This window comes from Brassica napus, chromosome C2 (genome assembly GCF_020379485.1).
Source record: "Brassica napus cultivar Da-Ae chromosome C2, Da-Ae, whole genome shotgun sequence".
Lineage (NCBI taxonomy): Eukaryota > Viridiplantae > Streptophyta > Magnoliopsida > Brassicales > Brassicaceae > Brassica > Brassica napus.
This window is the reverse complement of record NC_063445.1, coordinates 46,989,061-47,133,239: the sequence shown is the minus strand read 5'-3', so window position 1 is coordinate 47,133,239 and position 144,179 is coordinate 46,989,061. Positions and strand designations below refer to the sequence as shown.

Sequence of the window (144,179 nt, the reverse complement as noted above, 5' to 3'; positions counted from 1 at the left end):
AAGAAGACAAGGCTAGTTGCAAGAGGATACACTCAAGTCTATGGAGAAGACTATTTGGATACCCTTGCTCCAGTAGCTAAACTTCACACCATAAGGATTCTTCTCTCCTTGGCAGTGAACCTGGAATGGGATCTTTGGCAGATGGATGTCAAGAATATTTTTCTTCAAGGAGAGCTCGATGATGAGGTTTACATGAGGCCACCTCCGGGTATGGAAGGTATGGTCAAGGCAGGGAATGTCCTTAGATTGAAGAAAGTAATCTATGGATTAAAACAGTCACCAAGAGCTTGGTATCACAAACTGAGTACAACTTTCAATGGAATAGGGTTTGTAAAATCAGAAGTTGTATCATACTCTCTTCACTCTCGCAAGCAAGGAATTGTGGTGATATTGATCTATGTGGATGATATTATTATCACAGGAAGTGACAAGGAAAGTATCATCTCTACTAAAGCTTTTCTTAAATCTACCTTTGATATTAAAGATTTGGGGGAGCTAAAGTACTTTCTAGGGATAGAAATATGCCACTCTAAAGAGGGGCTTTTCTTATCTCAAAGAAAGTACGCACTTGATCTTTTAAATGAGGCAGGGAAGCTTGGAGAAAAAAGTAGCTAAAACACCACTTGAAGAAGGCTACAAAGTCTTGCGTGAGGGGGAGTTTGAAGACAAACCATTTGGAGACTTCAAACTCTATAGGAGGATGGCTGGGAAGCTGATCTATCTCACCATTACAAGACCAGACATCTGTTTTGCTGTGAACCAAGTCAGCCAGCATATGCAAGCACCAAAGGTTCATCATTGGAATATGGTGGAAAGGATCATGAGATACCTAAGGGAGGCTCCGGGTCGAGGTGTTTGGATGGGTTGCAACAAGAGCACAGAGATTGTGGGATATTGTGATGCAGATTGGGCTGGTGATAGAGTGGATAGGAGGTCTACTACAGGTTATTGCACCTTCATCGGAAGCAATCTAGTTACGTGGAAAAGCAAGAAGCAAAAGGTGGTATCATGTTCAAGTGCTGAGGCAGAATATAGAGCAATAAGGAAACTGACAAGTGAGCTCATTTGGATCAGAAACTTGCTAAGAGACTTGGGCATATAGACATCAACACCAATTACCATGCACTGTGATAACCAGACGGCCATTCATATAGCTTCAAACTCAGTGTTTCATGAAAGGACAAAGCACATTGAAGTTGACTGTCACAAGGTGAGACAAGTTGTGGAGCAGAAGATCATTCTACCTTGCTACACTATAAGTGAAGACCAGCTAGCTGATATCTTCACTAAAGGAGCAAGTACTACTGTATGTGAGTTCATTCATCCGAGATTGGGACTCATAGACCTGACTAGATCATGATCCCCTTAAGCCATGAAACATCAATTCTTTTTCCTTTGTGTGTTTTTCTCCCATTGGGTTTTTCAGACAAAAAGTTTTAATGAGGGATGTCTTCATGGGTTCCAAGCTTAACCATACCTTATGGTAAAGCTTGAAGGGGAGTATTGACATGAAGAACTACTAGAGTAAGAAGTCTTTATCTAGCAAGGCTTGCCAAAGGAAGTCAAGCAAGACCTGTTAGAATGAACAGTACCCGCGGAGCTAGAGTAAAAGCAGACTGATATTATATTTTAGCTTTCCTAGTAAGCCAAGGGTGTTTGGCTACTAGAGTAAGCATATTCTATTCTGATTATATCTCTTGATAACCAATTATAATGACATTTTTCAGATCTAAGAAAATAAAAAATCCTTCCTTACTCTTTCTCTCTCTCTTGTTCTTCACTCTGTTCTTCAATTTCTTACAGCAAGTGAGTTACAAATATTTATCCTGATATATCACGGTCCTCCATTCATCTGACCAGAGATGTTTCTCTGTCTCTTTTCATTTTGCTCTTTCTCTTCTTCGTTCCAAGTTGGTTTGCAAACCATGCAGGCTATTAACACTCTCCACAAACATGGTTCTGTTGTCTTTATAGCATTCCCGCACTTGATCAATTGTAAATTGAATTTCTAGTGGATTCGGAGAAGTCACCTTTGAGTAACGTTGACCCAAACGAACCATAGTTTATTCACAACCTGTTCGGTTAATTTGTAGTATTAGTTGATTATTTAAATGGCAGGTACATCTGGTAACGACTTTTGAGCTCTTTTTTTTTCCTCTTTTGATTCCATTTACATGACTAAGGCACCTATTGGGGTTGAAACTTTGAGGACTTTAGAATGTTTAACAGTTTTCAAAGCCTTTTTTTTTACCCAATTATGCTTTGATGGCTTTACGTTTTTCTAAAGTTTCAAAAGTCACTTTCAGTTTTTTTTTTCATTTTTCTTCTTGATTTTTTTTTTTATAACAGCATACTTTATTATTAATGAAAATTTGACTTAACATAATCTTCATGCAGAAGATTTAATAATATGGTTGGTACATAATTATGGAAAACAAAATCTATCGGTTGTAGGAGTCTACTTCTTGCAAGTTTACCAGCACACTTAGTTGCTACTCGTGATGTCCATTGGAATCGAACTTCATAAAATTTCATTACCCACCACTTGATCTCCCTTATCCAGTTATAAAAACTGAAATGTAACGTTTTACCATTGAGAATATCAATTTCTTTGCTACAATCATTTTCCAGTATGATCTTACGAAATTCCAATGCCTAACAATGCTGTAGAGCCATTAAAATTCCTTGTAGCTCACTCTCTAATGGGTTCATAACCCGTTTACCAGTAGCTTGAGCCGCTCCTTTATACACACCATTCTCATCTCTGATAATCCATCCAACAGTATTGTGTTCTCCTATATTCATAAAAGATCCATCTGTGTTACACTTAAGCCAATCCTTTGGGGGTCGTGTCCAATGACTTTCTCGTCGTGATCTTTCTCTTCTACCATTTAGACCTCCTTGAGTTAACTGTGATGCTCCTGTTTGTTTCCATTCAGTAGCATCATTACGGGCATACTCCATAACAGATTTCCAATGTAATTGAATTTTTGTTTTTGGCTAAAGCCTCATTTCCATGATTTTACTATTCTCTCACACGTAAATAACCATTGCTTTTTATTTTTGAAAATGATTATTATTATTTCTCCTCCCCCAAACCATTTTAAACTTCTTTTTCTTATACTAAACTAATTTCATTAAATAAAACTTTGACTAATTAATGTATAATACTTTTTTCTTGTTCTTTTGAAATCTATTTTATAATGATTTATAATACCTTAACTCCTTTCTCCGCGACGACACGTGTCTGATTCTCAATAAAGTCGTCTGAACTATGGATTTTACCGGTTTTGATTGTTGGGCTTCAAAGTATATTACTTTGGGCTGCTAAAAAAAATTGTAGGTCTCTGCTTACATTAACCGTCTTCATCAATGGCGACCATCGACATCTAGGTTTTCATTGCCTTCTTCAAGCTCTGATCAGTTCAGCCAACAATGGAGATCCGAGAGGGTTATGTGAGACGAATCTTCATGGCAAATCTATGGATCTAGATGCCTTCGTGTCGTGTCGCCTGGGTGCTCTTGGAACCGTTACGAGATGCACTGATTCATTGCCATTAACGACGTCTTATCTTCTTTGACCCAATCCAAGCACGATTTCTCATTCAATGCATCTTTCCTTTCTTCCAGGAGAACCCAGGCGAAACGACACGAAGGCATCTAGATCCAGAGATTCGTCTCACATTATCCTCTCGGATCTCCATTGTTGGTTGAACTAATCAGAGCTTGAAGAAGGCGATGAAAACCTAGATGTCGATGGTCGACATTGATGAAGACGGTTAATGTAAGTAGAGGCTTACAATTTTGTTTTTAGCAGCCCAAAATATTATACTTTGAAACCCAACAATCAAAACCGGTAAAGTCCATAGTTCAAACGACTTTAATGAAAATCAGACACGTGTCGTCGCCTCCTTGCCTTATTTTCTGAGGTGACAGCAGGAGAAGAGAGTTCCCTTCAGCATTAAAGTATCTTTCTTTTCTTCTAGGTGGTGGTTCACCCACTATAAATAGGTGAGGCTTCATCCGGTGAACATCATCCCTACAAATCCTAATAACTCTTGAAACTTTTATACAGTAAAATGATTTTGGTTATGTTTATTGGTTTTTGTTTGTTGATGTAAGATGATTTGGGTATGGTTTATTGATTTAGAAAGCTTGAGTTTAGATGATTTTGGTTTAGTTTTTTTTTGTTTTTTAATGTTGATGTAAGATGATGTAGGTTCTGTATACTGATTTAGAAAGCTTTAGATGATTTTGATTTCGTTTATAGATTTTGTTTTTGTTTGTTAGTGTACGATTATTTTGGTTCCGTTTATTGATTAAAAAAGGTTGAATCTTGATACTCTATCGAGTTAAGGGTTGCTGATGAGGTTGACGAAGCTGTTTTTTTACTCTGTCTTTTATAGGGTGGAGGTGTTGAGAACCCAGAAGATAGTCAGTTCCCATGTTTATTAAAAAACAGTTTGTAATTTTTCTCATCTAGCTCCCGAGTCTGCTACGACGGATCTTGATCAGCTGCAGTCGACGTCTTCATCCTACGTTATCATATCGCTTGGGTTCTTGATCATTCCTTACTGCAGATTCATCACCGTCAAAGCCGCTTTTAACAATTTCGCAGCGAGACGACTTCACCAGAATGAATTTGTAGGGGGAAAATCTTAACTTCTGTTTTCTTTTTTTCCTCCCTCTGGTTTATCTGTTTTTAACAGCCGTTTTTTACTGTGAATGGGTTGGCGGAAGTTGTGTATAAGATGAGAAGTGTTGCATATCAAGCTAAGAAGAGATGCAACAATGTACAATTAGTGGAAGAGACTGTAGTTCACCGCCAAGCCCGTGATTTGCAATCAAAATACTGCTGAGATCTTTATTGATGATGAAGACTTATGAGGTAAAATTTTGCAATCCTTTTTTGTTTGGTTTTGTGCATTGTTCCTTGAGATTTTTATTGATGATGAAGACTTATGAGGTAAAATATTTTTGCAATCCTTTTTTCTTTGGTTTTGTGCATTGTTCCTTGAAGCAAGTAACGTCTCATTGGACAAGTGAATTTTTTCATGGCTGGGTTCATGCTAATATAATTCTTTCATTGTAGAATGATGGACCAGATTGAAGCTTTAGTCAGGACAGAAAGAGACAGAGGATACTCTAATTCTGAAGGGAACTGTGTTGAATATGTTAGAGACAAGGCAGTCAAGGTGCAGATCAAACATTGGTTTAATGTTTAGGAAAATGATCAAGATCAAATGTTGGTTTAACGTTTTAGGAACGTGAGCAAGATCAAATGAAAATTTTGAAGAAGAGTCAGCCATTGCAAGTCTGGAAAAGGGCACACAGCTTCAAGACGCCATCAGTAAATGTAACAAATATACAATAATTATAAGATCATTTGTATTGCTTTCCATCGGTCGCTTACAATGACGTTGTGAGTCTAAAATGCATAGGCCAGACCAACATTTGAATTAAAAGGGATATGCAGAGAGTATTAGAAAGTTGAGTGCCCTATAAATAGGATATCTTTTATCTCTTAGTTGATTCTTTATTGATGTGAGTTATAAAACATGGTTGTCCTCGATTGTTTAATCTTACTCTATAAGATTCACTTAATATTTACACAAAAATAAATCTGATAATTTGACAAAATATTTTAGAAAATCAATGTAAAACAAATTTAAAAATAAATTGTTTTTTTAAAATATAGAACTTAAAAATTAAAACAGAAAATTAATATGACTATTAAAAACTATGAGAAATTATCTTGATATCTTGGTCGACTCTAAACAATATTAAAAACATTCTAACTAAATATTTAAATATCAAAACTTCATATCTTTAAGCAAAATGAAATTATGTATCAAAAAAACAATAAATGAAAACACTTTAAAAAGAAATTATTGATATTTAGAATATTTTTATGAAAAATCAATATAAAAGTTTAACTAATATAACTAAAGAAATAATATCTTAAAATGTAAATTTACGAAAAAATGATATTTTAAATTAAGAAAACTTTTTAAAAAAAATTTCTAAGTAAATTAATTTGATATCTAGACTAACTAATTGAAAAAAAAAAATCTTATCTCTAATATAGATGGAGACAGTGGATATCAAATAACTCCAAGTTGAAGTTGGAGCTGATTGAATATTTTGAATCTTATTTTCAATTTATAAAAAGTGCATGTACATAAATCTTACATAGATTATACCGTTTTTAGCAATATGAATTTCAGTTGGAATTGTAATCCATGCCACATCTCACTTATCACACAATTCTCCGTGTTTTCAACAAATAAAAAGGCGTCTAAGCCAATGGTTAAATATAAACAAAGAGACCTATATATGGACTTTGTACAGACAGTGGAGGAGCTGCAGAAATTCTAATGGTTAGACTAATAATTATAACCTTCACATTGGCTACACCATGGTTCAAACGCAATAAGCTCAAGCTTCTTGGAGCGGAACAAATTTCTTGATCTTTTAGACATGTTACATAGACAAAATAATCAACTAATTACAACCGGTACAAGAAAATGTGCCCATAACAACGAAGATTTACGACGAAAATATTTCGTCGTAAATTTACATGGTGTTTACAACGCAGTTACGAGGAGACCAACTTTCGTCGTAAACGCCATGTAAATTTACGACGAAATATGTTCGTCTTAAAATCCATGTAAGTTTACGACGAAAGTACGTGGAATGAGAAATACGTCGTAATCGTTACATCGACATTACAACGAAACATGTTACCGTTATATTTAGGTGAAAACGTGTATTCAATGTGCTTTAACTTACCTAATTTCGTCGTAAAGTCATTGTAAATATTATGTTAAAACCATGTAAAATCCATGTAAAACATTCCTTGTAAAATCGTTGTTATATTTCAACTACCCAACTCGAAAATTTCTCTATATATATGTCATTTCCCACAACTCTCTTCCTCACAACACACAAACGGAAAAAAAAAATCAGAAAAAAAAGATTTCAAAAAAAAATCTAAGAAAAAAATGGCCGGTGGCGGTAATATTTACGAGTTACGGAGTTCGATGTATTTGCACAAAGATTCCGACGGGAGGGTGACGAACGCATTTCTGAGCGGGCTAGAGACATTCATGCACCAGGCGGGCTGTACACCGATCACGCAGGAAAGCGGTAAGATGTTCTGCCCTTGTCGGAAATGCAAGAATTCAAAATTTGCATGTAGTGAAACTGTATGGAAGCATTTAGTAAACAATGGATTTACACCACAGTACTACATTTGGTATCAACATGGAGAGGGTTATGGGGGAAATGAAGTTAGTAGTAGTAATAATAATTTTGAGGATGCTCATCATAGTGAAGAACCGAATCATTTGCATAATGAATATAATTATCATCAAGATCAGGAGCAGATGGTAGATCATGATAGGGTTCAAGATATGATTAGTGATGCATTTTTAGAAACAACTACAACAATAGCTGATGGAACTGGAAATGTAGAAGAACCTAATTTGGATGCAAAAAAGTTTTATGAAATGCTAGATAATGCAAATCAACCAATCTACACTGGTTGTAGAGAATGTCTCTCTAAATTGTCTCTAGCAGCTAGGATGATGAATATTAAAACGAATCATAATTTACCTGAGAATTGCATGGATGCATGGGCGGAGTTGTTTAAAGAGTATTTGCCAGAAGACAACGTGTCTGCTGAATCTTATTATGAGATTCAGAAATTGGTTTATAGTCTTGGGTTGCCTTCGGAGATGATTGATGTTTGCATCGAAAACTGCATGATCTACTGGAAAGAAGATGACAAGTTAGAAGAGTGTTGATTCTGCAAAAAAACACGATTCAAACCGCAAGGCCGTGGGAGGAATAGGGTACCGTACCAAAGGATGTGGTACCTACCAATTACAGACAGATTGAAAAGATTATATCAATCTGAGAGGACTGCTGCGTCGATGAGGTGGCATGCGGAACATGTCCAGAGAGATGGTGAGGTTGCACATCCATCAGACGCAAGAGCGTGGAAACATTTCAACAAGGTACACACAGATTTTGCTACAAATATTCGGAATGTCTATCTTGGGTTATGCACCGATGGATTTAGTCCATTTGGAATGTCTGGTAGACAATATTCTTTGTGGCCAGTCATTCTTACGCCGTACAATTTACCGTCGGATATGTGCATGGAACAAGAATTTCTATTTTTGACGATATTAATCCCTGGGCCGAAGCATCCAAAACGGTCTCTTGATGTTTTTCTTCAACCATTGATAGAAGAGCTAAAGCAATTGTGGTCAGAAGGGGTGAGGACATACGATTGTTCCTTGAAAAACAATTTTACGATGCGAGCAGTTCTGCTGTGGACGATAAGTGATTTTCCTGCTTATGAGATGTTGTCTGGATTGACAACACATGGAAGATTATCTTGTCCATATTGTCTTGGATCGACGGATGCTTTTCACCTGAAGAATGGTAGGAAGAGTTCTTCGTTTGATTGTCATCGTCGCTTTCTTCCACTTGTCCATCCGTACAGAAGAAATAAGACATTGTTTCGGCACAAAAAAATTGTCAGAGACGGTCAAAAGTTCTCCGGAATAAAAAGTCATGATTGTCATGTGTTTATGCAACGACTACTTCCATTTGCTTTTGTCGAGCTCCTTCCAGCAAATGTCCATGAAGCACTTGCAGGTAATTATAATTTTATAATATATATACATATGTTATGAAATGTTATTAATTTGATTACTCTTGCAATATACAGCCATCGGCGCATTTTTCAGAGATCTTAGCACACGTACGTTCAAGGAAGAAGTCATCGAACAACTTCATCATAACATTCTGATCATATTGTGCAACCTGGAGAAGATATTTCCTCCTTCATTTTTTGACGTCATGGAGCATCTAGTTGTCCACCTACCGTATGAAGCATTGCTTCGTGGACCTGTTCACAATGGATAGATGTATCCGTATGAGCGACAGATGAAACATTTGAAGGGGAAAGCAAGAAATCTTGCAAAGGTGGAAGGATCAATAGTTGCGGGGAGTTTGACAGCCGAAACATCTAAATTCACATCATACTACTTTGCTCCAACTGTTCGTACGAGAAAAAGAGTTCCTAGAAGATATGATGATGGTGGAGTACCGACATCATATCCAATTGATGGTGTTCCTGACATTTTCTGTGAACTTTCACGGTTTGGTGGTAAAACGAAAGAAGTATGGTGGTCATGTGAAGAGGATAAACATAGTGCCCACACTTATATTCTGCTCAACTGCGAGGATGCAGTGACCCGTTACTTTGAAAGGTAAATATTTTTGTGAATGTTAATTATATGAATTGCAGTTAATTATGTATGACTTGATTATTTGTTTAATTTGCAGCATGTTTGTATCTCAAGTTGAAGAAGAAATACCAGGAATATCTGCAACTGACGTGGACACACGTAAAGATAAGCACTTTGTCAAGTGGTTAAAATCACAGGTACGTAATATATCTCATACATTGATTAATTAAGTAAGCGTTTTGATACTTCAATATTAATTAAGAATATCTACTTTTTGCAGGTTGATTATGACAATCCTTATTATCCCGTATGGTTTCACGAATTGGTTCAAGGTCCAGTTGCAAAGGTCACCACATCACCTATGTATTTCACACGAGGATTTACCTTTCACACATACGAGTATGGGAGACATCGGGCAACGAGTAACTACGGAATATGTGTGAAAGGTGAAACGGACTTTTACGGGATCTTGCAGGAGATTATTGAAGTGGAATTTCCGGGGTTATTGAAGCTAAAATGCGTCCTCTTCAAATATGAATGGTTCGATCCTGTTGTGAACCGAGGGATTCGGTATAACAAATTTGGTATTGTGGATGTCAATTTTGGGAGAAGATACAACAAATTTGAGCCTTTCATTTTAGCTTCACAAGCCGAGCAAGTTAGCTTCCTTCCTTATCCTCGGCTTCGAACTTCCGGTATAAACTGGTTAGCTGCTATCAAAATTACACCTCGTGGACGCATTGTCGCTGGAGAAGAACCACCCTTGCAAGAAGAAGACGCTATCAATGAAGTTGAGGTACCAGAACAACCAACTGATGAAATCCTTTTGATCGACCCGCAAAACTTTCAATAATGAAGCACGTGAAGACGAGTTCGAGAGAAGCGATGATGATGATTGTAATGATAGTGATGAGAACGAAAACGATTTAGAGTGATGTAATATTGATGAGAACGAAAACGATTTAAAGTGATGCAATATATGTAACAAATGTTGTATTTCTCTATTGTAATGTATGTTTAAAGAAATATTGTTTTTTTACCATCTTAATGTATGTGTAACAAATGTTGTTTTATATAATATGTATTTCTTTAGTTTTTAAAAAATTATTTGGAGTTTTAGGGTTTTAGAGTTTAAGTTGGAGAAAGAGCAAGAAGTAGTAGAGAAGAAGATATGATGTTAGATGATATGTGACTTTGGGGTTTAGGGATTTCATTCTCGGTGTTTAGGGTTAAGCGTTGTAAAATCGTCGTAAATGGTTAAATCTATTCCACGTAATTTCGTCGTAAATGGAAAAATGTGGGCCTGGTAACTTCGTCGTAAATGGAAAAACGCGGGCCTGGTAACTTCGTCGTAAACGGACGTTTCGACGTAATTTCGTCGTAAACCGAAAAACGCGGGCCTGGTAACTTCGTCGTAAATGGAAAAAACGGGTCTGGCAACTTTGTCGTAATATTACGTCGCGTTTACGACGAAACATTTTCTATATATTGAGACGCCGAGAACGAGGCTGCCTCGTTCATTCCTCCCAAACTCCTCTCCTCTCCCTCTAAGGTACACTCCCTTTCCTCTTTTTTTTTTTTAAGTTAGTTTAGGTGATTAATTAGTTAGGTAATTAGTTTAGGTGATTAGTTAGGTAATTAGTTTAGGTGATTAGTTAGGTAATTAGTTTAGGTGATTAGTTAGATGACGGAATACTATAGTTTAGGTGATTAGTTAGGTAACGGAATAATTTTTTAATTATGTCGTCATAATTGATTAAATTTATTTAACTTTTTTTTAGATTGCTCCTAGAAAGAAACCAGCAGCACCTACTTATGCCCAGTTGTTTGGCGATGGTTCTGGTACATCTTCTTCCGGTCCATCGTCTTCCGATGCAGTTCCAGACTCTCAGACTTCTCAGAGAGTTTTTTCGAGTCCTCCTCTTCCACCGCAGATGCCTCCACCTCCTCCTCCAACGGCTGCACCTCAGCCTGTCCCAGAAGGTGCAGTTCATCCGGATTTGCGTGTGCCTTCATATGCTCCATTCGCGAGATATACGGTGGAGGATTTGCTTGCCCAGCCTGGACGGGAGGGTTTGGATGTTCTAGACCCCGATAGACCCCGAGGAACTTATTGGTAAGTTATTAATTTTTATTACATTAAAATTTAAATTATTTTTATTTTCTAACGGTTAAATTGTTTTTTTTCAGGTTTGGGGCTAACAACCGAGTTAGCCGGAGCGTTTCGGCGACGATTAAGGGTTACTACGACGGGGCATATCCGAACTGGAGCAAGACACCAAATCACGTTAAGATCACGTGGTTTAAATGTTTTGCGGTAAGATTTTTAAATTTAATTAAATTTTCACTTTTAAATATATATATATATATATATATATATTTAATATTTATTATTAATTGTAATTTTTTCAAAAATTTTCTGTTTCAGCAAAAGAGGCATTGGTCTTTGGGAATCACCGAGAGGGTGAGGGCGGAATTCGTTGCAAAGGCAAAGATCCGCCTCTGCAACACAGTCTCCGATTGGAAGGACAAGTGGGAGATCTACAGGTATGAGGGAAAGCCCACTGAGCTCACGACGGATGTGTGGGATGGCCTCATCGCCTATTGGGAGCACCCCTCTTCGATCAAAAAGGTTAATTCGTGCTCGGCTTCTCGAAGGACGAAGGATAAAGATGGTCATTTGCCCATGCTTCACAGAACCGGACAAAAACCTCATACAAGAGTCCGTCTAGAAGCTGTAAGTTTTGCTTTAAATATATATTTTAAAATATTCAATTAATATAATTTTAATATTTAATTATTTTTTTTGTAGTTCGAGAAGACGGGAGTCTTACCATCTCTGTCTGACCTATTCAAGATGACTCACGCCACATCCGACAGAGTTTTTGTGGATCCTGCATCTGAGGAACTCTTCCAAGCAGTGGCTGGTCGGATTGAAGAACGGGAGACGCAACTAACCCAGGAGTCTCCCGATGGATTACCAGTCACATTGTCCACCGAAGAGGCCGACAGAATCTTCGAAGAGGTACAACTTAAAATTTTTGTTTACATTATTTTAAATATTTTAACATAATTAGCTATATTAAAATATGTTTTGATTTTATAGGTGGCTCCTAAAAAGAAGAGACGGATAGTCGGTATAGGCTCTGTTAACGAAGTTGCAAGGACAACTTCGTCATGCACTTCGAGACGGGATGAAGAGACTGCTCAGATGAAGGCTCGAATGGATAGCCAGCAGGTTCGTTTAGACTCTCTTGAGGATTTGCTAGACGTGATGGCCGTGAGAAACCCGGTTATGCAGAGAATGTTGAGTGAGAGACGAGCCGCACTTGGGTTGCCAGTACGAGATCCCCAAGAGTCCGATCCAACCCGTCAACAGCCGAGCAACCCCACCAACTACTTCGAGGATATGTAGTTTTTTTTTTATATTTATGTTTGTATTATGAATTTAAATATTATTGTATGACTTTTAAATGTCTTTTTAAAATATGTTTTTCAATTTCATATTTCGTTTTAAAATTAAAATTATTTTAAATTCTGAATATTAAATATAAATTAAAATTTATTATATACTAATTAATAATAATATAATAAGAATCGATGTAAACTCCTCGTAAATATTACATGGAGTTTACATCGAATGTTTATGAGTGATTAACATCGAAATATTTACGAGGGTTTTACATCGAAATGTTTACGAGTGATTTACAACGAAAGTATTTACGTGTGCTTTACATCGAAATCATTACGTGGGCTTTACCACGAAATCTTACGTGTCGTTTACGACGAATTCTTTCCCTGCGCTTTACGAGGAATATATTTCGTCGTAAACGTAACGAGTCGTTTATGACGAAACCTCCATTACGACGAACGTTTAACAACGAAACGGCTTTCGAGGTTAATTCGTCGTAACACCCTGTTTACGACGAATTTACAACGAATACTGCCCTAGTAAAAAATATGTTTTTTTGAAGTGAACAAAGGAAGAAAAAAATGTGAAGAAAATGGTAAAAATATATATAGACGTGGAGAATATTGGTCAGTTTGGACAATAGATATAATCATTTTCATCCTAGGTGACCACTATTAGTTTTGTTTTACTTTCTTAGATTAGTATTGACATGTTCTCTTTTAAAAGTACATTTAAAAGGTAAAGAAGTAGATTTCATTCATTTATATTTTTAATCTCTATCCAAAATCTCAATATCTTAACTTTATACCCAGATAGAATTTAATTTTTAATAGGTACAAAGAATTATCATGCTTTACAAACGACCGAGTAAACAATAGATTTTAAAAATATATATATATCTTAAGTTTTAATAATAATTAGAAATAAAAAAAACTTTAAATTAAATACAATTCTATAAAACTGATAAATAATAGAAAAAAACATACAACTAAATCTCATCAAACCTATATAATATGTTATAGGCTAAAACCTCATAATAAATGTTACCATATATAATCTTTATATGCCCAATCATTCTTAAAAACCATAAACTTTATTATAAACATCTCCTACAAATGCTAACATAAAACACACACAATAAAAATTATATATATCAAGCTTAAAGTATATTCCACATCAGCATCTAAAAGTAAAATTAAAATCTATTAATTTTGTATTATTAATTTATTTACTCGCTGCCCGTATGGCAGGTTTACCCTAGTAATTAATAAAGAAAAGCTTAGGCTCCGAATGGTGACTGCGGTTTGAGCGGTGCGGGACAAGCGGTTCAACTGCGGTACGATTTTAATAGTTATAAAAACGTATAGATATATGGTATATGTAGAGATTTTTGATACTGTTAACTGCGGTGCGGGGCGGGGCGGTTGTAAACATTTGAAGCCTTAGTTGTTTAATAGTTACATTTTAAATAGTAATTATATATTTTCTTTCTTTATATGAATTTTTTTTATTTGTGATATAATCCTAGCATCTACGTGTTTTGAATAGTAGTTAATTTTGTGAAAAGTTCCCACAATTTTTAAAGCCACACTCTTCTTAAAGCCATATTTTGTAAAGCCAAAAATCTAAAGTGAAAGGCTGAAGCGAAAGTCCATAACAATTGGACTATATCAGTTTTTTTTTTTGATAACTCTTGTATCAGGGCAGCCATATTCCCAACTATCCCTCCGTAGGGGGTCCAGCGCCCCAACGGAAGGGATGTTAAATCCGCTGTGGCCGGGGCTCGAAGTCGTGATGGCGGGCACCTCAGCCGAGGTTCCTTTACCACCAGACCACGAGGCCCGGTTGACTATATCAGTTTTTCATATTATTAACACGTTTCTCAGATTCTCAAGTTCCAGTTCTTATACGTAGTAAAATTTATCGACTGTCATGGGTTCGAGTGCTGCTGGGAGGTGATTATCTTGAGAGATCTTCGGGTCCAATACGGAGAAGCCCGCTAACGTGTGGCCACTGGTGAGATTTACATGGGGTGATCACCAGCCCTCCTGGATGCCTCGGTGGGCTCCCCGGCTAAGCTCCGGTGGACGGTCATTAGCGCTAACCGGATCCTCTCGAGGCTCCGGATCCGAAGATCATCAAAAAAAAAAAATTTATCGACTGTCCGATCTAACACATACTTTCTTCTTTTTTTCTTTTTAGAAAACTGTCCAACAGATACTAGTATACTAAATTTAAGACATCAAATTTTATATAATGAAATATAACAAAATTAAGGAACCTAGAAACGAATACAAATTTAGGGTTTTTGCAAATATGACTCAAAATTTGAAGTCAAACACAAAACTAACTCATGTTTTTTTTGGAACTTTGACTTGCCTCTTTCACCCCCAAAGTTTAGATTATTCACGGAAATGCCATCACTTTTTTTTTTTGAAAATGCATATTTTACTCTATCACCCTCATCTTCCTCAAGTATTCAGAATATTGTCATTGCCATCAATACACCAACCACCATGAACAACCAATTTGAAGCTCTTAATGCACCTAAAAATCAATCTACACTCTTTCTTTCTCAATTCTTATGAACTAAAAACAACATCTCTTTACTTTCTCTCCATATTCATCCAAAAAAACCCAAGATTTTGATTCTAAAATTTTTATGGTTCATAGAGCCATTGAAGCTTACGATTCTTGGTGGGTCACATTTGTTTGAGATTTTGGATGCGTGGAGAAGACTTTTGTGTGCTAAACAAGTTATCTCACTGGTTGAAACTATGAAATTAGTTTTTTTCCAGATTTGTTCGTCCACACGACTTCCGGGTAAGTCGTCTGGCTGTAGACGACTTACATGGAAGTCTTCTGGTCAATGCAGAGGTTAATTTTACAATTGACTTTTAAATGTGTTTTTCTAGACGACTTACATGGAAGTCGTCCATCTTTGTTTGTTAAAAAAAAAATCGAGACGACTTCCATGTAAGTCGTCTAGTAGAAAATTAAAAAAAATCAATATTTTTTTATACCTAGACGACTTCTATGTAACTCGTCTCAGGTTAGTCTTGTAATTGAAAATAAAACAAAAAATATATTATTTTTGTCTAGATGACTTACACGGAAGTCGTCCATCAGACGACTTACACGGAAGTCGTCCGTCAGACGACTTACACGGAAGTCGTCCGTCAGACGACTTACACGGAAATTGTCCATTATTTTATTCTGAGATTCTGGTCAAACCTTGCTTATCTTGAACGACTTCCATGTAAGTCGTCTAGAAAAAAATAATATTTTTTGTTTTATTTTTCAATTGCGAAACTAACCAGAGACGACTTACATGGAAGTCGTCTAGGTATAATAAAATATTTATTTTTTAATTTTCTACCGGACGACTTATGTGTAAGTCGTCCAGGGAAAGTCAAATTTCTGACACAATCCGGTCAAATGCAAAACTAACATGTTTTCCCTAGACGACTGACATGGAAGTCGTCTCGAATTGTTTTTTTTAACAAATAAAGATGGACGACTTCCATGTAAGTCATCTAGGTTAAAAATCAATTGCAAACCTAACCTAAATGGACGACTCCAAAAAGTCTACCAGACGACTTCCGTGGAAGTCGTCTGCGTCAATGTTTAATAAACTTTTCTTTTCTCTAAAACTATAAAGACTTTTTAACTTTTTTTTGTTAATTCATGTATATTAGTCAATATTGGAGCTATTGAATGAAATTTATAACTTAATTGGTGATATTTATTAGGTTACCAACATTCATGCTTAGTAAAGTTTCTAGCTAATTGAGAAGACTTCCGTGGAAGTCTTCTACGTTAGTTTTTGCAAATTTGTTAAGTAACTTTAAAATATGTTAATTTAATTTTCAAAAGTGTTAAGTAACATCAAGAATATCAAGTAACATGTTTTAATGTGTCTTCTCAGATCATAAGATATAATTTTTACTTTTGTATCTAATGAAAGTGTTCTAGCTTTGAACTTATATAATGTTTTATCTTTTGTGAATTTGACTAAGTTTTCTTGAGAATTCTTCTCCCTTAATTGTAATAAATTTGATTAATTTTTTGGGTTATTGTGTTTTGCTATTGAAGTGGAAAATGAACATATTTACCAAACTTTTTCATTAATATCTCTTTAAATTTACAAAAAAAAAGTCAAAACTAAAGGAGTACATATGCAAATCACAAAACAGACCCAGTGCCGTGCGAAGAGTTTTAGGGGCCTAAGGTAAATTTTAAAAATAAACTTATTTACAACTATAATGAAAACAATTTTGCAATATGATATATCACTTTCACCAAATACACAAGTTTAACACTGTAAAAGAATAAGTTTATGCTATATTACGTCATATAGGAAAAAACACATGAATTCAGAAGGTTAGTTAGTCTACTATGTGGAAAGGGTTCTTAAAAAAATAAGTTTAAACAACTAGATTAGAAATTATTTTAAATTTTGGGGCCCTAAAAAGTTCATATTAATCGGGGGCCTAAGACGAGTGCCTTTTTCAATACACTGTAGGCACGCCTCTGAATAGACCACAAAAAAACTATTATAGATCATTCCTCTACAAAGATAAGCTTAGACTCCACTTGATATGAAAGAATCTTCTTGGAAGTCATTTGGAAGACTTCTTTGAAGTCGTCTGGAAGACTTCCTGGAATTCTTCTAGCACATTATATTTTAGAAGACTTCCGAGAAGACTCCCATAGGTCTTCCAAAGTCTGATCCAGAGCTGAAAAACATGTTTATCAAACCCAGATCTGAAAAGCCAGCATATCATATCAAAAAACGTTCAAATGGCTTAAAAACAGAGAAAATGGGTAAAAAATTAGATATATATACTTTTATAGAACACACAAAGTACATATCCAAGTGGAAGTTGAGAACCACTGATTAAAAACCTGCAACGAAAAGATAGATTAGTGAGAAAGACATGAGACAAATATGAAAAATTCATATAAAGTTTAGTGTTTTCAACTCAAAGAGATTTAAGTGGGTTAGAAGAGTTTTAGTTTGGGAAAAAGGTATGAACTTTATGCAACAGGAGGTTACCAAATGAGGGAAAATCAGACATAAAAACTTACCAAAACACTTAGATCTATTATGAAAGGGAGAGATGGGAGAAGGCTCCGTCAGAAGACTTCCTGAAAGTCGTCTGGAAGACGTCCTGGAAATCTTCTGGAAGTTTTCTGGAAGTTTTATAGCCCAGAAGTCTTCCAGATCTGAAAAACCTGCATATTTAAAAACGTTCAAATGGCTTAAAAACAGAGAAAATAAGTGGAAGATTAGATAGATCTACCTTTATATAAACACACAAAAATACATATTTAAAGTTAATAGATCTACCTTTAAATGAGTGGAAAATGAGAACCATGTGATGAAAAACCTGCAAAACAAGATAAATTAGTGAGAAAGACATGAGACAAAAACAATATATTGATATAAAGTTTGGTGTTTATAAGTTCAAAGAGATTAGAGAGAGGTTCGAGAGTTTTAGAATGAGGAACATACCATTTTTGTTGCAGCCATTTGTGAAGAGGAGAGAAAATGTGTAAATTTTTCTTTATATATGGAGAAAAAAATTTTAATAAGGTTAAATATTTTTTATCAGAAGACTTACTAGACGACTTACTTGTAAGTCCGACTTACTTGTAAGTCGCCCAGAAGACTTCAATATTTTTAGCGGGAAACTAAAATATTTTTATCGGAAAACTGAAATATTTTTAGCCGGGGTTACAAGACTTTCAAAGAAGTCTTCTAATCGCCAGACGACTTACATGTTAGTCGTCTAGGCCCTAAACATAACCCCTAAACTAAATTAACTAACTAAACACTTCATAAAATCAAATTAAACTTAATAAGTGTTTACTATATACAGAAATAAACACATATAGGTAAAATTTTAATTTTTCCAAAAAAATATTTAATCTTTCCAAATCCTAACCCTAAGAATACATACAATACTACAACATATGTTGTCAAACCCTAAGCCAAAGAATATCATGATTAACTACTTTCACTCATTTATGTTGAAAACTATTCAATTTTATTATATCTTAGTTTATATCACTTGAAAATGTTTATAATTACATGATTTTAATTTTTTCACTTGTCAAAATATTTTTAAAAAAATTTATAAATTATTTTTAAGATCAACTATACCATAAGACTTTCTTGGAAGACGACTTACAATATTTCATAAGACTCATGCGACTTTCTGGGACTATATTCGTAAAAATGAGTTCTGTTTTTTTGTTTGGTCACAAGGGACTGACTATAATTTCACAAGGCTTTTAGGTTAGTTTTGCATTTGATTAAAGTTTGGATATAGTTTTGCATTTAAAATAAAGTTTTGAGTCATATTTGGTAAATCCTCCTACAAATTTTGGGATTTTTTTGGTAAATTTGAAAACGATAAATTGAACTTCGAGAAGAAGTGGGAATGCTTAGCTGTTATTAGAAAAAGATTAGTTGTATCATTTTAAGGTTATGTCCTCTAGGCTTAAAATACTCCATCTATTAACCCTAGTGATTAAGTTCGGTGCACTAATGTGATATGATTTGTCAACTACCGTAGAGTTTTGGCACTTGACGAAACGTTCGTTTGTATCATTCAATTTACTTGCCAAATATTTGATCTAGAATGAGTGAAGCTGCAAGTTGGACACCATGTAGAGGAACTAAAAGCTACGTATTTCATTAATTATATGTATATGATCTGGTTAATCTTATGCGGAATTGTCAAATTCATTTGTGACAACGCAATAATTTTGGTTAGGCCTGTCCAATATAGTAAAACCCAACCGACCAAACCAAACCAAACCGAAATAGACAATATGACGTAGTTTTGGTATATACCATATAAACCGAATGGATATGATTTTATAAAAACCGTAGGATTTGGATATGGTTTGGTTTATAACCGATTAAACCGAATAAACCGAACAGAACCGATCAAAAGTAAAAACATGTAAATATGTACATATTTTATAATGTCACATGAAAATCTATTTGTTATATAAGTTATTCTTTTGTTAATAATTATTACCATATTTTTTATAGTAATAAAAAATCCTAATTTAAAAAACACTTAAAATATAATTAAAGAAAAATTCATCGCAACTGAAGCTTCTTATTTTCTTAGTCTTCTTCTTTTAATCATTTTGCTTTTCTTTAGCATTGATTAAATGAAGTGAAGGTTATAAATTTGATGAATAATAACTAGAAAAAATTCTTCACAACTTTTTTTTATTGATGAACACTAAATATGGAAGAGTAGAAAAATTTTTCTTTCATACTTCTCTTTTGTTTCTTATTTTTATTTTCAAAATTTCAAGCTTTGATTTTAATTCTAAATTTGATTATTTCATCTGAAGGTATAAGCGTTTTTTTTTCTTTTATTTGAAAACATAATATTTTTTTAGTAAATGACTGGATGACAATATGACTCTAAAATTTATATAATACGATCTCAAACTAAATAATTATGTTTTGGTATAAAACAGAATAAACCGAAAACCGACGGTATATAAACTGAACTGAACCGAAGTAAATATCGATTTACAATGGTAGTTATATTTTACTAACCGAAAAATCGAGCCGAAACCGAACCGATATCCGGATTGAACACCCCTAATTTTGGTTGACCAAAATTGTTAGTAGAATCGTCTTTTTTTATTCATCATCCCCGTGATTCTATAAACTTAAATAATGATATATATATATATATACATAACAAATTTCACAAGTATTAACTCAAACCAAGTTTCTCAAATTCTTTACATTTTGTCTTAACTTTCTTTTTCATTTCCACCAAGGGACTTGGTTGGTATTGTTATTAGAGTTGAGTTGTTTTTAATATGAATAAACCATAGTTAATGTATGAGAAATTTTAAAAGTATAACTGTGAACTCTAAACCCTCAGAATTTCTCAATAACAAATACAAATTACATAAAAATGTGACATGTCACGAAGAAGAAAAATTATGCTTCTTGTAATAGTAAAATAATGAAAATGTCATAAATCGTCCAAGAATTTATAAGCACATAATTGTCTTTTTTTTTTTTTTTTTGTAAAAAGGCTTAATTGTCATTTACTTTCTCTAAGAAATTGTTTTCCATCTAATTATCCTTAGTTTGCCAAAATCACAATCGGTTCATCAGAGATTACCTTGAGACTTGGTCAGGTTATTAGAGTTTGCCGTGTGCTACCCCCAGCTGGTTTCACACGCGCTTAATCCTCCCATAAGACTAAATAAGCAGATCAGTTTTCGTATTATAAGATAACTAGTATCACTGCCCGTGCCTAGCACGGGTCATTTTCTGTCTTTAAAATTATTTGATAATGTTACAATTTTCAATCAGAATTTAAATATTTTCTGTCAAATATTTTCTATATGACCTGAATATGCATTCAAATTTAAACAAAAATATTGAAAGAGGGAGGGGATTAAACATGAAATTTGATATTATTTTTAAAATAGTTACATGTTTGCAATATTTTCGAAAACTATTGCGATTACATTTGATTTTTAAGATTAAAATTTAGATTTTTCACAATTAAAATTTTAACTGTAATCTTACTCAGTTTGATTTTTTATCCACATTACTTATTCTGTTTTTTAAGATTAAAACTTACAAATTTAGTTTGTTTTGTCAAAATGAGAACTGTTTTCTTAAATTATTATTTAAAGGTTTCCGGAAAAGTATTTTTATCTAATATATTAATTATTTTCTGTTTTATATAGTTTTTTTTTAAACCTAGGAACTTTGTAAAGAAAACTTGAGAAATTTCAAAATTAATTACAGAAAATGATTAGTAATGTGCTTTTCTAAAAGTTGTAAAGACTAAAAATAAATAAATTATTGTATACCTGAATTCTGAAAGGTCAAACGTTCTGCAACTCTACCTTTGTTCTGCAACTCTACCTTGGCCAACTTAACTCAGAACATATCTCATCGAAACTTTTCTTTGATTGCTCATATTTTCTTCTTCTTCTTTTAGCTTTGGTTTGATTACATGTCTGCAGCAAACAAAAATAGTTTAAAAAAAAACTGAACAATATAAAGATTGATTCTTAATTTTTTCGTTTACTCAGATTTTGCAGCATAAACCATGGAAATAACATATTTGTAAATACAACATATATAGATAAGGAGTTGAAGATACTTATTGTTACGTATCTTGCTTTGACAAAGCTTTAAAACAGGTGTACACTCACATGCAATATTCAACCTGAAATAAAAAAATTAATAGATTATTACTTGTATGAAATTATTTTGCATCAGTAAACGATCTGAACAGAGAGAATATGAAGCAATGGAGAAGAAAAAAGGGATGAAGAACAAATAAATATAGTTTTAGATCGTGATCTTATCATTGATAATGGAGGAGAAAATTTAGGAACTTGGGTATTTAGAATTTCCGAAAAAGTTAGTATCGAAAAGATTTTGAAAAATTGTTTTGATTTTTTTTTTTGTGAAACATGTCATGTGTCCAAATCTGATTAGCCATGTGACTTGTGCTTTAGTATATAAAGGATAACCAGACCTGATCCGCGCGGATATTTCTTTTCAGTAGTTTATTTGTGTTTGTATTAAATATTATATTCTTATTACATAGTTTTTGTAATATAACATAATGATAGATATTAAAATTTTAAAATTTAAAGAAAATAAAATGAAAAACTCAATTAATTTATCTGATAAAAACATTAATAATGGACTTTAGTTTCTGCACATTCTATTTAACAATTTTGTAAAACCAATAATTGTTAATGGCCATTAGTTCAAAGCTCATCTATAACTATTTTTTTTTCCGGGAAATCTAATAACAAAATGTGTCTTGGCAACGTGCTAACAACCACTTCTATCTTTGTTTTCTTTTTTATCTGTCGGTGAATCCCCTTTGCTATCTCTCTATCTTCTTCGATGAAGTCGATGTTAATCAATATACAAAACAACCATGAAATCCGTTAATCATCTAATCACTGATTACTATAAATTCAATATTGGCCTTTACTTTTTTCAGCCACTCTCCAATAGGAAGGTTACGTTGTGTCCGAAACATGTGAGTTTTTGTGCATGATGCATGTATTTTACCAACCTGAAAATATTTAAAAGCGTATTAGAAACCATAATTATGAAAAACATACAAAAATTAAACGACCGTAGAACTTATTGTTTCATAAGACTATTTCAAGTGTCTTATCGGGGGTACGGGGGTTTTGTTTCGGCGAGTGAATGAGTTTAACTTGCACACGCATCCGTTTTTGTAAGGTTTAACCTTGTGAAGCAATATAAAACTTTTGTTTGTTGACATGGTGGTTTGTCTTTGTGATAGAAGGTGATATTGAAAGGCGTTTGGAAATGAAACTATATATAATGGCAAACTAAAACCCTTGAGCAAGAGAATATCCGCAAACCACGTGAATTAAATTGCACAATATATTGGGTGCATAAAATATTATGGTTAGCAAAATGTTAGGCAATAGTTTGGATTCTAACGATTCACAATATTTGATATAGATATTTGGTGAACTAATTATTTGATGTAACTGGACAAAAAAAATCGGATTATTTATTTACATTTAATTCCTATAATTATTGTAGATTGGAGAGCAAGTCAAGGGAGAAAGAATTATTCTATTCAAACAAATTAGGTGATTCAGTTTCTATATCTTATAGTGATATCAAATATTTCTCATTGATTACGTATGGATAGACTTAGAAAGATATTATTGTTTTGACTTTGAATTTATTTATTTTTGTTAAAAAAGTAGAACAATCAAATTGAGGCTAATAATAACAAAACAAATAAGTAAATTGATTTTTGGGTCTAATAATAACCAAAAAAAAAACAAAACAGATAATTTTATTTATTTAAAAAGGTAGATAATTTAGTAAATAGTAAATTGATTTTTGGTCAATAGTAACGAAATTAATACAAACTTATGAATATAGTAATTCAATAATTGGTTTGCATTTTAGTTAAATAAAAACAAAAATGTAAACGTCCATTTTTTTTCTTTTTTTTTAATTTGTCATGTTTGTCTATCTATATTATTAAAAGAAAAACTAATGGTAATTCTTCATTGCTTTGTATACTGGTGGATTAGCTATGGGTGAAAAAGAACAAATATATTTTTTTATAGGTTATATTAAAAGAAAACACTACGTTATAGTTAATTGATGCCATAATATTGTCGTCATTGTTGCCATTTTTGTTGGTTAAATTAAAATTAGGAAAATGCATTTATTAATCGGAAAAGACAACATTAATTTAGGGAAATATTATTTATAATATCAGTGGTATTCTAGTGTAAATAACTTGCAAAACTAAATAATAATTTAAATTTGTACTCTCTTTTTAATAGATTAGATAATTTAAATTTGTATTCCCAATTTAATAGATTACATGGTGCAAGTATATTTATCTAACTATACTCGTCTAAGCCCGATCTATGTTGTTGAAATAAATTGAGACATTCGTGTTGTTATCACATGTCACATTTTTTTTGAACATTCACATGTAACATGTTCATAGTTGTTTTCTTCAAGTTGGATTAAAAAAATACAGCTTTGTCATTTTATTTATCATATCTTTTTGTTATTTCATGAGGTTACAAATACCATTAGGACATCAAGTATCGTTGCATCATACAGATCGGTCCCCTTGAACATCACCGAAAACGTGGTAGACTAATTGTATGTTCTCATGTAGTCTAACCATTTTTCAGACATAAAAATGTGTTCCACCTACATTTCGTGAAATAAAAGTAAGTTTTAAACAAAATACTATATGGTTGGTGGTGTATGATGCAACGATATTATCCTTACCCACTTACTCTCAACTACTTTCAACTTTCAACTTTCAACTTTCAACTTTCAACTCTCAGTCTTCACTCATTGGTAGTATATTCACCAAACGAACAACGTATGAAGGTTAACGGCATCAGCTGATCAAAAATGGGAAGTTAAAAGTTAACGGTGACGACCGTTATACCAATCCGCTGAATTTCAAGACAATGCATGGCTCCGGATTTCACGGCCTGTGTCACTAACAGTTCTTTTTTTGTCAGGACTACAAATCGCATTTATCTTGTTGGTCAACATTTAGTAAGGAGTTCAGACCATGCAAATGACACATAAGTATGTACTATCCCATTTTTAATTATTATTTTCGTCGAACAATGAAAAGAAAAATATATTACGATTACTCACGAAACCGTGTGACGGATGAATACAGTAAATTAATAACTAGATATTACGCTTTATCTTAAACTGTCTTTAAAACGTTACATATGATTTTCCCGCTAATTTGACCCTAATTATTCCATCCATGTATTGAATGACTTTTATAGTAAACATATATATGACGCGTTGGATAATTTGGCACACAAATTGGTAATAGAAGAAAATAATATTCTCTTACAGAAGCAAAAGAAAACAAAAAAAACAAAATTTTTTTATAGAAGCAAATCAATGTGACGAAAAATCCAAGATCTACACGCAATTAATATTTAAAACAGGAAAGACAATCGAAGTTATTAGCAGTTAGCCGGAAATGCAAAAATACACAATCATAGAGATGTATATTATATGGAAGAAAATATTACAAATCAAGACCATATCATTTTCTTATCTTAGTAGATTTTTCTCTCTTTCTAAGCATTAAAGGGTAATGGAGTAGTTACCATTTTTTCTTACAAATTGTCAAATTCTTACACTGAAATTATTTTCTCAGACAAACAATTAATGTTAAATTATCTTGAAATGATCATACATATCATAGATTTTGTAGCTTCTCCAAAACCACAATTCTGATATTTGAAAACTTAGCGTGTATCTAAACATAAACATAGTAGATAATCCTCATTTGTATAATTACAGATTTTTAGCGGATATTACACAGTTTTACTACTGAATTACGACGTGTGCCAGCTGTGTTCCACCACACTTAAATAGATAAAAATAAAATAAAAAAACTAAGAGAATAAATTCATCTTTAAATTTCTCTGGTTCATCCATTTTTCTCCAGAAGAATAAAAATCTATTTATTTTATTTATTTAATTATGCTTTTATGATTCCATACTCTTATCTCTCTCCCTCCATCTCCGCCGATTCCATCTCTGAACTTCCCCCTCTCTCTGTAAAAAGGAAGCGCCTTTCTCCTTCTCCTCCCTCAATGCCACTATAAAACCCTTAGAAAAAAGCTCCATCCTTTACCTTCATAATGACGAAATCTCATATGGGTATCATCCTCTGTTTCCTCCTCTCCTCACTAACCTTCGCATCTTCTCAAACCAGCGTCGACGGGCCCACTATGCAAGCCCTCAAAATGAGCCTAAACCTCACTAAAGGCGTCGACTGGTCCAACCCCAACCCTTGCAAATGGCCAACCGTTCAGTGCGACGCAAGCAACAGAGTCACTCGAATCCAACTCAACAACAAAGGAATCCGCGGAACCCTCCCTCCCAATCTCCAAACCCTAACCGAGCTAACCGTCCTCGAGCTCTTCCAGAACCAAATCTCCGGTCCGATCCCCGATCTCTCCGGTTTAACCCGGTTACAAACCCTGAACCTCCACAACAACCTCTTCGACTCTGTCCCCAAGAACCTCTTCTCAGGCCTAACCTCTCTCCAAGCAGCTTACCTCGAGTACAACCCTTTCTCTCCTTGGGAGATACCCGAAACCCTAAAAGAAGCGACCTCTCTTCAGAACCTCTCTTTGACGAGCTGTAACGTCACCGGGAAGATACCTGATTTCTTCAGCTCTCAGACGCTTCCGAGCTTGACGAGACTCCAGCTTTCTCAGAACTTGTTGCAAGGAGAGCTGCCTCCTAGCTTTGGAGCTTCTTCGTTGCAGAGTTTGTACCTCAACGGGCAGAAACTAAACGGTTCCGTCTCTTTACTACAGAACATGACTTCGTTAGTTGAGGTTGATCTGCAAGGTAACGCTTTCTCAGGCCCGATCCCTGACCTCTCTGGTTTACAGTCTCTAAGTGTGTTCAATGTAAGAGAGAATCAGCTCACTGGTGTTGTCCCACCGTCGTTAACTGGTTCCAAATCGCTTACTATTGTGAACCTAACCAACAACTACTTTCAAGGACCAACTCCACAGTTTGGAAAATCAGTCGGTGTTGATGTAATAACCAATACAAACAGGTTCTGTCTGGAGACACCTGGTACTCCTTGTGACCCTCGTGTCAGCACATTGCTCTCTGTGGCTGAGTCGTTAGGTTATCCAGTGAAGCTAGCCACGAGCTGGAAAGGGAATGATCCGTGCAATAGCTGGCTTGGGATAACTTGTTCTGGAAGTAACGTTACGGTGGTGAATCTTGGGAGACAGGGGCTTACCGGTACTATATCTCCTAGCTTTGCTAAGATTACTTCGTTGGAAACTATTAATCTCTCTGATAATTACCTCACCGGGAGTATACCTAATGAGCTTACCACTTTGCCTAAGCTTAAGACGCTTGATGTGTCTGACAACAATATCTACGGATATGTGCCGAAGTTTGGGGGTGGTGTTAATGTGGTGACTACTGGAAACGCTAACATCGGAAAGGACGGACCTTCACCACCGGGTGTGTCTCCTGATGGGGATGGAGGAAGTTCTAAGATGTCTAGTAATGTCAAGATCCTTGTTCCTGTGGTTGGTGGTGTTGTTGCTGTGTTGTGTTTAGTAGGGCTCGGTGTGTGTCTTTACGCGAAGAAAAGAGCGCGACCGGCTAAAGTTCAGAGTCCGAACAGCCACATGGTGATACATCCGGATCACTCTGGTGATGGAGACGCTATTAAACTCAGTGTTGCAGCTTCTAGTGTTGGAGGAGGAGGAGGGACAGAGAGCTCTTCCAGTGACATTCATGTGGTTGAGTCTGGTAACTTGGTTATATCCATTCAGGTTCTGAGGAATGTGACAAACAACTTCAGTGAAGAGAACATTCTCGGGAGAGGCGGGTTTGGGACAGTTTACAAAGGTGAGCTTCACGATGGAACTAAGATAGCCGTGAAGAGGATGGAGCCTTCTGCTGTGAGTGACAAGGGACTTGAAGAGTTTAAGTCAGAGATCACTGTCTTGACCAAAATGCGTCACCGTCATCTTGTTGCTCTTCTTGGATACTGTCTTGACGGTAACGAAAAGCTTCTTGTCTATGAGTACATGCCGCAGGGGACCCTGAGCCAGCATTTGTTCCACTGGAAGGAAGAAGAGAGGAAGCCGCTTGATTGGACTAGAAGATTGGCTGTTGCGTTGGATGTAGCTAGAGGTGTGGAGTATCTACACACGCTTGCTCATCAGAGTTTCATCCATAGGGATCTAAAGCCATCGAATATCCTTCTTGGTGATGATATGAGAGCTAAAGTCTCTGACTTTGGGTTGGTTCGGTTAGCCCCTGAAGGCAAATACTCCATTGAGACTAGAGTCGCTGGGACCTTTGGTTACCTTGCTCCAGAATATGCAGGTTTGTACTGTGATCCAAGTGTTAAAGTTTGATACTTTGATCGTTTTGCATTGACCCAAGTGTTAAAGTTTCTTACTTTGATCGTTTTGCATTGACCCAATTGTTAAAGTTTCTTACTTTGATCGTTTTGCACTGACCCAAGTGGTAAAGTTTCATACTTTTAAACTTTTTGCTAATGCTATATGGTTTTGATTTTGGCAGTGACGGGAAGAGTGACGACCAAGGTAGACATATTCAGCCTAGGAGTCATACTTATGGAGCTTATTACTGGTCGTAAAGCTCTTGACGTGACGCAGCCTGAAGACAGCGTGCATCTAGTGACGTGGTTCCGTCGTGTAGCTGCCAGCAAAGACAAAGACAAAGACGCCTTCAAGAACGCAATAGACCCAAACATCGAACTCGACGAAGAGACTTTAGCCAGTGTCCAAAAAGTCTGGGACCTTGCTGGTCATTGCTGTGCTCGTGAGCCTTACCAAAGACCAGACATGGGTCACATTGTCAACGTCCTTTCTTCACTCACCGTCCAGTGGATACCCTCTGAGGCAGATCCTGATGACCTCTACGGGATAGACTATGATATGCCTCTTCCTCAAGCTGTTAAGAAGTGGCAAGCTAATGAGGGACTTAGCCAAACCATGGATGACTCTGGATATTCGTCTTCAGCTTATGGAAGTAGAGATAATACACAGACGAGTATCCCTATTCGCCCATCTGGTTTTGCTGCCTCTTTCACTTCTGTGGATGGACGTTGATGAAATAAATAATGACTGCATTTTCTTATGGTTTCGTTAAAACGTTTTAGTAGTAGTAGAAGATTGTTTTTGTTCTTCCTTTTTTTCTTTCTCACAAGCCTTTACTTATGACTTGTTATCTATCTTTTTCATGCAAGCTTTTGGTTTAAGGTCTTATCATCTTTTGTAGTGTTTATGCAAATACAAAACCTTCTTTTGAGAGTTCGTATATATGAACTCTTTATTCCTACTTCAGCGTTTCTTCCACAACAATAATTCAGAATATTGGATATGATGGTGTGCGACCGTTTTTGCTCAACGCGAACGGCAAGTAGTTTGACTTCACAAGTCCATCCATATGCAATGCATTTCAAAGAGAAGACCCGTTAACTGCCCGAGCGGATATTAATGGACCCAACTTTAGAGGATGTTCACGCAAGTCGCAACTATACAACCCCAATGAATAAGTTTCCTGAGAACCGTGTTTTTTGTTTCTATGTTCGTTTTTTTGCACTGATTATATTATTGAAAAAAAGTTCAAGATTACAACCGGAGTGATACTTTCAACTAAGACGACTACAACGGCAATACTCGATGGTACAGTGAAACGATAAATCCTAAAATAATGGTGTTAACATGAGAGGCTTGCTCAAAGTAAAGAAACCCAAAGATAATCTTCACTTGTATTTCTACAGCGGAAGCTCCAAAGAGCTTTTCATAGTTGAAAACAACGTTGATATATCCAAACAACAAAGTTTGAAAGAGCGCAAAATTGCCTGAATAGGATCTAGATTTGGTTAAACAGCTCATTAGACAAATAAGATCAGTTTTAACACCAATAAGGCTTTCCGGAAAGACTAGATGAATCTCAAAAGCAACGAGGAGCAAACTGTTGAGGATGGTGAGACAGTTGAGGGTAATACAACAACATATGATGAAAGCTCAATTAAATTTCCTTGGTTAGAGAGTAGCCAAGAACTCTAGTTCTAAAGAACTCGTCAGGCATGACATAAAATGCCATTTCTCCATAGACAGAGATATTCATCATGACAGTTCGAAGCTCAGTACACATGAAATGCGGCAATGGAGAATGAGGATCCTCAAGAGGCACCCCATTAGGAGGGCAGCTAGGAGAAGCAAATGAAAGCGTATTAGATGAATTCTGAGGTATAGTACCTTCTTGTCCTTGAGAATCATATGCTGATCAGACATGCCAGTAACAAAAATCCATGCTAATCTCAGTCCAAAACCCTGAAGTAATGTAGCTATTGGGGATCTGTTGGTGCTATAGAAAAGCGGCGGTAACGTTTGATGATTGACCACGAAAGAAGGATGTTGACGGTGTCTGTTGAAATGTGTTGCCGAGAAAGGTTGTCTGTTGAAGCTTGTGATCTTTGCAGAGAAAGGATGCCATGCGGGTCTAAGAAAAAGGTCATTTCTTCTAAGAAATCTTAAAACATATTACCATTTTTATTTTTATTAATTGTTAATTTAAAGGCAAATCTCCGAAAGAATTTTAATTTTTTTTTTGACAAAAAATCACACAAAGAAGAATATGACCACAAAAAAAAAAATTAAAGAGATGATAGAAAAGTAACTTTTCTATCTTTTACCCCCCAAAACACTACAAGAAAACGTGCCAGTAACAACGAACATTTACGACGAAAATATTTTGTCGTAAATTTACATGGTCTTTACAACGAAATTACGAGGAATATAACTTTCGTCGTAAACGCCATGTAAATTTACGACGAACTGATTTCGTCGTAAACTCCATGTAAGTTTACGACGAATGTACGTGGAATGAGAAATACGTCGTAATCATTACATCGACATTACAACGAAATATGTTACCGTTATATTTAGGTGAAAACGTGTATTCAATATGCTTTAACTTACCTAATTTCGTCGTAAAGTCGTTGTAAATAATATGTTAAAACCATGTAAAATCCATGTAAAATATTCCTTGTAAAATAGTTGTTATATTTCAACTACCCAACTCGAAAATTTCTCTATATATATGTCATTTCCCACAACTCTCTTCCTCACAACACACAAACGGGAGAAAAAAAAATCCGAAAAAAAAAATTTTCCAAAAAAAATCTAAGAAAAAAAATGGCCGGTGGCGGTAGTATTTACGAGTTACGGAGTTGGATGTATTTGCACAAAGATTCCGACGGGAGGGTGACGAACGCATTTCTGAGCGGGCTAGAGACATTCATGCACCAGGCGGGCTGTACACCGATCACACAGGAAAGCAGTAAGATGTTCTGCCCCTGTCGGAAATGCAAGAATTCAAAATTTGCACGTAGTGAAACTGTATGGAAGCATTTAGTAAACAGAGGATTTACACCACAGTACTACATTTGGTATCAACATGGAGAGGGTTATGGGGGAAATGAAGCTAGTAGTAGTAATAATAATTTTGAGGATGGTCATCATAGTGAAGAACCGAATCATTTGCATAATGAATATAATTATCATCAAGATCATGAGCAGATGGTAGATCATGATAGGGTTCAAGATATGATTAGTGATGCATTTTTAGAAACAACTACAACAATAGCTGATGGAACTGGAAATGTAGAAGAACCTAATTTGGATGCAAAAAGGTTTTATGAAATGCTAGATGCTGCAAATCAACCAATCTACACTGGTTGTAGAGAAGGTCTCTCTAAATTGTCTCTAGCAGCTAGGATGATGAATATTAAAACGGATCATAATTTACCTGAGAATTGCATGGATGCATGGGCGGAGTTGTTTAAAGAGTATTTGCCAGAAGACAACGTGTCTGCTGAATCTTATTATGAGATTCAGAAATTGGTTTATAGTCTTGGGTTGCCTTCGGAGATGATTGATGTTTGCATCGACAACTGCATGATCTACTGGAAAGAAGATGACAAGTTAGAAGAGTGTCGATTCTGCAAAAAACCACGATTCAAACCGCAAGGCCGTGGGAGGAATAGGGTACCGTACCAAAGGATGTGGTACCTACCAATTACAGACAGATTGAAAAGATTATATCAATCTGAGAGGACTGCTGCATCGATGAGGTGGCATGCGGAACATGTCCAGAGAGATGGTGAGGTTGCACATCCATCAGACGCAAGAGCGTGGAAACATTTCAACAAGGTACACGCAGATTTTGCTACAAATATTCGGAATGTCTATCTTGGGTTATGCACCGATGGATTTAGTCCATTTGGAATGTCTGGTAGACAATATTCTTTGTGGCCAGTCATTCTTACGCCGTACAATTTACCGCCGGATATGTGCATGGAACAAGAATTTCTATTTTTGACCATATTAATCCCTGGGCCGAAGCATCCAAAACGGTCTCTTGATGTTTTTCTTCAACCGTTAGAAGAGCTAAAGCAATTGTGGTCAGAAGGGGTGAGGACGTGCGATTGTTCCTTGAAAAACAATTTTACGATGCGAGCAGTTCTGCTGTGGACGATAAGTGATTTCCCTGCTTATGGGATGTTGTCTGGCTGGACAACACATGGAAGATTATCTTGTCCATATTGTCTTGGATCGACGGATGCTTTTCAACTGAAGAATGGTAGGAAGAGTTGTTGGTTTGACTGTCATCGTCGCTTTCTTCCACTTGCCCATCCGTACAGAAGAAATAAGACATTGTTTCGGCACAAAAAAATTGTCAGAGACGGTCCTCCTCCATATCTCACCGGCCAGCAGATCGAAGCAGACATTGATTATTACGGAGCTCAGGAAACAGTTAAAGTTGGAGGAAATTGGCATGTTCCTGGAAATATGCCTGATGGATATGGTGTGTCTCACAATTGGCATAAGAAGAGTATATTTTGGGAGCTACCCTATTGGAAGGATCTTCTCTTACGCCACAATCTGGATGTCATGCATATTGAGAAGAACTTTTTTGAGAACATCATGAATACATTACTTAACGTCCCTGGGAAGACAAAAGATAACAAAAAGTCAAGGATGGACTTACCTGATATTTGCTCAAGAAGTGAGTTACATATCAAGAGCAATGGAAACGTTCCTGTTCCCATCTTCTGGTTGTCATCAGAAGCCAAAACAACCTTGTTTGACTGGGTTGCATCAGAAGTTAAGTTTCCTGATGGTTATGTTTCAAATCTGTCAAGATGTGTTGAACGAGGTCAAAAGTTCTCCGGAATGAAGAGTCATGATTGTCATGTGTTTATGCAACGACTACTTCCATTTGCTTTTGCCGAGCTCTTTCCAGCAAATGTCCATGAAGCACTTGCAGGTAATTATAAAACGTTAATATATATACATATGTTATGAAATGTTATTAATTTGATTACTTTTGCAATATACAGCCATCAGTGCTTTTTTTCAGAGATCTCAGCACACGTACGTTCAAGGAAGAAGTCATCGAACAACTTCATCATAACATTCCGATCATATTGTGCAACCTAGAGAAGATATTTCCTCCTTCTTTTTTTGACGTCATGGAGCATCTAGTTGTCCACCTACCGTATGAAGCATTGCTTCGTGGACCTGTTCACAACGGATGGATGTATCCGTATGAGCGACAGATGAAACATTTGAAGGGGAAAGCAAGAAATCTTGCAAAGGTGGAAGGTTCAATAGTTGCGGGAAGTTTGACAGCCGAAACATCTAACTTCACATCATACTACTTTGCTCCAACTGTTCGTACGAGGAAAAGAGTTCCTAGAAGATATGATGATGGTGGAGTACCGACATCATATCCAATTGATGGTGTTCCTGACATTTTCTGCGAAATTGCACGGTTTGGTGGTAAAACGAAAGAAGTATGGTGGTCATGTGAAGAGGATAAACATAGTGCCCACACTTATATTCTGCTCAACTGCGAGGATGCAGTGACCCGTTACTTTGAAAGGTAAATATTTTTGTGAATGTTAATTATATGAATTGCAGTTAATTATGTATGACTTGATTATTTGTTTAATTTGCAGCATGTTTGTATCTCAAGTTGAAGAAGCAATACCAGGAATATCTGCAACTGATGTGGACACACGTAAAGATAAGCACTTTGTCAAGTGGTTAAAATCACAGGTACGTAATATATCTCATACATTGATTAATTAAGTAAGTGTTTTGATACTTCAATATTAATTAAGAATAACTGCTTTTGGCAGGTTGATTATGACGATCCTTATTATCCCGTATGGTTTCACGAATTGGTTCAAGGTCCAGTTGCAAAGGTCACCACATCACCTATGTATTTCACACGAGGATTTACCTTTCACACATACGAGTATGGGAGACATCGGGCAACGAGTAACTACGGAATATGTGTGAAAGGTGAAACGGACTTTTACGGGATCTTGCAGGAGATTATTGAAGTGGAATTTCCGGGGTTATTGAAGCTAAAATGCGTCCTCTTCAAATGTGAATGGTTCGATCCTGTTGTGAACCGAGGGATTCGGTATAACAAATTTGGTGTTGTGGATGTCAATTTTGGGAGAAGATACAACAAATTTGAGCCTTTCATTTTAGCTTCACAAGCCGAGCAAGTAAGCTTCCTTCCTTATCCTCGGCTTCGAACTTCCGGGATAAACTGGTTAGCTGCTATCAAAATTACACCTCGTGGACGCATTGTCGCTGGAGAAGAACCGCCCTTGCAAGAAGAAGACGCTATCAATGAAGTTGAGGTACCAGAACAACCAACTGATGAAATCCTTTTGATCGACCCGCAAAACTTTCAATATGAAGATATTCCCGAAGATGCGACAGATGAAGCACGTGAAGACGAGTTCGAGAGAAGCGACGATGATGATTGTAATGATAGTGATGAGAACGAAAACGATTTAGAGTGATGTAATATTGATGAGAACGAAAACGATTTAGAGTGATGTAATATATGTCTCTGATGTTGTATTTCTCTATTGTAACGTATGTTTAAAGAAATATTGTTTTTTACCATCCTAATGTATGTGTAACAAATGTTGTTTTATATAATATGTATTTGTGTTAATTTTAAAAAAATTATTTGGAGTTTTAGGGTTTTAGAGTTTAAGTTGGAGAAAGAGCACAAAGTAGTAGAGAAGAAGAGATATGATGTTAGATGATATGTGACTTTGGGGTTTAGGGATTTCATTCTCGGTGTTTAGGGTTAAGCGTTGTAAAATCGTCGTAAACCGATGTTTCCACGTAATTTCGTCGTAAATGGAAAAACGCGGGCCTGGTAACTTCGTCGTAAACGTGGGCCTTGTAAATTCGTCGTAAACCGATGTTTCGACGTAATTTCGTCGTAAATCGAAAAACGCGGGCCTGGTAACTTCGTCGTAAATGAAAAAACGCGGGCCTGGTAACTTCGTCGTAATGTTACGTCGCGTTTACGACGAAACATTTTTTATATATTGGGACGCCGAGACGAGGCTGCCTCGTCCATTCCTCCTAAACTCCTCTCCTCTCCTCTCCCTAAGGTACATTCTCTTCCCTCCTTTTTTTTTTTTTTTTTTAAGTTAGTTTAGGTTATTAATTAGTTAGGTAATTAGTTTAGGTGATTATTTAGATAATTAGTTTAGGTGATTAGTTAGATGACGGAATCCTATAGTTTAGGTGATTAGTTAGGTAACGGAATAATTTTTTAATTATGTCGTCATAATTGATTAAATTTATTTAAATTATTTTTAGATGGCTCCTAGAAGGAAACCAGCAGCACCTACTTATGCCCAGTTGTTTGGCGATGTTTCCGGTACATCTTCTTCCGGTCCATCGTCTTCCGATGCAGTTCCAGACTCTCAGACTTCTCAGAGAGTTTTTTCGAGTCCTCCTCTTCCACCGCAGATGCCTCCACCTCCTCCTCCAGCGGCTGCACCTGAGCCTGTCCCAGAAGGTGCAGTTCATCCGGATTTGCGTGTGCCTTCATATGCTCCCTTCGCGAGATATACGGTGGAGGATTTGCTTGCCCAGCCTGGACGGGAGGGTTTGGATGTTCTAGACCCCGATAGACCCCGAGGAACTTATTGGTAAGTTATTAATTTTTATTACTTTAAAATTTAATTAATTTTTATTTTGTAACGGTTAAATTGTTTTTTTTTCAGGTTTGGGGCTAACAACCGTGTTAGCCGGAGCGTTTCGGCGACGATTAAGGGTTACTACGACGGGGCATACCCGAACTGGAGCAAGACACCAAATCACGTTAAGATCACGTGGTTTAAATGTTTTGCGGTAAGATTTTTAAATTTAATTAAATTTTCACTTTTAAATATATATATATATATATATATTTTTAATATTTATTATTAATTGTAATTTTTTCAAAATTTTTATGTTTCAGCAAAAGTGGCATTGGTCTTTGGGAATCACCGAGAGGGTGAAGGCGGAATTCGTTGCAAAGGCAAAGATACGCCTCTGCAACACAGTCTCTGATTGGAAGGACAAGTGGGAGATCTACGGGTATGAGGGAAAGCCCACTGAGCTCACGACGGATGTGTGGGATGGCCTCATCGCCTATTGGGAGCACCCCTCTTCGATCAGAAAGGCCAATTCGTGCTCGGCTTCTCGAAGGACGAAGGATAAAGATGGTCATTTGCCCATGCTTCACAGAACCGGACAAAAACCTCATGCAGGAGTCCGTCTAGAAGCTGTAAGTTTTGTTTTAAATATATATTTTAAAATATTCAATTAATATAATTTATAATATTTAATTTAATTTTTTTTTGTAGTTCGAGAAGACGGGAGTCTTACCTTCTCTGTCTGACCTATTCAAGATGACTCACGCCACATCCGACGGAGTTTTTGTGGATCCTGCATCTGAGAAACTCTTCCAAACAGTGGCTGGTCGGATTGAAGAACGGGAGACGCAACTAACCCAGGAGTCTCCCGATGGATTACCAGTCACATTGTCCACCCAAGAGGTCGACAGAATCTTCGAAGAGGTAACTTAAAATTTTAGTTTACATTATTTTAAATATTTTAACATAATTAACTATATTAATATATGTTTTGATTTTATAGGTGGCTCCTAAAAAGAAGGGACGGATAGTCGGTATAGGCTCTGTTAACGAAGTTGCAAGGGCAACTTCGTCATACACTTCGAGACGGGATGAAGAGACTGCTCAGATGAAGGCTCAAATGGATAGCCAGAAGGCTCAAATGGATAGCCAGCAGGTTCGTTTAGACTCTCTTGAGGATTTGCTAGACGTGATGGCCGTGGGAAACCCGGTTATGCAGAGAATATTGAGTGAGAGACGAGCCACTCTTGGAATGCCACCACGAGATCTCCAAGAGTCCGATCTAACCCGTCAACAGCCGAGCAACCCCACCAACTACTTCGACAATATGTAGTTTTTTTTTCTGTTTGTATTATGAATTTAAATATTATTGTATGACTTTTTAAAAATATGTTTTCCAATTTCATATTTTGTTTTTAAATTTAAATTATTTTAAATTCTGAATATTAAATATAAATTAAAATCTATTATATACTAATTAATAATAATATAATAAAAAACGATGTAAACTCCTCGTAAACATTACATGGAGTTTACATCGAATGTTTACGAGTGATTAACATCGAAATATTTACGAGGATTTTACATCGAAATGTTTACGAGTGATTTACAACGAAAGTATTTATGTTTGCTTTACATCGAAATAATTACGTGGGCTTTACGACGAAGTCTTACGTGGCGTTTACGACGAATCTTTTCCCTGAGCTTTACGAGGAATATATTTCGTCGTAAACGTAACGAGTTGTTTACGACGAAACCTCCGTTACGACGGACGTTTAACAACGAAGCGTCTTTCGACGTTAATTCGTCGTAACACCCCGTTTACGACGAATTTACAACGAATACTGCCCTAGTAAAAAATATGTTTTCTTGTAGTGAAAAAAGTTTCTATCTCTATTTTATAAATATATAACTATAAATAAATAAAATAAAATATTCTTAATTTTTGAAAAATAATATTCATCTTTTTGAAGCGTTTTGATTTATTTTTAAATCCGAATAATTGGAACTAGTTTTAAAATTATTAATTTAAAAAAGAATCCTAAAATTCAGCCTCCAAATCTCACCCCTCAAATCTAATCATAAGTCTATATTAGAGCATCTCCATCCCTACTCCATATTTTAGAGTAATTTTTTAATTTCTTGTTCATTGCTTTATTTTTTACTCCATTTTGAAGTAAAATATGGAGTGATAGAAATGTCTTACTTAATCCTGTGGATATAAGTACCTTTTACTTCTTTAACTATTTTAGTTATTTTAATCTTTATTAGATTTTGACCCGCCCTTTAAAAGGACGGGATTATCTCTTTTTAAAATATTATATTTTGTAACATATATTTTTGTATGAAATAGGTAATGTGTTTTTGTGTATATATGTAGTAGTTGTTATATATATTTAGGATGAATTTTTAAAACTCATAATCAACTTGCATTAGCCAACTTGTTCTTCTTACATGAGTCTATCATAATCAACTTGCATTAGCCAACTTGTTCTTCTTACATGAGTCTATCAGCTTCTACATAATTTTCCAGCCATCTTGGTACTAGTATAGTTTAGGGATATTAGACATGAATGTAAAAATCTCCTTCTCTATCCTGTCAGCTGCCTTCCTCTTGGATTATAACTCATTTTCCAGTTCTGAACCTGTGACAAATAATGATGGATCACAGCAATCGTAGGCTGCAACATAGGCCACACTTCATCTCCATTCACCATTCTTGTTAAGGTTAGGGAGTCTGTTTCAAACACAACATTCTTGTACTGAAATGAAGCAATCATACTTGCTGCCCACTTTAAAGCTTCCGCCTCCGTTTCATTGCTGGATCCCAATCTCGTCACTGCCTTTGCGCCTTCCTAAATCATCTGCCCCTTTTCGTTTTTACAAATTCATCCCACTCCACTGGTATTTCTTTGATTATGCCATGAGCCATCGGTATTGCATTTCAACCAGTGTCACCGGGGGTTTCCAAACAGCTTGCTGTTTATTGGTGATGTGGTTTTTGCTTCATCTGCTCTTAGCCTCATTATATTCTCCCTGTTTCCTGTCTCTCCAATCCCCTGCATCTTCTTTGGCCTTCGTAACTATACTCATTTCCTCAAAATCTCTTCCCTTGAACATAAATTCATTTCTATTTTTCCATAATCTCCGTAACAACCAAGGGACTAAACCTGCTTGTATATCATTTCTAGGGTACTCTTTTCCAGGTTCAGTACATGAAATATATTTGAGTACAACAATTCTGTCATCTAAAAGTGACCATTTACTTTATCTAAGTAAAAGAAAAAAAAACAGAAAAAGGAAGAAAGAAAATAAGACCAGAGAGACGGCTCTTGACCGACGAACAATCTATAACTGCAAAATCAAAAATTAATGGTAAAATCAAAGGTCTACCACGTATATTCAAAAAAGACAACTTCAAAATGAAGAAATCGTAAGGTATAAATCATTTGCTCACCTTAAATTGTTTTAGTTCGATCACTTACAAAATAATAAAATTTTATCTTTGTTCACAGATCATAACAGAAAAGGGTTTTCTTTTCACAGATCCTAACATGCAGATGAAGAGTTTCTTAGATCTGAAATATTTTGAATGGAACCGGACTGGACGAACATCATCTGTATCATAGATGGGAGACTTTAAGACCTCTGAAGAAACAAACAAAGGTAACTGTTAATAAAGCTTCTCCATCACTTCTCAGAACAACTTCAATGGTTTCGGAACTTAATTTTGATTTGTCTACAAGTCACTTAACCGTATATAAGTACAAATGTGTATTCAGGTCATTGGTGATGCAAATAGCTGAACAGAGAATATTATAAGAAATACACCATTACACTTTCGTCTAATTAGTCAATATTGGTTATACTGCTACGAAGATAACAAACTCCTAATGATTCTTATAAACCTCCAATTTATCATTTGTTAATAGGATGTATGAATGCTTTTGTATTTGTGATTAAGGAACACAATATTCGGTAACTTTTTTTATTTACATGTTTTAGGTGTTTGAAGGAATAAAGATCATTGGTTGTCTTCTTCGCCTGCCTGATAGGAAATAATTAAAAGTGAAGCATTACTACCACCATAGAAGATAATTTTGTTGATACAATCGTAAAAATCTTTCAGTGTATTAGACTCTTTTTTTTTGAGCAACCAGTGTATTAGACTTTCTGATATATTATGTGGCTTTAGCAGGACCATCTCCGTACTGCATGCCCCGCATCCGAATGTGAAAAATAAGTAAAATGATGAAATTTCTCCAAAAACAAAAACAAAAGGTAATGTATTATTCACAGCAGAACTATATTAGTACTACTTTAGTAAAACATAATCAGTAAATTGGATATCTATACAATTAAATAAAATATTGCAAATAAATAATTGACTATAACAAACTGAATAACCATTACGTGTTTTGGTGATGAACAGTCTTTGTTCTTTTGAGTCTGAACGATGGTAGTGTTTGTTTCCTTCCTTTATATACATTATCAGAGTTAAAAAAAAAAAAAAAATGAGTAACCATTTATCACGCTTAACTCTTCTCTGATTGCTCAAGCTTATTGCAATCTTTTTCAAGATTTTCTTCATTAGTTTCAAACAATGTAATCGCTCTTTCCTCATCATTGAATCTGAATTTAAATATATAAAAGATTAGTTAAACCACTGATATTTAAAATCAAACTAAATGTAGAATGACTCACGAGTTCTTAAATTTTTCTGCAATACCCCCATCTTGTATGTATGATTTGTTGACCGATACATTTCTGGTGCAGTACTCAGGTTAAAATTCTAGATGTTTATCCATGCTACAACCGGAAGAAGCCTTCCTTAACTCTTTAGGTATGTCTTCTTGAATGAGGGATGGATTTTGTGACCCTTCTACATGTTCCATATACCAATACAAAAGTTATGTTAGTAAAAATGAATACAGCATAAAATATATGAGTTGATAAAGATTGTTTTCAGAAATATATAGGTTGTTAATTAGTAAAAACACTTACATTCTCATCGGCTAGGATGAACTCCATGGTTTCGCCTGATAAGATAGTGTTTTGTTTCCAAGAGTGTAGCACTTTTACATGAGCCAACCATCCCGATTTATATAGTAGAATCCGTAAGGTAAAAATCGTACGGTCAAAAGGGTTTAGAAAAAAATTGTTTCATAAGAGTGTCGAAGGTTTCATATTTATAATATGAAGAATTTTAGGTGTATAGGTACGTTTAGGAAATAACGTGTAGCATATTTTAAAATATTCTAAATTTGAAACTTGGTAGATTTTGTGAATCAAAATATAGTTTGTATTTACTTGTATCAATATTTCCGGATATGATTTTGTAAAATGAGTATATTCGGTGACCATAATTTGGAAAACAATATTAACTATATTTATATGGCATATTTGATCATGATTGTTGCCTAAAACTATTTTCAAGAATTAAATAATAGATTAAGAATAATAAAAAATGCCATATATTTAGGAGCGTATCTAGCAATCGTTATGTTTCGTTGGTCTAAATGATATTGCTTGTTGATCAAGTTTGAGAAAGCAATATTTAAAAATATTCAGCTAAATAATATTGAATTTATTATTGGAGATTACAACGATTATGAAAGCTATTACAACGGGATTGGGTTAGGAATATACTCAGTATATAATTGGAGATTACAACGATTCTAATAATCAATTATTAGTAAATCTAATATCTATTGTAAACTTCAAAAATTGTAAGCTTGACAAATATTTCATAAATTGGAAACAATTATAAGCTTAATATTCTGTGTATAATCATATTTTAAATAGTTTTAGCTTTCATTATAGTTAGCTTTATATTATGTGTATAATCATATGTTAAATTAATTAACGTTTATTATATTTAAGGGTTTAGAGTTTGTATAGTTTATAGGGTTTGTTTAGTTAGTAAATTCTTAGGCTCGTATTAAATAATTATGGTAAAACCTTAAATGTTGAAACATGAGGGTTGATGGAACATGATGATTTAAGTTTCATAAAAAATTGGTACATTTATTTTTTAACCAATGAAAATAAGTGTATTCAAGAAATTATCCTGTTGGTTTTAATTATATGTACAGATATAATGTGATCGGTTATAAATGTTTAGTTACATTAAAAGGGGAAAGATTTTTTTAAAAAAAGGTGTTTCATTATAAGGAAAATCGTGGAATATATTATAAATAAAAACCATAGGTTTTAAATATTCCAGTGGCATGAATCTGTAAATGTTGTTGAAACAGAAGGACACCTCAAAAAATAACATTCTGTTTTAATAGTATTGACTAGATTTTGACCCGTGCTTTGAAAGCACAGGATTATTTTCGTTGAAAATTATATTAGATTTTAGTTTTCAGAACGTTAATTTTTTATCGACAAAATTGGTGATCTAACGAATTAAATATATGTGACAATTATATTGTTTGTATTATAGTGATGTTTTGTTAACCAATGAGAATAATGAAAAGACTTTCAATATGTATAATCTAATTGAAATCAGTTAAGAGTGTGAGAATGATTTTTAAAATTATCATTAACTAAACAATACTAAAAATGGTATATTATCTCAAAATCATAATTTTTTTTTTTTGATGACCATGGTATCCGAATGCCCCGAGGGGATCCGACTAGCACCTAAAGACCGTCCGGGTAAATCTGAGCCACTAAGGGCCCGCCGGAGCCCGCCGAAGGCATCCACGGGAGCTGAGTATCCTCATGTAATAAGTCCAGTGGCCACGCGCAGTTGGAAGTGTCCGTATTAGGCCCAAAGGTCCCTCAAGAGCAACATCCGCCAGAGTTGGCCCTCGAACCCTAGACCTCCCGAAAGAGGGGGAAGGAAGCGAGATTGTTCAACCACCACTGGACCACTAACACGTGGTTAAAATCATAAATTTATAAACCATCATTATACATTTATACTAACAATGTCAATATTTAAGATATTTAAAATAAAGTAACCAAATGTAAATTAGATTAAATAATTGGCTTTAGGAGTTTATTTAACAATTTATATTGTATTGATCTAAATGGTGTAAGCTATAATTATATTAATCTGCACGTGTTTAACGTTAGCTCATTAACAATGAGGCTCTATAACAATAAAAGAAAAGCAAATGGAACGCATTGTTTTTTTTTAACTCTTCAAAAATATCTATTTGAAAAGTCTACATTTTCTCTTTATCAAGAGTAAGACCCGATTCTTTTGCGATTCACTACTGTCAAACCAATTTCTCAGATCTTTTCAGGTGTATGTCCTCCTGATAAAGTTATTTGTCTCTTCCTGATACAGTTTTTTACTTCTTTGCTACGTCTCTTAGTTATTTTACATAGTTGTATATTGTAAATTAATAATCTATATTATTAAAAGAGAAGTACCCATTTGAAAATGTTCTTACTTTATTAATTAATCTTCCTATTTTTTTGCTTGTCTTTTTCAGTTGCATTTATGAAATATCTTGAAACGAATAAAACTGTCTAATTTATTACTTGTCTTTTCAGTTACATAAATAAAATATGCTTAAATGAATTTAAACTTCCTATTTTATTGTTTGTCTTTTTCAGTTACCTTAATGAAATATCCTTAAATAAATTTGGACATAATATCATTTAATCAACAAAAAAAACTCATGAGTTATCCTTACGTGCATAATTTTAATAATAGAGATTTAAAAAAACGTGCATCATTAAAATGTTACCTAAAACATACAGCACTAATATATAACATGCATCAATAAAACTAGAATTTGACTCACACAATTGTACGGATATTATTTTCAGTTGATTAAATTAAAAAATATTGATTTATTAAAAAAATATTTACGAATGGCTATGTTTTTAAAAATTATATGGTATTATTTGCTCGTAACTCATTTTTCATTTGCTAAATTGTTAGAAATAAAATTTTAGCATAATATAACTCAGTTGTAATTTGCTAAATTTATGGTTTTTTATTTATATTTTTTAATATTTAATTATAATATTTTCATTTTATATTTGAAAGAGAAATGAATTTTCTTTCAAACAATATTTTGTAAATGTATTTTTTAAAAAATAATCAATTTAAATTGTTATTATCATTGAATATAATTATTTTTGACATAATTTGAGTTTTCGTTTACATCAAAACTTATCATATTTTAGGATAATTATAATTTAAAATGTAATTTTCATATTTTTCAAACAAATTCTAAAAATATTTTTTAAATATTTTGTTATAATTTTTAAGAAAATATTGAGTTGCATTTCAAATAAAAAGGTATAGATATTAAAAATATTATAATTAAAATATGTAAAATTTAATATAGTTTTAAGGAAATGGTCAAAAAAAAATTACACATAAAAAAAATTATGAATTTTGTTAACTGGACGGATCATTATTTATATGATATCGCAAACGAAAGAAAAATTTATGTTTTTACAATTATCTAATTAACTATGTATACTCATTTTTTATAATTTTTTATATGATATCACACATTCGTAAAAAAATAGATAATTTAAGATGCAAAAAAAAATATATTTAATTAATGAATATAATATGAATGAATTTTACAAATACATCATTTAATAAAATAAATAATGAAAAACTGAAAATTCATAACCGCGCTAGCGCGCGGATCAGGATTTAGGGTAATTGAATATAGAAGGTTAGTTACCTTCCGACTGGCCCCTTTCTCTTTGTTAGTAAAATTGTTTTTTTTATTCATAATGAGAATTCTATTCAATGTTTTTATGAGCTAAAACATGGGAAAAATAAAGATAAGTACTCTTAAATCTTTGTTTTAATAATTTAATTTAAGAATATATTACTTAACTTTAGACCGACCTCTTTCTCTATTTTGAAAAACATATCGTTTAGATTCTGGTAGCTATTATTGGTTCTATTTGAAGCAGAAGCTTATTTGAACTGCTACTTGTGACAATCTTACTCCGTTCTTTCAACAATCTTACTTGGTTCATCAAATAAGTATCTTTTTAGCATATCTATTCTAAATTCTAATTTGATAAATAGTTGTAGATATGTATTTGATTGATAATCTAAAGAATGGAACAATACTGATTGATAAAGAAGCGATTTGTTTTTACCTTTTTTGTCTGCGAAGGTGGGGATTACTTTCACTTGAGTACACATACTGGTTTTGAATGGTTTCACGTCAGAAAGGTAAGTGTTTTCTGTGATGACTTCATTTTCTCTGTTAATTTTCTCTGGTAAAAATCTGGTGCTAGACATCGCTTCATTGCCTTCATTAGTATATATATAGGAAAGGATAAGTAGGTAACATAAGAATATGCCTTGCGAATATTAGCTAAGTTAGTTAGGAAAATAAAACATTTGGAATTAAATAAGTTATTGGGTAAATCTTCTCCTCTAAATCACTGAGGTAGTTAAAATTTTAATTTGTTAAGTTTGAAAAAGGAGAAAATATAAAATTTAAGATCCTTTTTTTTTACCTTTTTCGAGTTTTTTATTCTTATTTTTAGTTAAAAATTTACAAATTTAGTGGTTTTCTTGTTTTAGTTAGCTATATATTCTCTCTTTTTTTTTGAACAAAAGCTACATATTCTCATTTATACATCAGATTCTCACCTGATATTATGGTAACTATATGCCTTGAGAATTCGGGCAATTTTAGTTTGGAAAATATTGGATTTGAAACTAAATATGATATATTTCAAACTAAAATCGTTGAGTTAGTTTGATTTAAAATTTTAAAGTTTCAAAATGGAGATAAGAAGCTATTAAATATTTATTTTAAAAGTAGAGATTATTTCTTGGATGATTCTCTAATTAGCTTGCAAATAGACTCTATAATACATGGAGAATTTGTTTTTAAGCAGCTAATATAAACTAAAATGAGAATTTATGGTTTTTATATATGAAGATAATATATAAAAATACTAAATACATGTCTTTCTGCAGGCTCTATTATGGATTTGTTATTGTTGAATCGTGAATGTTGACGGAGACTTTTTGTTTCAAAGGATTGGAGGCTTGATGGTGTTTCAGAAACATATAAAAATAATGTCATAGTTTGTAAGCAATGGGAAAATTGGGGTTTACTTCACTATGTATAATACCAATAATATGAAAAGTCGAAACGTTTATAACAATGCTATGACATATTTTTGAAAGAATTGCATTAATCATGATTGTGCCGATAGTTTTAATTATGCATACAGTTTTGACTGCATACATATGTGACCCGTATGGGTGTTCAATCCGGATATCGGTTCGGTTTAGGTTCGGTTTTTTCGGTTTTTGGTATTTTGATTAGTAAAATATAACTACCATTCTAAATCCATATTTACTTCGGTTCGGTTCAGTTTATATACCGTCGGTTTTCGGTTTATTCGGTTTTATACCAAAAAACATAATTATTTAGTTTGAGATTATATAAAATGAATTTTAGAGTCATATTGTCAACACAGTCATTTATTAAAAATATATTACATGTTCAAATAAATGAACAAAAAAATAAAAATGCTTCTACCATCAAATAAAATAATCAAATCTATAATTAAAATCAGAGCCTGAAATTTTGAAAATAAAAATATGAAACAAAACAGAAACATGAAAGAAAAGTTTTTCCACTTTTCTATATTTAGTGTTCATTAAAGTCATGCTTTTTCGATTGAACACGAAACTCTGTTTGTTTATAGATAAGAAAAAAATTATGAAAATTTTCCATTAATTATTTTCTATCAAATTTATAATCTTCATATTAATTTAGTGAATACTAAAATAAAGCAAAAAGATAAAAAAAAAACTTAAAAATAAGATTCTGAATTGCGATGTATTGTTATTTAATTATAGTTCAATTGTTTTACGAATTGTTCTTTATTACTATAACATTATGGTAATAGTTATTAACACAAATTTAACTTATATAACAAATAGATATTCATGTATTGTTATAAAATAGATACATATTTACATGTTTCTACTTTTAGTCGGTTTTGTTCGGTTTATTCGGTTTAATCGGTTATATACCAAACCGTATCCAAATCCTACGGTTTTTATAAAATTATATCCATTCGGTTTATATGGTATATACCAAAACCAAACGATATTGTCTATTTTGGTTCGGTTCGGTTCGGTACGGTTCGGTTTTACCATATTGAACAGCCTTAGTGACCCGTTATAAATGTTTTTTTTTCCATCAATTGAAATTTTCATTAAAAGGCTGAAAGCCCATAGAACATATTACAAGAGGCCAAAAAGACGGGCCCAAAAAACAAATCACAAACAGTGCCCAAGGCCCACCTACGATACCCAATGATCCCGAAGGAACTCCGCCGCCGCGCGGACAAACGCTGCGGCTCCGACGTCGCCCCCCTTCGAAACGTCACCGGGTAAAACCAACCGTCGATTTACCCGAAGGAACCGGAAACTAATCACTCAACACCATCACCACCGCAAACCCGTTATAAATGTTTAGTTACAGCAAAAGGAGAAATATTATTTTTAAAAAAATATAGGTGTTGCATTAAAAAGAAAACCGGAAAATACAGATTTAAATAAGAACCATAGGTTTTAAATAATCAGCGGCAAAGATCTATAATTATTGTTGAAACAGAAGGGCATCTCAAAAAATGGTCTTCTATTTTAATAGTATTGATTTGTTAAATTTATGATTAAAAATATTTTAGTACTATCCTATAAAATTTCTTTGGCTTATATGTATCACCAATTAACAAAAGTACCGGAGGGGCCAAGATCTAAAAAAAGTTTTGTGTTACTTAAGTAAAGAAAGTTAGAGAAATGAAGGTTAGAGAAAAAGTGTATATGCATCATCAATTATAATAATTTTCTTTTTAAATCAGTTTTAATGTTTTCGCTCTTAAAACAAAAGAAAATATGTAAATTTAAATTTTTTATCTATATTTTTTTCCATTTTCTTAAATAATTAAGCGGTTTCAAATCTATAGCTTTATTCAATTTTCTACAATTCACAATATGTAATTTTTTAGAGATTAGTTATTTTATAATGCAGATTAAAAATATAAATTTTAATATTTTATTAGATAATCCATTATTTGTTTGATAAATATGTCAATATATCATTGGTTATTACTCCGTTATTTTTATAAAATGCATGTTTTAGAAAAAAAATGTTTAAAAAGATATATTTTGTACTTGTAATGCATTTTAACTAATAATGATTAATTGTAAATTTCAAAAAGTTAATTTGAACTTTTATTGGTTAGAATTTTAGGAAATAGATAATCACAAACATATTTTTATAACTAGAGATTTAATACTTCATTCGTTTTGCAAAGAACACAGATTAAAAAAATAATTGAAATACATGTATGTTATTATTAATTACACATATTTAACCAAAAATATTAGATATAAATAAAATTATTTTGTAAGATCAATGCATATGTACTTAATATTAAGCTCCAAGTTAATATAAATTGCATTAAATTCTAAAATGACATTCTTGTATAACAAGAAAAAATGTCAAATGGCACTCTTTATAATACAGAGAAAACATGCTTTATTAGTATGTGTAAATAATCTAAAATGTATATTATTTCCTATTTGAATTTTAATTTTTTATTTGAGGCATTTATGATTTTTAATATTCTGCATAATTCATCTTTGTTTAGAATCAAAACCAAGACTTCCCGGTGTAAAAGCATTATTGTACCTTTAGGCAAACTTTAAAATAACTTCTATATATTTTGCATCATCCATTAATAACAATCATTTATTAGTATCATAAACTTGGCAGTTTTAAAAGATTTGATTAGAACAAGAATATATGAACTTCCAAAACTATACGATTATATTTCTAATAAAGTAAAACTATAGTATAAGTTATTTTTGCGCTTAAAAATAAATATATTAGCATTTGAATAATTTCAAGTAATTTTATATTTTTGATTTTAGATACTAGCTTTAAAAATAAGCTAATATATTTAAATATATAATTATGATTTATATATTTTTGGATATTCAAAATGTTTTGGTTCAAGCCGGTCTAGTTCCATTTTCTGATATTAAAATTGTGGACCATTCGAGTATTTTTCCCAGTGTGGTTTGGGTTCAGTACAACTTTAACGGGTCAGGTGTGGTTCATCGAATCAATCAATATATTTGACCCATCATAATCAAAACTTCAAAAATCCATAACAAAGTATTTTTTAATTTTTAAAATTATTTACTTTAAAACAAAAACAATCCGCTTCTTTCAAAGCGCAGATCAAAATCTAGTATCTTTTAAAAGTTAAGTGCTACTTTTTTTTTATTTTCAATTTATTATGATAAAATACAATATATTTGTAAGAGAAAATCCATAGGATGATCCCAAAAATGTTTTTATCATAAATATAGCAAACAAAAGTCAAAATAACAAAAATATTTTATTAAAGAGGTAAATAGACAATTATACTCATAAGATTAACTAATATAGATTTGGTTTAGATTTTTTTTAACACTTCTTATATATTAAAACAGAAGTACAACCTTGATTCATGTGTGATTTTTTTTTTAAAATGGACATAATTGACATATTCCTAAAAAGTCATGTTACATTTAATATCTAATCTTATTATTTAAATTTTGGACCTACCAGAAGTTTTTATTGGGCTATCAATAATTAGATTTAAACAATAGATGATTCATTTGATTTATAGATAGTATAAATTAAATAGATATAATTTAATGTTATAATACTATACCTCTATATGCTAAATATTTAAATATTTGTCGATGTTAACTTTTAAAATTATAAAAAAAAATTTAAAATAACAAAAATCATATTATCTAACAATGATTAATCTTTACTAAACCAAGGAAATAAGTTTTAAACTATATAGGTAATTTTTTTAAAACTTTATAAATTTGTGAAATGTTACAATATCTTTGAATATGACAATAAAACAATATTTTACTAATCTTTGTATATATAGTTACGATTTTAATAATGAAATAATAATCAAAAAATATATATATAGAAGAAAATACAAATACATGTGAAAGTTTGAAACAATCTATTCAATAAAAAAAATATACAGTAAACTTATTATGTTTTAAAAATTGATAGACACATATATATTATAATCTATACAAATTTAGAATTGAAAACAAAATATTTATATAAAAATAAATGAAAACACGGGTCGAAATCTAGTTGTTTTATTAAAAGTGATTCAGAACATATTACATCATTGTAGAATACGATAAAACGATTATGAAAAATTAATGGTCCTTCCAGCACCAGAATCACGTGAAGATAATCATCATTGATGACACATTAGCCATACCAAACTAATTTTGCTTTAAAGTAAAGTAGATTAGGTGTTTCCGTTTCAATAATAGCAGAAGGACTTCTAATACCTTTACCGAAAGCATGACATAAATCTCATCATTTACATAGGTCTTCATCTTCAATTGCCTCTATCAAATTTGTCTCAGATTAGCTTCAGTTAAGCTATTCTCGAACAAGCTTGAAATGCAAACACAAATCAGATAAATAATGGGAACTGATAGTTCATAACCAATATCCCAAAATGAAAATTGATCCACTTCCTTGCAAGAGAAGAAAGAAAGACCAAAGCAACACCAATAACTCTATATAAGAGGTTGAGTTTTTCGAAGGTATGGTTTAGGAGTTAAATAAATAACTTAATAAATATTTAAAATTGAAAATAAAAATTTTTAAAATAGTTTCAAAACAAAATTTGGATTTCAAAATAAAAATTTGAAAAAATTGAATTTTTTTTTTGGAAAAAAGTCGAAGAATAAAAAATTATAAAAAGTTTAAATTTAAAAACACATTATTCAAAAAATAATGGAAAATAGTTATTTAAATTATGAACTTTCAAATTTGGCTGAAAAATATCATGATTTTTTTCGTGGACCATTTAAAGCCTCAATTTATCTTAACAAGCCACTTACGACCTCAATTAATTTTGACTAAACCAATTTTAATATGTCGTTAGTTCGATTAACAGATCGATTAAATGGAGTTAATCTCCAATATTTATAGATCGATCAAATCGAAATCGTAATTTTTAGAAAATCAGAATCAAATCAAAATCAGACACTTTGAAATTAATCCTGTATAAATGGTCCATAAGAAAGTTCGTGATTTTTTCAACTAAATTTGAAAGTTTGTGATTTAAATGACCATTTTCCCAAAAAATAATAATCAAATTTGATTATTATTTATTTAAGTAATTATTTATATGTATATATCTATAAAGTGAATATAGTTTTTTTACTTCTTTATAAAACATCTTTTGGTCATTTTTCTTCGTGTGTATTTCTTTTGGTGAAAAACAGGGTTTTTTGAGAGAATGGTGGTATTGGTAACCATTATTTCTTTTTCATTTTACAAGTTTAGTAAATTGCAATTAAATAGAATGGTGAATTATGCAAAATAAAAGAGAGATAGAATGGTGAGTATTTTTTTCGGCCAACCTGTTAATTATTGCTGTTAAATATAATAATAGTATCTATTGTTGTGAAACAAAAGAATAGAATTTGTATGTTTCTGTATTATTCATAAACATAAGGAGCCCTTTATATATAGGAAATTACACCGTCATAGAATAATGGAAAGACTAGAATATGGAAATACAAATATGGAAAGAGTACAAATCATAAGTCTAAAGTAAATAGAAAAGTAGCCAAAGGAGAAAAGGAAGTAGCCGACTCTCTCTCTCTCTCTAGGGCGCGGCCGTCTCTCTCTCTAAATGGGCCAACTCTCTCTCTAAGATATGGGCCGGTTATGGACATCCACAATATGAATTATAACACTCCCCCTTGGATGCCATAACCATACAGAGTTTGTAATACGCTTTAGATGTTGATTCATTAAAACCTTACCAGGAAAACCCAGTGGGACAAAACCATGGTGAAGGAAAAAGAGTACAACACGTATTACTTCCCCTGTTCTGAACATCACTGATGGTCTTTCAGTCTACGCATCCCAATCTGATGCGTGAGCTTTCTGAACGTGCAGGTAGGAAGTGATTTGGTGAACAGGTCGGCTGAGTTGTCACTGGAACGCACTTGGACGACTTGGACCTCGCCGGCTTTCTGAAGCTCGTGCGTGAAGAAGAACTTAGGCAGTATGTGCTTCGTCCGGTCTCCTTTGATCTAGCCATCCTTAAGCTGAGCAATGCACGTTGCATTGTCCTCATACATCACGGTTGGTACGTCTTTGCCTTCGGTGATCCCACAATCGACTCGGATGTGGTTGGTCATGGACCGTAACCACACATACTCGTGGCTGGCCTCGTGAATAGCCAAGATCTCTGAGTGGTTTGATGAAGTGGCCGCGATCGTCTGCTTCATGGAACCCCATGAGATGGTCGTGCCACCATGAGTAAAAAAGTAGCCGGCCTGTGATCGAGCATTGTGAGGATCCGAGAGATAACCTGCATTAGCAAAGCCAATTAACCCTTCTTTGTTATGGTTAGTATAAAATAAACCCAAGTTTTTCGTTCCTTGCAGGTAACGAAGAACATGTTTAATCTCGTCCCAGTGCCTTTGGGTTGGACAAGAGCTAAACCTAGATAATAGGTTCACGGCAAAGCATATATCTGGTCGTGTGTGACTCGCCAGATACATCAAAGCTCCTATGGCACTGAGATATGGCACTTCGGGACCTAGGACATCTTTATCGTCCATCTTAGGACAGAACAGATCAGTGTCCAGGCCTAGAGACCTCACGACCATGGGGCTAGACAATGGGTGAGACTCGGCCATATTGAATCTCTTGAGTATTTTTTCTGTATATGCCATTTGATGCACAAGGATTCTATCTTTAATGTACTCAAGTTGTAATCCCAAACAAAACTTTGTTTTTCCAAGATCTTTCATCTCGAATTCTTTCTTAAGATATTCAACTGTTAGGGAAATTTCTCCAGAGGTTCCTAGGATATTTAAATCATCAACATACACTGCTATAATCACAAAGGAAGCAATATTGTAAAACGAAAACGCACCGTTTTGAGAAAGGGCGATATTGGCGATTCGAAGGGCGACTGCGACGAACGAACTCTCTTCACGATCTCCGCTGTCGACTGAGGCAGTAGAGATGGATTCAGGTGGGATTCCGGCGGATCCACCTCCGGAAGACAAGGCGAAGGGGAAATCTTGGGTTACAGCGGCAAAAGTGAAACAGGTTATGACGAAATATGATGTGGATCTATCGATCTCGGAGGGGAAGCATATGGTAGAAGTTCCAGCGGAAATTATTGAGAAATCGAATCATCTGTGGGAGGACTTAGTGATTGCAAGGTTTCTGGATACAACACCCCATATTACGAAGGTACACATGATTGTGAATAAGATTTGGGCATTTGGTGAGAAGTCTCAAAAATTGGATGTTTATGCGATGGATGAGCGAACAATGAGGATAAGAGTTCCAAGCGAGAAGATAAGGGGGAAGATAATGAGAAGAGGGATGTGGAACATAGCGGGGGTTATGATGGTGGCTTCAAAATGGTCTCCTGATGTGGTTGATGCAACCGCGGGTCTAGTTCCTCTATGGGTTCACTTAACGAACGTGCCGATGAGTATGTATTCTTGGGAAGGGTTGAGCTTCATGACGAGCACAGTGGGGGTACCTGATCATTTGCATCTGGAAACAATTGCTTGTCTAAACTTTGAAGTAGCAAGGGTGTTTGTAAAGGCAGATCTGTCAAAGGAGTTACCAGATAGAATTGACTTAACAATTCAGGGCAAGAAGATTACAGTGGAATATGAGTATCCATGGCTTCCGCCACGATGTGTCTCATGTGGTAGATGGGGACACTATGAGACTTTCTGTAAGGGGAAAAAAGGATTATGAGGAGGGTAAAACACAAGATGAGGAGAGTTCTAGTAGTACAAATAAGAATAAGGAGCAAGGCGGGATAAAAAGTGGAGAAGAAAAGGAAGATGGAGAACAAGAAGAACGAAAAGTAGTAGGGAAGGAAAATGTAGAAGAGAAGAATAAAGAGGATGTGGGAGGAGAGAATACTATTGAGGAGGGGGGAATTGAGTGGATGGAAAACAGTATCGACTGATAAGATGGAGCGGAGTCCAAAAACACAAAGTCTGAATCAAGACCAAGTGAATATAGTGACGCCTTCTAGATTTGATGCTTTGAGAAACACTGATGAGAAAGGAGAAGAGGTGGATACAGAGTCCGTAGAAGAAGATATGGAGGAAGAGGAGGATATATATCAAAGTAGGGTGGAAGAAAATATAGAGTCAACTAAAAAAGAAAGAGCAAGACAGATGTTACCAAGGGTGTCGAAGACAAATCATCGTGTGGTTATGCCTGGAACTTCTAATCATATTAAAGATATGAAAAGGGGTACTAGGAAAAATCACAAATGACGGGTTTCTTTTGGAATGTGAGGGGCTTCAATAAGTCAACTAAACATGGGGTTGTGAGAAGCTGGTTACGAGATACAACAATTTTTTTTGGATGCATTATTGAAACAAGAGTAAAAGAGAGTAAAGCGGGGAAGATTGTGGATGAGGTTTTTCGAGATTGGAACTTTATGGCTAACTATGAGCATAATAGACTAGGTAGGTTGTGGGTGGTGTGGAGACCAGAAGTGAGGATGACTCCGGTGTATAAGAGTGCACAATTAATAACGTGTTTGGTCTTGCTGCCAGGGGAAGACGAATTTTTCTGTTCTTTCATATACACTTATAATACAATGGAAGAGAGAAAAGATTTATGGGAAGATTTGAGATGTCATTCTGATGCAACTAGTTTTCAGAACAAGAAGTGGATGTTATTAGGGGATTATAATGAGATTCTGGATGGAGAAGAGCACTCGGGTTTTGAAGATCATCCAAGAACACCAGCTGGTATGAGGGATTTTCAAGAGGTGGTTGGGTACTGTAAGTTGATGGATATGAGCTTTCAGGGTCCACGGCTTACATAGAGTAACAAAAGAGAAGAGGGGCTGGTTTGTAAGAAACTAGATCGTGTTCTAGTGAATGAGGAGTGGCTACATAACACAAGATCGTACAGTGTGTTTGAGGCAGGAGGCTGTTCCGATCATCTTCGATGTCGGATTCATCCGAAGCATGGAGAGAGTAAGAAGCGTAAGCCTTTTAAATTCACGAATGCGATAGCAAAGATGCCGGAATTTGTATCTCTCATGGGGAGGACTTGGAGGGAGTATGAAGCTATCTATCAGTCAACATCTGCTATGTATATGCTTACTAAGCGTCTAAAAGCTTTAAAACAACCGCTAAGAGAGCTTAGTAAAATTAAACTAGGTGAGCTACCAAAGAGAACAAGAGAAGCTTATCTGGAACTTTGTGGAAGACAGAAGGAAACTATGGAGGATCCTAGCCCAGAAAAGCTGAGAGTAGAGAGTGAAGCAATGTCGAAATGGCAAAGATTAGCTGAATTGGAAGAATAATTTTTGAAGCAGAGATCAAAAATTCATTGGTTAGATGTGGGAGATGGGAATAACATCTTCTTCCATAGCTCAGCAAAAATTCGAGAAATCAGGAATGCGATTCATGAAATTATTCGAGCTGATGGTTCGGTTGCTAAGACAGAAGAGGAGATCAAAGTTGAAGCTGAAAAGTTCTTTGCTGAGTTTATGATGTTGCAACCAACAGATTTTGAAGGAGCTTCTGTTGAAACTCTGAGAGATTTATTGGATTTTAATTGCAGTGAGGCTGACTGTCTGAAGCTTGACAGAGAGGTTACTAAAGAAGAGATAAAGGAGGTGTTATTTCATATGCCGGGGAATAAATCTCCAGGACCAGACGGGTTTACAACAGAATTCTTCAAAGGAGCTTGGGATGTGATAGGGGAGGATGTCACTGCGGCGATTCAATCCTTCTTCACGAAGGGTTTCTTCCAAAAGGATTAAACTCTACCATCTTAACTCTGGTTCCGAAGAAAGATGAAGTCAAGATGATGAGGGATTATCGCCCTATCTCCTGTTGTAATGTGTTATACAAGATAATCTCGAAGATAATTGCTAGGAGATTAAAGAGTGTGCTGCCTAAATGTATAACATTGAATCAATCTGCTTTTATTAAAGAGCGATTGTTAATGGAGAACGTCTTGTTAGCGACGGAGCTGGTTAAAGACTATCATAAGGAAGACATCTCTACACGCTGTGCTATGCAGATTGACATCTCAAAAGCCTTTGATTCAGTCCAGTGGTCTTTCTTGTTGAATACCTTGGAAGCTATGGGTTTGCCAAAGAAGTTTATTGGCTGGATTTCTACTTGCATCACGTCTGCATCCTTTTCTGTTCAAGTTAATGGGGAGTTGGCAGGATATTTTCAGAGCAAAAGAGGTCTACGACAAGGTTGCTCTCTCTCTCCATATTTATTCGTTATCTGTATGAATGTTTTATCCAAAATGTTGGATAAAGCTACTCGTCAGGGGAAGGTGGGATATCATCCAAGATGTAAAAACATTGAGCTAACACATCTTTGCTTTGCGGATTATCTGATGATATTTGCGGACGGCACAAAAACTTCTATTGAAGGGATTCTTCAGGTTTTTGAGGATTTTGACAGGATGAGTGGTCTCAAAATCAGTAGGGAGAAGTTTGTGCTCTTTATGGCAGGAGCAAATCAGAGAGGTAACGATTTTCAGAGGATATTCAATTTTGCCACGGGAAAGCTGCCAGTTCGATACCTAGGACTTCCCCTCCTCACAAAAAGAATGACTATCACTGATTTTCTTCCTCTTGTTGAGAAGATTAGGAAGAGGATGAGCTCCTGGACAGGAAGGTTTCTCTCATATGCAGGGAGAGTTCAGTTGATAAATTCAGTTATTCGAAGCCTTACAAATTTTTGGATGGCAGCTTTCAGGTTACCGAGTGGTTGTCTGAATGAGATTGATAGGCTCTGTTTGGCGTTCTTGTGGTCAGGACCAGAGTTGAATGGTAGAAAAGCGAAGATTTCATGGGGAGATATCTGTAAACTGAAACAAGAAGGTGGGTTGGGACTTCGGCCTCTTAAAGAAGTAAACCAGGTTGGTTGTCTTAAACTGATTTGGAGAATATTATCAGCTCGATCGCTATGGGTAAATTGGATACAGGTCTATCTGATAAGAGAAGGCTCTCTTTGGACGGTCCGGGAAAACACACAAAGTGGATCTTGGATGTGGAAAAAGATCCTCCAAAGTAGAGATATAGCGAAGCAATTTTATCGGGTGGAGATTCATAATGGACAGAGAACTTCTTTTTGGCATGAAGTGTGGTGTCCTATGGGTGTTTAAAGGATATTGCAGGGGATGGAAGTTATATTGATATGGGTATTATGCGGAATGCTAGGGTGGTTGATTGCATGTCTCATAGGAGGAGAAAGCATCGAGTCCAGATGTTAAATAAAATAGAAGAGGAAATAGTGAAGTTTAGAGAAAGCAGAACTCCCGATGAAGACGTCTCGCTTTGGAAAAATGAAAAAGGCCAGTACAAGAAGAGGTTCTCCACAAAGAGCACTTGGCTCAGTATTAGAGAGAAACACCAGCTTTGCTCTTGGTACCATGTAATCTGGTTTAAGCATGCCACCCCGAAATTCTCTGTAGTCACGTGGATTGCGATGCGAGGCAGATTAGCCACAGGAGATAGAATTCAGCAATGGAATAGTAATGCAGCGGTGGCGTGTATTTTCTGTGATGAGCCGGTGGAGACAATGCATCACCTTTTCTTTGCGTGTGTCTACTCAGCGCAGATTTGGGAGGCTTTAACAAGAAGCTTTCTCACTGATCAATATACTACAAGCTGGGAGAGGATCATTGAGTTGCTCATTCGAAACTTAAATTGGAATACAGTGCAGATGTTTATCATGAGGTACTTATTTCAATCTACTATTCATGCTATTTGGAGGGAACGTAATAGGAGAAGACATGGTGAAGAATCTTGTCCTGCAGATGTTTTGATAAGGAGACTTGATAAGAATATGAGAAACCAATTTACTGTGATTCAAAGGAGAGGAGATGAGGATTATAATGGGGGTATGATTTACTGGTTTGGAGTTAGTTAATTGTAGTTTGGATGGTTGATTGATGTTGTCTAGCCCAGTAGGAGTGAGAGCTGGGGCTTCCCAGTAGGAGTGAGAGCTGGGTAAAAGCCAGTAGGAGTGAGCGCTGGGTAGGTGCAAGGGAGGAGTAGTTTTGGATTGGAGTGGAGGAGGAGTTATTAAAAGTTTGTAGAGTTTTTCCTTTCTGTTTTCTTTTGCCTTATATTTCGGAAACTTTAGAAAGGTAACACAAGTTGTAACAAGGGTTTTTTCTTTTGAATTAAATTTAACATTCAATTCAAAAAAAAAAATATATATATATAATCACAAAGCCCTGACCGAATTTCTTTATAAAGATACAAGGGCTGGTCGGATCATTCTTGTATCCTTCTCTCTCTAGGTACTCACTTAGCCTATTGTACCACATTCAACCTGATTGTTTCAATCCATAAAATGACTTATTCAACTTTATACAGTGTTGTTCTCGAGTACTAGATTTATTTTTCAACTCTATACCCTCTGGTACTTTCATATAAATTTCGTTATCCAGTGGCCCATTTAAGTTTGCAGTTACAACATCCATTAACCGCAAGACTAATTTCTCTCTTATAGCCAGACTTATCATGAATCTAAAAGTAGTAGCATCCACCATAGTGGAGTATGTCTCATCATAATCTATTCATGGTCTCTGTGAGAATCCTTGTGCAACACCGTGCTTTATATCTAACGACCTCACCGTGTTCGTTTCTTTTTCTAACATCATAAGGTGTCCGGACTATTGGTCCAAAGACATATCTCTTCTTTAAAGAGTTTAACTCCACGTTAATAGCTTCTTTCCATTTGATCCAATCTGATAGTTGAGTGCACTCATAAATAGACGTGGGTTCATGATCCTCATTATCATCCATGATTTCAAGTGCTACATTGCATGCAAATATATCATCAATGTCGACATTCTTTATGTTCCATTGTATCCCAGACAAGACATAGTTTATTGAGATCTCATTATTATCAGGACCTTCAGTACCTTGAATCTTGGCGTCCCAAGAATCAATATTAGATACATCAGGGCCGGCCGCATCTAAGCGTTCATGATCGGCCGCGATCGCTATTAGGGTTTTGGGATTGGCCGCGGCTAAGTCCCAGGATTTAGGAACGGTTGCGGTCGTGTCTAGGGTTTTAACAACCTCGGTTTCAATCTCTGCACCTTTCTTAGTTTTCCGAGGGTTTTTATCTTTGGAACCTATTGGTCTACCATGTTTCAAACGTTGTCTAAACTCTGTAGCAACTTGATGGTGTCCCTCTTGAACATCAATTCTTATTGGTGCATTAGCAGCTGGTACATATGACTTAGTCACTCTTTTCGGGTCAGCAAAGGAATCTGGCAATTGTTAGCTAGCTTTTGTAAATGTATAATCTTTTGGACTTCTAAATCACACTTCTGAGTCCGAGGATCTTGCCAAGATAACGATGTTTGATTCCATGTAATTTCTTTTACCAGTTTACTGCTATCTCCCCCTAATGTTGGATGTTCGGATTCATCAAAGTGACAATCCGCATACCTAGGCTTAAATAAATTACCCGTAGTTGGCTCAAGGTATTTTATAATCGTGGAAGAATCATATCCAATATATATCCACATCCTCCTTTGAGGTCCCATCTTTATTCTCTGTGGTGGTGCAATTGGCACATAGACGGCACAACCAAATGTCTTAAGATGAGATATGTCTGGCTCATGACCCGTAAGCAATTGTAATGGGGAATATCTATGTTCACTAGACGGTCTTATACGAATCAGTTCGGCCGCGTGCAAGACCGCGTGTCCCCAAGCTGTGGCCGAAAGCTTAGACCTCATAAGCAATGGTCTAGCTATTAGCTGAATTCGTTTTATGAATGATTCGGCCAAGCCGTTCTGTATATGTACATGTGCCACGGAGTGTTCCACACTTACCCCCATGGGCATACAGTAATCATTAAACGCTTGGGACGTGAACTCACCAGCATTGGTCTCTATCATTCTGACCTTAGCATAGTAAAAGGCCAGTAGAGAGTGCATGTATAGACTCTAGGACTTTCTTATAGCCTTGGCCGATCTCTATGATCTGAAGGAACTCTTTGTTTCCTTCGCCCTTAGTCTCAATATGAAATCCATTCATTCGAATGTCTTTAAAGCTCAATAGGCTTCTCTTAGAGCTGGGTGAATACAATGCATCAGATATCTCTAGATGCGTACCCTTAGGCAACATGATATTAGCCTGGCCATAGCCCTCTATGAGACTTTAGAGACTTTTATATCAAAAAATTTCATTCATTAATAAAATAAGTTCAAAGCAATCAAACATAGAAAACACAAAGCAAAGAACACAAAAACATAGATGTTGAATTCAACTTCATTCTTTTAAACAATCAGACGTTTCATACTCCATGAGATCGTCTTGTTCATGATTGAAATCATCTTCACCATCTTGATAAGTCATATGAGCTTCAGGATTCTTCCCTTTCAAACTCTCTTGGTAGATGTCAACGAGATGTTTGGGAGTCCTACATGTCTTAGCCCAATGATAATCCATACCACGTCTATGACACACGGATTTGGTCGAGTTTTGTGGCTTGAAAGATGTACCACGGCCTCCATAGGAGCTTCCTTGGCCATAGCCATATGAGTTGCCTCGGCCTCGACCAAACGAGTTTCGGCCTTGACCACCACGTCCATGATATTTTTCACGACCACGTCCGTGTTGGCTATCACTCTGAACATGGTTCGACTCTTTCTTAGCCTCTACGGTCGCATGTGCCTCAGGTAATGGGTTTGTTCCAGGATGTCTCAATTCACTGTTTCTCATCAACAGTTCATGTTGTGCTCAGCGAGCAAGAGACAAGAGATCAGATTAGCATAAATTGTGAAGCTCTTCTCTCGGTACTGTTGTTGTAACAACACATTGCTTGTGTGGAAGGTGGAAAAGGTTTTCTCAAGCATATCCTTATCCGTTATATCCTCACCACACAGTTTCAATTTAGAAACTATCTTAAACAGGGCCGAGTTATACTCGTCCACGGACTTGAAGTCCTGGATTCTGAGATTCCTCCAATCATACATAGCCTTTGGTAATAACACCGTTCTCTGGTGATCATATCTCGTTTTCAACTCTGTCCAAAGGTCTAGAGGATTCTCAATAGTCAAATACTGATCTTTGAGACTTTCAATAAGATGATGGCGTATAATTAATATAGCTCCATATCTATCTTTCTCACTTGCATTATTACCCTTGGTGATACATTCACCGAGTTCTTTGGATTTTAGGATGATCTTAGCATCAAGTGCCCATTGCAAGTAATTATCTCTAGAGAGATTTAGGACAGCAAAATCCAAGTTGTTGATTTTCGACATCTGAAATCATATATTTCACTCTTAGGATTTATAATGTTTTTATAATGCATACAAAACAATCAGATATATAATGCAAATTGGTCACACGACCAAACGGATATGATGCATTTAGTTCATATGATTATGCATGCATGATATGCTAACAAGCCGCACTGCCAAATAATCCAAACATGCATAATGCAAGACAAGCCGCACGGCCAAGAGTATGAACAATCTTAGCAATCGGTTTCTATATGATCTTAATGCAATCGGTTATTCATCTTTAGCAAGAACGATTCTAAGTGATCATGAAACCTCAATAAAACAATCAAGCAATGCATCAAGGGGTTTAGTTACTATCAACCTAACGATCATATTCAATGAGATTAATGCAATTAGGGTTTCAATATGAACAAGCCGGTCGGTTTCAAATTTTAAACAAGATGAGAACTAATCAACTTAGGCGATTTCTATTGCAAGATAACATTCAATTAGTTCATCAATTCAATCAACCAAATTCAAGTATGAGATTAATCAATCCTAGCAATCGGTTATATGTGATGATAATCAGATTCAAAACATTCAATCACATAAACAATCAAATCAAATTTCGATTAGGGTTTGCATGGTATGCATGCGGCTAGGCTTTAGGGAATTAGGGTTTCGATTTTAATCAAGCAATAAGATTCAATTTAGGTTATTATGGATTGGATCTATTGCCTTAGGGTTTGGTTCTTAGGTTTTAGTTTTACCTAAACCTCAAGTCGGGTTGAATGGACCACCAAATAGAGAAGAACGCGAGCTGATCGTTGCTGTCGGGTAGCGAACTGATTGAAGCTGAGACGAGTCGCGAAAGGGAGCAAACAGCTATCGGGTCGTGAACGTGCTGGCTATCGAACGGTATCGGGTCGCGTCGAGCAGGCTGAGATCGTGTCTCGCGAACATGCTGAAGTCGCGAGCTGAGGAACGGACTGAGGTCGCGTGCTGAGATCGGGAACGCCTTGAGTATGAGGTTTTAGGTTGTCGATCAGATTAGGGTTCGTCACGGGTTTAGGGTTCGTCGTCGGGTTTAGGGTTTATCGCCGGGATGAGATTAGTGTTTTAGGGTTCAGACTTTAGCTTAGGGTTTAGAGCGTAATCGTGTTGATAACGTGTTGTGAAACAAGAGAATAGAATATGTATGTTTCTGTATTATTCATAAACATAAGGAGTTCTTTATATATAGGGAATTACACTATCATAGAATAATGGAAAGACTAGAATATGGAAATACAAATATGGAAAGAGTACAAATCATAAGTCTAAAGTAAATAGGAAAGTAGCCAAAGGAGAAAAGGAAGTAGCCGACTCTCTCTCTCTAGGGCGCGGCTGTCTCTCTCTCTCTAGACGGGCCGACTCTCTCTCTAAGATATGGGCCGGTTATGGACATCCACAATATAAATTATAACACCTATATGGATTTAGTGTTTCAAAAAAGTCTATATTGTTATAAACCAAGTGGTGATTGACCCATATCAGGCCCAAACCGTCCGGTCCATCAACTATCCATCCGGCCCATTCGCTAATGACTTAGGCGAATGAGAATTTACATTTATCTATATTTGATGGTTATCATTTTCCCTATGTATTTAGGATAAGTACTATTTCCTATTCCTATTAGGAATAGGATTTCCTTTTCTCTTATGACGGTCTAAATAAGACGGTCTAATACTTGTATAAATATAAACCTCTAGTCATGAGTAATAATAGGCTTACACAACATCTATTTTATAACACGTTATCAGCATGATAGCCTCTAACCCTAAGCCCCCACGAAATTCCTTAAACTCAGCCGAATATCACAAAACCCTAATTCCGGCGGAACTTCAAAGAGATCTTTCTCCCAAACCGTGAGGACCCAGACAACGAGCAATATATCAAATTGAAGCTCTTGCCGATACGAATCAGACGCTGCAAACCGCTTGTCGATCCAATCACTGACGTGCCGTCACATTCTGCTACAGTACGCATCGCCGATTTGCTTTAGAACCCTAATCGTTTTCCTAACCCAAATCCGAGCTCTCTCTCTCTCTTGAAGTTAGCTCTTTCTAGAAGAGATCAAGTAAACCAGACGTTCTCCTTCTTCCCTGTTCGTGATCCGGCCAAGCAAGTAGCCTGTCCGCGACCCGACTCGAAGAACGATCAGCTTGTGGCCTCCTTCTCTCTTTGATGGTCCAAATCTACACTCCATAAGTTTCTAAAGGTAAAAATCGAAACTTAAAAGAACCTACACTGAATTTGGTTGATTGATAAAGATCTGAACCATTAAAATTTGAAGAACCTTAATCTAGGATAATAGAAACCCTAACATAGGGAACTAAGTTTTGGTTAGATTGTTTTCCTGTTAAGTTGATAGATCAATGGCTATTAGGGTTGCTAGAACATTGATTGATCAGTAAGGGCATTGAAACCCTAAATCTAAATTATATGATCCGTTTCCTTTATGATGTTTTGAAAATCTAAAATATCAAAAACCTAAATTGATCCGACTGTTTTGATTGATTGATTTTGATGTATCTGAGGTTTAGGTTGCTAGATTAAAACCTTGAATTATCTTTGATGATTGTTTGAGTAAATAGAAATGTTTAGAATCGAATTTGATCTTAAAATTGTTAAATTGCTGAAAACCCTAATTTTCTTTTTTGCATAAATCGATTGATAAACAAGTTTCCATATTGTGATTAATTGTTTGAATATCAAATGAAGTGATTAGGAAAATTGCTAGTTTTGATTAAAACCATAATCTGTCCAGAATTGTGAATTTCCTTTTTGCTAAAAGAAGAAAATTTCATTTTTCCTGAAATACTAGAGGTCCATCTGAATACTGGTCGAGTGCCATCCGTCCGACCAGGACATAGAGTGGTCAGCTGCAAAGATGCACGTCTTGACCATGTCTTAATGAAGTTCCAGAAGATATGAGAGTTATAAGATAACTTAAGTTACAATTCGGCAAGAGTTATTCCTACATCAACGTTCAAGAAGCTCAAAGAACTACAAGTTCAGTCATATGATATGTCAGCCGACTTCTTCACCATGTTTACACCAACCACACGTCCATGAAATTTATCTATCAGTTTGGGACGTGCCAATTAAAAGACCAGTTCAAGACTTGGCGCCCATGAAGCTAAACTATCAAATTGTCCATGCGCCAACTTGAAGAACATACACGGGGGTACAAGTCAGGGGGAGTTCATGTGTTGTACTTTTTTCCTTATCCATGGTTTTGCCCCATTGGGTTTTCCTGGAAAGGTTTTAATGAGACAACATTAAGCATGTTACAAGCCCTGAACCGGATGTGTCGAGGGAATTTTATAAACCAAGTGGTGATCGACCCATATCAGGCCCAAACCGTCCGGCCCATCAGCTATCCATCCGGCTCATTCGCTAATGACTTAGGAGGTGTTATTGGTTTATATATTTTGATTGATTTAGAAATCCATATAGTATTTATAAATCCAAGTAAAATATGCAAATCCAGAGGTTTTCCCTCGGATTTGAGTTTTTGTATTTTTAACTAAAAAATCCAAGCAAATCCATTCAAATCCATTATTAAATCAAATATATTAGTAAATCCGTACGATTGAATAACACTTGATTTGATATAGAATTTATGAATCATTAAACCAATAACACATGATTTTAATACAGATTTGAAAATTATAGAACCAATAACAATAGATTTAATTCGGATTTTCAAATCCATTAAAATACAACAACCAATAACCCCTACTTAGGCGAATGAAAATTTGCATTTATCTATACTTGATGTTTATCATGTTCCATATGTATTTAGGATACGTACTATTTCTTATTCTTATTAGAAATAGGATTTCTTTTTTGTATGACGGTCTAAATAAGACAGTCTAATACTTGTATAAATATAGACCTCTAGTGAGCAATAATAGGTTTACGCAAACGTCTCTTTTATAACATATATTGAATTTTAATAATGTGGTATATGCAATGCGATGGGTATATCTTCGACATCTTATATTCCTATGTATGTATATGTACAGAATGATATGATTCCAAAATTAATAGGCTAGTTTCCTTGGAAATTTCGGAGTAAATACTGGAAATTTGCTTACCTTTATCGCACCTTCTAAATTATAAAGACTTCCTTTTTCCTCTCACAGTCAAATTATTTTTCATTTGTATTTAAAACATATTAGACTATTTCGTAAATGTAGGATAAACTTGGAAGGTTAAAACTTAAAAAGAGCCACAGTTATTGTTGACTATTTGGACTTTTGATTTTCCCTTATTTAATTAATTATAAAAAATTCTTTTTCTCTTTTTAATTTATACTTTCTCAGAAAACACAATATATACAATTTATATATTCATAATATAACTTGTTTATATTTCCTTGGCCGTCTACTAATTTATTCACACTACAATCACTTGTTTCTTTTTCTTTTTGCTTCTCCTCTCTCTTTCTTCTTCCCCAAGAACCCTTTAGATGATTTTATTCGAAGAAATATAAAAGTCTGCCCATCTGATCCACTGAAGGAATCCACTTTCTCATACCCAAATGAATCTGGTACAAACCCTTTATACATCTATATTTTTCCAATGAATTTCATCTGTTTTTTTCATTTGTATATCACTTCAAAATTTATGCAGATCTCATCCTTTTCTTTGCTTATAAATCACTAGATTCGAGTGTTTGGTTTCACAAAAAATGATATATAAGAAAAAATCTGCAGAATCCATCCTTTACGCCAGTCTAATATATTTATTCATTCTGTTACAAAAAAAAAATATTCATTCTAAATTTCAATAAATTTTCAAATTTCTGCGGATCCATCTATTTCTATTGTTTCAAACGAAACCCTCTAATTAAAGTTTCAAATGATTGCATGTAAAATCATTTTATATAAAATCAATAAAAGTTCTAAATTTCTACAGATTTGATATTAAATTTTGAAAACAAGTCGATTAAAATTTGTCGTACAACCATATTTATAATTCATATACATCTTAGTCAACTTTCCAAATTTCTTCTGATATTCACAAGAAAAGTTTTAACTAGAAAAAAATATAAGTTGCAGAGTGAGAAGAGAAGAGTTGATGAAGATTGGATTACGGCACTATTGAGCTTAGAGTTCTTTGGGATATGTATGAATCATAAGTATCTTCGAAAGAACGAGAAGAATGTCTTTTGCATTGACTGTAATGCCCAAATATGCAGACATTGTTGTGACACAGAAGCACACTTCCTCCATCGTCGTCTTCAGATTTGCAAATACGTTTATCAAGATGTTTTGCGTCTCCTCGATATTCAACACTACTTTGATTGCTCCGAGATACAGGTTTTTTCTTGATATTAAATCATTATAAAAATTAATTAAATTTATTTGAAACTACTTTTGTTTTCTAACTTCTGTTTTGATCGAGTCTTTGAAAATTCCAAATTAAATAGACATATCGCTTTTGCTTTTCTTTGTATCGGAACAATTTGTCTCTGGAAAAAGACATATAAAATAAATGGAGAACAAGCTATACATTTGAATTCGCGGCCGCAAGCAAAAGATGCAAGACCTTCAACAAAATCCAAGAATGCAGGTTCATGCGTGACGTGTAAAAGATATATTCAAGATCGTCCTAATCGATTTTGCTCTATCTCTTGCAAGGTAATATATGTTATTTCAATCTCTTTTAAAGTTTTTCCCCTATGCATTGTTACCCTGTTAGTTATGCATTGTTTTAGTAGTTTTTATATTAGTAGTTGGCAAAAGTATACAAAACGTTCTGATGAGAAGGTAACCAAAATGTTTTTTGATTATATGGTATACAAATTGTTTTACAGAAACAATCTTGAAACTTCAAAAGAAAGTTAAGTCTTCAATGAGACATATCTCTGACATAAGATAAATATGCGTGTTTTGAATTCTACACATTATCAACTATACAATTCACACTTCAATATATACATTTTCTTGGTTTTAGAGTCAACAATATGCTATACTCGAGGTTCATTTTAGTTTCTTCTCTTAAAATAATTAGTTTTCTTTTTTTAGGTTATATTATATCATTCGAGTATATCTTTAATCTTTTAACATGGATATATATCTATAATTTTGACGTGTAACCTACATTGACATATGAGTATTAACTTCTTGAAACGTTAATTTGGACATAATTTATAAAGTGAATTGTATACACGTCGTGAACACGTTTCAAAACATGAAATTTGCACAATTCATTTGAAATCAAATAACGTAATTTATGTTAAGTTTATGGTCTGCTAATTCAATGACAATAGCTTTTTTTTTTTTTTTTGTAGATTTCAGCTTCTCCAGAAAAGCACAAATTTTGTTTCTCTCCGGAAATAAACCAAAGTGCTTTGAAGAAAGAACATTATAATCAAGAACAAAACTTAGAAGAGAAAAAATCATGCACATCATCACTCACAGATGTTTCAGAAGACTCGGATGTTTTATTGGGTAATTTTTCATTGAGACCACTCGTTAGGATACTCAAGAGAAAAGGAGTTTCTAGAAGATCTCCTCTTAACTGATTTTTTCCGTGGATTTTGTTATCGAAATCGTACATTATTTATATTTTCTATTTAAGAAGGATATTATATCGGTTTATGTTTAAAATAAAAACTTTTTTGAGAGAAATATAGTTTATATAAGTTTCTTTTCTAAAAAAAAAATTATAAACAGAAATAATGAATGTTTTGAAATAAAACTTTAAAAAGGACCAGAAAGATTGTGATGTGGAATGGCATATGAGTGATTTATTTATTAGGGAATTTGCACTCCCTACCCAAACATTATAACATATTTAGGTGTATACCCTATTTCTCCCCATTTTTACCCCATTTTTACCCCAAAACAATGGTATCTCACTTCTTTGTGTATATCTACCTAATTAGCTCTATTTATTATCCATCATAAAGAAAAAGAGGTATGGGACCAAAAAGTTTTCAGTGTTTTGGTGTGCATGAGATTGTGTTGATTCACTGGAACCCACAAATACAAAATGTGAATGTTATGCAATATTCTTAATGCTTTCCAGGAAAAAAAAAGTTGATTGGTACATTCGTCTACAGAATTGACGAATGAAGAAAATATAAATGTATATTACATTTTTTTTCAATGAAATGTGTATACTACATAATCTTTGGTATATACCAGAAGGCAGAAAACTAAATGTAAATCAATCTTTAATAAAACCTTGAGAAAATACATGCGTACATTATAACAACTGATCATGATAATGGTCTGCGGCAACCTGTTTTATATATTCATTATATCACAGAGTTTTATTCAATTAAAATAGTATCACCATCGTTATCATTTATTATGATAATATATACTCCGTCCGTTCTAAAATAGATAATGTTTTAAAAAGTTTTTGATGTTTCAAAATAGATGATATTTTTATATTTTTATATTAATCTTAATTTAATTGAAAATTGTGTTACCGACGATGTTTTATACTTACTTTTAAGAATTGGTTGAACTAATTTTAGTTTATATTTTTAAAGTAACTTTTTAGAAAACAGTGTGTATCTTAATCGTTGTGCATACATCCAAAACATCGGTATGAATGGTGACCAGGGAACGGCGAAGAATAATGCATTCCCTAAAGTTCCTAAAAAAAATCACCATTCACGGGAATAATAATTCTCTTTCATTCTCTTTCATTCCTTTTTTTTATAGAGAATTAAAGAACAAAATTATTCCTTGTTAAATTTGATAAGGAACAATCATTCCTTTTTACTTCTGCTATTTTATTTCCGTACATTCTTTTTTTATTCGTTCCTCTTGTTTTTCGAATGGTCACCAGTCAGACCCCACCTATTTTAGAATCGAGAGAGTATTTTTTATTTAAATATAGTAATGTTAGGAATTCATAACTAAAAAGATAGAAGCACCGACTGAGAAAAAGAACATACGCATAACATAATCGCGATATATTCTCCAGATTTATAAAATGTTTTTGCATGCTTTAGTAAATTTGCACACAAACAGCTGAAATTGAGGGCATTTCAAAAATATAAGTGAAATGAAACTCTTTAAAATATGAAGCCAAATATACATATGTAAGTAAAGTTAATATTGGACAACTCGCTTAAACTTCGAAGAAATTTGTTAAATTTTATACTTAAGCTATTTTGATTATTAAATGTCTTAATAGTTAAATAAATATAACAAAATATTTTAAAAGAATAATAACCACCTGGGCCTCGCTAGTCGACATGGCGCGTTTATTGGGCCAGACACCTTCGTCTCGTACAAAATAAAATAAAAAAATTAGTTTTTTTTTTAAGGCAAATTTATTATGATATTACAATCATGTGAAAGATTACATAGACGATTCGACAACCGACAATACTACCTATCTTATGAGGATCTACGCCTAACTGCATCACCAGAGCCGTACCTAATGTTTTTTCCATAGTTTGCATAATTGTTTAATAAGTCATTTTTTCAGGAATTGAAACCTGAACCTCCTATAATGCGCAATCTGCAAGAAATTGCATAGCCTAGGATTTGAACCCTAGACCTGAATGTAGAAACTATTAAACCTTAACCACTAAGCTACGGTGCTTTCGTATGAAAAAAATAGTCTATAATTATCTTTTAAACCAACTCATAAGAATATAAAAAAATCTTTAAGCATAGAGCATCCTCGTCTTGTGGCTGGATCACTGACACTGTTATTGATAATTTATTGCTCAACTTATTAAAAGATATGTAATCAATGATAGAAGAAGAATGATGGACATAATGTTTTGGCAGCAAAATCCACTTTAGAAATTTAAAAATTCAAAAGAAAAAGTAACAGGAAAAACTACTAATTGGGTATGATTATGGCGGACAAAAAGTAAAGAATGAAAGAATGTTGTGTGCCAATTGGATATGACAGATTTAACCGAAAGAGTCTTAGAGACATTGGTGTAGTAGAGAATAATGCATGTGCTTTTAATCTCAGTGTTATGCATTTTCCGTTTTCCGCATGTGCAGTAGAGAATAATGTCATGTATTCATCTTCAATATTGTAGTCAAGCAAAGCGGGTCCTTGGCATAGCTAAGTAAAAGATTAGCAGTAGCTACTAAAATTTTTTGAGTTAATATATTGTTGGAAAGAAGATACCATATCAAAAATATGAAATAGACTTAAGTAATATATAAGGGATCTAAGTTAATCAATGTACTACCAATTAGTTTTAAGTTGAAAGCCTAAAAAACTTAATATGTTATCAGAGAAGGCCCACGCCCTGACTCATTAATCTGAACCGGAAAATAGTCCGATCATCCCATTAGTTGATGACCTATAGAAGACTCAGTTCTGTCGAGATTGCTAGAAAATAAAATATTGTCTCGTAGGGGATATGATGGATTATGTGATATTAATGATTATACGCACTATTATCTCGGAGAAGGGTGTTAGAGAGAAGATTCAACATCGGAAATATGGACTTAAGTAATATATAACAGACTTAGGTCAATCCACTTAATACCAATTGGTTTTAAGTTGGAAGACGAGCAAAATTGACATATATATATATGAACATATGCTTTCAAATTGCTTAAAAGAATATAGAAATCTTTACTAAATTATTTATAACTTTTAAAATCTCAGGATCTACTTTTAGTTAAGTTATATATCTTTTGCTACAGTTATACAATATTTTCTACGTACATATATATGAAGATGCATATACATTTTTCAAATGCAATAAAGCAAACATAGATAAATGGTTTGGAAATTTTCACTATGAAAATGCATGATGATAGAGGAAGCTGCAAAATTCAAAATATTCGATAAATGGTCAGTGAATTACACAGATTTTTTATCAATAGTTTTCAAAAGAAAGGAAGCTCCGCATTTCTTGTATCTTAAGCTATCTATATCCAAAAACCCTGCTATGCAAAGTTAGTAGCTAGAGCTAGCGAATGTCGACACTGCGTTTCTTGGAACCCAAAACACCTGTAGCAGGAAAACGCCGAAGGCACATCGTCACCGTCTTCTATTGAATGGAACTTAGTGTGGTGCCAAACCTTGCAAGCATCACAAGCCACCATTCTCTCACCGTCATCATCTATAGCTCCACATTTGCAGTCAACGGTCCAGTTATCAAACCCACCTTCATACCTAAGCATTGTTCATGTGTCCAGACCAAACCCAGTCACCAGAAACTCCGTCCTAATCTTATTACCACCTTCTGATTCTAGACCAGAGTTCTCACCAATCTTCTCAAGATCTTTGTTTCTGATCTCCAACACTTCAAAACTCTCCATTACGCAGTAAGTGTCCCTCAGCGCTTTCTCTACTGCAGACTTCAGCACTCTGATGGTTGCGTTTCGAGAAACCGTCACGAGCTCTCCAGGAGGTAGCTTCCGGGTCAAGTCTCTGAGCAGCTCTTCGTGATTGGGCAGAACTTGGCAGCTTACTGTTATAGACTCCTGCTAGTCCTGGTGAGAAGGTAATGGCCACTCTTTGAAAAAGCTCTTGCAGTTCAAGATAATCTCAGAGGCATCACTGTATACTTCTGAATCAGGATACGTTAACAAGAGATTCCGATACAGATACAAAATGTCTTCTTCATACGGGTTCAGTCCAGGAGTGGTTGATGCTTCTTGATTGACTTTGAGGAGGGAGAATCGGATCCGTGATCCCGGAGTTGTGAACCTCTGAATGATTTGGTCTCCCGTTAGAACTTTGTCAATGTGTTTGAGCAAGAAATTAATCAATCCTTTATCACGAATGCTACCACTAACAGCCTCATAAAGCTCTCGGCGAGTTAAGACGATGTTTCGGTCTTTAAACGCATTGAGAACCGCTTGTGCTGTCTCGCTCAACCTCTTTCCAGACCATTTACAGCCTTCTCCCGCAGCCAAAGCATTGAACGATTCATACTTAGTGCGACTCATCGTGTCTGTGCCAGGGGATGAGAAAGAAGGGCTATCCCAAGTGTCCTCTCCAGGAACTGGACTTGAAGAGATTGCTGCTAGCGCTATTGCGGTCTTTCTCTCAACGGGAGCTTTGGACCTGAAGGCAAGCATGAACTGAAGCAACTCAGAAAGAGTGACCAGTGGGGTTTGGCTGGATTCTCTGTAAAAACCGATGATCATCTTCATCAGTCTCTCTTTTCTTGTTCCGGAGAAATCTTCCATGATCTTGTCAAGTTCCATAGAGCTGAGAATGAGGATAGCTCGAGTATATTGATCTTTTCTGACCCCAAAGTTTCCATGAGAGAGTGTGTAACCCCATTTCCCGAACCATGGGCGACCGTATGCAACACCATGGAGCAGCCTCAGATCCATTGATCCTTTCCTCGATGTATCATCCAGTGAAATCTTCCTGAAGCCATTTTATATATATTAGAAAGACAAAATCACCGATTAACAGTTTCTTCATAAACACTATTTGGTTGGTGTTTTATAAAATACATTCTTGAACTCATAATGTATTTTAGTTAGAATATCTAGTAATCATAAAATGGACAACAACATGGTTTTTGATATGTTGGAAACCAAAAACAAAAGTAACGCTTGATTTTTGAAATTTATGTGATTCCATTTCAAAACTAACAGGTGTAAGACCATGATTAACTCGAGGTTCTTAAAGTGGGGTTCTTACCGGAAGTTAAGAAACAATTTTTTAACTTCCGCTAAAAACCCTCATCTTAAGAACTCCGGGTTAATCATGCTCTAATAAATAGATTATTAGTTCAAACAACTAAAAAAAACTAGCCTAGCATGAAAATGCCACAATCTCTTTTAAATTTTTTTAATTGTCATATATCAATTCAACAATTTTTCTGATAGTCCAACGTGCACAAAAACACTTCTACTAAAGGTTATTTTATGTATATCTCATGCAACAATAAAATATAATTTTACTAAATATAAATAGTATTAAGAATTTCCTCAAAAAATACCGCAACGGATTCTTAATAGTAGTAGTCTAATAAATAAAATAATCTTTTTTTCCTTATTTTTTGTGAGATGCTATAGTTGAAAACCTTTTCAAAATGCTCTAGTACCACAATCTTTTTATAGTTAGTAAAAAAAATTCATACCAAATATTAGATTCCATTATATTATACTATAGTATCAAATCTTATAAAAAACAGAGTTGTAGTCAAGAAACGTAAAGAAAAGAATCTAGTTGACCTGGTGTGAACACTAGAAGAAAACAGCGGTATTCTGACGGACATTCCGACGGAAAATGAAATCCTCGGAATATCCCGAGGAATTTCCGAGGAAATTCCGAGGAAACACAAAATTGGGTTTCCTCGGAATATACCGACGGAATTCCGAGGAAATATCAATCCGTCGGAATATTCCGAGGAAAAATGGGTTCCTCGGAAAAAACCGATGAATTCCGAGGAAATATTATAGCCGTTGGAGAGCCGTTGGGGGATTTTACAAAATTTCGAGGAAATTCCGACGAAAAAGCCTTTTCCGTCGGAATTTCCTCGGTCTGTCGGCAGGATTTAAACTATAAATACAAGCACTCCTCTTCCTCTTCATTCACTTCATATCTTCATCCTCCCTCTTACTCCATTTACACACGAATTTGATTCATAAAAAATATGTCTTCTTCAAATTATTTTCGTTCTTGGATCGATCGACCTCATTTGGATCCGAACACGAGATTGCTTACGGAAGAATACCAACGAGGTATAACCGAATTCATGGGGTTAGTTCACCGAGAACCGGAAGAAAAAACAGGTATGTTAAGATGTCCTTGCTCTAATTGTAAAAATAGAAAGGTTATTAAAGAGTGGGATGTTTGGACTCATCTATATTTGAGTGGGTTTACACGAAGTTACAAAATTTGGTATCATCATGGGGAAACTGATTATGAACATGGTAGTACTAGCGAACCTCAGCCAGCGGTTAGATTAGAAGAACCAATTAGAACGAATGTAGATTATGGTGTAGGTACTGAGCAGATGGTAAATGATCATTTTAGAGGGGAAGATTTACCCAATGCAGAAGCTAGGAGATTTTATGATATGTTGGATGCTGGAAAGCAACCATTGTACGAAGGTTGCAGAGATGGTCATTCAGCTTTATCATCTGCTACAAGATTGATGGGCATTAAAACAGATTATAATTTGGCTGAAGACTGTGTGGATGCGATTGCTGATTTTGTAAAAGGTATTCTACCCGAGGATAATGTAGCTCCTGGTTCATACTACGAGGTTCAGAAACTCGTAGCTGGTCTTGGTTTATCGTATCAGGTAATAGATGTATGCAGCGACAACTGCATGATTTATTGGAGGGCGGATGAACAGCGGGTTACATGCAAATTTTGTGGAAAGCCTCGTTATAAAGATACGAGTGGAAGAGTTCCAGTGCCATATAAAAGGATGTGGTATTTACCTTTGACGGAAAGGTTGCAGAGGTTGTATCTGTCTGAACGCACAGCGCAACCAATGAGATGGCATGCGGAGCACTCAACAGATGGTGAGATCAGACATCCTTCAGATGCAAAAGCGTGGAAGCATTTCCAATCAAAGTATCCCGACTTTGCGTATGAGAGAAGAAATGTCTACCTTGGATTATGTACTGATGGTTTCAGTCCGTTTGGCAAGAGTGGAAGACAGTATTCTCTATGGCCCGTCATTCTTACACCATACAACCTACCCCCAAACTTGTGCTTGCGACGAGAGTTTTTGTTTCTCTCGATTCTCGTTCCCGGACCAGAGCATCCTAAGAGATCACTTGATGTGTTTCTTCAGCCACTAATATATGAGTTGCAACAACTATGGGCTCAAGGTGCTGAAACATACGATGTTTCGTGTAAAGAAAACTTTCAAATGCGGGCAGTACTAATGTGGACAATAAGTGATTTTCCAGCATATGGTATGTTGTCTGGATGGACAACGCATGGAAGGCTATCATGTCCATATTGTCAAGATAACACTGATGCTTTCCAACTAAAACACGGAAGGAAAACGTGTTGGTTTGACTGTCACAGGAGATTCCTACCACCTGATCATCCATATCGTAGGAGTAGGAATTTGTTTACGAAGAACAAGAGGGTGTTTGACAGTCCACCTCCGGAAATTTGTGGGAAAGATTTGAAGATACAACTAAGAGATTTTGGTGCAGAAAGGACGCCAGACGTCGGTGGACATGAGCGTTTTCCGGTAGATACTGTTGGAGAACTACATAACTGGCACAAAAAAAGTATTTTCTGGGATCTGCCATACTGGGAGAATCATCTGCTAAGGCATAATTTAGATGTCATGCATATTGAGAAGAACTTTTTTGACAATCTCATGAACACGATCCTTAATGTTCAAGGTAAAACAAAGGATAATTTGAAGTCAAGACTGGATTTAGTCGATATATGTGCTCGTTCAGAACTTCATGTTGATGAGAATGGTAGGGCTCCTTTTCCCATATACCGACTTGATGCAGCGGGAAAAGATGCGTTCTTTGATTGGATTTCAAACGATGTGGAATTTCCAGACGGTTACGCATCAAATTTGCGTAACTGTATCGACAGAAAGGAAGGAAAGTTTACTGGCTTGAAAAGCCACGATTGCCATGTAATGATGCAGCGCCTCCTTCCGTTCGCCTTCAAGGAACTATTACCACGAAATGTTCATGAAGCAATTGCGGGGATAAGTGGTTTCTTCCGCGATTTATGCACGAGATCAGTGACTCTTGAAGGTATTGAAAATTTGAAGACTAACATAGCTGTGATTCAGTGCAACCTTGAGAAGATATTTCCTCCCTCATTTTTTGATGTTATGGAGCATCTTGTTATTCACCTGGCAAGAGAATTTGAACTTGGTGGTCCTGTGCAGTATAGATGGATGTATTTGTATGAGCGGTATATGTTCCATTTGAAGAAGATGGTGAAAAATTTAAGTAGGGTGGAAGGTTCTATAGTCGCACAGATGATCAATGAACAAACTTCAAACTTTGCCGAGTACTACTTTCCAGCAGAAGTTCAGACCAAAAACAGAAGACCTGCTCGGCATGATGATAGAGGCGAACGGGCAACATATCATGTTACGGTTCCAGACATTTTCACAGACGTTGGACGACTTAGCGGAAAACCAAAGGACCGTCGACTTACTGAGCAGGAGCGCAGTCATTTGCAAACATATTTTCTCACCAACTGCGAAGACGTTCTACAATATGAGAGGTAAATAAATGAGCTTACAAATTTTTATTTTAACAAGTTGAAATTTAAATCTTAATTAATTACATTATTGTCATCATATACAGGATTTTCATGGCAGAAAAGCGGTTCGAGTATAGATACGCCACAGAGGACGAACTAGAAGAAATGAAGCAGAGAGAATTTACTGGATGGATGTTTACTTATGTGAGTGCTTCAAACAAATTAAAATATATTTTATCACATATTTATACTAATTCACATTTATTGATATAACATATATATATGTGCTATTAATAGGTGTCTGCTGGTTTGGCCAGAGGTGAAACATTTGACGATTGAATACGTGAGATGGTCGTTGGACCAAACTTTGTTGTGAAGCCATATCCGAGATTTTATACTCAAGGATATGCATTCACAACTCAGAAGAGGAGACGTTCGAGTACGACTTATGATGCTGGCGTTTGTTCTGCATCAGGAGATGATGTATACTACGGACACATACATGAGATTTTGGAAATCAAGTATTTGGGCATGGTTGGATTGCGCTGTACTGTTTTCTATTGTGATTGGCACGACAACACTCCAGATCGAGGTGTGAGAACAGATGCATTTGGTGTTACATCATTAAATTCGAGGCGAAAGCTGCAATATTATGATCCTTTCATTCTTGCTTCTCAGGCCGATCAGGTAATTAAATGTTAATTATTCAGAATGATTCATCATCATGTGTATTAATTTATAATTTTTCTATATGTTACAGGTTTGTTATATCAAGTACCCCCGGGTAAGGAACAGAGATGATCCATGGGTTACTGTTACAAGACTCAACCCGAGAGGCCGAGTTCAGGGAAGTTCTGAGCTGGAAGACCCACTACAACCAAGCACATCCGACAACTTAAGTGCAGCAGAAGATTTAGCTGGAGTTGGCCTTGTTGTCGATTTAACCGACTTTGGAGAGGAAGCCGTCGTTCACGTAGAGGATGAACCAGTGATTGGAGAGTTTCACCAAGATCCAGATTCAGATTCATCTGGTGATGATGACTCGGAAACAGACTACCATTGATTTTTTTTTTTTTTTTTTAAGAAATACCGAGGAAATTCTGAGGAACACTTGATATAACCTCTTTCCTTGGATATTAGTTATTTGGTCTATCTAGCAAGGCAAAGCTGAATACGAATTAAAAACTACTCAAAACACAACCAAATAAAACGAAGAAACCATGTAAAAGAAATACGAACTCATAATTAAGAAAAAAAAAACTAAGTTCAAAATTAACAGAAAATAAGACTATAAAACGTTAGAATAGAAAAGAAAATAAAATAGCGCGGTCGGAAATCAAATGGCAATACTGGCCGGTGATAGCTCCTACTCCTCGTCTCCTGCTCCAGATGTTCCTGCATCGTTGGGTCTCTTGGACCTCTTTCTTACCCTGTGTGTACCACTCGAACCCGAACCAGAGCTGGATGGAGAGTTGTCCCGATGAACTACATCATCCTTTTGGCAACGACACGGCCTGATACGTGAAATGGCAGCCCAGATCTTGTGTAGCATGTCGTTGTTTGTCTTTATGCTCTGATCTCTCCAATGTTGTTGCTGGCGCGAAGTGGCGTTCGGTGGAAGCTCTTGCAGCTTGTACTGGCTGGAGTCTGATGGGAGTAGCTGATGGGGTTGTGAATCATCTGGAATGGCTTGTGCAGCCTCATCTTCTCCTTCTTCATCAACCACGGCCTTGCCTTTGGTCTGATATTTTGGCGTGAAGAAGGATGGCTTGTCTACTAGTGCGGTAGCAGGGGGTAGGAACTCAACTGCAGCCTCTGAAAGTAGAGCAGTCAGGCCGATCTGAGGCAGGTGGCAGTAGAGTGTTTTCTTCGCTCGGTCCTGGAATACGTAGACGTAAGGACCATCCCGATCGATCCTCGAGTGGGGACCAGCTATGAACTTCTTACTTACAAGATTTTTGACATCCAGGTATTTCCAAGCAATGTTGGTCGATCTGTCCAGTGCTACCTGCTGGTTCTCGCAGTCTACACCCACATGTCTAAGGATCAGAGTAATCACTGCACCAAATCCACATGCATTGCTCTTGGATTTGGTTACTTTCCCCTTGTATCCTGCTAAGTTTGCGGCCAGCACCGCTCCCATGTTGAAGGCAGTAGCAGGTGGGAATGTAGAGTTTCCAAATGTCGGTAGCAAATGCCTCACACCTTGGTACAGGAGGCACAACTCCCATTGCGTGACTGATGCGGCTGTGGTTGTCCCGTATAGCAATGAGCCAATGAGGCGTGTGGCATATCTCAGTACTAGGCTCCGGATAAGTGACTCCTTTGCCTGAGAAGATCTATAAACCCCTGTGCCAATCGTTTCCCAGAAGTTCAACAGCTCTGAAGTCCAATAAAGACCAGATGTCCTCTCCTCTGCACTCAATCCAAATAGTCCGCAGAGGTCTGTGAAAGATACCTCATAGTATACTTTCTGCACTACGAATGCCAGAAAACCTTCCTGATGGCTATCATCGGGACTGCTGACGTATGCGGATGCTATGAACTGGCGTACCAACTCCGGATAAGTGGGTTCGTTGAGGTTGCATAGTTGGCCTAGACCCATGTTTTGGAACAGCCCTTCAATATCTGCTTTGATTCCCAATATTGTCATCGTCTCAGGACATGCTAGTTGTGTAGCCGGAATGGCTACCTTCTTCATGTTGTTGTAGTGGGTGGTATCAGACTTATCCCACTTCTTTGGCCTTTGCTTCTCTCGCTGAGACGAACCCTCTTCTTGTGTTCTTCTTTGCTGATGTTTTCGTGCGCTTCATTCTCTACAAAATAGAATCATTGCTCTCAACATGGTTATAATCAATTAAGAACTCAAAGCAACATGAAAATGAAAGGCGAAATCGAGTTGTGATAAAAAAAACCAAATTGAAAAAAATTCTCAATCCCTAAATCATCTCAAATCATGTTCCAAACTCGTTGATCACAGACAATTGTGTTCTATTCCATGTTTAAACATCTGTTTCATGCATATTTGATCAAGGAATCAACACGGAAATAAGAAATTCACAAAACCCAAAAAATTGCTCAAGAACACGATTTCATAATGTGGAGATTCGCGGAGTATACCTGTCTTAGGGTGAAAACGAGTGTAGGAATCAGGTAGAGCTCGAAAAATCAAGGGGAATAGAGCCCAAAATTGTTCAAATCGGATGATTATAGAGAGAGGGGAATTATAGGGGAAATCGGAGGGGATGAGAGTTCTGAGGTTTAGATCCAAAAAAGGTCGGGTTTTGCCTTATAATTCTGTTTCCCGCACACGCATCGATCGATGCGTTTTTGAACAAATACGGATCGATCGATCACATTCTTACGCTTTGGTCCATCTTAGTGATCGATCGATCCGTTTTTGTACATATATCCATCGATAGATCCGTTTATACAAAAACTTACAAGATTTTCCGAGGACATTCCGAGGAACATTTGAGATTCTCGATCGATCGATGGGATAATCTCACCGATCGATCACATTCTTACGGTCCGGTCCATCTTAGTGATCGATCGATCCGTTTTTGTACATATATTCATCGATCGATCCGTTTATAAAAAAACTTACAAGATTTTCCGAGGACATTCCTCGGAACATTTGAGATTCTCGATCGATCGATGGGATAATCTCATCGATCGATCGCATTCTTACGGTCCGGTGCATCTTAGTGATCGATCGATGCGTTTTTGGACATATATCCATCGATCGATCCGTTTATAAAAAAACTTACAAGATTTTCCGAGGACATTCCGAGGAACACTTGAGATTCTCGATCGATCGATGGGTTAATCTCATCGATCGATATCATTCTTACGGTCCGGTCCATCTTAGTGATCGATCGATGCGTTTTTGGATATATATACATCGATCGATCCGTTTATAAAAAAATGACGTATTGAAACCCCAAACACACTACAGGAAATTGGGGTAGTGATAGCATAATATAGTAGCGTTTAAGTGTGTTTTGCTACGGTTTATATTTTAGTAGCGTTTTGCTTTTTCTAAATGCTACTGATAAGTTTTCAGAAAAACGAGTTTCTCGCGTTTAGTTATCAATAGCACTTTTTTGAAACAAACGCTACCTATGTGAAGCGCGGAAACGTAATTAGTTTGAGCGCCTAAGACTTATCGAAAATTAGAAGCCATTTTCAGACTCCCTCCATAGAAGCTTCATGAACCATTCTTTCCCTCTAACTCTCATTTTTTTCAGATTCCCTCCATCGAACTTTCAGTCTCCATTGAACTTTCAGTCTTCATCTTTTTCTCCCTCTCGTTTCAATCTCCTCCTCTAAACTTTCAGTTTTTGAGATTTCCGTCACTCTCCTCCTCGGTAGCCGAAGAATAAGCTCTAATTAAGGTTCGTCAATCTTAGCGATTGTTCGTTCTCGTTATTTAGGGTTAGAGGGTTTAGATTCGTCGAGCTAATTTCATGTTTCTTTCTTAAAAAAATAAGGGTTCTTTTTTTCTGTTTCTCGATTTTTGTTCTATTAGATTCTGATTCTCGAAAACCATCTCGATTTTTTGCATTGACACTGTGAAATTGGAGCTGTAATATGGACAAGTCCTGGGTTTGGCTTCCAAGGTATGTTCAAATCTTTTACGCTTGACTATTTCGTAAATGCAAATTAGTTTTTGCAATTGAAGTTTATTTAATCTTTTATGCTTGCTTGATATATTACAGGGCCAGCAATGATTATGAAAAGGGGGCAACTGATTTCGTGAATAAGTCAGCGTTGAGGTTGGGTAATCCTCTTCAAATCTCATGTCCCTGTGTCGACTGTCGGAACATGTGTCACCAAAATCTCAACACAGTCGTGGAGCATTTAGTCATAAGGGGGATGGATAAGAAGTACAAGAGGAATGATTGTTGGAGCGTTCATGGAGAGATAAGAAAGACGCAGACAGATGAGTTTGAAAGTGTTGACCACTTAGAAGCATACGAGTTGTTTAGAACTGCATTCTCTGTTGCTGAAGACAATCCACAAACCGGAGAGCAACCAGAAGTATTTAAAGGTGAAGAAGACTCTGAGTTCAAGAAGAAATTGCAGGATGCAGAAACTCCACTCTACTCCAACTGTCCCAACTACAGTAAGATATCTGCAATCATGGGATTGTATCACATAAAAGTTAAGAGTGGGATTTCAGAGAATTATTTTGATCAGATTTTGACATTGGTACAAGACATGCTGCCTCAAGGGAATGTCCTTCCAAAGTCCACAGGCGACATCAAGAAATTTCTGAAGATATTTGGGTTTGGTTATGATGTTATTCACGCTTGCAAGAATGATTGTATTCTTTTTCGGAAGCAGTATGAGGATATGGATAGCTGCCCAAGATGTGGTGCTTCAAGATGGGAAGTTGATAAGCGTACGGGGGAAAATAAGATCGGGATTCCAGCAAAGGTACTATGGTATTTTCCTATCAAAGAAAGAGTGAAGCGGATGTTTAGATCAAAGAGGATGGCTAAGGATTTGCAATGGCATTTCAGCAATGGTAGTGAAGATGATACCATGCGACACCCGGTGGACTCACTGACTTGGGCTCAGGTTAATGATAAATGGCCAGAGTTTGCTTCTGATCCGAGAAACCTTCGCCTTGGACTATCTACAGATGGTATGAATCCTTTTTCCATTCAGAACACAAAGTACAGCACATGGCCAGTCTTCTTGGTAAACTACAATATGCCTCCCAGTCTGTGCATGAAGGCAGAGAACATAATGTTGAGTCTCCTCATCCCTGGTCCAGCTGCACCAAGCAACAACATCGACGTTTATCTTGCTCCATTGATAGATGATCTGATTGACTTGTGGAATGAAGGTATACAGGCATATGACTCATTATCCAATGAGAATTTCACACTCCGAGCTATTCTGTTGTGGACTATCAGCGACTATCCAGGTTTGGGGACACTTGCTGGTTGTAAAGTGAAAGGGAAACAGGCATGTACTGTATGTGGAAAGGATACACCTTTCAGGTGGTTGAAATTTAGTCGAAAGATGGTTTATTTGGGCAATAGGAGACGACTGAGGCCAGGGCACCCTTACCGACGCCGCAAAGCATGGTTTGACAATACTGTAGAGGAAGGGACTGCAAGCAGAATTCAAACCGGATCTGACATATTTGAGATGCTCAAGGACTTGAAGAATGATTTTGGAAAACCTTTAGAGAAGAAAGGCAAGAAGAGAAAATCTACTGTGGATGAAGATGATGAGATTGGAGGTGAAGAATATGAAGAAGATACTGACCAATGGAGGTGGAAGAAACGGTCAATTCTATTCGACTTACCTTACTGGAAGGTAGTACTTTCTCAATATCACTGTGATTGAACTATATATATATGTTTACCACGTTCTAACCGTTTCTAATTATTTCATGTATTAGGATATGCCGGTACGTCATAACATTGACGTAATGCATGTGGAAAAGAATGTGTCTGACGCCATACTATCCATGTTGATGCATAGTGCAAAGTCAAAAGATGGTGTTAAAGCTAGGAAAGATTTAGAAGATATGGGGATTCGCAGCTCCTTACACACTGAGGTACGTGGAAAAAGGACATACCTACCTCCAGCTTCTTATTGGTTGACGAAGGATGAGAAGAAGATATTTTGCAAGAGGTTATCTGAATTCAGAGGACCAGATGGCTATTGTGCTAATATTGCAAATTGTGTTTCCATGGATCCTCCTCAGATTAATGGTTTAAAGTCACATGATCATCATGTTCTTCTGCAAAACCTATTACCTGTTGCATTGCGAAAATTGCTTCCTAAAGGTCCTAGGATTGCAGTGACTAGATTATGCAACTTCTTCTGCAGACTGTGTCAGCGTGTGATTGATCCTGAAAAGCTACTGGAACTAGAGAGTGAGCTTGTTGAGACAATGTGTCAGATGAAGCGGTTCTTTCCCCCATCACTCTTTGATATAATGTTCCACCTCCCTATACATCTAGCTAGAGAGGCACGCTTGGGAGGGCCAGTACACTTTAGATGGATGTATCCATTTGAAAGGTAATATTATTTTGTTTACCTCTTTCAATATTATCTTTGTTGTGATAAATATTTGACAAGAGCTGTTATTTTTTTGATCTTTAGGTACATGAAAACACTTAAGTCCTACGTTAAAAATTTTGCACGACCAGAAGCATGTGTGGCTGAGGGTTACATGGCAGCAGAATGTATTGCCTTCTGCATGGAATTTCTTCAAAAATCTGTACCAGTTAATCAACCTGCGAGTCGTAATGAAGATGTTGATTTAGATGATGACATCCTTGAAGGCCGTCCAATCCAGAGATCCAAAGATGTTCTACTTTCTGATAAAGAGCGAGACATCGCACATAGATATGTTCTAATGAACACAGCAATTATGGAGCCATATATTGAGTAAGTGGATAAATTGAATACGTAATATTTATGATTGTATATGTGTGTTTATATTTATTGTTACTGCTATGTCAGTATGCATTTGGAAGCGTTGCAAGAGAAAGATCCTCGTTGTCGGCAAAATCAGACTCTGTTATGGAAGTTACATGTGGAACAGTTTACACAATGGGTAAAGGATAAGGTATATGTAGCAGTGGACATGGAGTTTTCTTTACTCACTTTTATTGTTTTTAGCACTAACACCATCTTATCTCTGTTGTCATCAGATTTATTCTAACCCAGAGGAGCAGTCGAAAAAGCTAAAATGGTTAGCATTTGGACCAAGAAATTCAGTTGCAAGGTACAAAGGCTTAATCATCAATGGACATCGCTTTCAGATAGAGTCGCTAAAGAGGAAGACTCAGAACAGTGGGGTAGCATATGATGCTTTCAGTATGTGTAGATCGAGTGCAAAAGATAGTAAACATATGGCAGATATAGTATCCTACTACGGAGTGATAGAAGAGATTATACTACTCGACTACCATATGTTCCACGTCCCACTCTTCAGGTGTAAGTGGGCCAACAAAGGGCATGGTTTGAAGGTGGAAGATGGTTTTACGGTTGTGAACTTCCACTTAAGCCAAGCAGCATTCCAAAAAGATCCATACATTCTGCCGTCACAAGCAAAGCAAGTGTTTTATTCCAATGATGACTCTTCTGATTGGTCTGTGGTTATGAGGGCACCACCTAGAGGGTATCACGAGTTAGAGACAGAAGAAGAGTTTGCTGCTCCACCAGTATTCGTCGAGGAGAATGAAGATTTGGGAAATGATTGTTCTGATGATGAGAGTTTCTGTTGTAGGGATGATTGTGAGGGGGTCTTAGTTGTGGAGTAATAGGGATATGACTAGTAACTGGTTTTGGTTTGATATCTGGATATGACTAGTAACTGTTTTTTAACGTTAGTTACAGGATAAAGATAATGGAGTACGGGATGATTCAACGTCGCAGTAAGCGCCAACGAGGACTAGATGCTAGCGTTGAACCACTTAAGTCTGGGAAGAAACGCACGTTATTGAATGCAAGTGTAGACGAAGAGCAAACACAACATCAAGCAGAGCATCATACAGAAGAAGAGCATCAAGAAGAAGAGATTCAAGAAGAAGAGCTTCAAGGAGAAGAGCAGCCAGAAAAGGACTTCAGAAAAGATAAAGAAAAAACTCCAGAAGCTGCAGAGGACGAACATAACTCAAAGCCGAAGTCAAGGAGAGGAAGAGGACCAACCAGATTGAGTAGAGTTGCTAAAAATCCTGAGGATAAGATCGACATTGAATTTAACACTCTCGGTGAGCATATTGGAGATGGCTCAGTGCTACTTTCATCCTTTCTGGGTATTCTTGTGAGAGAGCATGTACCAGTGTTACTCGAAGACTGGATGCAACTCGATGAACTTACAAGAGACACAATGTGGGAGGAAATTCAGGTATTATTTAATGTTTATACAAGTAACCAGTAGCATGACATGGCAATGATAAGTGATAATTTCTGATTTTTTTGTAGGCAAAGTTCAACTTGAAAGAACAATGGCAAAAGGATGCTATTATAAAACAAATGGGTGGTCTCTTCAGGGCATCAAAATCACGGCTGGTGGCCAATATCCGTGCTATAAGTAGCAGGGAAAAAATTATTAACTTAAAACCAAGCAATATTCCCTCTTTGGCAACTTGGCTAAATTGGGTGAAGAGCAAGAAAGGAGAAGATTTTAAGGTTGCTTATGTATACATATTTTCTCTAATGTTATGTGTGTGTATAGAGACAACGAAGCCTAATCTTTGGTTTTCTTTTGAAGAAAACAAGTGCCCACTTCAGGGAATTGCGTAGGAGTCAGATCCCGCACACTACAGGACGCAGAGGAATGGTTCGTCTAACTCATAAAATGGTATGTTTCTGTCATATAAAGTGTACAAGATCTGTAGTGAATTAAATAGCCTAATCTGGCATTTTCTGTTTCTGGTAATTGTAGAAGAAGCAGAGCAAGGAGCCTGAAAAGGTTACTAGAAGTAAGGTTTGGATTGAAGCGCACACACATAAAGATGGGAGACCCGCGAGACCAGAATTTGAAGAAACCATTGTGAGCAATAAACTTCTCATGTGATGTCTTACTATATTTATATTCTCTAACTCATATCACATATTTGAAACAGGAAAAAATCAAAACAATTGATAGTGAGCTCGACTCCACTGCTAGCACGAATATTAAAGAAGATGCTGTGAGTAAAGTCTTAGGATAAGACAGACCAGGAAGAGTTAGAGGTCTAGGCCGAGGGATTACTGCATCAAAGTTAGCTATATTGGCAGCTAGAGACACACACGTCATGAAGCTTGAGGCCAAACAAGCAGAACTAGTGGATGTAGTTCGTGGCTTGCAGGAACAACTTCATAACTTGACTGAATCAAGGAGAGTTGAAGTTGGGTCTACCTCTGAAGTGAATACTGATGTTTACAAAGGGGGCCGTGGATGTCAGATTTTGGATTGGTGTGTAGAGGAAGAGGTTGTTATTGGGGAAGGAGAGTTTGTTTCATTTGACGCAGCGTACAAGATTGGACGCATTCCAATAGGTCCTAACACGGCTGCTATTATTGTCAAGTCATATGAGGAGCAAGAAGCAGGGCCACTATGGAGGCCTTCAGTAACTGTCAGAACACTGAGGCAAGCTGTTGGACAAGTTATCGCATGGCCAGTAGATAGGTTCATATTGGACAGTGAAATGGACTCTCCAACTCATAAGACTGCTGGTTCTGCGGTATGTATTTCTCGGTCTCTTTTGTTAAATTGTATGTGAAACTGAAAGTTGAATTTATTACTTCTTTTTTTCTACTAAGGTGACAAGTGATGATAAGATAAACATATATGATTGGAATTCAACTGGTGTAATTGTTGCTGAGGGTCGTTTGTGTTCGACGGACCCAGATGATCTGGTAAACGACATCCCACTAGGTCCAGGTGCTGCTATTGTGAAGGTTGATGTGGCAGTTGTTGAAGATGCATATCAATGGAGACCAGTTTCCGATGAAATGTTTCTGATGAGTCATGCAGTTAAGATGAAAATCTCATGGCCTCAAAATAAGATTCAACAGATTAGTCAGCAAGCCATGAAGGAGACGATATCAAAGAATAGCTCTCCCAAGGTAATATTCTAAAGCCTCTCAGTTTTAAAGCTTAAATAATTAATTTCTGTGTTTATTGCCATTTGATGAACTGTCTCTAATTGTCATTTCTAGAGTGTAAGTCACAGCTCTGATAGCAGCAAAAGTGGTAAAAGAAAGTGCATCCTCTTAGATTGCAAAGGGTCTGGCAATAAGGTGGCTGAAGGTAGAGTTTTTTCAACCGATCCAGAAGCTAAAGTTCATTTTTTCCCCTTGGGTCCCAATGCAAGCAAGGTATGGGTCGATGTCGTTAAAATTGGAGAAGCACCTGTTTGGAGAGGAAATTCAGAGATTCAGTTCATTGATGATGCTTTAGGTGTTCCAATAGCTTGGCCTAATGAATTTCTCATTATCTGTTGAATTAGAGAATGAACTTGTTGTTGGATATCTTTTTATGAATTATGTATGATACTTTGGCTTTTAATCTGATATTTTAGTGTTTTTAATTTCGTTAATTAAATTGCACCAATACTGTCCTGGTTCTCGTTGTCCATAATATATAGCACATCAGTCAATAGCGAAAGTAATAACGCTACATTTACACAAAATTTGCAAGCATATAACTTTATAGTAACAAATAAATACCGCTATTATAAATAAAATAACTGCAGAGACGAACCGCTATCAAAGAATAAGATTACATAGCATTCTAAAAAACCGCTACAAAAAGTCTATTATTTTTGGTTGCGTGTTGGTTCATAGCGCTTCTAAGACCGCTACGATTTAAATCGGTAGCGCTTATCCGACGCTACTAATAAGGGATTTTCCTGTAGTGACACTAGTTCCTCGGAATTTCCTCGGAATATTCCGAGGCAATTCCGAGGAAGAAGAGGGTTTCCTCGGAGTTCCCTCGGAATAATCCGAGGAAATTCCGAGGAAATAGGGTTTTTAAACCGAAAACAACATTTTGCGGTTTGAATAACACCTATATAACCCTTATTAAGTGTCTTACGTTCATTATGAAGTCAAATATTTGTTTCTTACCGTATAATTAACACTTTTCCGATTGTATGAACGAAATCCCACAACATAAGAGAAACACTTATACCTTTTAATGAACGGTAAAGGGAATACTTTCAATTAGTTTTGAAATTTGTTATTTCATGGTTTATGCTCATCTATACAAAGAATCCTCAATGGTATGCATTACAATTGTATAAGAAATGAAATACGGCAAAAAAAATTGATGTTTTGAAACTCCAAACACTAGTTCTTCGGAATTTCCTCGGAATATTTTCATTTTACCGGGCAAATATTTTGCGAAAATTGAAATTAGAATTCCGACGGAATTCCGACGGATAATGTCCGTCGGACCTTAGGTTTTATAACCATGAGCCCCTTCTTCTTCCCCCTTTCTCTCTTCTTCCTCTGCGCGACTCCTCTCTTCTCTCCGGCGATTTCCCCCTGAAATCCGACGATATCTCCGGCGATCTCCCCCTTCTCTTACACAAATCATGTAAGGACCCTATCCCACTCTCTTAGGTTCTATTTGTTAGGTTTTTGTGTAGTTTTGATAGATTTTTGTTAGGGTGATTGGTTAGGATTGTGATTTGGTTGTATAATAGGTTTAGAATTATGATTTGGTTGAATAATTTGTTTTGTTGAATTGATTTAGAATTTTTTTATAATTTTTTTATTTTTTTTGTATTTATAAAATCGATTTTTGTATTTTACAAATCGATTTTTCTATATAAATTCGATTTTTTGGATTTTACAAAAAATATTTTGTATATAAATTCGATTTTTTTGGATTTAACAAAACATTTTAAATATCTATAAAACTTTTTTGTGATTAAAAACTATTATTTGGGATTTAAAAATATTTTTAATATATATATATATATTATTAAAACTATTTTTTTGTAATTATTAAACTATTTTTATTTATTAAAACTATTTTTTGTTTATTAGAACTATTTTTATATATTTATTAAATGTTTTTAATATATATAAATCTTTTTTTGTGATTAAATTATTTGAGATTTTTTTTTAAAAAAAATTAATTTATATATTTCTCTATTTATTAAATATATTTTTTTAATTTACAGGTCTCATGATGATTAGACCCGGCCTCGACAGCGTCGTGGTCGTGGTGGTACGGGGAGCCAGTCTCGGGATTCCAGCCATTTTCAGGATTCCCCTTCGCCCCACAGCTCCAACCATACATCTCCCTCTGCTGCACCCGCTCCTGCTCCTCTCGCTCCCGCTGCTGCATCCACTCATGTTCCTCCGGGTCCTCCGGGAGTGATGCGTGTTGCGGAGTTGGTTCAACAGCCCGGTCGTAACCATCTTCCGTATCTCACTCCGTATCCACATGGACGGGGTCAAACATGGTAATTAAACATTTTTTTTTCTTTAAATTTGGATTCATTATTAACCATTTATTCTTTTTATTAGGTTCAACCGATCCGGGAACGGGATCAGCGCATGGATCAACCGTATGATGTACTCGGCCCTCGACAGTGGACATCCGACTTTCACTCACTTCCCTACCGACAAGCAGGTTCTGTGGTTTCGTCAGTTTGCGGTAAGTATTCTAATTTTTTACTTATATTTTTAATCTTTAATATAAATTTTCTACTAATTGTGTTTTTTTTTCAGCAAGAGTTCAACTGGAATTCCGATGAGACGCTCTTTATCTATCACCACTTCGTCCATAAAGTTATGGACAACTATGGGAAGCAGATCCACGAGTGGAAGAAGAAGTGGGAAATCAATAAGGTTCGATTTAATTTATTAAACAATTTTTTAATTTATTAAACAATTTTTTAATTTATTAAACTATTTTTTTTTTTATTAAAAGGTCCCAAAGTCGATGAACGACACGGTCTGGAAGGAGTTGTGTGCGCATTGGGACAAGGAAGAGACGAAAGAAACTTCTTCCACCAACTCCACCAACCGCAGGAGCGACCGTAAAGGGAAGGGCATCTACAAGCATAACTTGGGTGCTCAATCTATTGTCACTCTGGGAGATCGCATGGTAAGTTCAACCTCTTTTTCTTCAATTATTTGAGTTTCAGAATTTTAATTTATTGTGCATTTCTTCTAATTTCTAATGTTTCTTTAATTTATGTTTTTTTTCAAGGCGGAAGAAAATGATGGCGAGCCGGTTGATGATCTCGCCCTAATGAGGAGGGCGTATACCAACAAGAAGACCGGCCAGATTGATGACGGTCTTGTGAGGGACGTGGTCGACTTGGTCCAAACTCAGGTGGTAGGCGAAGTGTCTCAGCTTCAAACCGAGGATGACGCTTCGACGGCTTCGACCAACTTGTCCCGGTTTCGAATCAACGAAATCGTTGAATCCGTAAGTTCTTTTTTTTTAAAAGTTCAATTCATTTATTTCTTGGTTTAAATTTGTAAATTTGGCTATTTTCTATTCAGTCGGTTCCAAAGAAGAAGGGACGTTTGGTCGGTTTGGGTCGTCGCACCCGGTCGGTTCCTCCTTCTTCTGCACCACCGCCTTTTGTTGATCCAGAAGTACTTACGGCTCAGTTGAAGGACAAAGATGATCGTATATCTTTGTTGGAGACCCAGATGACGGCTCAACAGGCGGGCTATGAGGCACAGAGGAGGCTGAACCAGCAAATGATGGAGATGATGCAGAGGATGTACCCGAACGAGGTGTTCCCGGACGTGCCAGATCCGTAGTTTTTTTTTTTTCCAAAAACTCGGAATGTTTTATTTTTATTTGTGAAACTTTGAATATTAATTAATATGATTTCAATTTTAATTTTAATTTCATATTTTCGAATTTAAATTTCAGAAATTTTTTTTTTTTAAAAAAATTAATATTTTTTACATTCTGAGGAAATTAATTATATTTTTTACTCGATCGATCGATGCGTTTTTGGACATAAATCCATCGATCGATCTGTTTACAAAAAAACGTTCGGAATATACCGAGGGACATGTTCCTCGGAATATTCCGAGGAATATGTCCGTCTGTATATTCCTATCGATCGATGTATATATGTCCAAAAACGCATCGATCGATGAACGTCCGAGGAAATATCCCGACGAAGTTCTCCCTCGGTATATTCCGAGGACATTTCCAACAAACTAGTGATCCTCAGAATTTCCTCGGAAGTTTGTTTCCTCGGAATTCCGTCGGAAAATTCCGAGGGATTTCCGAGGAAAGAATAAATTCCGAGGAATTATTTTCGACGACTTGTTTCGTCGGTATGTCGTCGGAATATCGTTATTCCGACGAAATTCCGACGATTTTTTCCCTCAGAATCCTTGCTGTTTTCTTGTAGTGGAAGAATAGAGCAAAGACGGTCCCAAAGATCCATGGCCCGGTCGCCAGAGAAAAAACTAGAAACATTATCACTCTTGATGCAGAGCAAGTGACCAAATCCATTGCAGTGAATCACACCATGCATCAAATGCCGAGAAGAAGATGAAGTAACCTCCAAGCTATCTTTCCTTAACGGCTTCATCCACTCATCACTCGCAGGATTATCAAATGATACTTCCTCTTCGATACATAATGATGACTCCAACCTGTACAATTCATAAATCAAAGATCAAGAAAAAGAAAACGATCACGAGAAAAAGATCGAAGTCTTTTTTTACCGACGCATCTACAGAAATCGCAGAAAGAGCAACCGACTGAGACTTGTTCTTCGATGACGAAGAGAGGGAAACCGACGCCGGTTGCTTGGCTGGCGAGGAAGAGACGTGAGACGGTGGTGTTGTTTCTGTCGAGGGTGTAATCTTGAGTCTCGGCGTAGTCAGTGAGGAACGATCTGATGTTGTCGCGGAAAGGGGTTGCGGGGAGGTTGACTAGGGAGGTAGAGGAGGGGGAAGAGTCGTTGAAGATGAGGATCTTGGTGACTTTTTGCCTCTCCGTGGTTAATGCCATGAACTGTTGTAAAGGACTTTACGACGACGAGAGCAAGGTTTTGGGGTTTATGTAGGAAGGAGTAATCATTTTGGGTAGATTACTACGTGACATTGCGATTTGCTGAGGGAGTGAACAGTACAAAGGGTCTCTATTTTCCGTTTTGAAGTGAATTGACGTTGTGGCCCTTATTCTGGCAGCGACGTTGCTAGTCTCGTACCTTTTTTGTCGTTTTGCGATTCTGGTTCTTTGGTAATTAATTAGTTTGTCAAAAGCAAGAGTGAGGTTTCCGGTTTATGTGGTTTACATTTGGTTTACCCGAGCTATTTTCATTTATTATTTATTTCTTTTTTTTTGTCGGCTTAATTCCATTTAAGGAAAGCCCAGTGGACCATGGTAAACTTGAGATTCCAGTCCCACCCAATTACATTTTTATAAGCCCAACCCAAGATAACCAACCTAATTTATCGATCGGATAACTATCAAACTATGTCTGCCCCCATGTTTGCCACGTGCCCTTCTCCTCTTCTTCCTAATGACATGACACGCGTCCACAGTCGAGGCTTCATTTACTAAACCGCAAACTTAAAAACCACATGTCAGACCACAAAGTAATGGTCAGCCCGTGGTCGTGTATAACAATGTGCATATTTTTAACAAAGTAATGCTCAGTCCGTGGTCACCCTTCGTTAAGCTTGAGACCAGGGTTCAAATCTCTTGTTATGTATTTTTTTACAAAAAAAAAATTACTCAAAACGACGTAGTTTTAGTTTCAGTTAAAAATACACACTCTTATACACCAATACATGACCTAAGGCTATATTGCGGGTTGACCACTACTTTATGATTTGACCCGTGGATTTCTAAGTTTGCGGTTTAATAAGCAAAAAAATCATGTTACCGCAGAAAAACCCTTTGTTTAATTATGGCTATCTTTTTTTGGAAATGTGTTTGTCAATAGTTTGCTAATAAGTGTAGGTATTAAGTTTTTTTTTAAGTTTAGTTTGAAAATTTTCAAATAAATGTTTTTATATATTTATTAATAATCAAACCTGAAAACGCGCACCAGACCTCCGGATAACCGACAGAAAAACAGTAAACCTCAATAACAGATTAAGGCTATCACTATCGCATATGAAAAAGGTAAGTAAAAATAAAGTGGGAAGAAAAAAATTTAGACTCCTAGGATTGGGATTGGTCTCTCATAGATCCGCGGCCAACGACGATGCCGACTAAAAGGAAAATTGATGAATAAATTGTTTTTACAAACATGTAAGAGAGTTAAATTATAGTCTTGGTAGAAAGTGTATATGATTTTTGGGTCATAGATTGAAAATTATTCAAAAAATACACTAAAAACTATTCAAACAACTGTGCAAAAGAATTTGGTTTTTGGTTGGTTAGAGAGTTGATAAGGCAAACAATCATAAGAAACTTTATGGTGAAATATGTCCGGAGAATACTTTGCAAGGTTGGTCCACGTCATTCTTGAAAAGATTCTACGTTAAAAATCTTATTTTTAACGTTAAAACCCCTCAACTAAGTTTGTGTAGGATAAAAACCATCAAACTAAGTATTTAACGAAAAAATCCCCAAACTAACTTTATTTAATGAATTAAACCCTAGCAGGTCATAATTACCATTACTATCGGTAAATCTGTAGTTTAGGGATTTCTACATTAAGTAATCATAGTTGAGAGGTTTTACCATTAAAAATTGAAAAAAAAAATCAAAATTTTTATAATATTATCTAAAAATATTAGTAACTGAAATTTTCAAAATTAACACTTTTAATTGTTTTTTGTAAATATATAAGTTTGATATGTTTTGAACATCAAAATCATATATGTATAAATTTAAAATTTAAAAACCCAGAAAATATAATAAAAAATTATCTAAAAATTTACCTGTGATAAAATTACTAAAATGTTAAAAATGTAAAAGACAAAAAAATATAATAAAAATTATATCTTATCTGGTAAAAATGTAATAAAGATTTACATGTAATAAAATTACTAAAAGGTTAAAAATGTAAAAACAAGAAAATATAATAGAAATTATATCTTTTCTAATAAAACTGTAATAATAAATCTTTAGATCATTTTTATTATATTTTATGAGTTTTTACATTTTTAATTATACATATATAATATTGATGTTAAAAACACATCAAACTCATATATTTACAAAAAAAAATTAAAAGTGCTAATTTTGAAAATTTAAGTTACTAATTTTTAGATAATATTATAAAATTTTGAATTTTTTCTTTTTTTGATTTTAATGGTAAAACCCCTCAACTATGTTTACTTAATGTAGAAACCCTCAAACTAAAGATTTACCGGTAGTAATGGTAATTATGACCTGCTAGGGTTTAATTCACTAAATAAAGTTAGTTTGGGGTTTTTTCGTTAAATACTTAGTTTGGAAGTTTTTACTCAAAACAAACTTAGTTGAGGGGTTTTCACGTTAAAAATCCTTTAAAATACTATAGAAGCATTCAAACTGTTGCCCAACTTAGACTAACTCAACAAAGAGCATCAATCATCAAACACAGAACTCTATAAATTTATGAAAATTTCAGAGTGGATAAAGAATTTGATAGGCGAAATTAGAAGTCATTCCGTTGGGGTAGGTTAAATTTATTGAAAAATGGACAACAAAACAAATAAATTTCGGAATTTTGAAAGTATTCTAAAATTTAATCAAGTTATAAAATCAGTTTTTAATGTAGAGTTTATCACTAAACAAATGAAAATTGAGAAGACTATTAAAAAGTTTAAACGAGAGCAAAAATCTAGCTTCTCATGCCTTCAACTTAGAAATTCGTTTCTTCTTTTTGGTAAAATAAAAATAAAATTGACATGTAATAATAAGATTTTTACTTGTATTTTAATTAGCTTGATTAAAATCTCAATAAAATGATCTGAATGGAATTGGAATGGTTTTCGCTTGTACTTTAGTTAATGTTTTAATTAATTACTAGATTCTCATCAACGCTTTGAAAGCGCAAATTTTTTTTTATTAACGAATTTGTCAATCCGCCTAGTTGTTCTCTAATATATTTAAGCATGGACGTTCAATTTTCTGTTCAGTTTCAGTTTCTTTTAATTCAGTTTCGGTTCTGTTCTGTTTTTCGGTTCAAAAGATATAGGAACCGTTTGGTTATTATGAATTTAGGTTTGGTTTTGGTTTGGTTCGGATAACCATTTTAGATACCCGATAAAGTTTTGAGTTCAATTTGGTTCTGGTTCGATTTCTGTTTTCGGTTAATTTTGAACAATTCAGGTAAAAATCACATTTTAAGATTTTTGATAAAATATCGGATAATTTGAATAATTTTAAATATTTCAGATAAAAATTAGTAGGATAAACCAGTTTTTTAGTTCCATTTATAAGAACTATTTTTAGAATATTGATAATTTTTAAGACTAAATATAATTTATATAGATTTACATAGGTTTTTGTTTTTTTGTTATGTCTTGTATTTAGTAAATAATTGATTTAAATTATTTTTAACAATAAATTTTATAAATAAAATGTTAGGACTGTTGTCAATTAAAATCATTGAAAACATCCACTTAATAACTATAGACTATTGTAAGTATTTTGATGTTTATAACTATGAGTTTTTATTATATCTCATATAAATCAAGATGTTATTTTTGAGAAAATATAAATCAAGATATTACTTTCTAAAATAACATATATGTGAAACATTTCATGGTGGTAACACAATATAAAGTTCAGTTACATGTGTAAATAAATATATAGTAGATGATAAAAAGTTCTTAATATTTTTAAAATATAATACATCTCAATGTTCAATTAAAACATTTTGACATGTATGATACCATTTGGTCTGCTGAATGAAGATGATAGTATGGAGGATATTTATTGTATATATAGTATATATATAGATGTGCTAGGGCTTGCTTACGTATACTTTAATATGTTTATAGTATGTATTCAACTAAATGAACTTAAATAAGGTCACAAGAAAACTTAAATAAAGTCGAATGATTTATTCATAAATGGGTTTATTTATTGTTGTATAAGGTCAAATGATTATTCATAAGTAAAATAACCTAATATTGTTTTGAGATACATTTATATCTATATTATTATTTGAGAAGTGATTTTTAGCATCGAAGCTCTCATGTTAAAACTAGAGCAGTTAATATCACTATTACCCTTAATTAATTTTTATATATAATTTATTATATAATTAAAAACGAATAATACATACTACAGATTTATATGTTCTATTAAATAGCTGATTTTAGTTTAATATACTAAATTTTACAAAAAAAAACTTATTTGAAAAAATTAAGATAATTTTTATATATATTGTGTTATTATCTAAAAATAATAATTTTCTATCCTAACTTTGAAAAAATTAAGATATAAAAAAATTTATAATTAAACACAAATCAAGCAAAAACCTTTTAGTGTAAATATATTTTCTAAATTATTTTTAATACGTGATTGCTTTTAAACTTCAATACAATAATAAACATATATTGATTGATAAAAATCAATCATATGTAAACAATTTGAATTTTAAATTGATTTTTAAACATAAATAATAATTTTTTATGCTAGTTTTTTTAATCAATAAGATATACCCTTATAAGCATTCATAAGAAGAGTATACATACATGTCCGGGCAAAACACATAGTTTAAAGTAAAAAAAATTACACTTACCTAACGTGGATTTTGGTAATAAATAAAAATATTATTTATGTTTAATTAAAATTTAAAGGCAATATCGCTCATGTAAATACTATAAAAATCAAAAGAAAACTTCAAAAAGTAATTCAGTTTTAATAGGTTAAATTGAAGTTAGTTTTCTACGCGTCGAGCTAACGTTAATTTTCACAATGGTTGATTTCATACATACCCTTAATGAACTAAAAATATTATTATTGCAATTAATAACAATTTTTTATTTTTTTATTTTTCTTAATAAAATTGTGACTAACTTTTTAATTTAACTTTCTTTTTACTAAAGCACATAAATAATAAAAAGGAAAGATTTGTAAAATATAAACATAGACTTTTATATAAAAATAATTTTAGTTTTATTATTCTTTATGTTTCCAAAAAAACAGGAATAAAAAATATCTATAAATTTTGAAAATATGTACATATAAATATATATAAAACATAAATTCACAGAACAAATGAAAAAATAATATAATATCTTTTTTATAAGATGAAGACATTTTTATTATAAATATCTTTTAATCAAATAATTAATAAGAAAATAATTTTAAACATAATAAATGATTATTATTATATTATTTTCATAAATAATTATATATTATGATTATTTTAAAACCAAATAAATATTTAAAAACATATTTATGTATTTTTAAGTTTTTGATTTAACTTTCTTTTTTTTACTAAAGCACATCTCTATAATATTATTTGAAAAGTTTGTTTATTACGTGTCACGTTCACGTTAATTCTCATGATAGTTAATTACATTGTCAACCTAAATAAATTAATATTATTTTTTTATTGCTATTATCAAAATTTCTATTTTAGCTTTTATTAATAATTTTTTTCTTAAATAAAAAAAAATATATATCTTTATATTTAAAAATATATATTACATATTTTTATTTTTTTTTATTATATATATGTATATATATATATATATATATAATCATATCAATATCATAAAGAAATTTAGTAGAAAAAGACAATATCTTAAAGGTAAAAATACATAGCAATTTGTCATATTTAAAACATGTAATTTGACAATCAGGAATTTCCTTTTATATAAAACTCAATGTCATAAATTATTTTACTAATTGCCATTACTAATATTATCTATTTATATTTTCGTTCTCGATATTTTTAAATAAGATCATATCAATATCATAAAATAATTTAGTATCAAAAGTAATATCTTAAAACTAAAAATATAGTCATTTTTAATATTTAAAACATGTGATATAAAAATAAGGAATTTCATTTTATATAAATCTCAATTTCATAAAAATTCAATTTAGTTACAAATCAGTATTTACTTTAATACACTAAAGAAAATTATTTTTTCTTAATTATAAATTTGCTAAAATAATATTTGATTTTTTGGATAATTATTCAATCTCTTATTTTAAACAAATTCTCTCACAATTTCATACAATTGTTCTTTTCCTAATTACAGATTCTCAAGCAATTGTTCTTTTTGGTTAATATTATGTTCTAAAACTTTAATGATCGATGTGTTTTTAAAAGATTGCAAATTTGATTCACTTATACAACTTCTAATCAACACTTTAACTTTTTTCTCATAAATTTGAGCCAAAACAAGATATATCGATTTATAAATACAAATTTAGAAATTTAAGAAAATAAACTGAACTAAATGAAATTATAAATAATCTGATTTAATATAATTAAAATTCAATTTGAAAAATAGGGACAACTCATTATACCACAAAATAACTTAACCGATCCAAATTATTATACCCTAAATCATATATTTAGTTAAGATAACAAAATAATGTATTTTAAAACAATATTATATTTGTTTTTATAATATATAAACTACAAGACAATTTAAAATTATCAATAAATAGAAATAAAAAGTTAATCAATTATATTGATTTTATTATTTTGTAGATGTTTTTATCCGTGCACGAGCACGGGAAAATCACCTAGTAAATAATAAAAAAGAAAGATATGTAAAATATAAACATATAATTTTATATTAAAACGAATTTTGGTTTTATTATTCTTTATGTTCCCAAAACAACAAGAATCAAAAAATCTATAAATTTTGAAAATATTTAATTATATATATACATAAACATAACTTCACAAAACAAAATTAAAAATAGGATAAATTCTTTTCTAAAAGAAGAAGGTATTTTTATTATAAATATCTTTTTTATCAAATAATTGATAAGAAAATAATTTAAAACACCATAAATAATTATTTAATATATTATTTTCATAAATGATTATTTTAAAAGCAAATAAATATTTAAAATTTGAGGGTGCAACAAAATAAATAATATTTCTAATTATGAATATATTTTTGATTAAATAATTAGAGTTTTAAAAACATTATTTAGTAACACTTTAATTTTTAATTGTATCGAAAATGACATATATTAAACTATACGTAATCTTGCAATATATATTTATCATCCTAAGCTAAAAGTAAAGAATATCTAACTTAACAAGATGTTCTGATTTTAGTTTAATTGTAACAAAAAATTGTGATCAGAAACAAAATCTAATATACTAAAATATGAATAACCAACCATTCTTATTATGAACAGTTGAATCAACCATTTACTATGATTTAGTATTTTAGTGTGTAGTAGTGTTAAAAAAAAAGGTGTGGTATGAATTTTCAAAATATTACAAGTTATGTTTATCAATGCAACTCTGATTTAAGAGTTATGTTTCCTATTTTTTCTAAAACAATATATACCAACTTATACAAAAAACTACAAATATATTTATAAATATAAGAGGATTAACTGAACTACATGAATTTAAGAAAATAAAGATCCAACTTTAATATAATAAAAATCATTGTTGAATTTAAAATAATATATTTAATTCAACACATCAAAATAAATTTTTGAAATAATACAAAATATTGTATGTGAAATATCACATATCTAATTAAGATGGAAACATAATAATACATAATATATTTTTATTATATATATAAATTACAAAATAACTTAAAACTTTTAAATAAAACGAATTTTTTTATCAGTTGTTATAATTCAATTATTACATAAATGTTTGTATTCGTGCATTAACACGGAAAATCACCTGGTGATAATGATTTTATAAACCATAGAAATTTCGATAATCTCTTCTTATATGGTTCATGTCACATGAGACTTTGAATGTTTCTAATAATCTCAACTCTGCTCAGAAAAGGTAAACAAGAAATACATTAAAGTGTGTGAATTGGAGCGTCGCATATGGCTTCATGTAAATAACATTTTCTCATCCGTTATTCTTTTGCAGACTTGTACACTATAATCTGTAAAGATTTGTACGCTTGTAGCTTTCTCATGTAACTTTACGCAGAAAGTTTCCTGTGTCCACTCCACGTAGAAAAGGCATACGTGGTTTCTTGTTGTGGACGAGCATGTGGCAAACACGCGCACTTTCACCTGAGTTCTGATCAAACCTCAAAACCTTTTCCCCTTGTCTTATATAATTTGTGTGGAACGCATAGGATCTAATCGGTGAATACAGTTTTCGGAGATGAAGTCAAAAGATTTTAGTGGTTGGAGTTAACTCATAGTGTTAGCTCGTGTTGGTTTTCCGTTGCATATTAAGTTCTCTTCTAACGGTCGAACCGCCTTCCCGCGTTCACCAAAAATCTGGCAACATCGACCTTCTCCGATTAATAATCCCCACAAACTTAATCGTTAGATAGGTGGATCCCAAAGTTTTGTGTCAAACACTTAACTATATTTGGAAAATTTATCATTTAAATCACCAACTTTCAAATTTGGTTGGAAAAAAACATAAACTTTCTCGTGGACCATTTAATGTTGGAACTCGTTTTTGACAGAGTGGTGTAGACCATTTTTTCGATGAGTTTTTCGACGGAGACGTCTGTCGGAAGAACCAGAATTTGGGCACGATGTAATCGTCACCGTAAACACTATGAGTTAGTGTATTTGTTGGTCAAAATCGGTGTTGTTTTGAATGAGAAATGGATGTCTAAAGTGAATGATAAGAAAAGCTTGTAAAGCTATTATTTGGCTAAATATAAAATTTAACAAATATTTCACTTTAGATAATTGGGTTTGAATTTTGATTTAATAAGTTGATTAGACTTTAATGTCAATTAATTTGTTTTAAATCTTATTCGTAAAATATTTTTATATTTGGTTAAATATAAAATATAAACTCAATTAAAGTATATTGTTGGCTTTGATGTGGTCAATGCAACTTTAAGACTTGATATACTAACGTCTTTTGAATCGTAGTCATGGGAATCAATTTCCTTTATTGCTATTATGGTTATATACGTTAGTCGACTCATTCAATTACATAACGTGTTTCATTCTTATGAAGTTATAAAAGGAGCACTTGTGTTTACCGGTACACACAGCAAAATATACAATCCTCCATATTTCTTTTTATCTTTCTCTTTAATTTTCTTTCGAGTCTGAGAGTATACACAAAACTAGTTTCGCCAGGCTTCTGAAAGAGTGACGCAAATCAGAAGATTTTTTGCAGTTGTATCTTGGGACTCATTACGTTATCGAACTGTCGCACTACGGGACGTATTTTGAGTTAAGGAAATAGATAATATCTCGCCTCTGCAGTTAAATCATCTTTTTCTTAATCTTTGGTATAATCTTATCATTTTTATTCTTTACAATATTTAGTTCTCCGTAGTTTATATAATACGGTCCCATCATTTAAAACATCAACTTATCTTGACTAGCCGTTTTAACCTCTAACATATTTTGACTAAGCCATTTTTAAGATGTTGTTAAAATGGTTAACAGATTGAGTTAACGGGGTTAATCTCCGTCTATAATCTCTGTTAAATTCATACGACGTCATTTTGGAATTTAAAAAAAAAAGTATTCAGAGGAATTGAACCCGTGACCAAAGCTCCTCATGTTACAAAGCTAAACCACTAGACTACTTACAATTTCATTAACATATATGAATACTAGTAGTTAATATTATTATACCTCCAAATCATCTTCTATCCCCCTAATTCATTTATGAGTCTAATAATCCCCAAATTGTTTCTTCTAAAAACATGCAGAATTGAATTAGGGATTTAGGATGAGAAAAGATGATTAGGTTCAAATTCACGATTTGTAGTTTCTAATTCCGACAAAGTTATATCCTTTAGAAGCTGAATTTGTCACAAGCAAACAAAATCTGGTTTGGTTTCCGAATTCGAAACCAACCAATCACCGCCGGATTCATCATATTCTTGTTTCTTAAAACCTAACAGTAACGAATTAGGGATTTAGGTTGGGAGAAGATGTTTTGGAGTTATAATAATATTAACTATTAGTATTTATATACGTGGTTTAGCTTTGTAACAAGAGAAGCTTTGGTCACAGGTTCGATTCTCCTTGAATACAATTTTTTAAAAAAAAATTCCAAATCGATGTCGTATGAATTCCTTAACCCCGTTAACTCAGTTTGTTAACCATTTTAACGGCGTCTTAATAATGACTTAGTCAAAATATGTTAGAGGTTAAAAAGGCTAGTCAGAATAATTTGATGCTTTAAATAATGGTCCACGAGAAAGTTGATGATCTTTTTTAACCAAATTTGAAAGGTGGTGATTTAAATGACAATTTTCCCATATGTATTTATATTTTTAATTCCTTTCCATATAATTTACACACAAACCATTTTATGGGAATATGATTAATTATCATTATATTATAATTAAGCTAGCTTTCTGTTTTTTTAAGCGTGAATATGCGATTTGGTGTTTTTTAAAATAAAATAAAAACAAAACAGAAGTATTTTATATAAAAGCTTAGTAAGTTTTTGAGAACATGTCTTTTTGGTACATATTTTAAGCATGTTTAAAACTTATTGTACTCAAACTTTAAACAGCCATAAGGTAAGAATTAAGATAAATTTGTGTAGTCTTGGTGTATACATGTGGCAGACTTAAGATAAGATATAAAAAATACTCCCCTGTTTCGTAATGTATGATGTTTTAAAAAAAAATTTGATGTTTTTATATATAATATATTATCATTTTTCTAGGTAACTTTCATTTTATTTAAAATGTTATAACCAATAGTATTTTGTAATTGGATAAATAATTTTTAATTTATATAATTGATAATTTTTAGACAAAAAATAACATTTTTTGACAAAAAGTAATTTTTTTAATAGTTGTGCATATGTCTAAACATCATATATTTTAGAGCAAAAGAAGTATATTATAATCTTATGGGGTAACTATCTGTAGAGAGTTATTATATTTTATCTTTAATACTAGCTTTCTTATAAAAGTGGTAAGAAATATATAATTAAAAAAAAAATGAAAGTAGATTAAACTGAAATAAATCAAAAAGAAGAGTGTCTTACTCTTCTCAGAATTTTAAAGGAGTATGAGGTAGTATCTGGCCAACTTATAAATTTTGATAAGTTTTTGATTCAATTTGGGCACAAAATTGAGGAATCGGCTAGACAGGAACTACGAGATATATTGGGCATCCAGAATCTTGGAGGTATGGGGTCTTATCTAGGCCTTCCAGAAAATCTGGGGGGTTCCAAGATACAAGTTTTTAGTTTTGTGCAGGACCGGTTAAATAATAGGGTTAATGGATGGACATTTAAATTCTTTCCAAAAGGAGGAAAGGAAGTGATTATAAAATCGGTGGTTACGGCATTGCCAAATCATGTGATGTCTTGCTATCGACTACCTAAGGCAACAACCAAAAAATTGACGTCTGCAATCGCACAATTCTGGTGGAGCCCAGAGGGCAGTACGAGAGGTATGCACTGGAAATCATGGGACAAAGTATGTGTTAACAAGGAGGATGGATGTTTAGGATTTAAGGACATCACTGATTTCAATACAGCGATGCTTGGTAAACAGTTATGGCGTCTGATTGAGAAGCCAAATACTTTATTTTCTCGAGTTTTCAAAGGTCGGTATTACATGAATGCTTCACCCCTAGAACCGATTCGTTCATATTCTCCGTCATATAGTTGGTGGAGCATAGTTTCTGCTAGATCTCTGGTAAGCAAAGGACTAATTAAAAAGGTGGGATCATGATCATCTATCTCTGTATGGAATGATCCATGGCTTCCAACCACTCGCCCGAGACCAGCAAATAAAAATCAACACATTTTCGACCCAGACTTTACAGTGGATTCTCTTATCGATTCTACTTCGCGAACTTGGAAATCGCAGGTACTCCGGACTTTGATGGATCACCAGGATGTGAAAATTATAGAGAGTATACCATTGAGTAGAACTCAGATGTTGGATAGGGATGGATGGCATTTTACAAAGAATGGGAAGTATACGGTTAAATCAGGATATCAGATAGAACGAGTTTACCCAGACAGGGAAAAACCACCTTTAATGTTTGGACCTACAATTGATGCATTGAAGTCTTACTGTTGGAAAATACGGTGTCCTCCTAAATTGAAATATTTTCTTTGGCAATTGGTAACAGGATGTATAGCAGTCAAGAGAAATCTGAAAGCGAGAGGAATACAAGGGGATATATGTTGTGCACGATGTGGAGCGGAGGAAGAATCGATTAACCATGTGTTTTTTGAATGTCCTTCAGCACTTCAGGTATGGGCTCTATCCATCAAACCCATCTACTTTCCCAACATACTCTCTCTTCACAAATATGGATCATCTTTTCTGGAGAGTTACACCACAGATGGATGATCATCAGTTTGCGTGGATTCTTTGGTATATTTGGAAAGGAAAGAATAATAAAGTTTTTAGTAATTGGACATGGATCCTAGGGATACACTCAAATTGGCAGAAACAGAGTCAACACTTTGGGCTGCGGCACAAGTATTGAATGAAAACAGGTTAGTATCATCGGTTGAGGTTATGACTATCTCATTTATCACAGGAAGATGGTGTTTCACAGATGGTTCCTGGAAGGAGAATGATATTTTTTTGGACAAGGCTGGTGTAGTACTTTAGAAGTTTTTGATGCCCTGTTGGGGGCAAGGAATGTCCGAGCTTGTTTAACTCCTCTGCATGCGGAGATAGAAGCATTAATATGGGCAATGGAATATATGAAAAACTTACGTCAATTTCAGGTTACGTTTGCAACATATTGTTCTCAATTGGTGAAGATGGTTTCGGAACCAGAAGAATGACCAGCATTTGCAAGTTATTTGGAATATATTAGAATCCTGAAAGGAAGTTTCATACGATCAGAAATCATCTATGTACGAAGGACGCAAAATTCAATGGCGGATCGCCTAGCACGTAGTGTCAGGAAGCAGTCGTCTTTTGTCGTTCACATGGATCAAGATCTACCGGTGTGGACCACATGGTCCATATGAGTCTGTATAAATAGGTGACAAAAAAAAAGAAAATTAAAAAAAAAACTGTTTGATATTCCTCTCGTTCTTCGCGTATATATACACAGAAACATATATCATGTTTGCACACTTCAACACTTCAGAAAGAAAAAAAAGATTCGATCTTCCAATGGCTACGGACGAAGATATGATCACGAGGATCTCTATAGAGCCTGAGAAGCAATCACTTCTCGATCATCACACCGAGAAACACTTCACCGCCGGAGAAGTCGTCCGTGACATCATCATCGGCGTCTCCGATGGTTTAACCGTTCCTTTTGCACTCGCCGCCGGACTCTCCGGTGCTAATGCCTCTTCTTCCATCGTACTCACCGCTGGTATCGCTGAAGTCGCAGCCGGTGCTATCTCCATGGGACTCGGCGGGTTAGTTAAGTTTTGATCTAATTACATTTATATTTATTCGGCTTAAATAAACTATCGTAACATTGCCTACGAAATTACGAAGTAATGACTAAAATTGGGTTTATTGACCACACATGTTATTGAGAAAACGAATCCTACATGCAATGATGTTTGAATCCTACTAGTCACATAATTATAAGAAAATGAATCCTGCTTTGTAAAAAATGTATCCTGTTGGCAGAACCGTATGATTCTTGGAAAAAACTAGTTACATATGATAACTTGATGGTTGTCATATACTTTTATCAATCCATCATCGAGAAAAAATAGTCCCATTTTCGGATTTAACATATATTCAAATTTTATACTGGTCGGATTTGGTTCGGGTTCATATAATATCCATTATTCGGAAAATATTTTACGGAATCCGTTCAAGTATTTTTATAATTTTGGAAGCCTAATTTTTTTTTTAACAAATTTGAGGACCTATTTGCATTAAAAAAAATTTTGGGGTCTGAAGCAAATCTTTCATCATGCTTAGCCCAGAACCGGGCTTGGGTATGGATTCAAGTGTTCGGCTCAGAATCTGTTTGGATTTAGTTACAAATAACGTAGTCCTGCATTCATGTTCATGTTCATGCAACATGCATTTATGATTTATACTTATGTTTATGCATGTAACCATATGTTATATATATCACTTGTTAATTATAACATGCGGTCTAGTTAATAAATTATATGTGATTTGAAAAATATAATATATTTGGTAAAATTCGAAATGCAACTATTGTGTTTGACATCGTTCTCAAAAAAAAAAAAACTATTGTGTGAGATACAACTTAAAAAAGTTTGAATTACAAAGAGTAACTTTAACAAAAAGTTTGAACTACACGTTTAGGTACTTAGCGGCCAAGAGTGAAGCGGATCATTACGCGAGAGAGATGAAACGAGAACAAGAAGAGATCGTGGCCGTTCCTGAGACTGGTAAGACCATTGTTCAACTCAATCTAAACCGTCCAACGGATGAATTATCCGGTTTAACGCAATTTACAATACTGATTTAACAGAGGCAGCTGAGGTGGCAGAGATTCTGGCACAGTATGGAGTAGAGCCACATGAATATTCACCTGTTGTTAATGCTCTTCGTAAGAATCCTCAAGCATGGCTTGATTTTATGATGAGGTTAGTCCAAAATCACTTTAGTTACTCGTTTTTATAATAATAATTACCTTGTTTGTATTGGATTATTAAACTATTAAGTAGAAAATCGAGGGAAGCTTTTAGTTTTCTGAAAAAGCTGGGCTTATACTTTCCAGGTGTGGGTAAGATTCCATCTTTAAAAAAACTATGTAAATGTTTGTTCAGTTTTCAAAAAAGAAAACCCCCAATATAAGTGATAAACTTTTACTAATATAAATTGTTATAAAATAATTTCTTTTGTTTATAAGTTATTTTCATATCCCTAAACAACCTTTGTATTTATTAAATATTTTATGACAAGTTAAATTATATAATGCGCTTTCATAATTGGTTGGTTGAACTATCAATTATATATATATATATATATATTACATGATTATATATATATATTACATGATTATTTTTTGAAAGTTATCTTTTAATCTTTTTAATTTTAGGTAAAACAAATTATATTATGAACACAGAAATGGAGTATTAACTAGTTTGGTATGGTTTTGACATATAGTTGAAATTTAACGTTCTTAGCTATTAATATATATTGACATTCGAACACACACATATACATTTTTAATAGAGGTGAGACTTTATTCGTTGAATTATGACGTTAACTTGTTGTTTCACGCAGGTTTGAGCTGGGATTAGAGAAGCCAGATCCAAAGAGAGCGTTACAAAGCGCGTTCACGATTGCAATCGCTTATGTTCTTGGCGGTTTAGTACCGCTATTTCCCTACATGTTCATACCACAAGCCTTAAATGCGGTAGTGGCGTCTGCGGCTATAACTCTGATCGCTCTCTTCATATTTGGCTATGCAAAAGGGCATTTCACCGGCAGCAGACCCTTTAGGAGTGCGTTTGAAACCACTTTTATAGGAGCGATAGCTTCAGCAGCTGCTTTCTGTTTGGCTAAAGTGGTGCAACATTAATCGTAGCAAACAACTGATGTTGCGTTTAATGTTTTAAATTTGAGACTTGTTTGTTGCATTTAATGTGGCTGTTATCACGGGGAAAGGAAAACTTATTGCGACAAGAAAACCCCAAAAATAAAATAAAAAGCTTATTGCCACAGAAGCCTGCGTTTCTAAATAAGAGTTGATGGTCTGCGTTTGCATGTTTGCAGTTGCATAGTATGTATATTATTCAGTGTTCTAAAAACCGGTTTATGCAGATGCTAATCGAAACGATTTTTCAAACGATTTTAAAAAGTCAGTATAGAAATTCAATAAATATTGAATTTGTTTTTGTTTCTTTTTGCTTAATCAAAAAGGCTATCATTACCGATTGATTTCTTGAACATATTGATAGTTGATATTATTTCTGCCCCTAAAATATGACACAGCAAGAAAGAAAGGGGTAAAGTGGTCATTGTATTGATTCACACAAAATTGAATTTGTTTTTGTTTCTTTGCTACTTTTGCTTAATCAATCTTGACTTTGTTGTCCATGTTATGACTAACTCGTCCTCGCAATGCTTTAACTCTCTTTAGTACAAAGACAAACTTAGAGCATGATTAACCCGATGTTCTTAAGATGTGGTTCTTAGTGGAAGTTAAAAAACTGTTTCTTAATTTTTAATTAAAAAAAATTAAAAATTGGTTCTTAAATAAAGATTTTAAGAACCGGTTCTTAGTTTTTTTAGTTAAAAGTTAAGAAGATTTTAAGAACCGGTTCTTAATTTTTTTAATTAAAAGTTAATTTCTGCTAAAAACTTCACTCTAAGAACCCCGAGTTAATCGTGGTCTTAACATCTGTAAACATTCTTTTGCCATCCATCCATGTAAGCTTCGAAAATGCATAAGTGTTCACAGTATCAATATCTTAATTAGAAACTGCATCAAACATATATTTGTGTAGCCAAGAACCTATATACATATATTGTATAGCCCATATTAGAGATCTTGTTTTAATGCGAAAACCATTCACTCGAGTCACTCTCTTATTATCCACAGCTAGCTCCAACTATTTTTTTTTTCTATATTAAAAATTTTGTTACTAAGTCACAGCTCGGTGGTTTCCTAGTCATACATTTGTCATTTCTGTTTTCTTTTTTTCTTTTAACATTTTCAAAATTTGATTTTTATTCCCATATTTCGACCTTTAAAACATGTGTTACGTTCCATTTTAATATACTAATACTAGGATCGGCCCGCCCGTATATATATGTCTATATTATTGTATATTTTCTTTGCATGTGTTTTATGTTAGGATTTGAAAAAATGTATAATAATGTTTATGGTTGTTAAGATGTTTGGGCATGGAGAAAATACGTTTTAGCTCTTATTGGTAGTGTCTTAGATTTGCTTTGGAACTAATATATGTTAGTGTTGTTTGCTTTACAAAATGATCTGTGCGAGGAAATGATTACCACAGGTCAACCGCATGAAAAATTAAATGTGGTGTGAGTGAGGTTGTATGCTTTCGAATTAATATGTGTTAATTTTGTTTAATTCTTACATAATAGTAAAAAAGAATCAATAAGTTTTAAATAACTAAATAGGGGTAAACGGAACATTTAACATTTTTCTTAATTAGTGTGAAAAAATTAGAACGACATCTAATCTGAAAAAAGTTGAATATTATATAATATTGGTATAGTTTTTTATGTGTGAGTACAGTTTCAATTAGAAAAAAATGGTCGGCTAATATATATTATAACAACTCCGTGAACTTTTAGGTTGTTTAATTGTTTTGTTAAAATAATTTAGTTTAATAGCTAACGGTTAATATTTTAATGGAGTTAATAAATAAAATATTTTTTTTACAGTGGCATTAAAAAACATAAGTATTATAAATATGTTAAATGAGAAGGAGAGAGACTACCTACGTTTCAGAGATTTGGAAGAAGCTCAGACGTTTCCAAGCGCCGCAGAAAAAAGGAGAGAGACGACCTACGTTTCTTTGCTTCATTAGATTTAGGGTTATCGAGGTTGGGCCGACGGACCGCATACATAATCAGAAAGTAGTAGCCCAAAACACTATAGATATTCCCCTAGCGATAAAAGCCCAACAAATTCTCAGATTAAATGAAATGCTGCGTTTAATACAGCTGGGACACGTGTCGACCTGTCAGGCATCGACTTTCCACGTAGCAAAGCAGGAGTGAGGCGAACATATTTTTATATATATAGATAGATATGTATTTGTTAAATATCATTTCCATATTTCATGTCTCCTTCTATTCCCACGGAATGAATATCTTTGCATATTATATCACTTCACAGTGTCATAGTCACTGGATTTTCTCTTTATCATTACATGGATTCTGTCTATAACGGTATAGAGTTGTAAATACTCATCCATCTTCATTCATAGACAGTCTCAAGCCTCCACATTAAAACGTAACTCTACTTGTATTAGCAATACAAACACAGGACTTTGTCCTAAACTCTTCATCATCTTCTTACACTTACCCCTAACATTTTGCAGACATACAAGTTTCCTTAAAACTTCAATCCATTCTAAAGATTTGAAGGAAACAGATACATAACCAATGCTTGTCTACTCCTCTTAAGCCTTTCGCTGTCTTAAAGGTCTTCCCAAGATCCAAGATTCTTCACTGATGCCTGACCCATTCCCTTGTCTGATTCTGTAGTCTGTGCTGTTGCTGAAACCATCAGCTTGCTGTCTTACATTTCCAGAGGAAGATAAACCATGAACAGACATCGAAGCAGCAACAGATGAAGGACTGTCCAAAGCCCCAAAACACCGGTTAGAAGCTGATGATACATTAGATCCACCAAAATGATTGTCAGTAGGTATCCAAACTCCAAAACCACCAGACATATGATTGTCTATTGGTCGACCATACAAGGCAGCTAATGCCTGCGGATGTATCTGTCCAGAGGAAACCATAGCTTGAATGTTTTCATATCTTTCCATAGACTCAGCGTCCCTACTCTGAGAAGCTGCACCACTTAATCTTTTCAAATACAATCGGTACTTCTGCAATTAATCAAGAAATGTTGTGAACAAACACAAACTAATTTTGAAGAAAGCAAGCAAAAAGAATTGAGACAAATATTTTTTAGGTTTTGTATATTGATTATGTGAATGAATAAATTTATAATATCTTATTTTGAAGAAAGCAAATAAACTTAAGAGAGCAAAACGAATTGAGGCAAATACATTTTAGAGTTTTGTATATTGACTATGTAAATGAGTAAATTTACAATATCTTACACCTATATTTATAATAGTTTCAAAATCCGATTTTGTTTTCCTTTTAAGAAAATATCCTTATTTTAATAAAATTACTTTTTTCTAATTCTAATACACATCCAGAAATAAACAAGAAACCTTAAAGCTAGATTGAAAAGCAAACAAAACAACCAAACCTGTAAATGACTAGCGACGTTTTCTCTGCTTAAGCTAGGCACATTCATCAACTCAAGAATCCGCTTTGGTACAGCTTCTGAAACAAAAAGGAGAACTGTGGTCAGGAACACACACATGACAAGCAACAAACAGTGAACATTGGTCAAAAGGTCCTACTCTCAATTCCAAGATGGTTTATAGCCTTGACGAATTGTTGATGTAATTCCATTGACCAAACAACACGCGACTTCTTGGAACTGTTTCCAGGATCAAGAAGATCGTCTTCTTCACTATCGACCCTTCTCTTGTTCTTCCTACGTTTCAAACTCCCCTCTGAGACTCCACTAACAGAGAAAAGACTCTCCAAGCTGCTGCTGCTGCTGATACTGTTCTTGTTGATTGTGCACTTCCTGCGAACCACGTGTTGCCATATGTTCTTGAGCTCTTCAGGACGAATCGGCTTAATAAGATAATCACAAGCTCCCTGGTTGATTCCCGTCATGACTGTCGCTGTTCTTCCATCAACAGACATCACTAAGATAAAAGACAAAAAAAAAACAGAGCAAACTGTAAGGAAACAGAGAACAGAAAGAAAAAAAAAGGTCAAAACCTTTGAGAGTGAGAGAGAGACGAGACTCTTTCTTTCTTACTTACTGATGACAGGAAGATCCATCTCGAGACCGACTTGCTGGAGGAGTTTGTAGCCGTTCATACCAGGCATATGAACATCGCTCAAGACCAGATCGAAACAGCCTTTTCTTTCTCTCAAGAGGGTTAAAGCGACGTCGGCTTGGGAGCAGATGGTAACTGCAAAAAGGAAGGAACTTTAGAGAAGATTTTGAAGAGAGGGAGGGACCGTTAGGTCCGTTACCTTGGTACATGAGGCGGAGAAGCATTTTCTCGAGGATTATCAGACAGGAAGCGTCGTCGTCTACGACAAGGACTCTTAACCCACAAGGAAACTGATCGCTGATGGTCATGCTTTCTTTGAACTCACAAAGAAAGTTGTTTAGGTTTGGTTTGATAATGAGAGAGGTGAGGAGGAAGATATAATGATTGAAGCCGTACAGTGATGAGTAAGTAGCCACTGGTTTGAAGAGAGAGGCCTTCGAAAGCGACTCGTGATAGCTGTAGTAGTACCACGCATCTGTAAATATCCACATTGCTACTGCCCTTATTTGTAAAACAGTAACACAATATTTTGTAGTTTTAATTATAAAAAGTTAAAAACAAACGAAATACACAATACATCTCTAAAAATAGCTGCATCTGAAAAAATAAAATAAAAATATTTATGAACCCGGGCACAAATATTCCGGAAAAACAGTCATTTCGTACCCGGGCACATATCGCAATGTGTTCAATATAAAATTTCTAAGAACATATATAAAAAATATCGGATCAGTTCGGTATATTTTCGCACAGTGGTATAAGTCGGGTACGAATTCAACATATTGCGAAATGTTGGGTATGAATTGACTGTTTTCCTCAAATACTCATTACCAGACTGTTATTTTTGTTTCATATCCGACTTAAGTTTTCAAGTACTCATTGTTGTTGAACGGAATATCAAGTACCAGAGTTTAGATACTTGCAAATACAAAACAAATAACAAAAATGATTTTTTTTAGCTATTTGGTTTGGTATTTACTCTTTACTTGTTTAGAAAAGATATTTTGTTGTTGTAAAAAGTAAATGATAATTTTATATTAAGAGATTCATATTTTTTTCAATCTTTTTCTATAATATGCACATATATCTTATCTTATTATATAAAATTTAGTTGTTCAAAGTTGTTAATTAACATTATCACGACTTGTGTCAGTAAAATTTTAAAAATTATGACAAGTGTCAAAAATATAATACAAACTTTTTTTTAAGATTTAAAAGAGATTTAGAAAAAAAAATATTATTACAGAAATTTTTTTTAACGGTTTCTTTTAGGATTTTAGAAAATTAAATTACTATAACACAATCTTTTACAATTATATCTTGTTTATAATTTTTTTTAAAAAAAGATTACTATCCAATAATTATTTCCAGTTAATGTTAAATAATTTTTTAAAAATAGATATTTTTACAATTCGTTTTTTAATATCACCACTATTTTTACAATTTGTCTTTGTCAATTAAATAGGTTTTAGTATCATGTTTAGCATAAAATTACTAAAAAGAAAAATTACTATTAAATAAAATTTTACAATTTTCCTTGATCAGGATTTAAAAAAGAAAGAAAAAATAATAATCAAATTCTCTTTTGGTTAGGGTTTAAAAAGGAAAAAATAATAATTTTACCAATCTATTTTATTAGGATTTCAGAAAAAGAAAATTATTATCACATAATCACTTAAAAATTTTCTAACTAACATGATCGTGACATGTGTTTAGTTTTTTTATATCATAAATATACAATTATCTTACTCAAAAATATATGATAGTAATTTTAATTTTTTTAAATCCTACACAAAAAAATCATTGTAAGAAGCTGAAAGTAGTTTTCCTTTAAAAATTATATAATATTATAAAATAAAAATAGTAACTTTTTAAAAAACAATCTTAAACAAAAATGAATTATAAAATCCTACAAGCACAAGAAATTATTTTAAAAAGTCATAAAGAAAACTAATCATAAAATATGTAATATTCCTTTTTTAAACCTAATCAAAAGAAAATCGTAAAAATACTCCTATTATTTTCTTATAAATAACTAATCTTCCTTTTTAATAGATAATTGTATGTTAAAACATTATAAACCAAAAATAACTACAAATATTTCACATCTATATTTTGGTTTAAGGTTTCTCGTATTATTTTTACAACAAAACAATAGTGTTTACCAGAAAAAATATTACCTAGATATACTTTTTTAATTTATTGATACAACTCAATTTTACAACCCTTACTACATCTTATGATTCTGTCATAGTTTTTGTAAATTATGATGTTGTTGTCGCACATGAGTATGTGTGAATATGATGAATATGTGTTTGTATGTATAAGAAAAAAAAATATATAACTAATTAAACATAAAACTTTCTATTAAAAAGAACTTAGTTGTTTAAAAAACTCAAATAAAAACGAAATATAGAATCCTTACAAATACAAAGAAATTGTTTAATGAAAAATTTTAAAGAAAACTAATTATAAAATAAGTAATTTTAATTTCTTAAAATACAAAATAAAATAAAATTGTAAAAGTAATCTTATTTTTTTATAAATAATTAAATTTCTATTAAATATATAATTTTTGAGTTAACAAAGTTATAAGCAAAAAAAACTTCAAATATTTCAATTGATATAATTGTAACATGTGTGTTAATAAAAACTAGATATTGACATGTGCAACCGCACGAGTGTTTTCTTTATCTTTTATATAAATATATATTTGTTGTAAATAGAAAGTTTTATATATTTCTATTAAATGTTTATTTTGCTTTTCTTATCAGTATAATATAATATTCCATACATTATTTTTTTTCAAAAATATGTTGCTATTTATTTTTCATGTCACTATTATATATCATGTATGTGTCATCATTTAATTAATGTATTTTATATGTATCATCATATAAGTAATCATATAATTAATAGTATTTTATACATACCATCATATAAATAATCATATATATTATATCTCTAAAACTTAATGTGAAATTTAAAAACCATAATTTAAGTTGGTGTTTGAAATTGGGCTTTGTATTGTATTTTTCTTATATATATTTAAAACATTTTTTTAATGGTTATTGAAAAATATTTTAGTAAAAATCAATTTTTGAATATTAGTATATTTTTGTATCAATTGATTCACACCTTTTTAAAAAAGTATTTATAAAAAATACCTTTATAAGACTCTCCTCTTCACACCTTTTTCTCGCTAATAGGTGAGTCTATTATCTCCATTATTGTTGAGTGCAATCTCCCAGCAATCAAACCATGGTGGTTTTGTATTGTCGGTGTATTTCCATGGCTTGTTAGACATGGTGGTTTAATCCATCCAGAAAATTCTTTGGAAGGATTACTAGTTCTATGGAACAAAAAAAGGAATCTTAAACCACCATGGCCATGGAGAAGATTGTGTAGGTCATTTTATTTTGACATTCTGATATGGACGATGGTGACTCCATTAATTCAAAGAGATGCATTTCATCTCTATTTGACAACAAGAGGAAATAGGGCACGTTTATGTGAAGACATGGAGTGGGAGACGATGGAGTTAAGTGCTTGTCATTGTCAGTATGAGGGATTATTTATGATGTGGATAGGACTACAACAAATCACATTATCTCCTGGAGCGGGGAGTGTATGGAATGGGCAGCGATGTAACAGATGTATCGCATCCACTGATCTGTTAAGTGGTAAAAGTGTTGGATCACAAACACAAAATCATATAAGATCGAGAACAAAAATAGATAAAGTTAGTGAATCGGTTAGAAAGCATTGTATTATTACTTTTTTATTATCATGTTTTACTTAAAAATGTATTTGTTGTATGTTTGGATTTATGTACTCTCTTAATCCTCTTTTGAAAATAATAAAGATAACATGTTATAAAAAAATGTATATAATAAAAAGGAAAATTTTACAATTTTTATAACTGGAATTTAATAATATTTTTATATAATGTGATTTCATAAAAAGAAAATCTCTATAATATTATTTGAAAATTTTGTTTCTTACGTGTCGCCCTCAAGTTAATTTTTACGAAGGTTAATTATGTACATACCCTTAATAAATTAAAAATTTTACATTTAATTACCATTATTAAATTTATTTTGCTTTTGATTTGGTAGTTTTTTGTTAATTAGATTTAAATTTAATTTTTTTTCCAGAGTAACGTATATAATAAAAAGGAAAAATTTTAAAAATTTATAATCGGAATTTTATAATATTTTTTTATATAATGTGAATTCATAAAAAGTAAAGTAAAAAAAAAATCTTGATATTAATAAAAACAATAAAATAAAAAATATATTATTTTATAGTAATATATTATTTATTTTTATAAATATAAATTATGGAATACCTCATAACAAATTAAAATTAAAATAAAATATTATCTAATATTTACAATTTATTTCTTTTGCAAAATATATATGCATTGCATTCAAAATAGTATCTTTATATTCCTTTAGGTAAATTTTAATCAACAACACTTTAGTTTATTTTGTGTATTTAATATTCAATACAAAATATTAGGTTATATTAAATATTACAAAAATAGATTTATATATTAAGAGAACAACCAACCTAAATGTAAAATAACGTAATTAATCAAAATTTATATGTTTGTTACTATTATGGTAGAATTCAAAAGAAATAGATGCAATCTAATATAATCAAATGATAATTAAACTGACTAGATATCTCATACCACATATATAAAATTATATGTCTAATCAAAAATATATTATTATTATATAAGTAATACATATAGATTAGAGAGAATTTTATGTTTACCATTTTCATGGTAACATTATTCATCCTTACAACCAAAAAATAGACATTTTCAAAAATAGCTTATTCATTAAGTGGCAAAAGACTCTTATACCATTGTTCTCTATATATATAATAAAAAAATAAAATAAAAAAATTGAAAAAAAATATTTTTTTTATGTTTTCGAATTATACTTTTTCAAATTCGAACTGTTTTATAATTCTTTTTTGAATTTTGACTTTTTTCGAATTTATGTTTTTTTCAAAATTCTTTTTGAATATCGAAAATTATGTTTGAAACGATTTTCTAAAAAAATTATATTTTTTCAAGTATTTATTTATATATTTATTAGAATCCTAAATTTCATATTCCAAAAATCATAGCGAAATTTTATGTTTACCATTTTCATGGTACAACTTTTCATCTTTACCACCACTAAAAAGACATTTTCAAAAATACATTCTTCATTAAGCGGCAAAAAACTCTTTTACCCTTGTTATCTATATATATAATAAATCATTATTTAAATAAATAATTAAAAAATTAACTTCTTTTTAATGTTTTCGAATTATACTTTTTCAAATTCGAACTTTTTTATAAATATTTTTTTTCGATTTTTTTTTATTTTTTTTTCAAAATTTCTTTTTGAAAATCAAAAATTCCGTTGAACCTATTTTTAAATTTTTTTTATATTTATTTATATATTTATTAGAATCCTAAATTTCACATTCCAAAAACCCTACTCCACTCCTCTACTCTGAACCCTAAGTCTTGATTAGTTAATCCTAGGTGTATAAATGTCTTTTACTTTTCATTAAAAATGAGGGTAAAAGTGGTTAGTGTAAATATGAAAAGTGGTACTATGAATGTGTTATTTGTGGCAATTTCCCAAAAATCATACCACACCCACTCAACTCTAAACCCTAAGTCTACATTAGTTAACCCTAGGAGTATAAACGTATTTTACTCTTTATTAAAAGTGAGGTAAAAGTGGTTAGTGTAAACATGAATATTGATACTATGAATGTGATATTTGTAGTAATTTCCCCATAGATTATAAAATTTTAAATTTAAATATTAATCAATTATTATAACATTTTATTTTTAAACTATTTTTACATGTGCATGAGTACGGGAGAATCACTTACTTTTAGATTGTAAAATACGTCAAAAAGAGATTTGTAAAATTAAAGATTTCTTTTTCTTTTGAGGAGTTTTCATTTTTACCACTTTCTTGGTACCATTATCCATGTTTACCACCGCTAAAAAGACATTTTCAAAAATACATTCTTCATTAAAATGCAAAAGATTTTTATACCATTGTTTTCTATATATATAAAATAAATAATTATTTAAATACATAAAAATAATAATAAAAACAATTTATGTTTTCAAATATTACTTTTTCAAATTCAAACTTTTTTATAAATTTTTTTTGAATTTTTTTTCAAAATTTCTTTTTGAAAATCGAAAATTATTTTTGAAACTATTTTAATTTTTTTTATATATTTTAAGCATTTATTTATATGTTTATTAGAATCCTAAATTTCTAATTCCAAAAACTGTACCCACCCCTCAACTCTAAACCCTAAGTCAAGATTAGTTAACCATATTTTTATAAATGTATTTTTCTCTAGAGAGGGTAAAAATAGTTACTGTAAACATGAAAAGTGGTATTATGAATGTGGTATTTTGGATTCTAATAAAAACTTAATTTTTTTAAAAAAAGTAGTTTCAAATATGATTTTCATTTTTCAAAAAGAAATTTTGAAAAAAAAATTTCAAAAAGAAAAAAATTATAGAAAAGTTCGAATTTGAAAAAGTATAATTCGAAAACATAAAACAAAATATTTTTTAATATTTTTAAATTTTATTTAATTAAATAATTATTTATTATATATATCTAGAAAACAATGGTGAAAGAGTCTTTGCCCAGTTAATGAAAAAAATATTTTTGAAAATGTCATTTTAGTGATGGTAAATATGAATAATAGTACCTTGAAAGTAGGCCTAGGAATTTGAATCATAGTCCGCGGGCCCTGCCCCCGTTTGACCCGCCGCGGGCCATGCCCCGTTTGACCAGCCACGGGGCCTGCCCCGTTTGACCCGCCGCGGGGCGGGTCCGGTCGAGCATTTTGGAAAAATCGATTCGTGGGTGCGGGTTAAGACTATTTTATGCGAGGCGAGTGCGGGTTGGTGGATTTTTATTCGCGGGTACCCGTCAACCTTCAAAATTAAAAAAAAGATTAAAAAGTTTTTTTTAAAAAGATTTTGTTTTCAAAAAATACAAATTATCTTTAAAAATAACTAAAAATATTTAAAATAATAGAAAAAATTATTTATAAATATATTATTTTATAGAAAATATAATTAAATAATTATTTTTTAATTAAAAATATAACCCGCAGGTCCCGCGGGTTACCCGCAGGTCCCACGGGTTACCCGCAAAATAAAGTGGGGGCAGGTGCAGGTATTAGTTTATCTCTTTGCAAGTTGAACGGGTCGAAATTTTAAGTAAAAAAAAAAAAGATTCGGCCCGCGGGTTGGGGGGTTGAGCGGGGTGGGGGGGGGGGTGGTGGGAGGGTTGACCCGCGAACCCAAGCCTACTTCAAACTGGTAAACATGAAACTCCTCCAAGAAAAAACTGTAAAAGAATATTTGATATTAGTTTTTTTTTAAATACTAAAAAGTGATTTGTATCATATTTTTTTAAGTCATAACCAAAAGAAAATAGTAAAATGTTATTTGATGATATTTTTTAAAGATAATTTGATGATGAATATGATATTAAAAATTATTTAATCAACAAAAACCAATTGTAGAAATAGTAGTGATATGAATTGTGAAAAATTAATTTTAAAATTATTTAAAAGCAACTAGAATTAATTATTGGGAAATTGTCAAAATACAACATTCATAGTACCATTATTCATGTTTACACTAATCATTTTTACCTTCACTTTTAATGAAGGGTAAAAGACATTAATAACTCTAGGGTAGGCCTGGGGGTTTGGGTCGCCAGATCGGGTTCGGGCTGGTTCTTTTCGGGTCCGGGTCTTTTCGGGTCCTAAATATTTAGACCCAATAGGTACTTAGAAATTTTAGGTTCGGGTTCGGGTCAGTTCTTCTCGGGTCCGGGTCGGTTCGGGTCTATAATTAAAATATCCATAAAATACCCGTAATTTTTCGGGTCCATATCGGGTCCGGGTCGGATTCAGATATCGTTGTCCGCTCTTTCCGTTTTTTTTCGTTTCGGATCTGAAAAGGACATGATATACCCAATTCCATCAACTTTAGTTGAATATTTGTCATATATATCTAAAATTTTACAAAACAGCTTAAATGAAACTATTAATAATTAAAATAAAACATTTTAAAACTCTAAATTTTATATTTTAAAGCTTTATATTACTTAAAAATGTTTAAAAAATAATAACAAATGTTGTTCACAAAAGATATTTCAACTAAATCATAAAATAATATATATAAAATAGAACACAAAAACATCATAGTTTTAAATATACATGTTTTTAAGTCGGATACATATTGGTTCTTATCGGGTCGGATCTATTCGGGTCGATTTTTTTGGGTCCGGATCTATTCGGGTGGGTTCCTTTTCGGTTCCGGTTCTTTCGGGTAAAAAACATTTAGACCCAAAAGGTACTTGTACATTTTTGGTCCGGTTCCGGGTCGGGTATTTTTGGGTCGGTTACGGTTCGGGTCTTCGGGTCCAGGTTAAAATGCCCAGGCCTACTCTAGGGTTAACTAATCTAGAACTAGGGTTTAGAGTTGAGGGATGTGTAGGGTTTTTTGAATGTGAAATTTAGAATTCTAATAAATATATAAATAAATACTTAAAAAAATATAATTAAAAAAAAAAGGAAATTGCTAAAAATACTATTTTCAAAGTATCATGTTTACACTAACTACTTTTACCCTTATCTTTAATGAAGGATAAAAGACATTTATAACCTTTTGATTATTTTTGACAAAAAAAAAAAAAGGTTAAGTAATCTAAACTTAAAACATCAACTCTAAACCCTAAACCATGAAACATCAACTCTAAACCCTAAACCCCGAAACACAACTCTAAACCCTAAACCCAAAAACTTCAAATCTAAACCCTAAAACATAAACTCTAAACCCTAAACGTAAACCCTAAACCCTAAATCTAAACTTAAAACATCAACTTGAAACCCTAAATCATCAACTCTAAACCCTAAACCAAGAAACATCAACTCTAAACCCTAAACCCCGAAACATCAACTCTAAACCCTAAACCCTAAACCTTCAAATCAAAACCCTAAGACATCAACTCTAAACCCTAAACGTAAACCCTAAACCCTAAAGCTTATATTTTTCTGAAATTTGAACCCTAAACCCTAAACCCTAAAGCTTATATTTTTCTGAAATTCGAACCCTAAACCCTAAAACCCTAAACCTTCAAATCTAAACCCTAAAACATCAACTCTAAACCCTAAACGTAAACCCTGAAACCCTAAATCTTCAAATCTAAACCCTAAAACATCAACTCTAGGGTTTAGAATTTAGGATTTAGGATTTAGGGTTTAGGGTTTAGAGTTGAAGGTTTAGGGTTTAGAGTTGATGTCTTAGGGTTTAAGGTTAATTTTTTAGGGTTTAGGGTTTAGAGTTTACTTTTTAGGGTTTAGGGTTTAGTGTTGATAGTTTAGGGTTTAGTGTTGATGGTTTAGGGTTTAGAGTTGAAATTTAGGGTTTAGGGTTTAGAGTTGATGTTTTAGGGTTTAGAGTTGAAGGTTTAAGGTTTAAGGTTTAGAGTTGATGTTTCTGGGTTTAGGGTTTAGAGTTGATGTTTCGCGGTTTAGGGTTTATTTAAAAAAAAAAATAGGATTTATGATTGATGGTTTAGGGTTCGTATTTAAAAAAAAAATAGGGTTTACGATTGATGGTTTAGGGTTTTAGAGTTGAGTTTTAGGGTTTAGGGTTTGAATTTCGAAAAAGTATAATTCAGAAAAATATTAAAATTTTTTTTTTTTAGATTTTTATTTATTTAAATATTTATTTATTATATATATAAAGAACATGGACGTAAGAGTCTTTTGCCACTTAATGAAGAAAATACTTTTGAAAATGTCCTTTTAATGGTTGTAAAAATGAAAAGTGGTAGCATGAAAGTGGTAAACATGTAATTTCCCAAAAAAAAATAGTTTCAAAAATATTTTTTATTTTCAGAAAGAAGTTATGAAAAAAAATTTATAAAAAAGTTCAAATTTGAAAAAAATATAATTCAAAAACATAAAAAAAAATATTATTATTTTTATTATTATTTATTTAAATAATTATTTATTATATATATAGAGAACAAGGGTATCAGAGTCTTTTTCTACTTAATGAAAAAATTATTTTTGAAAATATCTATTTAATGGTGGTAAACATGAATAATGGTACCAAAAAAGTAGTAAACATGAAAATTCTCCATAATTATTTGATAGTAATTTAATTTTTCTAACATTCTAAACAAAAGGTAATTATAAAATAATATACGTTAGTATTTTTCTTATTTTATATTCTAAATAAAGTTTTTTATGTAAAATATAATATTTTCCATTTTTTAAATCCTAACAAATAAAATTTTAAAAACTTATTGAATAGTAACTTTTTAAAATGAATTTGATGACAAATATTATACTAAAACTATTTAATTAACAAAAATAAAAATAGGATGTTATAGTGATTGGTCTTTATGTGTCTGCAAACGAAAATCAGATACATGTTTATAGAGAAATTGCCATAAATATCACATTCATAATACCACTTTTCATTTTTACACTAATCACTTTTATCCTCATTTTTAAAGAGGAGAAAAACCATTTATAACCCTAGGTTTAACTAATCTAGACAAAGAATTTGAGGTGTGGGGTAGGATTTCTGAAATGTAAAATTTAGGATTCTAATAAATATATAAATAAATACTTAAAAATATATATATTTTTAAAAATATTTTCAAAAATAATTGGAGAAAAGAATTAAAAAAATTTATAAAAAGTTCAAATTTGAAAAAGTATAATTCGAAAATATAAATAAAAATTATTTTTATTTTTTATTTTCTTAAAGTTTTTTATTTATTTAAATAACTATTTATTTTATATATATATATATATATATATATAACAAATGTATAAAAAAAATTTGTCTCTTAATAAAAAATATATTTTTGAAAATGTCTTTTTAATAGTGGTAAACATGAATAATGGTACCCAAAAAATAGTAATCATGAAAATTGTCATGTTTATATATATTTTTCATGTTTGGTCATAAAAATAGATTATTATTATTATTATTATTACTGTCACAGTAAATGACCCCTTTATGTGTGTTTGGTCAAAAACAAATCAAGCTTCATTGTCGTCTTATTACATTTTTTGTTTTTCCTAAGTAATATTTGATTGGGGAAACACAATCAGACCAAGAGATAAATAAATTTTAGTTAAATGATTAAACATCAATAGATTTTGCTTAAATATTTGTTAAGCAAGTTGTCCACGATAACTTGATAAGCTCTCTCAGTTGGGTGGTAGCTATCCCAAAATATATAGGCTGAGGAATTAGAACATGTGAATGGATTCAATGAGTTACACATGTAGGATATTGCGAGAGAACCTCTACCGCAACATCCTCTATCAGCTACCTCAAAACCTGAAACATGATAAGATAAATTCACTTATACTTCTGTAGTTTGGTTCAGATTTTATAATACAAATGAAAAATTTATAAAAATATATTTTATAAGATGAGCTTACCGTATTTTGCAGGATTTTGGATCATGTCAAAAAGAGTATCATAAACATCAATGTAGAGGATGACACCATCCAACTCTTTATCTAAAGATTCTAGTGCTGGTGAAAGCCTTGCGTTGAATTGTTTTGCCATGTTGTTTAAAGGTTTAACACATCCTCTTGTAAACAAACCTCCAAACACTGTTCTTTGAAGTGGTACACATCCAACCGGCACTGCGCTAAACACTCCGATTTTTTTAGCTCCAAGCTTATGTAATTCCTAAGTATTATACATAAGATATATTATAATTAGTGTTAGATATAAGTTTATTATTGTTTGATTTTTAGTAGTATATAAATCAGTTTAAATTACTTACTCTTACGAATTTGACTGCTGAGTCAGCCAAGAAATTGGCATATGAGGTACGGTCATATTTATGTGATTGAGCTAAGAAAGTGTGAGCAAGGTCGTTACTACTAGAACACACAACAAAAAAACTATGGTCCAAGATATCTTGAGCTTTTTTCTCTCCAAAATGTTGTTTAATCGTTGATATATATTGCTTGAAATATGTTAGTTGATCCCAGACTGATATCACGGACTGCAAAATAACAAATAATAGAAAATGAATCAATTAATTATAATATGTAGCCAGCGTTAACAACATAATAGATTATAACGTACCATAATCTTAGCAGTTAGCGGATCGTAACCAGTTCCTCCAGATGCAAATGTTACACCCTTAAGAAGATCTTGGGGCTTCAAATTCGGGTTCATAAATGCTGGTAGTGACTTAGCCAATCCCAATTTTTCAGCTGAAAAAAATTGGTGAAAAACAAATGTATCATGAGATAAAAATAGCTATAAGATTTTCTATAAAAAATATATATATAAACAACTTCGAATTGTTACCAATGAGATCAGAGGGAACTCTTCCATCAGAAAATCTTCCGGTGGCCAAGCCGCCGGGAAAGTCTTTGCCGTAGGGAGGAAAATTGCACTTCAAAAGAGTTGGAAGTCTATTGTTATTACCAGTATCCATGATTGAATCTCCAAAAACTATTAGTGCAGGGATTGTTGCATTCTTTCCTTGCTTCGCTGGATTAGCTTCGACGGCAATGAATACCAAAGCAAGCCAAAACAACTGAAGCTTCATTGTCTTAGTTGATTTGTTTATTTTTCTGCTCGATATGTGTTTGCCTTCTACAAATTTGAAAACATGCATGTATATATATATTATTTAAATTTGTTGAAACTTCTAAAAATATCTCTTTTGACAATAGTTGTGTTTGTTGGCTCTAGTTACTTATTACATTCCTTATGGTTTTAAAGACAACAAAGTTTAATGGTTATTTCTTACCAATAACATCGAAATAAGTTGGTTGTCACAACTTAAATTTACTATGTTTGGGATTTAGACCAATTACATTAATGTAACCGCAAGGCATAAAATGTTAAGCCAGACTTGGTTTATAAACTACTATCATATGTTAAATTAGAAACTCGCATTTTACTAGGTTTCTTTTACCAATTTATAACTATCAATATTTTTATTAATTATATTCACACACATGTATATATATATATGTAATTATAAATCACATATTATCATCATTATCTAAATTTTTAATATAATTAGGAACAAGCCATTTTCCAAATTCCAAAATAAAACAGGTATTCTTTTTAAAATAATTCTTATGTTCTTTTCTTAGTAGAGTAAACAAAACAATTTCATATTTATTTCTAATAGAATATTATTTAATAAATAATTCTTAAATACTTAAAAATATTTATAATTAATTAAAAATATTTACAAGTAATTCACAAATATTTGAAGTATCTCACATACAAGTAATTCACAAATACTTGTGAACATATGAATTACTTCAAGTAGAAAGTAATAAAATGGAATAAATAACTTGCAAGTATTTCATTTTTGAGTAAGTCTTCAAAATATCAAATACTCGTTTTTATCACATTAAATACAAGTCTAAAATTTTAATATTCACTACTTTTAATATTCATTCGAAAATAAGTTAATATCTGGATTGTGTTCACCCCTAACCAAAAGGGAAAAGCCTGAAAGACTTTTTGGCCCAACAAATCATTAAAGAAACACACGATGCATATTAAAATGAGAATTCGGCCAAAAAAAACTTCAACTTTGCACGAATTGCCAAAATAAACATAAACTTTTGGGCTGACCAAAAAAACACCAAACTTTCATTGCACTACAAGAAAACATAATCTTAACGAGTGCGGTTTTCCTCGTGAGTTCGTCGTAAAAGAGGCTTTACGACGAATTAGCGAGGAACCACGTTTGCTCGTTACTCATCTGTCGTAACACATATTTCCTCGCTAATTCGTCGTAACGTAGCGAGGAATATATTTCGTCGTAAAGACGAAGTAGATCATTTCGTCGTAAAGACCACGTCAACATTCCACGTAAGGAGGTCGCTATATTTCCTCGTAAATACCTCGAAACAAGTTCCTCGTAAACTACACGTAAATACCTTGAAAGTTTTTCCTCGTAAAATACTCGTTTATCTTTCCTCGTAAATGTTTTCTCGTAAAATACTCGTTTATTATTTCTCGTTATTTCCTCGTAAGGTTTCCACGTAAATAGGTCGTACCTTAGCTACGAATTTACTTCGTTTTTATTATTTTACAGAATTTAAAAATATAATTAAAAAATAACTAAAATTATTTAATTTATTAATAAAATTAAAATTTAAAATAAAAATAAATCAATATGAAAATATTTTATATATAAATAAGTTTTGAATTTATAATACAACAACCGGAAAAAAAAAACTAAGGATCGTTCATCGCCTGGTAGAATTCATCACTCCTCCTCGTAACATCCGCCTCGTTATGTACGTCGGATGACTCGCCTCGAATGGGATGTTGTTGTCGCATGTTCCTCAACATGGACTCCCATTCCGGATTTGTGGCCGCTATAACGTCCAAGAAGCCCTCGACTCCATCCATACGAGATTTTGTTACGCAGCTGAGCGGACTCTCTACGCAGCTCATTGACTTCATCATCCCGTCGCTGACCATAAAACGATGTCGCTCTCGGAACATCGTTGACGGAACCAATCCCCAACGTCCGTCCCTTTTTTTTAGGGACAACCTTAAAAACAAAAAATAAATATTGTTAGTAAAAATTTAAAGTTATATTAAATGAATAATAAAAAATTAAAATTTTTGAAAATTTACCTCCTCGTAAATCTTATCCACTTCAAGTGTGGATAAGGTGACAGGTAATCCGTCGGTAGACTGCTGGGTCAGGTGAGTCTAGCGGTCTTCAACCCGAGCAACCACGTCGTTGTAGATTTGCTCGGACTTGCCATCTACAAATACGCCCGCCTTGTTCTTGTGGGTCCTCTCATAAAGTTCCATAAGAGACGGGAGATGTCTCATCTCTTTGGCCTAAAAAACATTTAAGAAAGTTAGAATAAAAATATATATATTAAAAAATTTATTTAATAAAATATTTAATTATCATTTCCAAACGGACACCGGCGTGGGGTTTTTGGCCCGTAGTGTGAAGCATCGGCCCGTTTCCGTGCTCATCGACCGTGTTACGGGAGTTAGAGCAAGCTTGGGCGATTCTAATGGAATCAGGAAGGCGCCAATAACGGATGAGGCCATCCCACACATCCGTGGTGAGCTCAGCGGGTTTGCCACACTCATACCCCTTCACGATCCAGTCACCCTTCCAGTTGGAGACCGTGTCCAACAAGCGAACTTTCGCCTTCGCGTTAAACTTCTTCCTCACCCTCTCAGTGATCCCCAAGGCCCAATTAAATTTTTAAAATTAACATCAATAGTATATTTCCCAACATTATCCACCTAATGAACACTAAATAACATAAAATCCGTAAACCTATCTAAATTCCCTATACTAACCACCTAATCTATCCTAAACTAACCAAATTAGAGAGGAATTAGAGAGACTTACCATTGCTATGAAATGGAGAGGAGGTGGAGAGGAAGTAGAGAGGAAAGAAAGAGTGAGCGCTCAGGGGTATATATAAGATTACATATCGTCGCAAATTCGTCGTAAAATTACGACGAAATAGCGAGCAGTTACAAAGGCCCGTGTTTTTCAATACGAGGAAATTACGAGGAATCGCAAAGGCCCGTGTTTTTATATACAAGGTATTAACGACGATTTTGCTTACGTGGAATTAACGAGCCTTGCTTTCCTATAAATATACCCACAACTCTCATTCTCAAACCACACACAAACTCCCAAATCACATCCTATCTGAAATCACATTCCTGAGTAAAATCCTATTCAAATTATAAATATTTGAAAAAAATAGGAAAATGATAAGATATTAGAATTCATGTGGGCGAGACTTACGTATTATAATTGCTGGAAGTCTTGCCACATGTTAATCTGGTATTTTTTATCATTTTCCCTTTTTTTTCTAGTTTTTACACTACGAGGTATTTACGACGATTTCTGCTTACGTGGAATTAACGAGTGTTATGTTTAAATCCTTTTACAAGGTATTTACGACGATTTCATCCAACGTGGTCTTTACGACGATTTCTGCTTACGTGTTTAAATCCCTAAAATCCGAAACCTCCAAACCTCAAACCCCAAACCCCAAACCCGAAACCCCAAACCCCAAACCTGAAACCCCAAACCCCAGACTTCAAACCCCGAAACCTCCAAACCCCAAACCCCAAACCCCAAACCCCAAACCCCAAACCCCAAACCTGAAACCCCAAACCCCAAACCTCAAACCCCGAAACCTCTAAACCCCAAACCCCAAACCCCATATTCTAAACCCCAAACTCCATATTCCTTATTTTCATATATTCCAAACTCCATCTTTATTTTTAAATTTCGTCGTTATTTCCTCGTTAGCTTACGAGGTATTTACGACGATTTCTTATACGTGGAATTTACGACGATTTCTTATACGTGGCCTTTACGACGATTTCTGCCTACGTGGAATTTACGACGATTTCTTATACGTGGTCTTTACGACGATTTGTGCTTACGTGGAATTAACGAGTATTATGTTTAAATCCCTAAAATCCGAAACCCCCAAACCCCAAACCCCAAACCTGAAACCCCAAACCCCAAACCTCAAACCCCGAAACCTCCAAACCTCAAACCCCGAAACCTCCAAACCCCAAACCCCAAACCCCAAACCTGAAACCCCAAACCCCAAACCTCAAACCCCGAAACCTCTAAACCCGAAACCCGAAACCCGAAACCCCAAACCCCATATTCCAAACCCCAAACTCCATATTCCTTATTTTCATATATTCCAAACTCCATCTTTATTTTTAAATTTCGTCGTTATTTCCTCGTTGGCTTACGAGGTATTTACGACGATTTCTGCCTACGTGGAATTTACGACAATTTCTTATACGGGGTCTTTACGACGATTTCTGCCTACGTGGAATTTACGACGATTTCTTATACGTGGTCTTTACGACGATTTGTGCTTACGTGGAATTAACGAGTATTATGTTTAAATCCCTAAAATCCGAAACCTCCAAACCCCAAACCCCAAACCCCAAACCTGAAACCCCAAACCTCAAACCCCGAAACCTCTAAACCCCAAACCCGAAACCTGAAACCCCAAACCCCATATTCCAAACCCCAAACTCCATATTCCTTATTTTCATATATTCCAAAATCCATCTTTATTTTAAATTTCGTCGTTATTTCCTCGTTGGCTTACGTGGAATTAACGAGTGTTATGTTTAAATCTCTAGAATCCGAAACCCCAAACCCCATATTCCTTATTTTCTACTTCATATATTCCAAACCCCATCTTTATTTCTATTCCAAACCACAATTCCCACATTTGCTTATTCATAAAACAAACTCCCACATTACCTTATTCATAAAACAAACCCCACGTTATCTTATCCATAAAACAAACTCCCTCATCTTATTCATAAAACAAATACATCAATCAGATACATCGACATTCTCGTCATCACTAGAAACCTCATCATTTTCATTAAACTCGTCTTCAACAGCTTCGTTTGTGGCATCATCGGTAAGATCTTCGTACTCGTGATTATGCGGATCAATGAGAAGGATGTCATCAATTTCTTGTTCAGGTTCCTCGACTTCATTTATCTGTTCTTCTTGCAATGGTGGTTCTTCTCCACTGATGATTCGTCCTCGAGGTGTAACTTTGATCACTGCTAACCAATTTATACTTGAATCTCTCATCCGAGGGTATGGAAGGAAGCTAACTTGGTGGATTCAAAATTTCCTCGCTAAATACACGTAAACTATTTCCTCGTAAATAACATGCAAAGTTTACGTCGTATTTACGAGGAAATTTTTTTTCCTCGTAAAATACTCGTTAAATTACATCCACTTTACGACGAAACACTTTTGTCGTTACGTTACGAGGAAATAACGATAACTTTAGTTTTCCACGTAAGTTCCTCGTAAAATTGACGTAAATTTACGAGGATTGTTTTTCCTCGTTAAATTTCCTCGCTAAGTATGTGTTTTCTCGTAGTGTTGACTTTAGAATTAATTAACAATGTTTTCGCTAACTTGCCAATTTAGCACACCGTCAACAAATTTAACAGAAATATATAGACCCCTGGATTTGAACCCAGGTTGCTTGGTCAAATGACAAGTTATTTTACCACTGGGCTACTGGCACTTTCAATGTACTTACTAACATGTTTACTTTTATTTGGTATATATTAAATATAAATTTTTTTAAAAAAATTTAATAAGATCTTTAAAATTCCAAAAAAAATTAAAAAAATAAAGAAGATTTTTATAAAATTAATTTAGAGCATAAAAATTAAAAATAAAATTTTATTTTTCTTTTTAAAAAATAAAAACTCTTCCAAAATTTTCTAAAAACTTAAAAAAATCTTTAAAATTCCAAAAAATTGAAAAAGTAAAGAATTTGTTTATAAAATTAATTTTGAAATTAAAATAGAATTTTTTTATAAAATTAATTTTGAAATTAAAATAGAAAATAAAATTTTATTTTTTCTTTTCAAGAAAACACGAACTTTTCACGAATTGAAAAGAAAAAATAAAATTTTATTTTCTATTTTAATTTCAAAATTAATTTTAACAAGCTCATAATCATAAGTTCGATACCCCAAATTTCTTATAAAATTAATTTTGAAAATAAAATAGAAATTTTTTATAAAATTAATTTTGAAATTAAAATAGAAAATAAAATTTTATTTTTTCTTTTAAAAAAAACATGAACTTTTCACGAATTGAAAAGAAAAAAATAAAATCTTATTTTCTATTTTAATTTCAAAATTAATTTTATAAAAAATTTCTTTATTTTTTCAATTTTTTGGAATTTTAAAGATCTTTTTAAGTTTTTAGAAAATTTTAGAAGAGTTTTTATTTTTTAAAAAGAAAAAAAATTTTATTTTTAATTTTAATTTCTAAATTAATTTTATAAAAATCTTCTTTATTTTTTTAATTTTTTTTTGGAATTTTAAAGATCTTATTAAGTTTTTAGAGAATTTTTTATATTTAATATGTATCAAATAAAAGTAAACATGTTAGTACGTATTTTGAAAGTGACAGTAGCCCAGTGGTAAAATACCTTTTCATTTGACCAACCAAGCTGGGTTCGAATCCAGGGGTCTACATATTTTTAATTTCAAATCATGTAAAACGACGTCGTTTCACTTAACGCCAACAATAAACGACGTCAAATATTTCTGTTAAATTTGTTGACGGCGTGCTAAATTGGCAAGTCAGCGAAAACATTGTTAATTAATTCTAAAGTCAATGAAAGTTTGGTGTTTTTTTTGTCAGCCCAAAAGTTTATGTTTATTTTGGCAATTCGTGCAAAGTTGAGGTTTTTTTTGGCCGAATTCTCATATTAAAATAGATCCATCTTCTTTTTTTGAACACAAAATAATTTCATCTACAAAAATCCAAAACCGAGTTGTGTAGAGAAAACTTTTCTGTTGATGATGTGTAGAGAAGAAGTAAACATTTAGTTTTTGTACATGTTCAGTGAATGTTGCGTTTGGATTACATAAGAATGCTTCAAGGTAAGAGAATCACACAAGCCTACTCAATTGAATTCCAACATTTGTATGCCTTTTTTATCCTTCAAAATTGAAGTTGGTTACTTCTTTGATTACAGCGTGCTTCTTGTTATCCCCCACTCGTCCTGAGGCTCTGCTAAAAAACAATTATGTGTGTGTAGAGATGGCAATGTTGGACTTGGACCGTGGGCCTGGCCCGCAAAGGTTTGTAGTGGGGCGGGATTGGACCTTGTATTTGTAGGCCCGCAAATTTGCGGGACTCGCAGGACGGGTTGCTAAGGGATTGGTTTTCAGCGGGTTGGGCCAAAGCGGGTTTTGCGGGACGTCCCACTGGATCCGAAACAATTATTCACTTCGTCTCTTTAACTGATGAAAGGCAAAAGAAACAGGAAAAAATGGAGATTCAAGAGCCGATAACTCCTCCAGACATCTCTTATTCTTTGATCCATCACAACAACTCATTTCCTTCTTTCCATTCGCTTCATGCATCTTATTCATCTTTTCATTTGATCAAGGTATTGTCTTCTTCTCCCCTTCATCTTCTTTCTCATCTTTTGAGTTACGATTCATGAACAAGTGGTCTTTTGAGTTTAGATCAAACATCTGTGTACTCACCTAAGAAAAGAAATAAGATTTGTGGGTTTTTTTTGCTCTTTACTGTCGATATAATGCTTAGGGAAAGAACATGGATTCTCGGCTAGAATGACATTGAGAGTAGTACTGTAGAAAGTGGAGATTCGTCAAGGGTTTAAAGAGTTATGTAGTGCATGGTCTTGTAAGAGTTAGAGCTATGATTGAAGCTAACGTGCGTGGGAAACTTGTAATCGTTTGGGACACTGGACACATAATTTAAAAACTTGTAATTGTTGAAAGAGGTAGAAACTTAGAGCTATAATTCCTTGACCTCTCCCTTGGCTATGTGAAAACTAAACCACATAATTCAAAAACGCACTAAATGTAGAATACACTTATCAAAGTCAGATGAGGGTTATAGACTTATTGCCAATTCAAAAACGCACTAGATGTAGAATACACTTTATCGAAGACAATTATACCTTGCCATCACCACTGATTGCCACAATATCAATGGCATAGACTTCATTCTCTTGAAACTCAGCACTGATCGTGTTTGTATGCAGTTTGGTCTTGAAGGAAGCAGTAGCAGACAGCTTAAGATAAGACGTCCCGCGGGCCGACCCGCGAAGACTTACTAATATTGGGTTTGGTCAGCCTTTCTGAGGACTGCAGCCCGCGCGGAACAGGCCCACCGTGAGCCGCTTGAAGATGAACCCGCTGCGGTTTGGGACGGGACGGGAAAGCCCAATTGCCATCTCCATGTGTGTGTGGTTAAACCATTGACGTATCAGTTAAAAACTAACATAACCACTTTGGTCATGACTCATTGGATCCAAATACCTTCCAGAAAGCAAATGTACAGTAGCTGTTTTACATATTATTAAATAATTAAAATAGTCCGTTTTACATAACAAAATTGAACACTTCTCAGAGATTTTGTTTCATAGCATTGATGATTCCCCAACCAAGCTCTAAATCTGCAACAGACCAGTTGCAACACAAGAACTTAACTTCACTACAGCTACTACTTATCCCTCTTCTATGCACACACTCCTCTTTCAGACACAAAGAACCCTTGAAAGATCCAACCTGCAAACAGGTCTCAGATTCATGGATCTCATCAGCACAAGACACTGTCTCCGAGATCTTTTCCGACAACTGTTTGATCAGACCAACATCATCTGATTCTCCCTTAACTTTGACAGGACAACAATAAGCCAAAGAGACCACATGGTCTTTCTCATGTAACACCTCAGAGACTTCATCTTGGTGAACAATCTTTGCCTTTTTGCTCTTCTCTATTACCAAAACCCCATCTGCGGTTCTCTGGTCCGTAACACGGAGCTGAGTAGAGGAGTTTGAGAATCTGAAGTTTGGGTTAGAGCAGATTTTAAGAAACATATCAGAAGCGTTTGCTTTTACAAAAGTGGTCGAAGCGACTGAAACCGTTTCGCCATTGGCAGGGACGAAACAGGGGATGTCAAGCTCTGAGGTTATCTTGTCCTTGAGAGACATCATGCTGGGTTTTTCTCCGTGCACGAGTACAATGTTCTTTGGGGAAAGAAACTTTGTGAGATCCATTATTCCTTTTGCATCTGTGTGAGGACTGAAAGCCACTTGATGTATCTGATAAAAAATAACATCAAGACTTTTAATTTGTGGTCTACTGTTTGAATAAGATTTAGGAAGAAAGAGCAGACAAACCTTGCAACGGACATCAACCTTGGTGCCATTGTAGAGATCAACCGTTGTTGGTTTACCAGACATCAGTTTGTGACCAACAGTACCAGCCACAGAGTAACTGTAGGGAAGAAATGAGATACAAGTGTGCCTTAGATGCTAAGAAAATAACATGAAATGCTAAGAAAGGGGAACAGTTTAGGTTAAATACCCGGGCAGGGCAACGAGATTTAGCGGTGAAGGAGCCCAATGCTTGAACACTTCTAGTGAGAATCCGGCACAGAGCATACCGGGTGTGGCAAAGAGAACACATGGCCCAGGAGCATGTATAAGAGATCGATCGAAATCTTTAACTGCAGAGTATGAAGGTATCAGTTACAAAGCGAGCAAAGACAAAGCACTGAGGTATTTTATAAGAACTATGAAAGAACAACTAGATTCCAAAGTTTTGATAGTCTAAATTCTTTTTATCAATGCGTTTTTCAACGTTCCAGGTTAATCAGCATACCATTCTTAAAATCAAATGGGTTATGCGTAACATGCTTTTCTTTGACGTTCTGGCTTGTCCAGCTTATGAGCATTTTGTAATACATGTTTGCTTGGATGGTCAAACCTGAAAAAACACACAAGTTCAACAATTCTCAGAAGATGGATAAATCTGCAGACTTGATTTCACATCAGGAATGGTGGTGATTTGACAGACCTGACGAGAAGTAAATTGGAACCTTTATATTCATGCGTTCCCAGTAATCATCGAGCAGCATGCATAGTTCCTGAACAAGGAAACGCAGGCCCTTTTAGTTCTAAGAAAGGGATAAAGCTATCACAGAGCGCCATTACTGTAAGAAGACATACCTGAGCCCTTCCAAGAGCAAATGAAGGAATCAGAGCTTTCCCTCCGCCAGCAACACATTTATGAACCTGGAAGATTTTTATCTCAGATATCAGACAATTAACAAAACGAAAGACGAAGCCTCCTAAATGGGTACTTTAGTACATTGATGAAGGAACAAGACAACAATGATATCATCAAGCAGACTTACAGCTTGAAGAAACTCTCTCTCCCTGGGATATTTTGAGCCGCGAGTGGTAGTTGCATATGTAGACCTAAAACAACAGTTAAAAAAAAAAAATCAAATACAGTTTTATGAAAGGGAAGGCTCGTAATCACACCACTGAACAAGATTGAAATAGTTTTCCATACTCTGATATGAGAAGATCCAACTGGAGCCTGTCGATTTTCGCTGCTCCAAGATGTCTATCTGTAGTCATATTGTAATCTCCGGTGTACACAATCGCCGCATCTCCCACCTTTGCATACACCATCACTGCTCCAAGTACCTAATGACAACAATCACAAGAGAAACTCTAAGAAACACAGAATAAGAAACTTAAAGTCCAAAGTAGCTCTGGACATGAGTTTCTTACATGCCCTGCATAATAGGCACGGATTTGAAGGTCTTCATCAACTTGAATCGTCTGCTTCAAGTCCAATGGAATTACTAACAAAAATGCAAAAAAAAAAAAGGAAGCCAAGTTATAGACACTGCAAGCAAGTCACACATTCACCAAGATAAAGATCGAATCCAATGATCAAGCACCTTTGTTCATGCAACTAGCGATATGGGCCGAAGTGAAAAGCTCCTCCTCGCCTCTTCTATCCACCATAATCCTCCTATAGTCCTCAAGCATCAACGGAGACAAAGCCTTCGTGGGATACTACAAAAGAGACAAACAAGTAAAAAAAAACAACAACTCGCTCAGACATTTCATCGAACACCTTGAGTACAATAAAAACTCACCGACATGTAAACAGGACCATTGTACCCACAGACCTCCGTGAAGTAAGGAAGCGCTCCAACATGATCCATATGACTATTATAAACTCACAATTAGAACCCACACGATTTCATTCATAGAAATAAAGGAGACAACTTTAAGGAGGGGTTTAGAGATGAATGAATACAAGTGAGTGATGATGACACAGGAGATGGTGCTATCGAAATCACCGGAATTGGAGAGGATAGAGAAATCTGGGTATCGGTTGTGATCGTCGCAGCCCATGTGCATCCCACAATCGAACATTATCTTTTTGCCATTGATCGTTACTACTACACAGCTCTTTCCTATCTCCTGCCCAGCACCTGAAAACACTCGCATGGAGGATAGTGTTGATACTCTTATTACCCAATCGTGAAACTTTGAAGAAGGGAAGAAAAGAAAGTGTTGTTACCGAGTACGAGGCAATCGATCGCCATTCCAGATGTTACAGACGGAAAAATAAAATAAAATTAAAATATTGGGGATGAAACAAGTTAGTTAGGTTGAGCAGATGCGAATGGCGGCAAACGGGCAAAGTGTTTTTTTTTTTTTTTTAAATGCTTTATACCTTATAAATGGGCTTGTATTAGTTGAAAGCCCACCAATAGCAATTAGGCCTGAGATCTGAATATAAAAGTTAGAATTTGTACCCAACCGCCCACGCCTAGTTTAAGGCCCATTATCTTTTAAAATATAAAACGACATTGATTCATGTCATTTCGGTTACGAGGAAGAAGAGAGAACTCGTTACTCATCCATAAATCGTGAGACACTTTGTAGTTAACCGGATCATCGTTCCTCCTTCTCCTCGCTTCGCCGGCCGTCGAGATCTAGCTGTTTCTCTCTTCATCGGTCTGTAATCCCATCCTCTCTCCGATCTTCCAAATCCTATCAATTTCCCATTCTCCGAGTTCTTTGGTTTAATGAGTTTTCTTCTTAGCGCAGTGACGAAATGGCTGCTCGTATCTGGATCTTCTCCGTAGCTGTAGCTCTATTCTTATCGTTTTCGTCCGCTCAGGATCTCCAGATCGTAAATGCCGAGCGAAGGGTATCTATCTATCTCTCTTCCGTAACATAACTCATAAAATCTCTCTGCTTTCCTTAACGTATCCGTTTCTACTTCTTGCGCAACCTCAAGTTGATGAAGCTTCTGTTGAGCGTTACCGATTCTCCGATCTATTTAGTACGATTGGTTTGTAGAAGTACTGTGCGATTCGTTTATTAATTTTAGGCATCAGATTTGAAGTACGTTGATAGATAGATAATGCGACTCTTTCCGTGTAGAATTTCATCAGTTGTGCGTGTAATTTCCCCTTTGTGTTGGTGTTTTTGTTTGCAGATCGATTTAAGCTCACATATCGTGAAGGCCTTCTTGACCCTTAAGGTATCTCTCTTCGAAGCTTATTCCTTTCTTGATAATAATACACTAAAAGGTTGGAACTTTAGCTCTGGAAATTGTAACCCTTTTCTGGATTTGTTTGTTTCTTATCTGAATTCTTTATTTAGGTGGAAAATATTGGGAAAGATCCTGCGGCAGATATGCTTCTTGCTTTCCCACCTACCCAGATCAAGCATTTGTCTATGGTCCAAGCCATGGCAATTACAGGCAAGAAGAAGAAGAAAACCTACTTGCCTCTAGATGTCAAACCAACCGAACAACCTGACGCACCAAACGACACCGGATACTTCCTTGTTTCCTTTGCCACCCCCTTAACCCTGGGCGAAACCGTTACACTCGAGGTGCTATACATACTGACTCATTCCCTGGAGCCTTTCCCATCAGAGATAGCCCAGTCAGAATCTCAGCTGGTTTACTACCGGGACAGTGCAGTGATACTCTCACCTTATCATATTAAGCAACAGACGACTTTTTTCAAGACTCCTAGTGCTAGAGTAGAGTCTTTCACTAGCGTCGACCCTGCTAACCGAGCTGGAAAAGAGATCAAATATGGACCGTATGAGGATCGTGCTTCGTACTCCTACGCACCTGTGATCGTTCACTTTGAGAATAACAGTCCGTTTGCTGTTGTTGAGGAGCTTGTGCGTGAGATTGAGATTTCGCACTGGGGTAGCCTTCAGATAACGGAGAATTACAGGTTGACTCATGGGGGAGCTCGTCATAAGGGTGTCTTCTCAAGGTATGTAATGGGCCTAATGGCTTGTTGTATTCATACGTAAGACATTCTCCTGAATTGGGTTTCTGACGTTTTGAGTTTTGGACAGGGTTGACTATCAATCTAGACGTTCCATCAGTGGTTCATCCTCATTCAATGCGCTCCTTGCAGTACTTCCTCCCAAAGTTAACTCTGTTTACTACAGGGATGACATTGGAAACATCTCAACTTCACATTTGCGTACTGGCTTTAAGAAGGTATGGTTTGGTTATCCTCGATGTTTTTAAAACCGGACAATTATTTGGATCATTGTTCAATATGGTTTGACCGGGTCGAACATGGTTCAATAACTTGGTTCAGTATATTTTTAATATATAAATTTATAATTAATATAGTATTAGTAAATATAATACATAATTAAAATATAGATAAATATCAAATATAAACTATTTTTTTGTTCATATGGTTGGTTTACTGATTTTTTGATAGTTTTAATGGTTTTTATCTATGGTTTTCTGCAAAAAAAAACCTCAAATGTTTTTTTTTTTTTGCATTTTAACCCACTAAATCAAAAACTCACAAGTCAATCCACCAAGTGTCAGTCAAACCGCAATATTAAATCATTCGTGTATTGATAACGTGACAACCATTTACTTTTTAAATGAAATCAAAACTACATCATTTTTATACTAAGCGTTAACTTAAATGATTAAATCCTAAGAGATTTGAACCTTGCACCACGAAACAAGTTAACAAGCTACATAACCATTACGCCAATCGGACATATTCGTTTATCGAATAAAAGAAAACATATATATATTCTACATTCCATTTAACATCACCTTTTTCATTTTAATGTCGTTTTCAACCAAAAACTTTGCTAAACACCCATAATGGACATAAAATTTTCTAGGAACGAGTTCTCATACGTTAACTTTCTAATCACTCTCCTTCAATCTGATATTGCATAATCCTCTCCATAGTGAGATTCCCAATTTTCAGCTTTTGATACTCCTCTTTCGCACCATGTTTAGTATAAATAATCACTTCTTCTCGACCACCGTTATCCTCATACCCACATGAAATAACCACACTAGTAGCAAAGGGCTCCCATTAGGGCTACAACTCCCAGTGACAAAATTAATTCCAGCTTGTGTCTGTCCATGCAAACCTATAATGCACCACTCAATCATGTAAAAGAAAATATCTCTAACTTGCACACCAGTAATTGAATCCTCGATGCGTTTGTCACGATTCAGCCTCAAGGAACATTCATCGTCGACGACCCAACTTTACTACTATCCGGCTTTTCTCTTGTATTTTTCTGAATATCAAGAAGATCCTAAGAGAATCGTAGATCATCCTCGTCTTCCTCACAACTTCTCATAACTGTCTCTCTCCTTCAGGACTAAAATTAGTGATCCTCACAAGCTCCGAAGAGCATTCAAGCATCTGCTTTCGCTTAATGAGGGATGTTGAAGGGTCGTCGAGAGAGTAACTAACTGGAATCGGCTCTTCTTCCTCCAAAACCAGTACGATGGTGCTGGTTCGAGAATTGAGGACTGTGACGTAATCCGCCGTTTGAGGCGTTGTGTTGAGTGGGAAGTCCCTACGACATTTCTGGAACTCCTTGTACACATTAGGTTCGAGGGGAGGATAACCGGAGCTCGCTTGGACTTGGGTTTTGAAATTAAAGATAGAGTAGAGTGAAATTGGAGCTTGTGGGTCGAGATCAGTTCTGGCTCGGGCTTGCAAAAAAACACCACATTGATCCTCTTCAAGACATTGATCACGACCCACAAGCTCCAGTTTTGATCTCCTCTTCTATTTCAAAACCCTTGTCCAAGAGAGCTCTAATTATCCTCCCCTCGAACCTAAAGTATAGAGGGAGTTCGGCAATGCCGCATGGACTTCCCGCTCATCACAACGCCACGGTCCTCGATTCTCGAACCAACGCGATAGTACCGATTTTGGAGGAAAAAGAGCTGATTCCAGATAGTTACTCTCTCCACGACCCTTCACCGTCCTTTGTTAAGTGGATGCCTAAACGCTCTTCGGAGCTTGTGTTCATTGATCTTAGCCTTGAAGGAGGAAGACAATTCCGAGAAGTTGTGAGGAAGACAAGGATGTTCTACGATTCTCTTAGGATCTTCTTGATATTGAGAATACAAGAGAAAAGCTAGATAGTAGTAAACCTGGGTCGATGACGAATGAATGTTCCTTGTGGCTGAATCACGACAAATGCATTGTGTGTTCGATTCCTGGTGTGCAAGTTAGAGATATTTTCTTTTACAGGATTGAGTTGTGCATTATAGGTTTGCATGGACATACACAAGTTGGGAATGATTTTGTCATGAGAGTCGTAGTCCATTGCTACTAGTGTGGGTTTGAGGAGATGCGATTATTTATACATGACATCGTGGGAAAGACAAGCATCAGATGCTGAAAGGTGGGAATCTTGCTATGGAGAGGAGTATGGGATTGAAGTGAGAGGGATTAGAGGGTTAACGTATGAGAACTCGGTTTCTAGCAAAGTTTATGTCTATGATGGGCTGTTTAGCAAAGTTTTTGGTTGAAAATGACATTAAATTGAAAAAAGATGATGTTTTAATGGAAAGCAGAGTGTAGATACGTTTTCGTTTATGTCTGATTGGCATAATGGTTAGGTAGCTTGTTTCGTGGTTCAGATCCTTTAGGATTCAATTTTTTAGTTTAATGCTTAGTATCAAAACGACATAATTTTGATTTCTGTTAAAAAGTAAATGGTTGTCACGTCATCGATACACAGATGGTTTATTTTATGGATTGGCTTGTGGGTTAAATTGCAAACATTGAGAGAAAACCCTTTATCTGTTTTGAGATATAATCCGGCTACGTTCATGGTCGAACCAGTTATTAGACCCAACCGGGTTACGTGACTGGTTCATGGTCCAACCATGTGGTTTTAAAAACATTGGTTATCTTCTTCCCTTGATCCAACCATGTGTGTTACATCAAATTCAAATGGTGGTTAGCAGCGTATATCTCACACTTTCTACCTAAATGTTGGTCTTTGCAGTCAGAACTTGAATTTGAACCGCGATACCCGTTATTTGGAGGGTGGAGAGCAACATTTATCATCGGCTATCGAGTTCCATTGGAAGACTACCTCTTTGAAGCACCAGATGGCAGACGTTACTTGAACTTTACCTTTGGCTGCCCGCTCGTTGAAACTATAGTTAACAAGTTGACTATCAAAGTGGGTTTCTACCAATATTTATCATTTATCCAAGCTCTGTTGTTAGCAATCACTCGCTAACACAGGAAGATTCTGTCTCAGGTCGTGCTTCCTGAAGGATCAAAGGACCCTTCTGCTGTTTTGCCCTTCACAGTCAATCAAGACTTACAGGTCAGCCGCACAGATACATGAACTGCATTTGCAAACTATAAACATGTATCTAATATGGTTCTGTGTGTCAGGTCAAATACTCATACCTTGACATCGTGGGAAGAACCGTGGTTGTGTTGCAAAAGGATAATGTAGTTCCCACTCACAACGTACCCTTCCAGGTAAAGTTTACACTTTAACCTTAGCTTCTGTACTAGCCTAGATTACATCAATGATGATGAACAAACCAACTGATTAATGTTAATGTGATGGCTTTGGCAGGTGTATTATACGTTCAAACCAATATACATGCTTGCGGAACCGTTCATGCTTGTATCGGCTTTCTTCTTCGTCTTTGTGGCTTCTCTTGCGTATGTACACATCGATCTCAATATCGTCAAGAAATAGAAAATCTCAAAGAGAAGTTCATTTATATACTCCCAAAAGATGTAGACCGTTTATAATACTTTTTTGGTTAAAAACAAATAATTATGTAGTTGCTAACTTTCGTAGTTGTATCTTTGACGCTCTTTGTCCTAAAGACCTTTTGGAGATAGGATTGTTGTTGAGAGTTAATCAAGGACAATCAACTGCTAATGAGAGCTAAAATGCTCGGTCTTGATAAAGAACAAAGTAGTAGATCTTCATTGTCGGGGATAACCTCATGCTTCATAAGGATAAAATAGTTACAAAAAAAAAGCTATTTTCTTAGTCTGTGTTGGACACTGCATATAAATCCAGTTAAACAGGTTTTTTCTTTTCTTTTTTGTCACTGCCAGTTAAACAGGTTAAACAGTGTGCTCGTACATATTTTTTTGCCAGATGATTATTAGGAGTAAAATGTACGCAATGTCAGAGACAATCCTTTATCAATCGTGTAATCCAACACGCAAAATCACCGAGATACTTAACCGGTACCAAACGTCTGTGGCATGTCAACAAAAAAAAAACACATTGTCACTCTCTTAAGACAAGTAATAAAGACACTAGTGCTAAGTTTGGATTTCTTATGTTATTAAAACCAAACGCCAATATATACTTTTGAGACATGTTTGTTTTAAAAAAACACAGATTTGTTTGGTGCATATTTATCTTTCTGATCTACACTTGGAGAATGTTAAAGAGTTTCATGAAAACAAAAACTAATGTAAAAGTAGTATGTGTTTAAATGATGCAATCAGAACATACCATCTTCAAAGCAGATTATGATACAAGAAGATGCCGATTAAGATAGGCAAATGAAGATAAAACACAGGTAGCTTGATGCCAACAAGTTACAGAGAAAAATTGCCAGAGAAGAACAAAATGCATAAAGTTATAACAACTTAAATTAACAAGTTACAAGAAGAAAAAAAGATTAAGCTACAAACACTGATGATCCTCCTAATCTTCATCTTCTCCAAACTTCACCCTCACACATTCTTCTTAGGCCTCCCTCTTCCTCTCTTCTTCGGCATCCCATCAGAAATAACTCCACCATTGTCATCACTCCTCACCGCCTCCGCATCTCTTTTCCCCGAACCACTTGACCATCCATCAAAGCTAATCGGAACACCTCGAGACGAACCCGCCCCGTTAACATTAGAACCAGGTTCAGTTGGAATAACAACACCACCATTCTGTCCGAACACAGGAGGCATCCAGTTCGGAAACTTCGTTGTATCCCCCGCAGCGGCTGCAGCTTCTTCTCCTCCTTTACCTCCAACAAATCCCATCGGAAAAAACCCCCAACAGCAATAATACTCGTCCTTTCCAGGCACCAACGGAGGCAACTGAGGAACACTCGCCGCGTGAAACGCACGCTGGCAGTTTTGGCATCTGATGCAATACTCCTGATAAACCCTAGGATACTCGTGAAGCGCGTAACAGTAAGGACACGCCGTCCAAAACGTACTCATCCTCTCGCTCGTCCCTTTCTTCTTACTCCTCCCACCACCGAGATCCACCTTCGTGAAGACGAGATCGAACTGCGACTTCTTCGACGCCGTCGACAGCACCTCCCATGCGTCCACCACGAACCGGAACGCCTGATCGGCGTAAGGGAGGCGGTTTTTGTCCGGGTGGAGGAGGAGAGCGAGGCGGCGGTACTGCTTCTTGATCAGATCGGCGTCTGCTGAGGATTGGTCCGGATCTTCGATCTGGAGGATTTTGTACCAGTTCGGTTGGTTGTTGATGCGATTCTCCGCCGCGGAAGCGAGCAAGACGTCGACCACGGCGAGGATTTGATCTGTGCCTTCGAGGAGAGGCTCTGTCTCCTGAGCTAAGATGGCGAACTCTTTTGAGCCGTTCAGATCTCGCGACTCGAGGAGCTTCTCCGAGATTCCGAGGAGGCGTTCGGCTTCGGAGCGGTTAGTGTTTTCTCCCATGTTATTGCTTGGAATCGGCGATCCTTATCGGTTAAATTACGGCTATGGCGGAGAAATGGAAGCAGATCTGTTCTTTATTGAGAAGACGATGAGGGGAAGAGCTCTCATTGGTGGATTGGTTTGGGGTTAAAATGGAAAACAAGTTACATTGGAATAAACGTAAATCAACTAAATAAGCAAATAATCTTACATTGTATTCAATTTAAATTTTTTTCCATATGTAATTAAATTTTGTTAACTTCTTCCTTGTATAAGAAAATTTAATAAGTTTTATAGAAGTAATTTTTTTTTTTGATAAACTGCAAACATCTCTAAATTGTAATAGAAAATATATAGATGAATGTTGTAATATAATTTGTTTTGTTAATAGTGTCCAAAATAACTTGTAAAAATCTTATAAAAAGAAAATTTAAATGAATTAACCATTTTTGTTAAAAAGGTTAAACTCATATCTATTAAATACACAAACCTAACCCATAGGTGAGAGGTGCAGTCCACGAATAAATTCTCTTCCGGGTATTCAAACGGACAGAAATGCAGTAGTCCATATCCGTGTAAGGTGACTAGGAAAATGTGATTTAGTTTCGCATGACAGATGGATCGAACTTCAAATGTGGTGACATCACAAGCAATTCTTCTTACCACTTGATCACAAGCTCTCGTATGAATTAACCAGTTTTATTAATTATTACTTGTAGCTCTCGTATGAATTAACCATTTTTATTAATTATTATCAACAAGTAATATTTATAAAATATATATTGAGTACTTTTTAAAATGTAAATAGTTGAGAATAAGTTTCAAGAACTAACTGTTAAGAGACAAAACTAAAATTTAGATTGGTAAAATCTAGCTTTGTGCTTCTAACAATAGAGGTTTTGGTTGTGAAATTTTTAAATACTATTTAAATATTTAAAAAATGTGATACATAATACAAACTATACAAGTTGTGAATATTTTTTAAATATTCCTTTATAAATATAAACTATATTAAAATGAAAAATTTATATGAAAACAAAGTAAAACAAATACCGATTTTAAAGTAATAAAAAGAAAACCAGACAAATGCTTGGTATGAACTTTTGACTTCGAGTTTTTAAAGTTGTAAAGAATTTAGTGGATGTAAGTTGTAACCTTTTTCTAAAAAATCATGTTTTGTAGGCTTTGGAAAAATATATGCTGATCGGTGAACAAAATCATAAATATGACTATCAAATTTGTCGATTAATGATATAAATATGTTGAAGTTCTTTGTTACCTGCGGTTCTTAATATGTTTGGGCTATTCACTATAGGAAGACT

General features: G+C 34.2%; 10 protein-coding genes, 2 long non-coding RNA genes and 1 pseudogene across 15 annotated transcripts; 7 read left to right on the top strand and 6 right to left on the bottom strand.

Annotated features, from left to right (window-relative positions):
• The first annotated feature begins 3,733 nt into the window (after positions 1 to 3,733).
• Positions 3,734 to 5,572, top strand: LOC111198093. Of its 2 annotated transcripts, XR_002663648.2 has the most exons (4): positions 3,734 to 4,131; positions 4,407 to 4,644; positions 4,741 to 4,888; positions 5,093 to 5,572. It is a non-coding gene; the product is annotated as an uncharacterized LOC111198093 (long non-coding RNA). The 2 variants fall into 2 exon arrangements; XR_002656112.2 differs by having other exon boundaries at positions 4,038 to 4,644.
• A 10,982-nt stretch (positions 5,573 to 16,554) lies between these two features.
• LOC125581979 lies at positions 16,555 to 18,081 on the bottom strand. Its single transcript, XR_007319807.1, has 3 exons — positions 18,032 to 18,081; positions 17,770 to 17,916; positions 16,555 to 17,586 (listed from the first exon to the last, which is right to left on the bottom strand). It is a non-coding gene; the product is annotated as an uncharacterized LOC125581979 (long non-coding RNA).
• A 7,634-nt stretch (positions 18,082 to 25,715) lies between these two features.
• LOC106432937 (receptor-like kinase TMK3) lies at positions 25,716 to 29,131 on the top strand. The gene is made up of 2 exons (XM_048748313.1): positions 25,716 to 28,150; positions 28,352 to 29,131. Exons 1-2 carry the CDS (start codon positions 25,921 to 25,923, stop codon positions 28,900 to 28,902), a joined length of 2,781 nt encoding a protein of 926 aa, XP_048604270.1. The 5' UTR covers positions 25,716 to 25,920; the 3' UTR covers positions 28,903 to 29,131.
• Positions 29,132 to 65,160: 36,029 nt separating this feature from the next.
• Positions 65,161 to 67,813, top strand: LOC106432932 (protein RGF1 INDUCIBLE TRANSCRIPTION FACTOR 1-like). Its single transcript, XM_013873776.3, has 4 exons — positions 65,161 to 65,759; positions 66,271 to 66,531; positions 66,694 to 66,852; positions 67,506 to 67,813. The coding sequence occupies exons 1-4, from the start codon at positions 65,751 to 65,753 to the stop codon at positions 67,737 to 67,739; spliced, it is 663 nt and encodes a 220-aa protein (XP_013729230.1). The 5' UTR covers positions 65,161 to 65,750; the 3' UTR covers positions 67,740 to 67,813.
• Positions 67,814 to 68,046: 233 nt separating this feature from the next.
• On the bottom strand, positions 68,047 to 93,573 carry LOC125581976 (annotated as a pseudogene).
• On the top strand, positions 83,809 to 85,501 carry LOC125581978. Its single transcript, XM_048748312.1, has 2 exons — positions 83,809 to 83,933; positions 84,019 to 85,501. Exons 1-2 carry the CDS (start codon positions 83,829 to 83,831, stop codon positions 84,628 to 84,630), a joined length of 717 nt encoding a protein of 238 aa, XP_048604269.1. The 5' UTR covers positions 83,809 to 83,828; the 3' UTR covers positions 84,631 to 85,501.
• LOC125581977 lies at positions 85,936 to 87,491 on the top strand. Its single transcript, XM_048748311.1, has 3 exons — positions 85,936 to 86,538; positions 86,618 to 86,923; positions 87,017 to 87,491. Exons 1-3 carry the CDS (start codon positions 86,110 to 86,112, stop codon positions 87,299 to 87,301), a joined length of 1,020 nt encoding a protein of 339 aa, XP_048604268.1. The 5' UTR covers positions 85,936 to 86,109; the 3' UTR covers positions 87,302 to 87,491.
• Positions 93,574 to 104,889: 11,316 nt separating the features above from the next.
• On the top strand, positions 104,890 to 107,518 carry LOC125581975 (vacuolar iron transporter 1-like). Its single transcript, XM_048748309.1, has 4 exons — positions 104,890 to 105,231; positions 106,109 to 106,194; positions 106,278 to 106,392; positions 107,036 to 107,518. Exons 1-4 carry the CDS (start codon positions 104,927 to 104,929, stop codon positions 107,331 to 107,333), a joined length of 804 nt encoding a protein of 267 aa, XP_048604266.1. The 5' UTR covers positions 104,890 to 104,926; the 3' UTR covers positions 107,334 to 107,518.
• A 2,168-nt stretch (positions 107,519 to 109,686) lies between these two features.
• LOC125581974 (two-component response regulator ARR14-like) lies at positions 109,687 to 111,899 on the bottom strand. The gene is made up of 5 exons (XM_048748308.1): positions 111,593 to 111,899; positions 111,376 to 111,528; positions 110,899 to 111,255; positions 110,742 to 110,818; positions 109,687 to 110,349 (listed from the first exon to the last, which is right to left on the bottom strand). The coding sequence occupies exons 1-5, from the start codon at positions 111,882 to 111,884 to the stop codon at positions 109,915 to 109,917; spliced, it is 1,314 nt and encodes a 437-aa protein (XP_048604265.1). The 5' UTR covers positions 111,885 to 111,899; the 3' UTR covers positions 109,687 to 109,914.
• Positions 111,900 to 122,313: 10,414 nt separating this feature from the next.
• Positions 122,314 to 124,738, bottom strand: LOC106432935 (GDSL esterase/lipase At1g59030). Its single transcript, XM_013873782.2, has 5 exons — positions 123,824 to 124,738; positions 123,596 to 123,726; positions 123,288 to 123,512; positions 122,935 to 123,190; positions 122,314 to 122,830 (listed from the first exon to the last, which is right to left on the bottom strand). The coding sequence occupies exons 1-5, from the start codon at positions 124,134 to 124,136 to the stop codon at positions 122,637 to 122,639; spliced, it is 1,119 nt and encodes a 372-aa protein (XP_013729236.2). The 5' UTR covers positions 124,137 to 124,738; the 3' UTR covers positions 122,314 to 122,636.
• A 7,615-nt stretch (positions 124,739 to 132,353) lies between these two features.
• On the bottom strand, positions 132,354 to 135,591 carry LOC106432926 (cleavage and polyadenylation specificity factor subunit 3-II). 2 transcript variants are annotated; one of them, XM_013873770.3, is made up of 13 exons: positions 135,444 to 135,591; positions 135,177 to 135,354; positions 135,013 to 135,085; positions 134,812 to 134,929; positions 134,639 to 134,712; positions 134,415 to 134,551; positions 134,254 to 134,317; positions 134,066 to 134,131; positions 133,914 to 133,983; positions 133,719 to 133,823; positions 133,422 to 133,563; positions 133,235 to 133,331; positions 132,354 to 133,156 (listed from the first exon to the last, which is right to left on the bottom strand). In XM_013873770.3, exons 1-13 carry the CDS (start codon positions 135,466 to 135,468, stop codon positions 132,458 to 132,460), a joined length of 1,848 nt encoding a protein of 615 aa, XP_013729224.2. In that variant the 5' UTR covers positions 135,469 to 135,591; the 3' UTR covers positions 132,354 to 132,457. The 2 variants fall into 2 exon arrangements, with proteins under 2 accessions (XP_013729224.2, XP_013729225.2); XM_013873771.3 differs by having other exon boundaries at positions 135,046 to 135,085.
• Positions 135,592 to 135,731: 140 nt separating this feature from the next.
• Positions 135,732 to 141,066, top strand: LOC106432943 (dolichyl-diphosphooligosaccharide--protein glycosyltransferase subunit 1B). 2 transcript variants are annotated; one of them, XM_013873790.3, is made up of 9 exons: positions 135,732 to 135,883; positions 135,977 to 136,079; positions 136,371 to 136,415; positions 136,538 to 137,169; positions 137,255 to 137,402; positions 140,204 to 140,383; positions 140,465 to 140,533; positions 140,605 to 140,694; positions 140,795 to 141,066. In XM_013873790.3, exons 2-9 carry the CDS (start codon positions 135,984 to 135,986, stop codon positions 140,918 to 140,920), a joined length of 1,386 nt encoding a protein of 461 aa, XP_013729244.1. In that variant the 5' UTR covers positions 135,732 to 135,883; positions 135,977 to 135,983; the 3' UTR covers positions 140,921 to 141,066. The 2 variants fall into 2 exon arrangements, with proteins under 2 accessions (XP_013729244.1, XP_048604264.1); XM_048748307.1 differs by having other exon boundaries at positions 135,762 to 135,883; positions 135,972 to 136,079.
• A 607-nt stretch (positions 141,067 to 141,673) lies between these two features.
• On the bottom strand, positions 141,674 to 143,132 carry LOC106432944. The gene has a single exon (XM_013873792.3). The coding sequence runs from the start codon at positions 142,876 to 142,878 to the stop codon at positions 141,925 to 141,927; it is 954 nt and encodes a 317-aa protein (XP_013729246.1). The 5' UTR covers positions 142,879 to 143,132; the 3' UTR covers positions 141,674 to 141,924.
• Between the last annotated feature and the right edge of the window lie 1,047 nt (positions 143,133 to 144,179).

What these genes read in the sequence shown, in the direction of transcription:
- LOC106432937 (XM_048748313.1), top strand. Translation starts at nt 25,921, where the DNA reads ATGACGAAATCTCATATGGGTATCATCCTCTGTTTCCTCCTCTCCTCA. An exon ending in CCTTGCTCCAGAATATGCAG is followed by an intron (nt 28,151 to 28,351) that starts GTTTGTACTGTG and finishes TGATTTTGGCAG; the next exon opens with TGACGGGAAGAGTGACGACC.
- LOC106432932 (XM_013873776.3), top strand. An exon ending in TTGATTGCTCCGAGATACAG is followed by an intron (nt 66,532 to 66,693) that starts GTTTTTTCTTGA and finishes CTCTGGAAAAAG; the next exon opens with ACATATAAAATAAATGGAGA. An exon ending in TTTGCTCTATCTCTTGCAAG is followed by an intron (nt 66,853 to 67,505) that starts GTAATATATGTT and finishes TTTTTTTTGTAG; the next exon opens with ATTTCAGCTTCTCCAGAAAA.
- LOC125581978 (XM_048748312.1), top strand. Translation starts at nt 83,829, where the DNA reads ATGCATTTGGAAGCGTTGCAAGAGAAAGATCCTCGTTGTCGGCAAAAT. An exon ending in CACAATGGGTAAAGGATAAG is followed by an intron (nt 83,934 to 84,018) that starts GTATATGTAGCA and finishes TGTTGTCATCAG; the next exon opens with ATTTATTCTAACCCAGAGGA.
- LOC125581977 (XM_048748311.1), top strand. Translation starts at nt 86,110, where the DNA reads ATGAAGCTTGAGGCCAAACAAGCAGAACTAGTGGATGTAGTTCGTGGC. An exon ending in ATAAGACTGCTGGTTCTGCG is followed by an intron (nt 86,539 to 86,617) that starts GTATGTATTTCT and finishes TTTTCTACTAAG; the next exon opens with GTGACAAGTGATGATAAGAT. An exon ending in CAAAGAATAGCTCTCCCAAG is followed by an intron (nt 86,924 to 87,016) that starts GTAATATTCTAA and finishes TGTCATTTCTAG; the next exon opens with AGTGTAAGTCACAGCTCTGA.
- LOC125581975 (XM_048748309.1), top strand. Translation starts at nt 104,927, where the DNA reads ATGTTTGCACACTTCAACACTTCAGAAAGAAAAAAAAGATTCGATCTT. An exon ending in CGTGGCCGTTCCTGAGACTG is followed by an intron (nt 106,195 to 106,277) that starts GTAAGACCATTG and finishes CTGATTTAACAG; the next exon opens with AGGCAGCTGAGGTGGCAGAG. An exon ending in TGGCTTGATTTTATGATGAG is followed by an intron (nt 106,393 to 107,035) that starts GTTAGTCCAAAA and finishes TGTTTCACGCAG; the next exon opens with GTTTGAGCTGGGATTAGAGA.
- LOC125581974 (XM_048748308.1), bottom strand. Translation starts at nt 111,884, where the DNA reads ATGTGGATATTTACAGATGCGTGGTACTACTACAGCTATCACGAGTCG. An exon ending in TCTCCGCCTCATGTACCAAG is followed by an intron (nt 111,529 to 111,592) that starts GTAACGGACCTA and finishes TCCTTTTTGCAG; the next exon opens with TTACCATCTGCTCCCAAGCC. An exon ending in AAACCATCTTGGAATTGAGA is followed by an intron (nt 110,819 to 110,898) that starts GTAGGACCTTTT and finishes TTTTTGTTTCAG; the next exon opens with AAGCTGTACCAAAGCGGATT.
- LOC106432935 (XM_013873782.2), bottom strand. Translation starts at nt 124,136, where the DNA reads ATGCATGTTTTCAAATTTGTAGAAGGCAAACACATATCGAGCAGAAAA. An exon ending in AGTTCCCTCTGATCTCATTG is followed by an intron (nt 123,727 to 123,823) that starts GTAACAATTCGA and finishes AATTTTTTTCAG; the next exon opens with CTGAAAAATTGGGATTGGCT. An exon ending in CAGCAGTCAAATTCGTAAGA is followed by an intron (nt 123,191 to 123,287) that starts GTAAGTAATTTA and finishes TATAATACTTAG; the next exon opens with GAATTACATAAGCTTGGAGC.
- LOC106432926 (XM_013873770.3), bottom strand. Translation starts at nt 135,468, where the DNA reads ATGGCGATCGATTGCCTCGTACTCG. An exon ending in AGAGAGAGTTTCTTCAAGCT is followed by an intron (nt 134,132 to 134,253) that starts GTAAGTCTGCTT and finishes AAAATCTTCCAG; the next exon opens with GTTCATAAATGTGTTGCTGG. An exon ending in TTGCTCTTGGAAGGGCTCAG is followed by an intron (nt 133,984 to 134,065) that starts GTATGTCTTCTT and finishes TTCCTTGTTCAG; the next exon opens with GAACTATGCATGCTGCTCGA.
- LOC106432943 (XM_013873790.3), top strand. Translation starts at nt 135,984, where the DNA reads ATGGCTGCTCGTATCTGGATCTTCTCCGTAGCTGTAGCTCTATTCTTA. An exon ending in TGCGTACTGGCTTTAAGAAG is followed by an intron (nt 137,403 to 140,203) that starts GTATGGTTTGGT and finishes TGGTCTTTGCAG; the next exon opens with TCAGAACTTGAATTTGAACC. An exon ending in CAGTCAATCAAGACTTACAG is followed by an intron (nt 140,534 to 140,604) that starts GTCAGCCGCACA and finishes TCTGTGTGTCAG; the next exon opens with GTCAAATACTCATACCTTGA.
- LOC106432944 (XM_013873792.3), bottom strand. Translation starts at nt 142,878, where the DNA reads ATGGGAGAAAACACTAACCGCTCCGAAGCCGAACGCCTCCTCGGAATC.